Source organism: Chiroxiphia lanceolata, chromosome 3 (assembly GCF_009829145.1).
Source record: "Chiroxiphia lanceolata isolate bChiLan1 chromosome 3, bChiLan1.pri, whole genome shotgun sequence".
NCBI lineage: Eukaryota > Metazoa > Chordata > Aves > Passeriformes > Pipridae > Chiroxiphia > Chiroxiphia lanceolata.
Genome location: NC_045639.1, coordinates 75,382,965 through 75,527,143, shown reverse-complemented (window position 1 = coordinate 75,527,143; position 144,179 = coordinate 75,382,965). Strand labels below are relative to the sequence as shown.

At 41.4% G+C, this 144,179-nt stretch overlaps 2 protein-coding genes across 2 annotated transcripts; one reads left to right on the top strand and one right to left on the bottom strand.

Annotated features, from left to right (window-relative positions):
• The first annotated feature begins 40,737 nt into the window (after window positions 1-40,737).
• Window positions 40,738-42,235, top strand: POU3F2 (POU class 3 homeobox 2). The gene is given in 2 exon segments (XM_032683982.1): window positions 40,738-41,191; window positions 41,194-42,235. Coding segments are annotated over 2 exon segments (1,305 nt in total). The 5' UTR covers window positions 40,738-40,824; the 3' UTR covers window positions 42,132-42,235.
• Window positions 42,236-57,805: 15,570 nt separating this feature from the next.
• FBXL4 (F-box and leucine rich repeat protein 4) lies at window positions 57,806-118,321 on the bottom strand. The gene is made up of 9 exons (XM_032682393.1): window positions 118,254-118,321; window positions 111,186-111,366; window positions 110,041-110,630; window positions 100,324-100,669; window positions 92,520-92,764; window positions 84,026-84,239; window positions 74,614-74,685; window positions 72,975-73,287; window positions 57,806-64,753 (listed from the first exon to the last, which is right to left on the bottom strand). The coding sequence occupies exons 3-9, from the start codon at window positions 110,547-110,549 to the stop codon at window positions 64,590-64,592; spliced, it is 1,863 nt and encodes a 620-aa protein (XP_032538284.1). The 5' UTR covers window positions 110,550-110,630; window positions 111,186-111,366; window positions 118,254-118,321; the 3' UTR covers window positions 57,806-64,589.
• Window positions 118,322-144,179: the final 25,858 nt, after the last annotated feature.

The following is a 144,179-nucleotide window of genomic DNA, read 5'->3' as shown; positions in this document are numbered from 1 at the left end:
CAGCTTTGGCTTGGGGTTTGGTATGAAGGCATGGTTGTTTTCCAGGGAGTCTCGGGTCCCTACAACATGGCCATTCAGGTAAGACGGTGTGTGAAACAAAAGGCAAAGTGCTGTCCTCAAACACAGAAGTGCGCCTGGGGAATCTCCTGTCAACTGTCCAAAGGCAATTAGGTTTGGACATCCAAACACTTCAGGAAGGCTCTTACAGCACACAATTATATGTAGTTATTTTGCTGTGCTCTCTTTTGTTCTAGTCAGGTCAAATTGGCACATTTCCCAGTTCCCTACTATGACTGCACCATCACTAGATTTGGGACACTGCCCAGGAGCCCAGGTGTACAGGGGTGACTAGAGTCTGTCACCCAGCCTTAAGACTCATGTCAAGGGGACATGTTACGTAGCTCCACGTGGCTGTGACCATTGAGCATTAGTGAAACAAGGTCACACTCCAGAGAAGTTTCCTTCACAGGTAGATAAGAGGTGGGATGGGGGATATTTCTTTCACCTGATAAGCATTAGCAAATTTTTGGTTTTGGTGAAAACACTGATTTATTTGTTCAGTGAACCATTCCCTCACACTAGTTGCGTATAATTTCATGCACCTCAAAGACTAACAACTAACTGTTTTTCTGATTGTCAAGCATCTCTCTATATACAATACTTTGATTATGCCAATGATCATGTAAAAATTGAAGCTGTTTGTCTTAATTTTGGCTACTATTCCCACTAGATTTTATTTTTTAAAAGATCTCAAATGCTGCAAAATGAGAATTGTACTTTTTTGGTGAATGCTGAGAGGATGATCCGTGCTGACAGGAATTCACTTGCTATCTGCCACAGGTAGCCCAGCATTAAGGTATAAAGCTTCGGGGCACTGAAAGGATTTGATCTAATCTTATATTATAAGAAGCATCCAACATTGTACATTCTCTTTTCCAACACAGACACTTATGTACAGCCTAAGGGCCCAATCCTGCTCCTTTTTATATCAGTTGGAGTTTTTGCCTTTTCTTCAGCAGCAGAGGGAGAGAGAGCAACTTTTGTAACAGCAGTAATGATGGTTAGTCCTTCAGTCTTTCCATCTAAATTACTCCTTAATGGGAGAAGGCAGAAACAACAATGCTGGAAAATGCTACCTGTGTAATTAGAGCTACCTGCCTCCCTGCTTTTTTCTGTCAGGTAACTTCTCTTCCATTGGTCTTCCTTGCTAAAAATCTGAAGTTTGGTGCATTGACTGGAAATCTGGATTAAGAAAGGGACAGGTTCTTTCAGCAGAGGCCGAGGAACATCAAAAGATTCAGAGTTCTTCTATGAGTCATAAAAACAAACACATTACACAAGAAGGACAGAATCACAGCATACAAATACTCTCAATGCTAAACACTTGTAAGTAGAGGATAAATTGCACTTATTGAAACAAAACTTGAATACAGAAACAAATGATTGAGACTTAAGGATGCTTTTCATTTTCTTTCCCATCTCGTTAGCCAGTAAAATGCTTTTATTGTATCCTATCATCACCATTCGTTGTAGCCCATCAGACTTTAAACTAAGAAGATATTTTACAGATACTGTGCATAGCTGCGGAAACTGGGAAACATGAGGACTTAGCTGAATGCAGGTTTTCTCTGCCTGATCTTTTCTAATACAAACATTGGAGCACTCATATGACAAACTCTGGGACTGATTCCACAGTGTTCGTGTTGGCAATCCTTTTTCTTACAAATAACACAAGTCCTTAGAAACTGGCTTCTGGCTACTTGCAAGAAGCACTCATCTCTTTTTCCATCACCTGGAACAACAGGACTGTGGTAAAAAATATAGAATTAAAAGAAAATGTTGACCAAAACTAAGGACTGCATCAAGTGCTTTTCATAGCTTCAAACACAGAGACAGAAATTACATGTATAGGCTTGGAGAAAAAAATCCAAAAAGGTCTGTTTTCATATTATGTTACCCATTCCTGACTGGCTATAAGCAGCAGAGCCTGATCCTGCTAGGTCTTATTCATGTGGGTAATCCCTTTGACCCTAGTCATAAATACATTATTCTAGCTCAAGATAATCTCCAAGTATCAACCTGAACTGATGTCTGTGCACTTGAACACAAATGTACATTTTCTATTTCTTCAATCTCAGAGCTGCAATGCTAAGCAGGTTGTCTTAACATAATATTTTGCTTAAAAAAATAAATAAAAATCCAAGCATATCCCACGAGGTCTGACTTCTAAAAAGAAAAAATCCAGGTGGCTCAGTTTGGAAAAAAAGTTGGAATTTGTTGTAGTTCTCTTTCTGTGTGCTTTTTTTCCCAAAGGCAGACATTCATACACATATAATTCCCTCTTCTTGTCACTGGGCTTCTGGGTCAGTGAACATTCCTTTGCTGTAGTGTTTTTCAGATGAAACTCCAAGAGAAACACTGTCCTCAATGATGGGTCGGATACAGAAGAGGAGGATGGGCAAATATTCTAAGATTGGCCTGGATTCTTGCCAGGAGCAGAAGAAAAGGGCCTTTGTGTTTGGACATCTGAAGGCCAGGCATAAACATGTTAGCCGATACTTAACACCCAAAGCCAGAGCCAAAACCGTTAGACACCCTGAATAATCCTCACTAGGCCTCCTTTGGGTTTCAACTGCCCATTACAATGGGGCAGCCTCCTCCAATTACCAAATGTGTTTCTTCTAAAAACATCCTTACAGGAACTCCCAAAATAGCAGCGATTAAAAGCAAACAGCCTGTAATTCATTGACATATGCAAACCTTTTAATGTTTTGCAGGAGACAAGTTGCAACTTTTTGTACCTACAAGACTATTTATGCATTTTTAATAATTACCCTTGTATATTATGTGATACAATTCCTTTAGGCATTTAGTTAAGAGAAGCAACAGAATTCACATTCAAAAGAAACTGTTAGTTTTGCTGCAAGAAGCGCAGCTAATTTATGTAGTGAATTTTTTATACATTTTTCCCCTGATTTCTCTTCCCTGCTGTCCTCTTCCCCCTTTCTTCTCCACTACATTAAGAAATTCCGATGTGCCTGCAGCAACATCCACTGGTGGGGAGTGTCTGCAGTGATGCCAGCCCTGACTTCCCAGCAGTGGAAGCCAGGAATGTGTGCTGCTTCAGCAGTACTCTCTGTCTTATAAGCCCCATTGGGAATCGCCTTACCCTGGGGTCCTCTCTAATCACATACCTTCTGTGAGATGGCGGGTTCCCTTGTCGCCTGACAGACAGCAATCCCGATCCCATCGGTTCTGCACAGAAAACAGCACGAGGAAATCTTTCCTGCAGATCAAGAATAAAGATGCTTTCACAACCAATGTGGTCCTGCAAGCTCTGACTTGTATTCAAGCTCAGATTCCCGGATTGCTTGCATTTTGGCTAACACCTCAGCTCTGGTTTAGGATGAGCTGATCAAAGTGCCAAGCAGGGAAACTCAGGCACAGGGCTGGGCATAGTATGCCTGACGTTTTCACCACCAGCACGGGCACACAGAGTTTTGGGAACATAGTGCCTGAACTAGCAGCACAACCTGTCAAAGTAATGTAGGTTGTAGCAACAGGCAGCGCTTGACCTGCCTCGGGGATAAAATGTAAAGAGCTAGTTTCTTCCTCATCAAACAGCAGAGGACCAGATCCACATCTGTATAGTCACATTGATCTCATACATTTATACCTGCCAAAAACATGCTCATCCCTCTCTTCTTACAACAACCACCAAAGAAATCTAGGTCAAATACGTTGGTGTTACTGCTGTTTGACTATGTATTTGAGGAAGGATTTTCAAGTTAGCCATTGTAGACACTATAGATACTTAGGGAAAATGCAAATAAAACCCATTGCTTAGCACATGTGGGTCACAGTTCTTGCACAACAGCATTTTCCCTCAGCTTCAGAAGATAGTTTGTGAAATCACAGACTTCATCTTCCCATTTTAAATTAGCAGTAGATAATTAGGAACTGCCCACAATTAAATATTGATGTTAAAAAATAAATAAATCCCAGCACTTCCCTGTTTAGACAGTAAGAAGACAGCTTTGCATCGAAAAACACAGGACTCATGAGAATTTGAATAGCAAAAAGCTCATAACAAAGAATGATAAACTCTTCTTTGTGTGCTTACAGCATTCATTTCTTTCTCTGTAACTGAGAACCTATACAAACAAATGGGATAAAAAACCAACATATACCTTGATATCAGCTGTAATCTGCCAATTCTTCAGCCAAATCTACTGGAATACAAAGTAAAGGGGCAAGGTTTACACAAGGTGCACACCAAGTCAGCCCTTGTCTCAACAAAACTGTTCCTCAGCTCCGACAGCTGTAGTAGGACAAATCTAGCACTAATAAAACCACTTGCCCAGGAATATCAGTATTTCAGTCCAGCTCCTTGCTCGCTCCCAGACTTCACTTGAGACTGTGGCTTCCTATGAGTGAATCATTTTATGGCTACACTAGCAGCAATATCAAGCCCTACATCGTCAAAATTTCTGGGCATCCTGCTGTGTGGGAAGATGATCTTTGATCTTTGGCTGCAGAGCACATGGTATGCACAAGCTAGTTTCAGTATCTGGAAAAAAAAAATAACTGGGCAAGAAGCATCTAAGCCTGTCCCTAGCACACATGGTGGGACTTGGACTCTGTAGGGCCATCATTCAGCCTGGAGTTGGACTCCCCGAGCCTGTGCCACAGAGGATTCTTGTGTACACATGTATGTGCTCACAGCCTGCTTGCAGCCATAGCAGAGATAGGGCTGCCAGGTGCCTAAAAATCCTAGGCAAATGTAGAAATTCTTTAAATTTTTCCTTAAGTTTTCTGGTTAGGGCAAGAGAATCAACCATGGAGAACTATCTTTATATGGTCTTATGTTCTTTGTGGGAGTCCTCTCCTGGATTTAGGTACCTCCTCTCATATTTCCTACTTCCAATAAGTACCAAAGAATTCCTCAGCCGGCTGAGTGGATGCTCTAGTTCAGTCTCAGAGGAGGGCACTGGGAGACCCTGGTTCCACTGAACTTGAGCACATAGAGCTATTAGATTGAAAAAAGGGCTATTTCTCCCTGACCTCATCTCGATCCCCTAGCAAAGCTCCTTTCCTGTGTCTTTACGTGCCTGAATGGGGTAATGGAAATGCTATGTTGATTCAGTGCATCACAGTGACTCTCTGTAGCAAAGTTATTTTGAGGAGAAAAAAGACTTCGAGGTAAATAAGCTTTACCAAAATAATTGCAGCAATTCATATAATAGTAACAATTCAGAGCAAAAGTGCAAGATCATACCTGTTTCTGACTCTGACACTTTGGGCAACATTCATCAACAAGAGAAATCATGGAACAGAATCACAGAACTAACATTTCTTTCACTCATTTTGTGAGCCAAAATTATTGTCTCAAACCCTTCTGAACACACAGGTGCTCAGGGTACTTTGAAGCACTGTCATCCCAATCTGGGTGGATTTTCCACCACCAGGGAGAAGCCAGCCAGCCCTGTCTCAGTCACTGATGCTGGCCTCATCCTGGTGAGCTTGATGAGCTGACTTTGGTTAATGGACCAGACTTGCTTATGGCACCATGCCACCCACCAAAGTGTCACATTCCTCCAGAAGCCCGTAGAAATTGGACACGCAGCACCTTAATGGAACAGTGGACATTCATTTAGGATGGCAGCTTTCCTGCCCGATTCAAGAGCTATAAGGAGGTAATTATTCATGGATTTCTCTGTGTGACAAAACTATTTAGAAGGGATTGCAATGCGATGAACACTACTGAGGGAGGAGTGCCTTCTTTTATTTCCCCAGATAAATAGAGTCACCACCCAGCACCATTGTAGCCTCCTTATTTCTCATTAACTGTAGCATTTCCTTTCTTGCCCCCCAGAAAGCACAATGATGTAGACTGGCAGTATCTCTCCTGCCCTAATACTTCACTACAGTATATACCTTTTCTTTTGACCCTCTCTCTTGAACCAGATTTAAGCCTCTGGTAGGCTTCCTGCAGACACCTCTGCAAAAAAAAGAAGGGCCATTTAGGAGACAGGCAGGAGAGTTATCAAATAAACTTTCATTTTATTTACAGTTCAGGAGCCTTGCAGAATGACACACTTATGGTTTGGGATCACTAGCAATTATTGTAAAGGTGAAAGCAGATACTGCAAATTTAACAAGCCTTTTGTATGAACTAATTGCATTAGAATACATTAGTAAGGGCGCACATTGTAGGTTTTATGTTTCATTGGAAAGGTCATCCTAGATTCTGGTTGAATAGTGAAAGAGAGGAAACCATATTAGCAGTGTATCCAGCAAGTGTCTTTAGGATGAATTTCCTTCGGGTCATTTGCATTATTTGATTGTAACTGAATAGTTCTCCCTCTGCTAAGCAGGTAGGGGAAGACCTACGGTGACAATAGGGGAAATTCAAAGTCTTTGAGCCTTATTAGAAGGCTCATTTTCTGCACTCATTTTCATACACTCGTTTCCCAGAACTAGGCTAGCAGCTGTATAATCAGGACAGCAACTATATCTACCTCCTATAAAATATGAACCTCTCAGGGAAAGCTGCTGTTAGTTTTCAGGAGGCAAGAGGGTTCCTGCTTCTTCAAAGGTGTGACACCCTGTTATACCACAATGCAAAGTCCCCCTTGCTGGTCCCTCTGCAAATGATTTATGCTGGTTGCCTGAGGGAGGGCACACCAGGGGGATGTATGTTAGCAGAGAGATCCTGAGCAGATCCAGGGCACTACCCAGGCCCTGCTTCAGCCACCTTGGGTGTCTCTATGTTGGGGACAGTCACTACTTCAGCTCTGCCAGCCCACAGGGCTCTGATGGCTTTGCAAGCCTGGGGGTGGTGGCAGCCCTGAAGAGACTGCAGAGGGCAGAGAGGTTGTAGCAACAGAGCCAATGTTTAGGGAAGGGAGTGGGAGCAGGGCAGCCTGGAGGATCCCAAAGGAGATGAAGGGGTGGGAAAGCTTGGCCCAGTAAGGCACAAAGTTTTGGTTCAAAGGGAAAACTCCTCTTCCCAGTTAGGCAGAACTTCCAGGCAACCATCTGCCGGTGCTGCCTCTTCCCATGGCTGCAGGATAAGGAGTAAGTGTCAGCCAGAGAAGGGCAGAGATGTGTCCATCCAGATATTCTTGATCTGACAGTATAAAATCTTCTGGTTACTCCATGAATAGCCCTCAGGATTTCCAGAAGAGTGGCTGGTGTCCACTAGTTTTACTGAGCTGTGGACTTAAACCAACCCCCCAGAAAACCTCACTATGTAAAAAGTAGGAGTTGGCATGTCACTACACTAAGCAGTGCCAGCAAGGCTAGAAGAGAAGCTAAATGGATGTTCCAGATTCCTCTCTTCTTCCCCAAACCCCTTGCTATTGTGAAAGTGGCACAGAAAACACATCAGCCTCTGGGAGGGTGTAGTGGCATTTCCCCTGTCACCAGCCACCTTTACTCTGAAAGGAGACAGCTTCTACCCATCTGCCACCCCCAGAAGATGTAAAAGAGAGGAGCATATGGTTTTGAGAAAAGGAAAGGTCCCGGTATCACAGCTTGGTAAAGCTATTGACTTACTGTCTGACCTCCAGCAAGACATGTGCCCTCCATCTGCCCAGCTCAGGCTGGCTGCAAGACAAGCAGAAGTGACTCGAGTGCAGAGATGCTGAGTTTGAGTTTAGCTTGTCAGAGCCACAGCAGCTGGTCACCCCTCTGATACCGACAAGCTACATTAAAGCCCATTTCAGCCAGCTCACAGTAGCTGGGTCTTCTCATTCCACAAATTCAAACTGACTGTAAGGCTCCTAACAGCTTCCCAAGCCCAGGAGCACAAGGAGTGCAAAACCATAGTGCAACTGCTGCAAGGGCAAGCTGGGATCCCCTGGGCCCCATTGCACCTCTTTCCCCGAGCTTCAGCTGCTGCAGCCCCACAGGCTCACTGCAGCTGCTGGGACTGCACGCTTGCTCCTTGCCTATAGCTCCTTTATATTCATGCAACCACATCCAAGGGAGCAAATCAATCCACTTCATATTGTATGTCAGCCTGGCAAGGTTAAAACTTCAGTTCAGCAAAGCCCCTGTGCATTTGGCCATGGGGGACTCATCTTGTGCTGCAGCACTGTGCTGGGGAGCACACCATGTAGGGGAGTTCTCAGCATGCAAGGGTGACTAAGCCCTGCTAGAAACCAGAGGCACCTCAGCCTTCCAGTACCCAGACAGCAAAATCTTAACATGGGAAAATTAAATATCGTCCATCCTTCATTAAAGCTGTATAGCAGCCCAAACAATAATTTTTACATACTCTACATTAAAATCGTAATACTTCAAATCTTAGTGTCCCATAATTTGCATATTGAATTCCAGGGAGGATATTTGATGGAGTGTATGCCACAGCTCCTGTATGTATGTGCTATATCTAAAGGACATGAAAATCTAGCATAACATCAGGTAAGTCCTAATAATAACCATATTTTAAAGCCCATTTTAAATATTTAAAAATATAATCTGAAATAAAAATGAAGCGTGAAATATCCATATTAATAATATTATCATCAACCATTATTAAAGTCAAAGGCTTGAGTTTTCATCACTGTTACAGTCCCATTAATAGCTTTATACTGACAAATGCACCAAATTCCTCTATTTTCTTCAGTTAACATTTTGGTCCACTTCATCATTTCTTTTCTAGGGAACTAAAAGCTGGAAGTTCTAGAGGAGGCATGAAAGCCTCAATATCCCATCAGGTCTTATTAGTACAAATGCCCTGAAGCTGCCCCTTAACCCTTCTTGGTGCCATTGAAACAGACCCTGACAAACTCCATTTCTCAGCCACCCAAAAATTTCTTCTCCCACATCCTACACAAATACACACATCTTTCCATTATCCTCCAGACCCAAGTTTCCTAATAAATTAACAGCCATGAAACTTACCTCTGGAACTTGAAAAATATTTTCTCCTCCAACATGACTGGTATCTACCACCTCTGTCACTCCTTTGTTTATTTACTGCACTGCTCTTAAATCATGGTGTTTCTCTCCAATTCAGTAGGAATGGGAGGGTACAGTGCTTCTGACTGATATGAATATGATGTGCATGAGGAAGAAGGGATTCATACAGGAGATATGAGGGTTAAATATTCATATGTCAATATCTTTACACAGAAACTAAGTAAATATAGAATTTTTAACAATGGCTTTGAAAGGTCATGAAAATACAGTGAAGCACATCAAATCAATAACAAGAACTCCAAACTACTCTCAGAAAACACTAAATAGGCTACACATAAGAATGATAACTACTGGGAAGAACTTCATATAAAATCATTTCTCACTTCAGTGTCCTCTCATGATCTGATGGAAAGATTTTTCTGCTCTGGAAGCAAATGATTTGTTTGAAATATCAGTCTAATACTATTAGTTATATCGATTCGTGTTAGACTATAGACTGCCGAAATTTTCAAAGATTTAGCATTGCACAGCTTGTGAAAATCTCTCACAGGAGCTTTAGCCCAGGCAAGGTGCAGAGCAGGGTCCCCCAGGTGGTGTATATTTTGCTGGATTATGTTTAATCATGTCATGTAATAATTACTATAGATTAACAGGGACTGTTTATATTGCTTTAAATGGTCTTAATTGGTTGAAATAATTTTACTAATACATCAAAATCTTGAGCATGTTTTCTTAAACTATTCTACAATTCCATTTCTCCTACTATTCTCATATTCTTAAGAATTCAAATTTCAATACAGTTGGGCCACAGTCAAAATCAGAACCTGCTTTTAGCTGGTACCTTTCCAAAAAAGACTCTTGATTGAATCTTCCCAATGATAACAAAAGGTTTGGAACAGACCATAGAAGCATAGAATTGTTTGGGTTGGAAGGCACCTTTAAAGGTTATCTAGACCATATGGTTCCCATCTTGATCTTAAAACTCATCTATTGCTCAGTCTGGTTTGGTTCACATGAACACTTGGAACATGCTTGCACAGGACACTTCCAAAGACATAATCATTGTCTCCCTTGCATAAAGGAATAATGCTGTGTGGGGTTTCTGTTTGCAAAACCTCCTTGACTGTTCCAGAACTTCCCACCATACCACTAGAGCAAATTTGTTTCTTGGGAAGATCCCGTAGCCCTCATGCCCCAGTGCAGGCATGAACCCCATGCTTTGCAGGGGCTCTGCAAAGGTGAATCACTTTAACCTCAAAATTCATAAACAAAAAAGGCAATCTCATGTGTACCTGTTTCATTGAAATATTTACAGTCTTGGTTTGCCTCAAAAAAAATTATATTCCTTAAAATAAAAAAAATCCTCAAAATCTAGCACATTAACAAAATAGAAGCACTCTTTAAGGTGATGGATCATGTAAAGTAATCACTAAAGTCTCTCAGACTGTAAAATAGGATTACACACCATTTCTTCTTCTTTTTTTTTCTTCTCTCTATTGGACACTGCAGTATCAACTGCTGTAGTCCTAAATTTAGCCAAACACTGCAATTATCAGATGTATTCAGTTGCAAAAGCTTTTGTCACTTTTGTGGCTGTCTGATGGTATATGGTTCAATCATAAAAGGGCAAATGACAGGCGGGTGTAGGAAATGAATTTTCTTCTTCTTCCTGACGTACCAGGGGAAGGCCCCCTGCTGTAATATGGAAAATCTTTTATGCAGAAGAGCACAGCAACTTACAGCACACAATCACTAGGCAGACTTTTACTGGAATATTTTTTTCCAATTCAGTAAAGGAAAGGGAAAAAAAGGTGGCCTTAAAATCAAGTTAAAAAGTTCAAAATTGATTTTAGCATTAGGGTATATTTATAGGTTTAAGGATCTAGTGATTAAAATGCAATAAAGCTCCTTCTAAGTATGAACGTTCTCTCTTTAAAGGAGCTTGATTTTCTGGTGATCCCAAGGCCATTACAGTGGATAGTTTTTCACACACAGCTGAAGCAAGGTGAGAGACAAGAGGGATGCTGAGTCCAGTGGGAAGCAGGCAGGGCCATCCCATGTTGTGTCTACTAGGAAAACAAAGAGAAGGCTGTATATTTAGTATTTATACTGGTATTTCTGAGCACAATTCAAACAAAAGGCTGGGAAAACATAGAAAAATAACCTTCCTGCAGGATTTCATTAAAACTCCCTTTGGAATAGATAAACTCTCCATTCCTTTCCACAAAAGTGGCTTTAACCCCTTCTGGCAATAAACAAAATTCTGAAAGAGAGGGTAAATTTAGCACTTGCCATTTTAAGGTCCAAGTGTAAAGTGGTATTTCTGCAAATAAGCACCACTTGGATTATCAACTGTGCTTTCAAATAAAAACAGGTATGGCATAAAGGCCATAATTCACTAAAAGTTATACTTTGGCTCATATGTACTACTCAGTTATATGAACCATAGGTGGCAACTTTGGAGGGAGAAGAAGGCCTGCTCCTAACACGAAGGCTGGTGGTGGGCACCACGGCAATTCTTCTGGGATTTCTCGAGTCAGTGACTTTCAGTTGAAAGGATAATGGCCAAAACCTTCGATGTAAACACACGAGTACAAAGCTTCACAGGTATGGCAGTGCCTCACACACGTCCATGTTCCCTGAGGGCTGGCCTCGCAGACTGTTCTGTCAAGGAGCTTCACAGGCTCCTCTCCTGGTCATAATGCAGATGCAAAGAGGGGGGAATACATCACAAAAAAAGAAAGAGAGGCTTTACAACCCCAAACTACACTTCCCATCAGGCACTGGCACAACATTTCCAGATCAAATGTGGAGTCACTTTCACTTGATTTTTTCAATTAAAAAAAAACCAACTTTTTTTTTTTTTATAATCCTCTCTTTACTTCACAATTTTTTTCCAGGAAAAGTGCATGTTTTGCTTCCAAGAATCTATTTAGTTAAGAACCCACATTTCTACTGAAAAACAGTCTCAATGAACAGTCTCTTTGAATTACTCACAGAAAACTGAATAAATCCAAACAACAAGGCATATTATGAAGAAATATTTAGTTCCATAGAAAAAAAAAAAACCAGCCTTAGTTCCTCAAGAAAAAAAGTAGCCTTTAACCAATAGCTAAAATTCAGCAGAACTGGTCACAATGAGTGCAAATCAGCTCCTGATTTCAATGAACCTGTGTTAATTTACCCCAGCTGAATTTCTGGCCCACTGAGTTCAGAGAAACAAAATGTCACCTTTATTTTCTAAACACTCTTTCCCAAATCATATTCTCCTCGTAATAATGTGCAGCAAGTGTTTAGCTCAACATGCCTCTTACACTTTCTGTTTGGGAGATGATTTTTCTTTTTAATTTCTCTGTCAGGCACACTTATTGAAGCGCACACGCTTTAGACAGATGCAATCTGCAAAAAAAGTTTGAAAGACATTGATTTATTTATGAAATTCCTGGTTGAGAGGGTGAAGTAAGCCACACAAAAATTTTAAGGCTTCTCAGTCCTGTAAGGCATATGTGTAATGTACATAAGACATGGGGAGAGAAAACATTTAGAATGTTTGGACACAAAGCCTTGACAGGACAGAATTGCAGTGGGAGAAAAGGGGCATCAGGTGGAAAAAACCACTGTAAGGACAAGCTCTTCTCTACCTTTAATTTCACTTTACTACCCCATGGCCAGCAGCATTTATTATATGGGTTTTATACATACATTGAGATTTTGTTCTTGAGTGTTTCATAGTGTGTAGTTGGCAGAGCGGTCAAACCTGAAGCTCCATGGTGGGAGAAGAGCATAAACTTTCTAAAGAAAAGTCCCTGCACTAAACTGTTTTACTTCTAACTAAACTCCACTTCACACCAAAATTCTTTGCTCCAGGTGGGAGGTGTTTTAAATTGCAGATGTCTCCCACCAAAATGGACACACTGGAGTCCCAGGACTGCCAGTGTTCACCGGGCACACAATTATTTGGCTATGCAAGTTCGACAGCTGCCCATGCCAGTCTTGGGGTGAATGTGCTCTCCCTCCATAAGATTGTTCGCCCTGGCACTGTGGAAGGTGAGAGGACTGGCAGGTGCACTCCAGCAGTGCCACTCTGCAGCATTTTAAGAGGCATTTTTCCCAGTCCATCTCCCACCATTGAATGACTTTATAACAGAGCTGGCTAAAGAGGACAGGCATCGTAATCTCTGGGGAGCGAGTGACAGGGAGGAGGCAGTGGGAGCGTGCTCCCTTCCCACACCATGCCCTGAATTACCAGAGATTGTCCATGCACACTGAAATAATGTGATTGAAGGACACCGACGTGGAGAGGAAAAGCACCAGTTTCCCTCAGGTTGCAGCTAAAAGGTGCAACAAAGCAGCCTGAAAGATGGAAGAGAGAAGGATTCAGGGAAAAGCAGGAGCTGGGGTTGGAGATGCTCCCCTGGAAGGTACAGAGTCAGCCAGGGATATACCTGAACATCTTTGAAAAGCACATCCAAAGAAACAGCCTTAGTTGTAAGCAGATGGCAATTTTTGCAGGCCTTTCATCTGAAATGGCATTGAAAGGAGATTGTAGGTGAGATGGCAGTGCCTGAACTGGTTGGTTCAGAAACGACAGCCCGTTCACAGAGGCAGGACCATCAGACTGCTCATATTGGCAAAGCAGCAGTTGCTAAAGTAAGGTACAATAGTGATCAGGAAGATATTGAAGCTGCTCTATATCTTACCGAGGAGGAGAGGAAAGCTGTATTCAATAAGGTCGAGAGTGGGGCTTTGGCAGAAAGCTTCAAGGTGTGAGCCAAAAGTGAGCAATACAATGTGAAAGATGATCTTAACAGGGATAACTTGGGTACCTAGACAAAAGCAGAGGTCACCCTTGCCACACAAGGGGGAAAAGCTGTGTTCATTATAAAATTGTGTTCTGGTCCACCATCTTGTCCATCTTCCTGGCACTCAGTATGGAAAACAACATTGAACCCCGTGGGTGCAACATTGAACGCACTCACACAGAGCACCATTTCCAGGATAACGCAGAGCTGGAAGTGGGAAAATTGATAAAAAATTATCCAAGAAATTGTCTAACAGTGGAAGAGACAAGTCCGTGAGTCACCCAACCCCATTCCAGTGGTGATGAGCAAGGTCCCTTCTGCCCTCCAAAGGAAAAAGCAGTGACTTAGGAGGCTGCCAGTAGCTCCCCACGAGTGAAAGGGATTAGAAAACGAATCCTCGCTTGCAGTGTAGGAGCTGTTGCTGGCAAGTTTACAGCTGAGGAAATGAAAGTTTCAGACTAGACAAATCATATTTGTGGTGTCTTATCTTTCTCCCTGAGGTATGGGAAAGCAAGATGGAGGGCAAGGCAAGGAGATGCCAAGCGTTGCGAGTTGCCACGTGGATGTACACAGGAAAAGATGACATTAGTCAAGATGGGAGATGAGAAGAACTGGCAGTGCCCACAGAATAAAACTGAGAAGGAAGATATGGCAAGCATTGGAGACGGCCCTAGGGGAATGGGGCCATGGGTAGAAAGGGGATGAGGAAAGAGGCATAGAGAGATACCAGATCTAAAAGATAACAACCCAGTAGAATTTTACTAAGAATAAAGGCTTCTGAGCCATCACTTTGAATTCACATGTCCACCCTCCACTAGTAAAACCATTAGACAGACAAGAATTAAGAGGAGAGAAATCACTCGCCTGCAAACAGCTTGCTGAAGACATGACATTCCTGAAGAAAAATGTACACAAGCATAAGCAGCTTACAAGAGCGAGCTATCTCACCCAGCTCACCCCCCACGAACACTATTAAATCCATGAGAATCAGAACAAGGAAATTGTCAGGGAGAGGCTGCGATTAGCCAGAGTCTCCGCTAGAAAAATAGTCTATGAATTGTCATAAAAATTTAAAGCGCAACCTCACATTAGCTGATGCAGTGCCTCTGCTCCCACCTACAGTACAGTTCGTCTCCCTCTATCTTCATCACTGACTGTGCCAGTACAAGGGAGAAATCTTCTGAGTGTTTCCCCAAAATTAAGTGCTGAAACAGCATATCATTATTTTTGATATTCAAATCTATTATTAATAAGCTATACACTACAAAAGATTCTGAACATGAGTGATACATCTCATAATTCTGACCTATTAACAGAAGTACATGAGTCTCCCTGGACCAAAAAAATAGTTGTTAAAAAAGATGAATCGCTTACTCAAATCAAAATAACATGACAGTTCCATGAAATATTTCAAAATAAAAGTTAATAAGCTAATGGATTCATTTTACTGCTTCTAAGATGCAAACAGATAATGCAGAACAGTCAGTCATCTTCTTATTAAATAATATGAATCAACAACTCCATCATATTTGTATTAAGCAACAGGCAATAATATGCTCTCTGATAGTGTGTTAGGTGAGGGTGTCAGTAAGAGGACAAAGCCAAAGAACATTCTGAATTTTCTTTGGAGTCAATGAGCATGTACTTAATATTTTAGTGTGTACCTAAATATTATCCTGAATGCAGGGAAGCATTACCCCAGCTGAGAGCCACCATTTAAGCCACCCAAACCTTTCCACTTTGCAATTGGTCCTAATCCTCATGGTTCAGGTGAGACTCCCCTTAGCAACTACCCTGTTATCTGCCATGCAGCAGAGTGCTGAAAGCACCTTGCATCCCTTCTCTTAAACACCTCTCCAAGGGGAGAGAGCACTTCCCTCCAAGAATACCTAATAGCGGCTGATGGAGCCCAGGCAAGTGGCTTGAACCAGGCTGCTGGCTTTTCAGTGGTGAAAATGAGGGGAGAGGAATACCATGATCAACCTGCACTGGAGGAAACCATTTCTGAAAACTTTGATTAAAAAAAAAATAAGTTTTTTCCAGTATGAGGAGAACAAAAATAAAATGACATTTCCCTGATATAAAAATAATTCTTCTGGCTTCTTTCAAGTGCTGTAGCTAAGAAGTATTCCTAAAGAGAGAGAAGAGACTTGGGAAGAACATTGCCTTTAGGGAGTGACGGAGGGACTTTCTCCAGCCCCATGGAAGTACTGGTCATGTTTGGCTGCATTATGCGGGTGTGATAACCAAACTCTTTATATGCACAGGAGTTTAATAAGAACAAGGGGTAACAAAAAATCTTCCACCTGAAAGTGTATTGCACTGTACAGGCATAAGGGATTTCATTGCCTGCTCAGAATAGATAGATGTGGGAGTTTTAATGTAAGAAATCAGACGGTGAAAGGACAGGAAATGAGTGACTTGTGGCTTCTGCCGTTTAAGCATGAAAGGGGCACGTGAAGAGGCATTGATTTCAGCCGTGCTAGGCTGGAGGGTAAGGACTATTCACACTCATAAGGCTTTGGAGGACTGGTCTTGTAAACTGCAGCTGCTTAAACAAAAGTTTGAGGCACCTTTTTCAAGAGTACCTAAGTCTGGTTTACAAAAGGACATTCCCCTCTTAAGTCCCGTAGCATATATCTACCCCTTCCAGCAGAGCCTTGGTTAATAGAGGGACTTTGGCTGGGCTAACGGGGGAGGAGGGTTGAGGGAGACTGGCTGTGAATGGGGCTGTCACCTCAGCAGGACTTCCTTGGGCTGCTGGTGCGGAGCTGTACCAGTGTGGGTGGTGTACTGGGGCCTGCATGCTATCCCACATTTTTCATTCCCTCAGGTACTTCCAAAACTGCCATCTTAAGCCTGCAGCAGGCTTTCAGCAGAGGTCTCTTAGGCTTTAAGCAGCTTCTAACTGTATTTATATGCTTCATCCCTTGAGTAAGATAAACAGGTTAGCAATTAACTCTAGTTTTCTGACCTCTAGCTGGATAACCAGATCTCTAATTATATTTTCAGTGGCAGTGAATCTCCAGAGTTGTGTGACACTATCTGAAAGTTTCCACTCCCATGTGCAGCTCTATGTGGAAATTGGCAGCTGAGAAATTATTGGCAAAACAGAAAGCCAATTTTTCCCCTCCTTGGTACTTCTGCCTCCTCAGCGCTTCCAATCCTTCCACTCTGATGTTTAGCCTGATAGATGATTCCTAGTATGCCAGACAGCTCATACTGAGGGGAAAAAAAAGATTCTGAGAAGATTCTGGAATTTTATTCAAAATTCCATTTTTTTAGTAGTATCCTTGTGGTAGAGAACATTCACAGGAGTCAAGAAACTGGAGGCAATGATAAGCCCCATGTCCTTTATAGGTCATTTTCCATGGCTTCTCAATAGAGCACTGTGTTATGAGAGAGGGTGTTTTTATTTTTATACAGTTATAGAAATATTATTTATTAAAAAAAAAAAAAAGAAAAAATTTTATGTAGCACTTACTGTGGGAGCACAACTGACCTTTGGAAAGGTGATACAGTTGGAGGGACAACTCTGGAACTGGCAGCACACATCTCAGAAACAAGAGTATCTAGATGGCCTAAAGCCAGAAGTTAACAGTGACAAAGCAGAGCAATTTGGAAAATCAGCTCGCTGTCATCCTGTATGCATGTAACTTTTGAAATAAAACAGTGATCTAACATAAAGGAAGTATATGGATTTACTCTGACAGCTGTGCCAAGCATTCATTCTAAGCAAGTGCCACACATATTCTCATTTTAAAAGGGGTAAAATAGAAAGCAAATTAGCTATGCTCACATCTTCAGAATGAGTGGTCTTTGCACAAATTTTCCCATGTGGTTTCCCACTACCTGTACAGAAAATGTGTGTCTGCGTCTGACCCTAACTCTTACTTCATTGCCAATATGAATTATCTTTTCTGAAGACAGATGTGAAAGAGCTGTTCAAGGTCTGCATCAAACCTGGAGAAAAATAAACTATTTATTTACATTATAGGACATGATAATTTATTGTAAAAAAAAGCTGGTTTGGACTCACAGTACAATAACTTCCACAGTACAATAACTTCCACAGTACAATAACTTCTGTGCTGCAAAGAGATTATTTTGGAGAGCTATGCCTAATGTCCTTCCATCAGGATGAAAGGCCATCCAAACACTGGTAGATTCCTTCTCAAGAACACAGAAACTAAAGTGAGATGTGCACACCATGAGATAATGACCTACAAAATTAAAGTCCAAGAGAAGAAAATGTGGTTTACACATCAACTAAAAAGCTAGTTATACAGGTCTGGAGGACCACGGCAAAGATTTTAGAAGTCTCATTTTGATTCTCTCAATGGAAGAGAAACAGTCGCAGAGGTGAGCCAATTAGTTCCTGCTTAGATCTTTCCATTCTCAGTGGCTTCCTGGTTTCTCACAACTTACCTCCAATTGGGTTCAGCAGGGGCCAGTGGATTACATACTTGGCACCAGCCAAGTCCTTACTTTGCCTGCTCTACCACCACCACTCCTCCAAAGCAGTATGAAAAAAAAATATCGTTGTGTTAGTTGTGAAGTACACAGAGGCAAAGGCCCAGCACATTTCAGATGGCCCATTACCATCCCCAGGCAAGGTGTACCTTTGTATCTCTGGCCATTTCACTTTCTGGATTATCTCTCCACAGAATAAAGCAGAATGCAAAGGAGACTACAAAACACAGCAGCTTTTAAGGGAAGAGCAAAAGCAAATGTGCACCTGAGGCTGTAAAGAAGGAGAGCCCAGACAAGAAGTAGCAATGCTATCCCACATGTGCATTATGGTATATTTTGCTCCTCACAAATTCCTTGCCTGGCCTGTCTCATCCATATCATGTTACAGCTTCTTTGAATATGAAGGACTATTGTGTACGGTGCTCATGTTTTCCATGTGGGATGATGCAGACAAGGCTTTAATCACCATGGGTAGATTTTCCAAAGCACCCAAGCTGCTGTGGTTAACCCAAGCTGGCAATCAAGCCCCATATACGCACTTGCTCGCTCACCCCCGGTGGGATGGGAGAGAGAATTGGAAGGGTATGGAATGTCCCTTTATTCAGCACTGGGCAGCTGCCCTGGCTGTGTCCTGTCCCAACTCCTTGTCCACCCCCGCTGGTGCGGTGGGGTGAGAAGCAGAAAAGGCTTTGACTCTGTGCAAGCACTGCTCATCTGTAATGAAAACAACCCTGTGTTACCCACACTGTTTCCATCACAAATCTAAAGCATAGCCCATACAATCTACTATGAAGCGAATTAACTCTATCCCAGCCAAAACCAGCACACATGCATAACAAAACCGTTGGGCCACAGAGATTCCTATCAAAAGTAGCATAAAGAAGAGTGTCATCCAGGTCTTAACTTTATGAGAAGGAAGGGAAAGTAGTGGAGGGAACAAGCGGCTAAACTAGTTTATTGGAAAAGACAAAAGTCAAATTGAAGAGGTCTAAGACAGAACTAAGACTGAAAGAAAGAAACTCATAACAAAGCTTACTCATACAGTGACCATGGAGAAGAGATGCCTAGTGAGTATCTCTTTTGTGCAGAAAGAAACCAGGGGGATTGTGGTGTGAAAAATAGGTGAGATGCATTCAAAGGGATGAACACCTGAAGCAGAATGGAGGAAAAGAGGAAGAGAGAGGAGATCAATGGAAATTTTACTTAGTCTTGTCCTTTTAAAGCAGTGGACTAACGGAAAATTTTGAGACACGACTTTGAGGAAGGGCCTTAAGCATCTAAATAAACTGTGTGGAGGATACAACTAGAAGTCAGCATACCTAGGACAGCTTACCAAAGTATAAGCTGTGCTGGCTGAGACCAAACTGAGCAGGAGGACAAAAGCACCTATAAACTCTATGTCTATTCCTGTGATGAGCAGCCAACCTACACAGTGCCAGCTCAGCTCACATGGCACAGCTGGAGCAATATAGTTGCTCTGCTGTCTCCCAGGTAGACAGAGACAGCCACATGAGGTACAACATGGGAATGAAAATGTTGCAGAGCACAGATTCAGGGCAGAAACCATTCTGAGTGATCTAAATAAAGGTCTAAAAAAAATACTATACTGTATAATTTATACCTCAGAGAACAAAAAGATGGGGAAGATTCTGTTCTTCAGACTCCTGAAAGACTCCAAATCAATCAAGAACAAATAAGTAGGCAGGCTATTTCAAGCTGATCTTGAAGGGTTATGTGCAAAAAGAGCTGTTTCATGACAGAGTCTACCCCACAAGTGTGTTCTCATTCTCTATAACCTGCTTCTAGGCTAAAAAGAAGACTGGATATCCTTCCTGTTTCTGAAAGTTCTGCCCTGTTTTTGTGCTTGGCAGAGGTTAGAAAGGTCTGACCCACTGTAAATACTTTTTCTGTTGTAAAGCAAAGACAGGGGATCCAGTGGTTGCTGTTGAATAGCCAGCAGTAACAGTGCATGCTCTCCAAATACATTCTTTCCCAAGAAGCTTTGTTGTCTCCATGCTCCTAGAATGGAAAATAATTGCTTCATGAGAGTGTTGGCTTTTTAATAGCAAGTGATATACATATGCCAATATTCAAATAGACTAAAAATTAATACTAAACTCTTGTGAAGTTTTAGAGATTTGCTTTTCCCCTTTCCAGTCAGTGTGTTAGTTTTCACAATCCCATTTAACAAATCTCCTAGAAAATGAGAAGTGACCTATTTCCAGATTAAAGCTAGCTATGAAAAGTGGCACTTATCCATTGGCATGGTCCAAAGATGTCATCACACATAATCACACTTTTAATGTATAATAAAACAATACTTCACACATTTATGGAGTGGAATAAAACCAATCTATTACTGGTGCCTTTTAGTTTGGTTTAGTTTGCTCAAGAAATAATGACTTAATAACAGTCCTCCTCACAGAAAGCGTGCAAGTCTGAATTAGAAGTGTGAAAGTGAATTTATATAATAACCTTGGCAGTAAATAATAGCACAACTCAAACCAGGATTCATCACACACCTGTGTGGTAAGGAATGGAAGTTGGCTTCATCACACTTAGAGTATCAATCACTCCCAGGATGCAAATTCTATGAGATACAGAAAGATTACTTTACATAACCTGCAGAAAGTAGTTGAATCAATGTAATAAAAGCTTCAGCAAAACATTGTACAGCCTACAAGTGTCATTAAGAGCACACTTTTTTGATCATTTTACATATGAGCACAAGTATGGTATGTAGACAGATGTACTAGCTCATGGCTGCAGACATACTAGGCTTTATTCGAAGATTTATTCAAAGCTTTCAGTAATGAGTGTTGACTCTTCATGAGAAGAAGCCTCCCCTTCCTTCAAATTAGAAGGAAAAATTGTATGACCTTTGCCAAGGGTGGGTCTTCCACCCTAAATGTATTTTCAGTACTCTGCTTCTTTCTGATAACATCTGGCATTTCTGAGTGGTGTCCAAAGGAGGCTCAGCCAGCAGGACACACAGCCCCATTCATGTGTGTCTACCATTCTAGTTGGCACTGCTGTTTTGGAAGTGTTTCCCAGGGATGGAGATGACTTAATGGACTGCAGCTCTCCGTAGGCCTGCCCCTGTCTACTCCAGCGTAGGCACCCAAAGGAAACATCTACATTTCCATGAAGCCAAGAACGCAGTAGCTAAGCTCTTCTGAAAATCCAGTCCCTGATTAACGTATGTACATTAAAGTCAAATTCTTTTAAATTTGACTTTTGCCAAGAAGTCCAGAGAGGTTGGCCAAACCCTACTAAACCTCTGTTCTTAGTGGCCATGCTGGGTGCTGGGGAAGGGGAAGCCAGCACAGCACAATCAGTCCGGACACTCACTGCTCCCTGTGGGCTGTGTGGCAGGCAGAAACTTAGCCAGGCATTTTGCTGGGGAAGGTAAACACCACAGCCAGAAGGAGATAGACTGTCTTATTTTTAACTTGTACTACATAATATAGTACTTAGGCTCCATTTATTGTATATGCAGTTTTCCAAATACTCTGTTATCTGGTAAAACTGTGCATCATGCTAAATCCCTGGATCATGTATATTGCAAGTGATTTCTGACACCAGGATACCTTAGAAAAAAAGATGTTTACAAAATGCATAGTAGAAAAAAATGAAGATGTCTTTTTCATTCTCGTGTTTTTTACTGTCATCAAATAAGTATAAACACATACATAAAAACATAAATCTTATAGCTCATTTTATATGCCTTTTATATATTAAACAGGACTGTTTACTTTCAGTTTCTTATTTTATTCCTTTTGAAAGGAGATTAATACAAAAAAAAGTTTAAAAATGAGGCATTGCACTACCACTTCTTTTCTGTTCCACTATTTATTACTCCTTTGAGACTGCAGAAAAGAAAAGGGATGCAAAGGACACTTTATTCCGTAAGTCTTTGGGTCAAACTCAGCTGCCTACCATGCTGATCAGATTTCCTTTTTTAAATTTTGGCAAGGGCTAGATATAACCCATCTTCATATTAGATTTTGCAATATAATCCTTGTTATCTAAGCCCACCTACACCTGTCAGCATACAGCTTTCAATTTTTCTTGTAATTTCTTTCTTTTCTTTTCTTTTCTTTTCTTTTCTTTTCTTTTCTTTTCTTTTCTTTTCTTTTCTTTTCTTTTCTTTTCTTTTCTTTTCTTTTCTTTTCTTTTCTTTTCTTTTCTTTTCTTTTTTTTTTTTTTCAGATTCACACATACAATTCTCACTCTAACTGATATATAAAACATCAGGGTAAAACATAATAAACTTGTTTGCAGTGGCTCTGCAAAGCCTGAGAGGGAGCACAGGACCAGAGAGCTGGGCAGGTCCAGGTCCTGCAGTCGCATCCAAAGTTAATTGAAGCCACTGACAGCCTCAGTGTAACATAACCCGAAGTCCCTATTCAGAAAGAAAAAAAAAAACCCACCTTAAAGAAGTGCCTAATTCAGGGCACGTTAAATCACCAGCATCATCCACCTTCTGGAAATCAGGCACAGGTCTAAACCTTAGGAGGAGTATAACACTCCTTGCTATTACACTTCCATTCGGGCAGTGGCTGGGGATGGATGTGAAGGTTGCACTGCAGAGCACAACGGCAACATTCATAGCAGCCTTCATTCATTCCTCTGCAATAATCCTTCTTCCTATATTATACAGAATAGTCATTTAATATTTGTTTCTAGGTAATTAATTTTGGAAATGGTCTTCATTAGAATTGAACAGATCACCATGTGTTCTGCATACACTGCAGAAACCTGGCTAACCTGGGGCTTATGCTGTGCAAAGATGGAGGCAGAGGAGCTATAGGTAGGATGGAGAGAATGAAGATTTTTTAAGATTGTTTTTAAAATGTGAGTGAACTGACAAACCTAATTTTCCTCAGTGCAGCAATGGCTCATCTGTACTTAAAAATTAGTAGATGTAGAATGGTGTTGAATATTCAGTGTGCAAGCAAGACTTCTGCCTCTGCTGTGCCCTCACTGGAAATGACAAAGCGTATAAGGCCAGAAAAATAATAAAACTCTGTTCCCAAGAGTTACACTCACTCTAACTACCTCAAATTGTCATTTTGGATCTTGATTGAAGAGCAAGTGAGGAAGAGGAGGAAAATAGAAGTCAAAACAGGGTCCCAGCTATGAGGCTCCTGCAGCTCCATGCTCATTCTCATGGACAAATTGGCCCATCAGAAGCTTCTCTAGTGTTTTCCAGCAACCTTATGTCTTAGAGGACCAGGAAGGTCAGGGTAAGCACCAGCCATTATGACAGGGAACAATATTGCATTAACTTATGTCCATGGATCATCTCTACTTAAGATGTTTTGGGATACCCGGTGAAGAGAACTCAACATTACATTGCACAGTGTTCTCTATTCATCCCAACAAATTAAAAAGGTGGTGTTTTCTTTCACTTCTAACCAAAAGACTGAGTATAATGAGCTTGTATTCCAGCAAATAACAGGAAAGATTTCCTACCGCAGTGAGGGCTAGTTTTCGATGATAAATGAAGGGTTCTACACGTATCATAAGGGATGAAAATAATACACACACAATGTATAGTTGTTATCTATCATTGCCATATGCAATTAAAAAGCATTTGGTCTTTTGATCAATTCTTCACAAAGAATCACTCAACTTTGGAAGTCCAATCTTAGTCAACCGGGACCAGACATGTGATCACACAAGTACATATTAATTTATATACACAAGAAAAGAAACTTTATTCTGACATTCTGTAACTTTTGAAGGCTCAGTTATTCAACTTTCATGCCCCTCAAACAGATGGAATTCAGGAGGAGGAAAACTTTATTACTTGTTTTAAAATAAATGTATCACTGGGTAGGAGAATTAAGTCCTCCACTCATAATTAACTCTGTGACATCATTCCTTGCTTGAAATAATGGCAGTAACAGGCTGTTATCTTTAAGTGCTGCTCACCAGAGGTGTATTAGAGCAGGGGTGTATTGGAGAATGTTCAAGGCTAGTGCATCCACTGCTACTTGCAAGTCAGAACATGAATGCAGAGAGGTGGCACTCTTGGATACTACTTCAAGTCCCTTAGGGAGCTACAAGCCCTTTGGCCTCTTTTCCTCTATGGCCTCTTTCCCTCTACCCCTTTCAGCATTGTATTCTGTCCTACTTTTGGCCCTGATGTTTCCCTCATCCTCTTAATCTCATCCTGTTTCTGCTGTGCTTCCATCTTTCTCCTCTTTTCCCTTGTCTGAACCCCCTTTCTCCCTCCATCTTTCACCACTTCTGGTATTTCCTCCCTCTCAGTACCCCACGCTCATCCCATAAGATGAAACATATAAGATCATAAGAGAGTGACCCTTACTGGCAATTCCCCTGCCCAGAAACAGAGAACTATAAAGTTATCACAAAAAGGGTTTGCAGGGAAGAACCCCTCTGGCCCACTCGCTTGGGTTCTCTTTCTCCATCCACTACCTGGTCGTACCAGGGAGAGGCTGAAGCATGTTACAGGTACATGGAGCCTGAAAGGACTGTGTCTGGTTTAGGATAAACAAGCAGTTGTAAACTCACATTTTCAGGAATATCAGAGTTCGGTTAAAGGCACTTCTCTGCAAAATTCTGCATTTCTGTGCCGAAGATTGTTGTGCTAGACTTTCGCAATGAAACAATTGTGATAATTTTTTTAGGATGTCTAAATATATAATTTTCCCTTAATTTCATTCACTGAAACAATGGAACCATGAAACTTACTGCTTCCAGGATAGTTTGCCTTGAACCACAGACTAGCCAAAAAAAGCTCTTTCATTTTTATATGTTTGACAAAGCTATAAACAATACTGCCAGTTCTGAGCATTAGGAAAGTGCAAATCAGGCCATGCACAAAAAGCCTCATAGATTAGCTGTAAAACTGTGATTTTTTTTTCAAATAGAAGAAAAAGAAGACACAGTTGAGGTGCTTTAGCTTTCTCATTGCATTTGCAAGGCTACCCTTGCAAACTTTGCAACTTTGCAAACTCAAGAAGCTTTTCTTTTAGATGAAAGATAGGCTGCTTATATTTTCACTTGTCTCCTGGATCTTGATCTGGATGAAAACATCAAGCACTGAAACACTCAAATCAAGACAGATGGCACAACTATATAAGAAAGAAGAAGCAGAATTTCATGATGAAAAGCACCAAGGAACATATCTATAGGTGATAGCACCAGTGTGTCTATCACACTTCTCATATCTCTTACGATCAAATTCCAGCCAATGAATCTCAATTCTGTGGTTAGTTATGTGCTCCTTTCCAGAACTTTGGATAAGATTTCAATGCATGACAAAGTGATTTAGGGATAGCAGTACTCAGTACAGTAAGAACAGAGTGCAGCTTCTTACCCTGATCTTCTCCCTACCTTGCATCATGTCTATTTTCTTACCTAAAACTACAATAAAAAAAGTTGTAACATTTCTAAACCAGCAGCAACCCCAATAAGTCTCAGTAAAGTCTATGAGGGACCAAGACAGAGCCAGCAGCTTACATGAGCAATGCTTGAGGGGGTCAGACCTTTTTGGGACCAGGATCCCCAGAGATGCATGCAGCAACAAGCACATCTGTGCAGCCCCTAGCACACCAGGAGCTCTCTGGCACTCCAGGCTGCAGGGGGGACAAGAAGCACACTCCTGTCTACTATGCTTGCAAGCAAGGACACTGAGGAGCTCGCTGGAGATGCTGCACTTGGCTGCCCCGGGAACTGGAATGAAATTCCATGGAAGAAGAACCGCAAAGGGTTGTCTCATGGTTATACTTCTCTACAATCCCACTCTCCATCACAATGGAGTGAACATGGGCATTTTTGCCTCTGTTGACACTTTTCTCAGAAAGTGAACCTTTGCACAGCACTGTATATGTGCTGACTTGATATCCAGGGGACTTGTGTAAGAAAAAAAGCAGATATGAAAAAGACAATTAGATGGATGCTTATTCCTGTACTCCTATATGCCTGCAGGTTCCAGAAGATTTTCCTGAATATGTACCTGATCCCTTCCCAGTGCACTTTCTAAATGGCATATTGACTTTGGCAACTGCAATGCAAGGATGTTTCTAACACATCCAAAACTTCCTGGGACATATTTGTGTGGAACTGATAGCACTGCCAGCAAGATATGGGACAGTGGTCCAATAATAAACCAGGCTACCTGGGCATAGAGATGGAAAGAGAGATGCAAAAAGGAGAGGGCAAGAATCCCAAACCTTCTTTTTTTTAAAAAAGGGGGACATTTCAAAGTGAATATCAGGCACCTGTTATGTGCTAAAGGGGAAATCTTTCCACCAGATCCACAGGGCAGCTCTGAGATAAGCAGCTGGAGAATGATAAGTTATCTCTGTTGCGACTCAGGAAATATAGATGCTTCAGATGCTAATGGTGTGTCAGCAGGGAAACAGACACACTGCACACTGGGGTTAAGTAAGCCTGGGAAGGTGTTTATTCATGTATAACATTTGCAGAGAAGGTGACTCCCCACCTCGCTCCTAGCTGCCCAGAGGAACTGCTTATAATCGAAAATATGCTCAGAGAAGTCACTCAGAAAGGTCTGGAAGGGCAGGAGGTGAATCCCAGTCATGACAGTCCCCCCATGAGCACTGGCACTCTCCACCACCACACACATTCTGGGAAGGACAGCAGTCTCTCCACCCATGCCTGCTGACCGCTGCACCTCAGCATAACCCAGCCAGGCTCCTATGTCAGTGCATGTAGAGGGGGCCACTGCCAGTGCCCAGGGACCATAATGTGCTGCAGCTCAGAAGAATTAGAGGTCACTTGTGCATCCTTTTGCACCGGGCTGGATTGACTGTAGCTGAACCATTCCCAGCAGACATTTGTCCAATCTATTTTCAAAATCCTCCCACTGCCACTCTAGGCAATCTATTCTTGTGCCTTCCAACAGAAAGTTAGAAAGCTGTTCTTAATGTCTAATCTAAATCATAAGTCAACTTTAAAAATGACAAGTATGGTTAAAAGTTTCAAGATTTTTCCTAATAGTAAATGTGGTTTTCATTTTATTTCTCTGTTGGTTTCTGCACATTCAGGGTACTTTCAAATCACTTTTTAAAGCATCCCTCTAGAATCATGATGTGTAGAAAACATATTTTTTATTTTTCACAAGAGCTGAGATTGTCATTTAATTACATAAATTCAGGAGTAGGAGATTTAAGAAGGAAAAAAAATTCAATAAAGTCCTGTGAGAGATGCCAACACTTAATTTAGCTGTAAAAGATGCTTTTTTTTTTTAATCTGTATGCCTCACAGACCCATTGCCCAAAAATGTTCTGAAGTGAAGCAATGTCAAGCAGAAAAGACATCTCACCCATAACTAATAGAGAAAAATATCTCAGGTGTGGGAGACATATTCGTAGTATGTGAATACATACATTCATTTACCATTCATCAAAATCCACTCTAACTATCCCAATCCTGTGAACACTGCCTTTCAGTAGATATTTTGCAAGATCCCATTCAAACAGGTTATTAGAAAGAGGTAGTTTTCTCCTGCCTCACCAAAGATGAACCCACAGAAAACTGCCACTTTGCTCTGGTGCTTGAATTCAAAATATTATTTAAAAAAAAATAGACTCACTTTCTGAGTCAAGGTTTTTGAAAGAGCAGCCTAAGGTTGCTACCAGCCTCAATACAAATGCAAAAGCACAATAAAAGCACAAATAGGAGCTCTGATCTTTTACATCAACAGCACCAGATATGAAGGAAAACTACACTGCCTCAACTTTCTAGACACACACGGCTGGTCACTGATTTGTCCCTGGAGATGAACATGTTCAAAATTTACATCCTCAAAGCTTGTTATTTATCACTGGAAATGCCTAGCTTTTTAACTGGGGTGTCACATTAATTTTGCTTAACTTTAGCATCCACGGCACAGTCAGTTATATCTGAGTTACCCTAGGCATTGCATTTCCTCACAGAGCAGACACGGAAACACAGCAGATGAGCTGTGCCTCCCCTTGGCTGCCAATGGCCCCTGCATTGCAGACATCTGAAGTTAGGCAACACGATCGTCACCCTCACTGCCTGCATCCTTCTCTCCAAAACTACCCAGGGAAGAGAAGAGAAGAGAACAACTCTTGGTATGAGAGGAACAGCTGTGGTTGCTTATCATTTTCTATCAGCAGGCTGAGGCCAGCTGACACATCCCTTACAAGGTGTCCACTTATAAGGATCGCAATTGCAATAACCTGGAGTGCAGTTCCAGCCTCAGGATTCCCTTGGAATGCCAGGTATCTAAAAATGAGGCATTACAACACTGAGCTTCAGCCCCCTTCTAGGTGTCTAGGCTGAAGTGCGTTTCTAGTCTCTTTTCTGTACCTTCAGCAACCACAAGGGAGGGAAGAGGGCTTGCAGCTATCCTAAGCTGTTTACCTATTGTTTTTACCACATCACACCTAACACCTGACATGCAGCTACTATCATTGCACGTCTCTGAATAAATAAATGTATATATACTTACATATGTATCATGTGCCTTTCTCTTTATGGATATAATACATTATATACAAATTACATTCAAATCAAAAAGCACTATCGATGGTCCTGTCTTTTACAGGCTAACATAAGACAATAAATACAGTCCAATGAGAGGTCCAGGCTCATTCTGTCATCCATGCACTTACAGTGTGAAGGCATGCCATTTCCAAATGGCCCCAATTTCCATCTTCAGCATGCCTACAGGATGTATAGCATCACTCTGAAAGACTTCAGATGTGTCTGGGAGAGCTAGTTCTTGTATGGTATGTACTGCATCTGAAACCAGTCCCTCTTAAACTGTTCCCCACTCCTTGGACTTTTCTCTTTGCTCCATTGTTAATTTTTCTTCTCATTCCCAAAGCTCTGGGTGACAACAGAAAATTTGGGCCTTGTTGATGCAATCAAGTAACATAATAACCAAGATTTTTTAACTCAAAGTATCAGAACAATGACAACATTACAACTCTCCCATTTCCACCTGCAAAGACCAGGATGGATTCAGATAGAAGGCAAAGAAAAGAGTGAGATCTTCATCTCCTACCATTAAAACCAAAGCATGCAGATTTTCAAATGCATTTATTTTTTTCAGCAGCCGGAATGTGGACCCCTTTCAAAATGATGTATGAACACTGCGTGTTGACCAGGTTTTTCTGGATGGTTTCTGGATACATATCTTGGTATGTTTAAAAGATGACTATAAGAAAAATTAAGAAAGGAAATAAAGCAGGAGGTGTACAAGAAGCCCTGCAAGATACGTGTGAAAACTGGTGGAAGCCGCTAAACCACTGAATTGCCCTTGAGTAGTCCAGTCTAACCATGATGCATCATCCTAAGGGGTTAGAACTTGCAATGCTAGAACTCTGGAGAAAAAGGACTAAATCAGAGACCCTTTTGGCTCCATAAAGACCTGTTATTTTGAGCAGAGAGCAAGTTGTTGTGAAACCATGGCAGGGAAAACACACTGAAATGGGGGTCCCCAGTATTACTAGTGCCAAATGCAAAAGCTACTGTCGGCTCACAAAATGCTTTGCTGACACACCAAAGACAAAAACTGTGTATTGCCAACCACCCTCACCACACGTCCCAAAACATGCCAAAAGTACTAAGCGGATTTTGCCATTCCTTGGGTTCTGGTGTGAATTGACAATGAGTCTAACATATAAATTACATCATCTTTTAACTTTTTGTGATATATAACATCGGACAGCTTTGTCTGGCACAATCCATCATGAACCAGTCTTGTTGACATTCTGGATTCTCTCTTCTGACCTTGTCCTTTCAGCACAGGCATAATTGTGCTTATGATAATTTTATTCCCAGTTAGGCAGTGATTTTGCACACCTTTGAGTTACAGAATAACTAAGAAGCCGGTTCTCTGTATGACTGCTGAAACAAGGCACCTTGAACCAATTTATGCTGAAGCGCAGTCCAGTAGTGGAGCGGTAAATAAAAGTGGGTAAACTCAACTCTCTCAGAGCACATAAGTAAGTTAACTCTCTTTAGTCCTGTTTACTGTTGACTATACCATAGGTGCACTCTCAGCTGGGAGCTCCCCACTGAGGAAACACCAACCACATGTTTGCACAGCAGACAACACAAGGAGGGAGATGTACAACCTAGTGTTCACGGTACGAAGGGTCTAGCAGGCAAAGGGAAGGGATCCAGGCTCGTTTCTGCCACCCAGCTCTCATGCAGAGAGAGCTCCCATTTCAGCCATGGAGCTCTAGGCTGTTATTATTACTAATTTTTCCGTGCTTATATATCATCATGGGGGTTTAGGGATTTTTTTAGATATGTAACACTTTAGCAATCATCTAGGGTGATGGGCAAATCTTTTTTGTTGAAGAATTGACTGTTCGGTGTCACTTTAGTGGGAATATACAATTATTATGGCACATGAATTATTTGAGCTGTTCCCTATGAAGACTGATTGCCTTTCATGGGCTGTGTGTGGGAGCAGTAGAGAAATCCCTGCTGTTCCAACGGGTGTTGGCACCCCCAGACATTCAAGTATAGCTGCAGAAGTGCAACTGTCACGTCACCTGCAGCAGTGCTTGAGTCAAGGTCCCTGCCCACCCTGCATTCAAAACAAGGGAGTGATTTAGCTTCTTTCAAACCACTGGATTTACACAAATGTGAAAAAATATGCTGGACTGCAAATATTTAAAATTAAACTTCAAGATATAACTCACCACAGCAAAGAGAAAGGGGCATCCCACCACATCCATGCCTGCATTTTCAGGGGAGAAATAGTTATGTGAGCTGTAGAGCCCTTCCAATATGAAACTTCTAGACCAATTATTAGATTATTGCAACAAATAGGCTATTGTACTCCCAGCGTAACTTGGTAACTAGAGGACAGCAGGTGTGTTTTAGTTGAAGACCACTACTTCACAACACCAACCAGTCACTTTTGCCCTCTTCAGCACATTTTTCAGCCCCTTCAGTTCTGCCATTAAAGCTGATGGGAGGATATGGAGTGATAGACATCAACTGGAACAGAAGAAAAAAAACAAGTTCCTACAAAATCAGTTACTGTAAAGCTGCAAGGAGTGGTAAACAGCAGAACCTCTGAAGGCTGCTACTTTTTTTGCTGCTTGCCGCAATATTCTTTTGTGTGGTTTCTGGATCTGCTTCCTTTACATATGTTTTTCAACTGTTTCTGGCTTGAGGTACTTGTTACTGGAATGTGGATATGTTACCGAAGATGCTTTTCAAGCTCGTAGACTGCTTGTATGCTATTAACTTCTACTGCCCTTGATGCTCTTGTGCTCTGTCAATCAGACTGTATTTGCCATCAAATTTAAAATATAAGGTATCTGTTATTTATTAGAAAGAATAACTCCCTGGGGAATAATTACTTGTTCTTAGTTGGTCTGACTGTGTGGTCTAGGTTTCAGACCTGAAGAAGAAGTGCTTCTGAAGCTCAGGGCCAGAGACCAGGACAATTTCCTCTTATATCCTCCACAGCCTCCTCACCTTCTCCATTTCTGGAAGCTGTCACTTAACATAGCATTAAATGTAAATGGTTATCAATGCAGCCTAGAAAGTGAACAAAAGACAGTAATAGACAAGACATGGATGTTTCAGACAAATGTTGAAGCTCACAGAGGAGCAGTAACATTGCAATAACAGAAACTGAGTTTCAATTGAGTTGAAAAAGCAATTACCTGGTACTACATAATAAAGTAAGGACAAGGAAACACTTTATGATGTTATGATTCCTCTTCCTCACAGCTTTTTCGAGGTGGGGAGGGGGTTGCTATGACTTTTGCATTTAACCATGAGGCTACCAATGGCCACCTCAGCTCTGCTGCACTCCTCCCCTCCCAAAACAGCCTCTGGACAGTAACGTTTGTCTTAAGTCTGGCTTCCTTGGACATTTATTCGGCAGCTTTCCTGGAGGCTCAGCAAAAAGGCAGACGCTAGGAAGAGCCATCGAGGCACAGCCAGCATCTCACCACCAGGCCAGGGATGCCGCTGGGATGACGGAGCCGACAGGGTCGCCTGCTCCCGCATCCTCCACCCCGCCGGTGAGCATACATGTATCCCCCCTCCTACACGCTCCTGCCTCTCCTTTTTCTTTTCCTTTCTTTTTTTTTTTTTTTTTTTAATTTATTTTTCCCCTGCAGAAGTCGAGGTTAAAACCCTGAAATCCGAAGCCTGAAACCGAGCTGCTGGCCCCGCCGTTGGCACGGCCCCGCCACACACGCCCGTGTCCGCTCGGTGGCCGGGCGCCATCGGGATGGGAAGGGAGGCGAGGGGGGTGGGGAGGGCGTGGGGGTGCGACCAGAACGCAAACAGCGAGCAGCTGCCTGGAGTGACCGTGACCCGTGGGTTTTGCGTGGATGACCGCGGAGCTGGATGGGAGGGGTGAAGGAGCAGGGGAGAAGGGGTTTCTCACGAGCAGGAAAAGGTAGAAATCCGTGTACCTGCGTGAGGGAGAAAGGGGGAACCGCTGAGGTTTTATTCTTGAGAGAAGCAATTAAACACAAATTACTTGCATTCATGCGACGGGAAGATAGTCCCATCTCTCTGTCCCTTCTCCTTGGGGTGGCCGACGGGGCAGCCCGTGGGCCTGGGTCTGTGCCCGGGCCCCTCCTCAGAGCATCACCGGGCGGCGGGTGAGGCCCTCCCGCATCCCCCTCCGCACCCGCGCACCCTCGGCGCTCCCCCGCCCCACCCGGCCTCGCCTCGCCCCCACGTCCGGGGCAGTGAGTGAGAGAAACTCAAGTTAAAGAAGGGGTTGACCAGGAGCTACTCCCCGGCCCGGCTCCGAGTCCGCGGTGAGCCCCCGGGGTTCGGGAAGAGCGGGACGGGGCCAGGAGCGCTCCGTGCGGCCGGTGGGTGCCGGCGACCGAACAAGTCCAGTCTTCCCAGGCTGCATTTTAATCCTGAAATCTGGAAATGGAAATTGTTTGATGTATGAGGAGACGTTATCTAATTAGGGCGTAAGAAATTTAATCTTTCCAGCAGGCAGGTCATATAATTAATGTTAATTTAACGCTCAAATTCTCAGTCATTAATTTTTATTCTCTTAAATGTAGTTTGGCAGGGCCCCCTGATCCATGGCAATGGATTTTACTGAATGTAAGAGCACACTTGGTCTTTGGAGTGAATTACTGCAGCCCTTCCTATCCCAATAACAAGATCACATCATGTATGCATTATTAAGCCATGTAATTGAATGGTCCATAGTTTGCATATCAGACTATTAAAGTAATGTGTTTTGCTTTTCTTCCAACACGTAATGTTAAAGCCTTTGCGAATATTTGGTGATTCTGATAATTATCACCAAATTACTACAAATGTTCTCTTCATTAACGTGATTTCTCTCAAGCATTTTTTAAAAAACGTGAATAATGCATTAAGTGGTGATTTGTAAAGTGTTTTTTAGAAGAAAAAAAAAGGAAAAAAGAAAAAAAAAAAAAAGAAAAAAAAAAAAAAAAAAAAAAAAAAAAAAAAAAAAAAGAAAAAAAGAAAGAAAAAAAAAAGAAAAAAAAAAAAGAAAAAAAAAGAAAAGAAAAAAGAAAAAAGAAAAAAAAAAAGAAAGAAAAAAAAAAAAAAAGAAAAAGAAAAAGGAAAAGAAAAAGAAAAAGAAAAAGAAAAAGGAGAATGACTAGATGTATGGATAGAAAACAATTCTCCTATAAGATTGAAAAAGACGACTTCCCTTTTTTCCTATTTCAGATAAGTGACTGTACACCTTAAAAGTTTCACTTTTAAGTGCATACAATCTAAAGAACTGTCGATTGCAGATGATACAGGACAGATGGAGGAACAAAGTTGGAGCTTTTCCCTTTACAGGGAATAGATGGGGACATAGGCAGGCAGACAGAGAGATTGATTTGAAAAGATACTGACCTCTCTCCTTCAGCTGCAATTTAACTTGTCCTGGAAAAAAAAAAATAACAAGGAAAAAAAAACCCCTCACAAGTGAGATCTGCCTCCTCCTCCGCCGGCCTCCCGCCTCCCCCAGCCCCAAGTTCGCACTGTCATCTGAACAACTGCTACGCCGATCTCAGAAGGTGAATAATTCTCAATTAACTAAGTAACTAACTTCTTTGTGCCATCTTGAGTCACTCACTTAACTAAATCTTAAGCCTTCGAGACCCCTCATTATTGCCTTCCCCCCTCCACACTATTTTCAAAGTTCAATAGCAAGGCAACAAAAAACACTGCTGCAAAATAAGAGTCTCTTTTAAAATTAAAGAGCTGGTCATTTGCATCGGAAGAAGTTATCCCGCCCCCACCCCCCCCCCACCCACCCCCCACCCCCGTCTTGGAATTATTGAGGCACCAAAAAAAAAAAAAAAAAAAAGAAAAGAAGAAAGAACACCCCACAAAACCCCCCGCAGTCCGTGTCAGGATCAGTGCCACGGATGATCTGCGGGATGCGAAGCTACTGTGACCAAGTGACTAGGCGCTGGATCAGGTGCGCTGTTGGGCTGTGCGACTCGGGGCATCCTGCTGCGCCAGGAGGTTGCTGCTCCGCAGCCCGCAGCGCTCGGCCCCGCCGCTCCCCGCGCACGGGCGGCCGAGGGGGCGCGGGGGGGGCGCGGCGGCGGGCGCGGGGCGGGGCGGGGCGAGGCGGCCGCCCCGCGGTGGCCGAGGCCGGGACCGGGACCGCCGAGGCTCCTCGCCCCCGCCAGCAGCCCGGGTCGGCCCGTGGCCCGCTCTTATTTTGATTGGGAGCGGGGAGCGCTGCCGGCTGGAGCCGGGAGAGCGAAGGGAGGCGAACTGTGCTCCTCTGTTTGGTTTAGGGTCGGGGTTTTTTTTCTTCCCTTTTCCTCCTCTCTCTCTCCCCTCTTCGCTCCTCACTATAGCAACCAACGCCAGCCTGACAAAATGCACCCTCTGTGGACAATGGCCCAGCCTTCCTGCTCGCCTCAGTCCTCTTCTTCGTCGCCTAGCGAAAGAAAGTTTCCAGCCCCCCCCGCCCGTTCTCGCCTCTCCTCCCAGAGCAGGCTCCTGCTCAAATCCCGGCATGGAGCGGCCGGGCCACGCTCAGCCCCGCGGGGACTGGACCGACCCCCACGTGGGAGGCTGGGAAGGGGGGAGACGCACAAGTCGCCCCCCAGCCAGGGCCTCAATTCCCTAAGCCGCCCTGACAGCGGGTTGGCAGAGCGCTCCTGGGCCACCGCCAGCCCCGTGCCCGTGTGCGGGGCCGCCCAGCGCGGCCGGGGCCGGAGCGGTGCCGCCCTCTGTCCCGGCGGTGCTCAGCTCCCGGCACACGGGCTCGCCTTTTTTTCTGGCAAAAAACAGCATCCCCAGCCTAGGGCGCTCCGCGCCCGGGGGACGGAGCTGGGCAGCGGCGACCGAGAGCCCTCTGAGAAGGCGGTTCTCAGGGAGAGGAGAGGCAGTCATGCCCAAAAGTGCCCCGAAAACTGTAAGGAAGGAGGGAGGATCACGTCGCCCGGTGAAGCAGGGACACCATTTATCTGAGCTCTTCCCGGGTGTGTCTGCTTGTGTCCATCAGGCGTGAGCACTGACAAAACGAACAAAAACGCAACTGTTAGACCTGTCAGAGAAAGGCTGGCACTTTTCTCTCTCTTCCTTTCCCCCCCCCCCCCCCCCCCAAAATCTGTTGCTGTGTTTCGTCCTCCAAAACTCTCCGGACAGCGCAGGCTTTGGAAAGTCCTTTCTGAGGCCGCTTTCCCGAGCCCTAGAGGCTGGATCGCCTCCTCTCTCCTTCCAATTCACCTGCTTTTCACGCCAACAGAAACGCCCTTCCAGCTACAGCGTTGGGCGGTCATTTCCCAGCCAGGCTTTCGAACACTAAATTGCAAACTCCACTGCACCAATCGCATCTGGGTCTGTCTCTGAGAATTCAATAAACAAGCTGTATTAACTCTAACCAGAATTTATCTCATAGAGTGATGGAATTCGTCTTTTTTTTTTTTTTTTTGCTTCTGCTTCTTTTTCCCCCAAGGCCTCGTATTCACCACTCAAAATTTAGCAGCCTGCCTTTGATAAATTACTCAAAGTAATCCCTGCAACAGCTAAGTCTGACTGGTTGACGTTGTGTTAGAAGTCTTCATAGCGGTATCTGTCTATAAAATATTCACTTGCGGACTACAAAGGGTGGATCATTTTTAATGACAAGATTCAGAACCGGAGGATGAAGGGAAAAGATTAATATCCGTGAATTCAAATAATTTAATTTCAAATACCGAACTTAGAACATTATATCCCACTAGTTCAAACAGTGATGCTGATAAAATAGTAGAGTCTCAGAAGAATGAAGAGGCCACAAGAATAGAGTTGTGGGGAATGTTGGAAATGAACATTAATACAAACTTTATGGGAACTTTTTTTTTCTAATTCTACACCTTTCTACTTTCTATCATCTGGGATAATCAGTATTCTATCAGGCAAAAATGTATATGATATTACCTGTGTATATCTACATATGCAGGGAGGGGAATTTTCTTTTCTCTAGAGATAGGTGGAGAAATCTATTTAGATGACAGATTTTAATTTCAATGGGTAATTTGAGCTTGTGCAATCAAAGTTATCAATTTCTGTCCTTTTTGTTTAGATTTCTCAGTTAAATGTGTTTGTTATATCTACCCCGAGGAGAAGCAACTTGAAAGTGTAGCTTTTGAGTCATCTTATAAATACATCCCTGAGGCTGCGGTTCTTGCCGCTTTAAGCAGTTTTCATTAAAGCAGCCAGCTGCCTCTTTGTGTAGATTGGATTTTTTTTAAGCGATCACTTGTGAAGCCCCGGCCTCAGTTTTGTCTCTCCGCAGGCCCTTAAAGTTGAAGTTTCATTCATGTCTTGGGTCTCTCCGCCGAATCAGACTCCTTGGAGCAACACTGGAAAGAGCCACACGAAAGCGCAGGCTTGAATACCTCATAGAGAAAGGTTAAAAAGGAAGCAGAGATCAAAACAATCCCATCTCACAAAAGGTGCATTAAATGCGCCCCAGCAATAAGCACAAATCTTCCAAGTTGGCCTTTAAAGTGAGCACCAGGAGCCTCACGTTTATTGCACCCAGCAATTCTCTGAGCGACTCGCCGCGTCTTTGCACTCCTGGCACATTTCCTCCTAAAACAACATCTAATGGGAAGATAATAGAGACGCGAAAAGGAGGCGCGGGGATTTCTCCCCCCTCCTCCTTTCCTTTTAGCTGCGTGAGTCTATCTCAAGGTTTTGGAGACCGGAGTTCAAAAAAAAGCTTTTCACCTCTAAACACAACAGGCATATGCAAACACATATTTCCCACCCTACAATCGCACTCATCCAAACGCAGGCAGGACCGTGCGTTTTGGGAGTGCTCCCCCGGCCCCCAGAGCCGGGAAGGCTGACGACCGGCGGCTGGAAGCCGAGGCTCGCTGGGAACGAGCCGTGCTCTTGTTTTGCTGCTGGAAATGCAGCTTTCTCTCCGGAACGCACGGAGTTGAAACACCAGGGAGCCCAACATCTCGTCAGCCGGAGCCCGCCGCGGCAGCTGGGGGCGGGTGGTGGGCAGGGGACCCCCAAGTGGGGAGATGGGGAGGCTGGCAGGGGGCTGCCAGAGGGTTCCCGCAACCCGCCCGCGTCCTTCTGCATGCACCTGATGTGTATGCAGCACCTCGCTTCCCAGCCAGGAGTCAGCTCCAGTTAAGTGGCGCTCTATGTATTTTATAGCGAATATTCTCGAGTAGCTGCACTGCAATGAAGGAGATATCAAGGAGGCCTGTCAGTTCAAAGCTTTTGGGGTTGTTTGAAAATCTTCGTCACGTCAAAGTAAGCAGCCCTAGTATTTGAACAGCTGCTTTGAACAGTGAAAAGGGCTGAGCTGAATCAAAACACTGCAGTGTCTGCCCAAGACACCGCATCACCTTCAACCTGCTTTTATACGAGCAGAGAAAAGGAAAGAAAGGCTGGTGAGACCTTTAATCCCGCGGGGTCAGCTCCGCTAGAAAGGGGCCACATGACTGTCTCTTTTACATCCCGAGCGGCCCGGACCTGAGCGGCGGCCGGAGCCGAAGCCCGCGGCGGGCAGCGGCGCGGCGGCAAGAGCGGCGGTCGGGTGCTCGCTTCCCGCTCCCCGGCGCTCCGCTCCACGGGGGGAGACGGGAGCGGAGGATGCTTAAGGAGCGGTATTAATGACAGAGCTAACAATGATGGGGAGGACGAGGAGGTGGAGTCTGCGGCGGCTCTGAATGCACCGGCCGCGCTCCTCGCTGCTCCCAGCTGCGTCTCCATAGGCGTGCGCTCCGCCAGGGAGGGGACAGGAGGGACGCCGGGGGGCTCTGTCGGCGGGCCGGGGTTTTGTCCGCCTCCTAAGGCCGTAGTGCTACTTCGGTAACTGCGATTACCGTTAGCCCGTGAGATCCTCCGCTGGGGTGGTGGGGGTGAGAGGCACGGAGGTCTGTGACCACAGGCATCACCTGCCAGGAGGCCAGGCGGGACAGAGGGACGGAGGGGGGAAGGGGGGGGGGGCAGGAAATGCACGACCGGGGCAGGGCTGGAGGGGTTTTCCCCTCAGAAAAAAAAGTATTGGTTGGATCTCTCTGACACCCGTGTCCCGTCTCCTCGTCCCGGCGAGCCGCGGGGAGAGCGGTGATGCCGGCACTCCATGGGGACCGGCGGTGCGTGGGGGGCGCACACGCCGTGGGGCCGGGGCACAAGGGAGGTCTGTCGGACGACCACCGGGGTAGGTCCTTGCTGTGGGAGCACCGCACGCTGAAGGGACCCACGTGAAAACCTCGCTCTGAAAATGACGTGTGGCGTGGCCCCTCGTGTCTCGTCCACGCACGAACTTTTGGCAGCAGACTTGGAGGCGGGCTTGCAGGAAAGCTGCCCCTGGCAGAGCCCCGGTGGCCCCGGCATCGAGGTGGAGGGCTGACCCGGACGCGGAGAGCGGGGCGGCTCTTCCAGGACGGTCCCCGCGATGCCTTGGCAGAAGCCTGCTGCGGACTTGCCCTGTTGTTTTGTTTCAACTCACTGGTCTACACCTAATTGGGAGGAGAGAGACGAGAAAATGAGCATCAAATTATAAAATTCCTGGGTGCCCAGTTGTTTACACACGGGAAACAAAAGGCAGAGCTTCACTTCAGAGGCACTGACTTCCTTCGCCGCGACACTTGCAGAGCAGGCAGTATTGTTCCTCCTTTCGCCTGCACCTCGAAAAAGCGGGGTGATGGTGGTGGAGGGGAAACCCTTAGGAAGAATCTCCACTCTTTCATGAACAAAGTTTGTGCCCTTCTCCTCCTCTCCTCCCTCCTTCCTTCCCCTCCCCACCCCCTGGCAGAAGGAGCTCTTGATATGCCGCTAAACTAACGAAACGAGGTAACTCCTGCTGCGCCCCTTGTCTCAGGGCACTGGATATCCTGTTTATGCTGCTGCTGTGTATATGTTTATGTGCAGGAGCCCATCCCCCCGCTCCTCCACACCCCCACGCAGAGGAATATTTCCAGGCAAGGAGCCTTTCCAGCGCTCACGTTAAATACGATGATTTATAAACAACTCGCAGAAGAAAGCTGTTTCTTGTTAGTAGTAATAAATTCCCCGGTTCGCCCTATTGTGTTATTTCGATGAAGATAGCGGGAGCCTGCGACGCGCACCTACCCCCGTGAGCAGTTTATTTTCGAGACAAAGCTATGGCTTTCAGCTCAAAAATGGGCAGCGAACTCTTTTCGCGGCGGCCAGCTGGGCGCTGCTCATTCCTAGGAAATCCGGATCCAGTTCCAGGGTCTCCTTGCTTCCTGTCCGGGCCGCAACTTCTTTTTTTTTTTTTTCTTTTTCCCTATCCCCTTCTTTTTTTCCTATTTTTTTTCCTTTCTCCACCACCCCCTCATCCCCAATCTTCCGCACCAACGCAGAGCCGCCAGCGCCGTCGAGGCGGTCCCGCAGGCATCCCATCCCCAAGGGACGGGACAAGCAGAACAATACCCCCCACCCCGCAGTCCTCGAGGTGCGAAGCCCCGACATCCCCGGAGAAGCGGGGCGCTCCGGAGAGCACTGGGTGGCGGGAGGGCAGGGCCAGCGGGCAGGGAGGAGGCCGCCCTGTCCCGGCTCCCCGCCCCCGGTGGCGCGGCGCTCCCCGGCCCCTCCGGCGGGGCTGGCTGCGAGGCGGCGCTGAGAAAGTTGGGGGCGGGCAGGCGGGTATCCCCCGGATCCGCATCGCCCGCTCCGGGGCGGCACGGCCGCGATCCGCGCAGAGACCCGCGGTGGGGTGAGAGCAACAGGAGCCGGCGGGCGGACCGGCGGCGGTGGCAGCATCCTCCCGCCGGCGGGGCGGGGCGGGGCGGGGCGGGGCCGGGGCGGCGCGCCCCCTGTCCTGCCCTCCGTGCGCTCCCCCCGCCCCGCGGCCCCGCTCCCCCGCGCCCCGTTCCCCCTCGGAGTTGGGCTCCGGGGGGCGTGGCGGGGGCGGGGCCGGGGGCGGGACCGCGCCGGAGGGACGCGCCAATGGCAGGCGGTGGCGGCGGCGGTCGCCGGGAGCGCCGCGTCCGTCAGGGCGCGGGGAGCCAATGGCGCGCGGCGGCGGGGCGGGGCGGCCGCGCGTGCCTTCGCAGTGGGCCCCGCCGCGCGGGCCGGGGGGGCGCGGGCGCCGCGCGGCGCCCGAGGCGAAAAAGTAGCTGTCAAATGCGCGGCGCCTTTAACCGGCGCGATCAGTGCGGCTCGGCGAGTCATGGCGACCGCAGCCTCCAACCACTACAGCCTGCTCGCCTCCGGCTCCCCCATGGTGCACGCCGAGCCGCCCGGCGGCATGCAGCCCGGCGGCGGCTACCGCGACGCCGGCGCCCTGGTGCAGGCGGACTACGCGCTGCAGAGCAACGGGCACCCGCTGAGCCACGCTCACCAGTGGATCGCGGCGCTGTCCCACGGCGGCCCCGGCGGTGGCGGCGGCGGCGGCGGCGGCGGGGGCGGCGGCGGCGGCGGCGGCGGCGAGGCGCCCTGGTCGGCGGGCGCGCTGGGCCAGCCCGACATCAAGCCGGCGGTGGTGCAGGCGGGCGGGCGCGGCGACGAGCTGCCGCCGCCGCCGCAGCACCGCCGCCGGGGCGGGCGCCGCACCTGGTGCACCACGGCGGCGGCGGCGGAGGGCACCACGCGGCGGCGGCGGCGGCGGCGGCGGCGGCGGCGTGGCGGGCGGGCGGCGCGGCGCACCTGCCGCCCGGCATGGCCGCGGCCAACGGCGCGCAGGCGGGGCTGCTCTACTCGCAGCCGCCCGGCTTTACCGTCAACGGGATGCTCGGCGCCGGGCAGCCGGGGCTGCACCACCACGGCCTGCGCGACGCCCACGAGGAGCCGCCGCCGGGGCCGCCGCACCACGGCCCCGAGCACCCGCCGCCGCCCCACGGCCCGCACCCCGGGGCGGCCGGGCCGGCGCCGTCCGCCGCCGCCGCCGCGCCCCCCGGGCCACCGCCGCACCACGACCCGCACTCGGACGAGGACACGCCGACCTCGGACGACCTGGAGCAGTTCGCCAAGCAGTTCAAGCAGCGGCGCATCAAACTGGGATTTACCCAAGCGGACGTGGGGCTGGCGCTGGGCACCCTCTACGGCAACGTCTTCTCGCAGACCACCATCTGCCGCTTCGAGGCCCTGCAGCTCAGCTTCAAGAACATGTGCAAGCTGAAGCCTTTGTTGAACAAGTGGTTGGAGGAAGCGGACTCCTCCTCGGGCAGCCCCACCAGCATAGACAAGATCGCGGCTCAGGGCCGCAAGCGGAAAAAGCGCACCTCCATCGAGGTGAGCGTCAAGGGCGCGCTGGAGAGCCACTTCCTCAAGTGCCCCAAGCCCTCCGCCCAGGAGATCACCTCGCTCGCGGACAGCCTACAGCTGGAGAAGGAGGTGGTGAGAGTGTGGTTTTGTAACAGGAGACAGAAAGAGAAGCGCATGACTCCCCCGGGAGGGACGCTGCCGGGCGCCGAGGACGTGTACGGGGCCAGCAGGGACACGCCGCCGCACCACGGGGTGCAGACCCCCGTGCAGTGAACTCACGGCGGGGGCGCCCGGCTCCTCCTCCTCCTCTCCTCCTCCTCCTCCTCCTCCTCCTCCTCCTCTCCTTCCCCCAACTTTTGATTGTCCTTCTTTTTTCTTTTTTTGTTTTTCTTTTTTTTTTAATTATTTTATTTTCTCCTATCTTTAAAAAAGACAAAAAATCAAAAAAAAACCCAAACAAAAAACGCGAAAAAAAGAAAACAAAACAAAAAGCGAGCGAGGGAGAGGGCGAGCGCCAATCACAGCGGACAGACAGACAGACAAAGCAACTGCACCACACTGTCCCCTTAGACGGTAGCAGGTGCGATGCCGTATTTTGACCTTTCCAGACGAGTGCCCGTGCACCGGAGTGGAGTGAGTACCGCGCACGGGCAGGCAGGCGGGCACCGGCAGGGCAGCGGCAGGTACAGGCAGGGCAGGGGCAGGCACCGGCAGGGCAGGCGCAGGGCGAAGCGGTTCGCACAAAACTCTCGCTTGCTGGCAAAAACATGCGGCGCTGCCCTGCCGGGGAGGGGCGGAGAGGAAGGGGGGACACAGCCACCTCGGGTCCCCTCTGCAGCCCCCTTCCGCCACACAAAGGCAGACTGCATTGTGGAATGTCGCTCGGTGTTGGCACATGCTGCTGTGTTTATTTTCTGTGGATCCCCTATATGAATATATGAAAAAAAAAAAAAAAAGGAAGAGAACTGAAAAGCTATCCCTTTTGATGTAGACAGTATTTAACCTTACCAATTTGCACTGCAAGAAAATCGAAGTTTACATAAACAAACTCTTTATTTTTTCTTTTTTTCCCCCTTCCTTTCCGACCTTAATTTTGCAAATGACTTGCATTTTCCACGGTAAGCGTTAGTCAACCAGTGACCGATCTACGATATGTTAATGTGTTTTAGCCTTTGCTTTATGTGTATTTGTGAACTTTTGTTATAAACAAGTCTTCTTAAATACGTGTAACGCTTATTTTCTCCTTTTACTGAAGCAAAAAGAATTAGTATATGTGTATGTATGTATGCATATGCATGCATGCATAGACTTACATATATACACATATATATAACCTCTATATATACACAAATATGTGCACCTCCAGCTTCTGTTCTCCAGAGGCGTGACTCTCGTAATTGCTTAATATATGCCTTCAATGGCAAGAGTCGAGTTTGGAGAAGGGAGAATAAATGCAAATCAACAAAGTAAACTTCATTTTCAGGCAGTGTGTCCAGGGGCCGAGGCCCAGCCAGAAGGGGAGTAAAAAAATATGTGCAATCCTTCCAGATTGTGTCAGTGTGGGTGATCAAGGCCCGGTGTGGGGAAGGCGGAGAGGGAACAACATGTTTCCAGAGTTTTCACGGAGAAAGTGGCACTTCCTTGAGAGGGAAAGGGGATTATTTAGTTTCCCCACCACCGCCCCCTCAGCGCCTTTTCCTTCCCCTCCTCCCCCCGCGGCTGCCGTGCGTGCGTGCCTTTGGCATCCCCAGTCTCACAGCTCGGGCAGCCCGGCCGGTATCACCCTTCAAACTTTCTTTCATTGAGCAGTTTCGCATTAAGGCAGAGCCGAGGAGAGCCTGAGGAGCTGCTGGGCCCGAGGTGGGGGTCGGGTGCTTACAACTGCCTGTAAACACACGCTGCCCCCTCCTCTCCGCAGAGACCGTGTGCGTTTCTTTCCCACTTTTAATTTTCGTATTTTATTTTCTATTCGTATCCAGCCCCTCTCCCTCCCCATCCTCCCCTTGTCCTTTGGTCAGATTGTGGTATAATTTATTGAACGAAAGGACCAGTTTTAACTTGGGCAGCCTTGTGTCTTTCACTGGGGAATGAAATGAAGTGGGGAAAAAAAATGCCATTTTTCAATCCGTGTTTTTTTCCACCCCTTTGTTAATAGTTTTAAAGTGCATTTCGTGACATTATCTTGATGGGAAATGGTTAACTTCCAAAAAAAAAAAAAAAAGAGAAAAACCCACGGGGAGAAAAGGAAAAAAAAAGGGGAAAAAAAAAGGAAAACAAAAAGCTCTGAAGGGAAGCAGAGGAGCGGGACCTTGGAGCAGCGCATGTATGTGCGTGTGTCTGCGTGCGTGTTTGTGTACTTATGCACACACGCAGCTATGCATATACATTAGAGGAACTTTAAACTATGATAGTTATAAATTCATAAAGGGATCGTTTAGTCAGCACAAATGGGTGCTATAGAGACAAAGCATTTTTATAATCTAAAAGTTTACTTAGTTGAGTGTTGGACAATTATGGAGAAAAAACAGTGAAGCATTCTCTCGCAGAACTCTCCTATAAATATTGCATTCAGTAGCTAAGGCTTTAGAATATGTTTCTCATTGTCTTTTAAAACGCCTGTGACACTGAGTTTTCTTTCCTTGTTCTTTCTCCCTTTCTTTCTTGCTTTCTCTCTTTCTTCTTGGTAAGACAGATGATGATTTCTAAGAGGCACATGCATTAACCTTTTTCCTGGTTTTCCAACAATTGTTACAAAGATACGGGCACCAAGCTTTTCTCTTTTCTTTCTTTTTTTTTTTTTTTTTTGTTTTTCTTTTTTGGTTTTTTTTGTTGTTGTTGTTGTTGTTGAGCTGCTTGTTATTTAAAGTGTTGAGGACTAGCGCCTAGTGAAGTGAATCAGATCAGGGCAGATCCAGTGGTAAAGGCAGGAAATGAACTTTCAGACACTTATTAATACGTGTGTAAGGTCAGAAAACGGAGTCAAGAGGATGTTTGAAAAAGCCTCAAACTCCAAATAGGTTTACTAAAAGAAAAAGTTACCATGCAAACCTTACCACTATGTATATATGTTTAATATTTGTCCTTTGAAATGCAGAAATAGTTTCAATGTTTTCTTTGTCTATTTTTCTTTTTTTTTAAATGCTACCCAGGGAAATATTTTCATATCATTTTTAAGTGGCCTGCCTCAATGTATATTTATTTCTTTTAAAGCAAACAGGTTCTGGAAACTGTTTTTCTGTAGCTTTAAATGAGTAGGTGAACAAAATCTATATGGGATGTAATTTTTTTTGGTTCAGTCTCTTTAAAAATACTTTGTTTTGGTACATTTGGATGTGCTTGTGGGGAAAAATAAAAACGCAGAGATCCTTATATATTTATGTTAAAGTAATATTTTATTATCTACATAAAACAGAAATGCACAATACCTTCATAGTTTCTTCTAATTATTGAAATATCGTTATTTTATTTTTAAAGATAGCACAGATTTGCATAGTTCTTAAGATTTGGAAGGAGAAGACCCCAGTACTTATACTGAGTTGAGTTCTGTGTAAAAGCACCGCCATTCCTTTATATTTCATGGAATTTTTGGAATAAATTTGATGCCTATACTGAGAGGTTCCATGCTCATAACTTTCAGGGTCTTGGAGGAGAGCCTCGGAAGCTGTGTTCATTATGTCTCTCTCCACAGATGAACCGCAGCCGTGTGTTTTGGAGCATTGATTTCTGTGTGAGTAGGGGTGTCCTGCCTTTGATGCTGGTGGGGAGATCTGCTAGATCTGCTCCTCAAGTTGGTTGCATATTCTGGCGGAAGGCATGGTGGAGAAGAGACTCGATTCTTCTCGGTCTTCTTGATAATTTAAGGTCTGATTCTTAAAAAAAAAAAAAAAAAAAAAAAAAGGAGAGAGAGGAAAAGAAAAAAGAAAAACAAAAAGGCGGGGCTTAATGATGGTAGTACCATTTGCAGGAGGAAGAATGCGGCTGCCCGGCGGGGCTGCGCACCCCCGGGCCGAGCCGGGCCCCGGCCCCCGCGGCGACGGCCCCGAGCCGACGGGGCCGGGGCTCTCACGTTATAGGCGTCTGCGTCTCCGTGTCTGTAACGACCTGGTCGGTTTTTCCCGGAGGAGTCCCAACTGGGCACCTGCGGGACTGGCGCGCTGGCGAGTGACATCCAGCTGGGCAGTGTTCGCATACGCAGTGGAGTGTTTAGGTCCTTTTTGACTGGCTCAGTTTCCTAAGTAAGATATCTTGCTCTTCTCCTCCCCCCCTCTTCCTCCCCCCCCCCCCCCCCGTTCACGATAGTTTCTAGGCTTATTAGATTTAATCATCTTTTTTAACTTCTAGTCAATATTACACTCATCCCGAACAGATTCAGCTAAATGATCTTATCAATAGTTTCGAAGAGAAGTGACAGAAAGAAGTGTTTTGTGACCGCAGACGTGCTGACGGGTAAAATGTTGAAGCTGGGTATGGATTTAAAAGTCCTTGGTCAATAGCCCGCGGAACGGGCTGCGGAAAGCGAGCAGCCTCTGCCCTCTGCAGGACACTCGGGTGGGCGCCCAGGGAATATTTCGCCTTTGACGACAGGGACCCGCTATTGGGGAGCGCTCCCGTGTCGGGTGGACAGGAGGTGACTTGGATGGATGGTGATGGCCGCCGAGAGCCGGCGGCGGGACAGCGCGACCGGCCGCTGCTCGGCGGAAGGCCCCGGGCTGCTCCTCCGGGGCTCTTTGCCCAGCAAGGGGCTGACCTTATGGGAGCGACTTCGCTCGCCCTTCTGGACTGGTTGTGGGGAGGTCGGCCTGTTCGGGGGTCATTCTTCCTGTTTCCTTCAGTCTCTCTTTTAAGAGAAAGGAGAGGTGGAAATGGAGCAGCCATAGGATGCTCCTTCTGCAGGTGGATGTCAGGGTACGCGGTTGCTTTCCGGGCTCCCCCGCTCTCATTCCCAGCAGGGACACTCTGTCATAGGTCAGATGTCAACAAGAAAAGCCCTACTTCCTCGGCTCGCGCTCTCTTGTGGAGGCCGAAACTGGAGGGCGGAAGGAGACTGTGTATTCCCAAACATTTGAATCCTGATTACCTCCCCCCTCATCCCCGGCTCCGCAGGGACGAGAGGCGGTGGTCGGTGCTGCCCTCCCTGTGGCGCTCCCGCTGCCTCCTAGCCCCGCCGTCTTTCCCGAGGGTGAGCAATGGGGGGCCGGGGTTTGGAAAGAGAGAACCAGGAGAAGGGAAATAATGCGGCAAATTCCCCGGGCTGCGGGGCAGGCCGAGGTGATGTCTGGCGAGGCGATGTTCTCGGGCTGGACAGCTTGTGAGAGACCCGGCGGGGGCAGAGGCCCCAGTTGGCCTCGGCTCCTCCCCGTCGTCTCTCTCTCTCTCTCTTTCTCCCTCGGGCTTTGTTGACGGCAGTTCGGGGTCCCCCCCCGAGACACCTTCTCCAGTGCCCGGTCCTCCGAGCGAGCTTCTGGAGCCGGGCCGCGGGGGTGCGGCGGAGCGGGCCCGGCTGCCTGCTCCTTTCCGGCCTCCTGCCCCCACCTTGGACCCGACCCCAGCCTGGGACTGCCTCAGCCCTCCGGCTGATTCAGTGGGGGAAAAACCCCTCCCGCGGCTGCCTATCCTTGCCCGCAGGGCGGCCCCAGGCTCCAGGGTTGTCCCAAGCCGCGTTGTTGGAGGTTTGGTGGCTCTTTGTTGTGGTGCCGTCGATGGGGGGGGAAGAGGACGGGTGACCCTCTCTGGGAAGGGAGGCGATGGTCTCCGGTGGGAGATGAGGCGGGAGGCGGGGGGGAGAGCAGTCACCAGCGGGCGGGCGCGCTGGGTTTAGTCCGACTAAACCTCTGGGCTAAGATACAGCAGTGGAACAGGGTGGCGGGCACAGGGGGTCCCCCCAGCTGGAGCCCGGGCAGCGCCTTGTGGGGCAGGGGTTGGGGGCAAGGAAGGAAACTGCCCACGGCTTCTTGGCTGTGGACGGGGCAGCGGCGGCCTTCTGCTGTCTCTAGAAGGGAGGCTGGGCGTTGGGGTCTGTCTTGGGAATCGTGACTCTTCTGCCTCCCCTGCTCCTGCTGGGGGATGTCTATTTATTGTGCATTTCGGAAGGGTCAGGGCCTGGGCCGCCTCTCCGTCTTTTATCTCGAGACGGAAAAGATAAAAAACAAATTTTCAGAGTTGCAGACGCTAAGTTGGCAGTCTGTGCTCGGAGCATGGCCGGGTTGCCGTCGGGGATGTAGAAAGATGCTCCGCAGAAGTGAGTTTCCCCCTGGCTCGGACAGGCAGTGCTGGGAAAATTAGGCTCTGGGGAAAATTAGTTAGAGCAAACCCAAAGCATGCTGTAGCAGAAATGGTAAAACAAAAAGCAAGAACTCCTCCTCAGACGCGAGTTCTCATCAAATCATAAACCATACAAATGTGCTTTTCGGCAGGCGAGTCCCAGCTACAGCGAGTGGACTCTCACGCCACAGCCGGCCTCAGTCCGTGGCCTGACCTGCGCTGTGGGTCTCTTCCCTCGAACCGCATATCCCTCCCTGCAAACTCCCTGTAAATACCTCCGAAACTCGGCCAAGGGTCCCGAGTATGCCGAGATTTCTTCACACAGGGCCCACAGGGCCGGGGAGGCCGCCTATGCCGGCGCGGAGCCCCATTCGCTCGCAACCCCGGCCCCGCAGCGGCCCACCGCCCGCACCAGACCCGAGCCTGTCCGCGGGACGCAGGCGTCGGATCCTGCCCTCCCGTCGGCGGGCAGGGAGAGGGCTGGAGCGAGGGCAGCAGCGAAGCAGCGGCCGAAACTCCGCCGGCGCTGCCAGGAGGGGCGGTGGGTGGGCGCTGCGCCCCTGCCCGGGGTCCAGGTGGCTGGAGAGGGGGAGCCGGGTTCCCTCGCCCCGGGGAGGCGGTGGGTTCGGCCGGTATCTGCCTGGCCCCGTCCGGGGCAGGAGGTCTGCCTCCCTCAGTGAATGGGGGTGCAGGGCGTGCGGAGCCGGCCGCGGGACACCATCGCTCCCATGGCGGGGCCGGGGCGACGCGGGCCGTCCCAGGGCGGGGCTCCAGCTCCCCGGCTGCAGCTCTCCCGGCGGCCTCGCAACGTCTCGCTCGGCCGGGCTGAGCTGTACCGAGCCCTGTGTCCCCGGGCCTGTCCGCACAGATGTCATTTTTAAGGATTAAAAGGAGAGCAGGCCGGTAGGAAATTGGCGGCCAGTCTTTCTGCCCTTGCTCCTCGCACGGCGGTAAATCCTGGCAGGACTCGGGCTCGTAAAAGTGATGATGGGACCGCTCTCCCCCTCCTCTTCCCTGTCCCGTCTTCTCCTGTCCCGGGAGTTGTGAGAGGCACTCGTCTAAAAGTTAGGACTTGTTTTTAGGCAGCCTGACTCATTCATTAATTCTCTTTCCCTCCTTGATTCATTCATATCTACAGTCATTCATTGCCAAGTCCATGGAGGCATCAGCTCCTTGGTCAGTAGGGGAGACGTACAAACAAGGATGGTGCTATTTATTTCCCTCTGCCTGTGGATTTCTAAGACGTTCAAGCAGGCACAATCATTAAACTAATTTGTATTTGATTGTTTGGGCGGACGGGGGTGAATTTTATTGCACTAAGCATTCAAGCACGCACGCATCGCTGATTACCAGTATACATTAAATAAAGTTGTTTGTACACATTGTCTTACCACATATAGGCAGTCTTATTATTCTAATTACTCTAATTAGTGCATTGAAATGTTTTCTACTTGATTTGAGGAGACAGTGATTAGTTCTATTACTTCTTTAACTCTTATTTCATGGAAAACTGTTGATGCATGTTCCAATTACCTTGTTTTTCTCTTTAATATAGTGCGGGCCAAAATTATTATGAAACGATACCGTTGGTGGGTAGAAACATACATCTATTTTCCCTTTTTAAAAGAGCTTCAGGGTTTTTTTTATAAATCTCACCACCAGAGAGAAAACCCCTCCACCCCCAAAGCGTTCACAAATAATTATTTCTAGCCAAAGCAGAAATTGTTTCTTTACAATTTCTTCTGCTGGTGTGTTAATACTTTATGGATGTAACATCACCCTTTCTTAATTTTTTTTTCTTAAAAAAAAAAGGGGGAGTCTAAGGCATACTTCACGCGAAGCTGTTTCGTAAGTTTTAAATTAAGGTTACTATTAATTGATAGGATCAGTTCATCAAACATGTTACTTCTATAGGGAATTGTAATTAAAACCTTAATCCCGTTTGAGACTTAGTTTTATCTTAAACACTTTCTTGAGGGATTTTTCCCCCTTTTTCCCTGGCAGTTGCTGCTTGAAGCATGACGGGGGTGCGGACGAGAACCCAGACCCCACCAGAGCAGGGAGGTTATTTTGTTATCAAAATAGCCATCTTCACTATTGAACCAATAGAGATTTTATGTCGAGTTTTGGGATGTGTGTGTGTGTTGGCCTTTTGTGTTGATGTGGCGGCCACTTAAACCCAGTCGGTGACGAAGCCGGCGGCGGGGATGGAATCTCGCCTTCCTTTCACGTTACAGACAGAGATACTGGCTATTTCTCGGTCATAAAAACACTGCTTTATTGTTGGTGTCTCCTCCCTCCTCTTCCCGTTAGTTTGTTGAATAAATACGAAGGGATGGGGGGGAACAAGAAACGTAAACTATCTCTTAAATTCTTAGAAGTCCAGGTCTGGAGGGAAATCTATGCAGTTACATAGGTAAATACTGGGCCTAGGCTGCTTATACTTTTAATATTTAAACGGGGATTACAGGGGATCTAAAGACGCCTTCCTAACCTTTGCCAATTGCCTGTGCGAGGAGAAATCCCGCAAGAGGCACAAAGGGGCGAGACGGCTTCCCACCGCCTCTGACAAACGACTCCGCCGCTTGTGCGGCTGGGGACCGACTTTCTCCCCGGGGCGGGGTTGGCGGGGGAGGGACAGCAGTGAGGTTTCCGAGGGGTGTTTGAAAGCGTGGGCCCTGTTTCTCCTTCCCGCAGAGCACCGTCTGGCCCCGCTGCGCGGTCCGGTCCCGGCGCTGGCGGCGCTCCGGTCCTGGGAATTCGCCGCCGGCCGGGCCGGGACCGGAGCCGGGGCCGCGCGTGGAGTGCGGGCGCCCCCCAGCGGCCGCTACCGCCGCAGCCGCGGGGACTCCCCCGGGAAGGGCAGGGGAGCATCCAGCAGCCCCCTCTCCGCTCCGAAACCCCTCGCTCTCCTTGGACGCACGGGGCCAGGCTCCGGGATACCTGTCGGAGAGGTCGCTAGAGCCCGAGGTGCCTCTGGGCGAGGGAAGAGAAACTCGTGAGTACGCCTGTTGTCTTCCCCTTGTTTTCTACTTTTTCTTTTTTTTTTTTTTTTTTTTAATATGTACAACGAAGTCCCGTGTTAAACATACTGCTTCTCCCGCCGTCTGGATGGGATTAAAAAAAAAAAAAAAAAGAGCAAAAAAGCCAACCACCCAGCAAACCCACGGTTTATTCTTAAGCCCCAGAAAACCGGGAGAGAAGATGCTATTTGAGTCCCCTCCTCCTCCAGCTGAGGAGGTGTCCTGTCCCTCAGACTGGCAATCCCTCTTCCAGCTCCGGCGTGTTGGATAACAGGACAAAGCCATGCCACTTCTCCTCCGCGGCGTGGAAGCGGCCCCGCGTGGTGCCACCCGTGGAGGGGGACAACTGTGGGGCTCGGCTTTTCTGACCGCGCTGAGTGGGCGCGGTGTCGCTCCTGCTCCTGTCGCACCGCGGGGTGTGAGCCCAGCGCCTCTGGGAGCTGTTCCCTGTCCGCCGCGCATCTCCCGGTAAGCGAGGGCATAGCCAGGACAGCGGGAGTGGGGCAGGTCTTGGAGGGCTCTGAGCGTTGCCCATCTCTGCAAGGGCCTTCCCCACCTGTCTCTCTTCTGGGAAGGCAGGGGTGCCCAAATCCCACCGTTTCACCAAATGGCTTCTCTTCTTGCTGAAGTCAAACCACCCTACATGCCAGACTGGCATCCCCATAGGCCTCCAAAAAAAAACCCCAACCACCCCAAGAACCCTTCTCCATTGGATGAATTCCCCATTTTGCAGGAAGAGAGAACTAGAGACAGCCCCGGTCTCCTGCAGGGCCTCTTGATGCTTGCTGGGTGCTCTCTCTTTTCACCCAACACCATGACACCCACCCCAAGCCACCTGGCAGCTGTCAGGGGTTCAGCTGTGTGGGACCCAGGCCCCCGCAGCAGCATGGGCTGGTAAGACCATACAGGTTTACATCTTGTGTTTATTTCAGTGCTGCTGGTTTTGTAATTACCATTTGCCACGCTGTGTATGTAGGTGATGAAAATGTTAAAATATTGTGAATATCAAGAACCCAAGCCATTCAGACATTCTGCTACAGCAGACTTCATTGCACTGAAAACTGATAAGTGACATATCACGATCTCAAAGTCTCTTGTTAACTCAATAAGCAAATTGAGCTGAAACAAAACAAAACAAAACACCCAAGACAGATTAAGTTTTAGGAAGAAATAAGCATTCTGCACAGAGCTAATCACACTACAGACAGGCAATACTGTAGCACTGAGCAGACATGAGAGAAAATAACCTGTTTTCCAGCTGAACATCAGTGCTGGACCTGTTCAGATAACAGAAATGAGATGCTATACTATGGCTGGAACCAGAAGGGTAAACAGTGGCTACACCTTTAGTTACAGACGAAGCCCGTGTCCATCCGACCCACGGAGATAGTTTTGTTTTCAGTAGGCAGAAAGCCATGACAAAGGTTCCACCTCTAAACGGAAAAGCTGGCTTTGTTCCAGGCACCTTTCCTAAACCAGCAGATAAGTTAGGATTGATTTATTTGCTAACAGGTCTAAGGAACTGCAGGACATTGCCCTCTTGCATACTCATTTTGCATACACCCTCAGTCTATAATTCATATCCCAAAGCAGAAGTTTTTAATTTTAGGAAGAATCAAGGCCTTTAACTTAAAAGCAGTCCTTCATTAAAATCATGCATGTCTGGCTCTTTGAACTGTGCAAGAAAGAGGATGGACAACCTAGCCTGTCCACATGTCTTGTATAGCCAATCAAGGGAGGTAGGTGTTTCAGAGGACCTGCAGAGGGGCTTCTGGTCCCTTTGGCTTTGGTGCTGACCCCTTTCCAGCTGACCATTCAGAAATACAGGCCCACCCACAGCAGCAGCAAGGGCACTTTAGGTTTTATATCTATAGCGGTAGGTCAGATTTCACCCCCTTTCACTTCCACACACTCTACTCACAAGGCTGAAATCAATCTTCCCCTTCCCTGCCTGGCCCAGCACCTTGACTCCTGCATTCCTGCCACTACATCTCCAGTGAAAGGGCAGAAGAGGGCTCACCCTGAGAATCAACACATAACCTGGCAGCTAAGCCTCAGCTACACCTTCAGTTAATTCCCTTTGGCCTGAATCCACGGCTTCCCACATCCTAGCACTGCTCTACTGCCAGACTTGGACCTAACACTTACCAGGTCAAATAAGATTAGATGCAGGAGGCTCCTACTAGTCCTAAACACACAGCCTGAACAGCTCACGAATTTGTACTGAAAAACATCCAGGGTGGCTTATTTCAAAATGAACAGAGATAAAAATACGGAAGCCCCATTACTAATAGGTGCCAAACATCTAGTTAAGGTCAAAGTCAACAGTGACCAGAGAGTCTGGGATAAGGACACAGTGTTCATCCCAAATGCAGTAGTTTCCTTCTCGACCCTTCTATGAGAGACCTCCTGTGCTAAACTAACAGCTGCCCAAACAGTTAACATTTATTATTGGATACTGGTACTAGAAAAGATAACATGTGGATTGACAATCACATCTTTCTGTCACATTCAGTGCAGTTTTTAAATATTAATGTCTATTTTCTTTTTTTTTTTTTAATATTTCACCTGTGGTGGACTTTGTTTGAGCCCTGAGCTTGCAGTCAGTTAACAAGGCTAAATCTAAGCATGATTTATCCTTTTCACAAAGAAACTATGCAGACTGTATCACTGGGTTCCACCTGCACCTAGAAGCCTATTGACCTGAAGTTTGAACTTAAATTGTTTGTGCATTTGCATCCAGAGGGATGGACACGACCTTGTTACAAAAATGCTGCTGCACTTATTCTAACTCCTCTAGTTATCTGGCAGTTCAAAACTGCCTGGTCACTGCGTTAGGGCATTTTTATTTCTAGCTCTACAAAACTGTGAGGGAAAGCATGTTAAAATCTGTTTGAAATAATAAATGCCTACATTGTATATGATGACATTTGATTTTACCAGTGAATAAACAATTGCAGCATGCATGGTATCAGATCTACAGCATTCTGTTTTAAATTTCAATCAAGATTGCCAATGGCACCGTAAAGTAACGGAGGCGAGTTTGCATTTTTGAATGTTTTCACAACACTAAGCTTTACCCCATCCATCTGGACATATAACAAGTAAAAGTATACGAGTATGGAGAACACATAACTGCTTTCACTTGCCCAAATAATGCATGCCTGCCAAATAGTAATGTAATAAAATGCATTACAGGCTCTCAGGCATTAAAGTCTGGAAATACAGAAATAATTTGAAATCTGGCTTTATCTGTGTTTCTGAACTGTTTGCATTATCAGAAGTGCCACACAGAGGAAGACAGACACCTGACATGCTTCAGATTTTTGTGTGAATTTTCCACACTGTGAAACAGGCATTGGTCAGACACAGGGCTGTCCAAAAACTGTACTTAGCATATGTCAAAAGTCATCTGCATTTTGTCCAAGATGCACAGAAGCCAGGTCCACTCCCATCCTTACACTTCTGGATAATCAGAAGCATCAGCAGCTGTAAATTGGTGCTAGAAGACAGTTTTAGCACATTTGGAATGATACTGGCCTGAGGCAAAGCTGTGTTACAAAAGCTGAACACTTCAGGAGGTGTCAGAGATTAAAAGTCTTACTAAAAGTTTCTTTAGAGATGTAAGAAAACAACTCAAAGGTCTATATTTGTTTTAGTTAATTGTCTTGAACAATTAACAGTATCGGCCAAATCTAACATGTATAAAATTTGTCTAGAAGAAAATAGGCACTGATTAAACCAGCATCAATTTTGGAACCAATAAAACCACTTCAGATAATTCAGCAAAAAAAGGAGGACAAAGTCTAGCAAAGCAGTTGCTCATTTTCAATTCAATACCTGGGTTGTTCTTGACAAGTGGAGTCCAACTGATCACCTCTCCTCTTCTGGTTCCCATTTTCAAAGCTGCAGAATTCTTAACATCTTTGCTAAATTCCAAGTTTAACATATTAAGTTCCACAACATTTAAAAGCAACTGTACCACTACCCATATAATTAAAGGGTTTAAGAAATACCTTATGGTAACAAAATTTGTGCTAGAGTAGGAAAATATTCTTGAAAGAAATTCAACCATTATATTTTTCTTGGAGGTCTCTCCTGGTACATTGTAATCTCCATATTCTGCTTTATATCCCATCTGTCTATATACATCTGTTGTCTCTTGCTCTGTACCTAGACCACAAACAGTTTCAGCCAGCAAAACATCTATTTTGTGTAATGTGCCTTCATAGGGCTATAGTAAGCTATATATTAAACAATAATAAACTTTTCTAATATTAAAAATTATAAAAAGCTAGCTCACGAATTTGTATTGAAAAACATCCAGGGTGGCTTATTTCAAAATGAACAGAGATAAAAATACGACCGAACTGCTCCTCTGAATGCATCATATTGTATTTTATTTTGTCGGATTTTTTAAAATGAATGCACAAAAGGTCAATGAATTTAGACAAATAATTTATTTTTGTTTTATTTATTCATTATTTTATGTACATTTGGCATTTTGCAATACTGTAAAAGGGAAACAAATTAAGTGCAAAGCAAAATAACTATTATAGGTTGAATATATTTTAACACTTTTCTGTCATCTCTGAATTAGCAGACACTGAGAACTCAGTGAGGACATTAATTTCAACTTCTTTATACAGGCAGTAACAGAATAAAACTGCACAATACAGTATTACGACACTAAATAATCCAACATATCAGAAGAAAAACAGGCAATTTATTAAATTGAAATCAATGGTTAACTTTTTTAAGATAAAAAGAAAGTATCTTTGAGTTAGCAATATAAGGCATTAGATAATTTCTCCATAATAATTTAAATCCTTCATAAATATAGGGTTAACACCTCTGGTTTTTGTATGTATGTGTTCAAGTAAACCCCTACCTTATACCACAGAAACATGAGTTAAAGGCATTAAAATGAGGAGGAGCCTGGTATCCATGCCTGGGCTATGTCTGCATATGCACAGACACCTTTGGGTTTACAAACCTCCTGCTTGGTTTTGCTAACCACTGCCTTCACCATACTTTAAATATGCTCTTATTAGCTTTTCTAATCTAAACCTCTCAACACTTGTTTCTCAAAGGACTTTTGTTGGGGAATTTATTCAAGCCAGTTAGGACCTGCATGTTCTTATATATTCACAGTAGCATTTTATACTTTAGGGCTTGAACCACTATCATAAGGTGCAAATGAACAACCTCCCTTTGGACATTTTTGTGGCACGGTACTGAGAGGAACTATGTAAAAGTTAAGAAGCTTTGAATCATGACGAAGAGTGGCTATCCTCGTTTCTGCTAATTTTAATTAAAATATTTGCATAACCAACATACTCCCACCTGCTGCTTGTTATTCTTTTAATTGAAGATAAATGCCCCTTTCCTTCGGCTGGCTTAATTACCCAAATTGGGGGGAGGGGAGGGGAAACAACTACTAGAAAAAAAAGGCTTTCTAGTTTTAGCCAAGATATTTTGTAGGGAGCAATCAGATACAGTTCAACGACCAGAGCAAAGAAAGTTGTGGCCTTTGGTGGAAGCAAGTGAAACTAGGGGACTAATTGGGAGCACTGAAAGGTAAGCAACCTCTTACTCTGAATCCACTCATACTAGCTTCCAAAAGAAATTTTATATAGTCTATATAGACCTCTGTTTCTCCAGAGGTCAATTCAAGACCTCAGTTTAAGATTAGTCTCCTAGGGTCTTGTCACTGGGTAGATAGGTTCTTCTACAGGGTAATTCAGATCAGGATATCAGTTTCCTAACTTTAGTACCTACTCTGGATATTTAAAAAAATATCCTCCAGCTACAGAAAATGTGCTTAGAGGCAATTATCCCTTTTGTCCTTCTCAATTTACTACAAAAAGGCATAATTTGCTTCTGGTGCTTACTGGCATAGCATGCACAGCACAGCTATTTACAAACAGTGTCCAAAACTATTCCCTCTATTGCTGCTCTTTCACCTTTTATAGAAATTAGTCTTTAAAAGGTAACCCAGTAGGAGTTTCTTGTTACATTACTCAAACTCCTATTGTTGCAACAGAAAATGGAGCATACTATTAAATCAAAAATACAATGCAAGTATTTTGTTGCTGGCTAATTGATGGGGAGCAGGGAGAGACCTACTATTTTAAAATTAATACAGGTGCTGGGTTTAGGTATTTAAATTTGAAGGTCTGGAGATGCCATTCCTTCTCATTCACACATAGAAATAAACATGAGCAGGAAATTTCCCCAGGCAATTCATGCACCTCACTTACAAACATCAGGCCAATCTCCACAACCCCCAACTCCATTATCTGCCTGATAAGGACATGAATGCAAAACACCACAAGATGCTAAAGAGCTGCAGTGGCTTTATGCTCACTACGTAGATCCAGAATGATCACCATCATACAGATTTCTCTAAGATGGCTCAGGGGCAACTGTAATTGTCTGTATGCAAAAGTTAAATCACAAGCTGTAAGGTCCCCCTGTGAATACATCAATTCCTGGTTGTTTTAATTCACTTTTAGTAACTATTCCAAAATAACTTCAAGCATAGACTAGCTATTAGTTTCCAAATCACAACTAAACCAGGTATTTTTAATTAATCTCTATTACTTTCAGAACAGTGTATATGTGGAGAAATCTGTGGCACTGCCGTGAAGAAAATAAATCTAGAGCAACCAAGGTCTGACAAAAGGAAACCCATCTCCGGATGGTGAGTAAAGGGCTGTACTACCCAGCCACTCTTGCCAATGGTAAAATAATAAATAAATACAAAAAAGATGGGAATTCACCACAATTATATCCATTATTTCTCTAAAATGCTCAGACAGCTCAGTATTTCATAAACTTGGTCCTCTTTTTCACCTGAATTCAAACGTTCATGTTTAACACCATGAACAGTTAACTACTGTACTCAGTTCACAATAGAGTAAGCAGGAATAACTGGCATCTAAACAATGTGTAAGATTTATGTAAACAAATACTAAAGATATTAAAACTAAACTGTTCCTAATGTATTACATAAACTCAGTTTCTAAACAGAAATTATTGTCAGTACCCAAGAATAGGGTTATTTATCTTAGTCCTTGGTGTAGCTTTCAGATTTTGGAGTGATCACACTCCTGTAAACTAATTGTGTGTTTTGTACGTTACAGAACTGTATGTTGAAAACGATACCAAAATTTTACTTCAATAAGTCACATTTAGCTTTTCCTTAAACCGTGAAAAATGTTACTTGTTTTAAAATGACAAAAAAGGAAATTAAGAAGATTCTTGTGGCTGTTCTCAACATCACAAGTTCCTACCTATTCTTCCTTTTCTCCCCTCCCTACCTTCTTCAGCAATCAGTACACTGAAGCAAACAAAACAACCACAGGGCATGTCTCGAATCACAGAATGATAGAATATATGAGATTGGAAAGGGACCTCTGGAGATCAACTAGTCCAGCCTCCAACTGCTCAAGCAGGGCCACCTACAGTCAGTTGTCCCCGATGATGAGTATCTCCAAGCATAGAGATTCCACAACCTCTGTGGGCAAGGCCTGGTCACCCTTACCATACAATGTGTCATCTTGTGTTAAGTTACAGCCTCCTGTATTTCAGTTTGTGCCCATTGCCCCTTGTCCTTCCCACAGGCATCACTGAGAAGAATCTGGCTGTCGCTTCTTCATTCCCCACCCTCCATCAGGTATTCCCACACATTGATCAGATTTCCCCTGGGCCTTCTCTTCTTTAGAGCCTTCACTTTAACATTTTTTCCTCCAAACTGCAGTTTATTTGTCCTCAGAAAAGGACCAATTGCAAAGAACCTAAGCAATTAAAGCACCTGAGTGTACATGCACAAAACAATTTCAGATTTTAACAAAAAATGTGGCTGGGCAGTCGCAGGCAAAGAAAAATATTTTTATGTAGTTCATAAAAATGAAATGAAGAGACATCATTAATTACTGCATAAATACGTACATGAAAGCCTCTAAATGCTAGATCTTGACTTAAAAGTATGAGCATGTGATATTATGTGGGAAGCTATGTTTCTGGGAAAGATAACAGCTGATCTGGAGCAAGGCACTTACTTTCCTGACATCTGTAAATAGCTCTGGCCACCCTTCCACTAGTTTCCAGATAAATCTGGATGAGTCCCCTTTCTTTTCTCAACTTTCTTGACATTTGCATCACCTCAGTAACCGATGAAAATGAGTTTTCTAATAGCTGAGGGTATTTTTATTTATTTTTAGAAAAGGTGAACAAAACATGCAAGAGAAAAACCTCATTCCTCACAATGGATCCCCTTCAATTTAGGACATCTGTCCTAACCGTGCCATTTATCATTCTTAAATGAAAACAAGACAAGGAGAAACTATAGCTATATAACTCCATCAAAAGTAATACTGCTTAGTCCATCTAGCTAAAAAGGAAAATCTCACCCCTGCCTGCTAGTACAGAGGCTGAAACTTCTTAAAAAGAGCCACCTCCTGCTGAGCCCTTCTTTGAAGCTCATGAGAATCTGTAACACACAAGACTCATTTCTCATCCCTTCCTAATGTCAGTTACCACAATTTGTCCCATGCCCGGTAATATTTAATAAAGAGCACCTTCTGGCATTTCATTTTCAAGTCAGAAATCTAAAAATCACAGAAATCATCATCTCAGTGAAGGACAAATGCCTTCATTTGGGAAAAAATGTTGACTGTGTCTAACACAGCAAATTCAGATGCACTAAACCAGGATTTTCTAAGTAATTTCAGAGCTACAACTTATGGAGTCATTGTGAACGATTAATAACGAACACATAAATCAATATATATAAAGTCACTCCCATAGTCCTCATAATAAAATGCTACATTTTATCTAGTTTTTTAAAATGTAACAGTCCTGCAGATGTAAATGGGAAATATATCCCATAAAATGCAATAAGTACACACAGTAAGAAGCAGGACTCTACACACAAGTTTTGCAAATGCACAGTGGGTAACATTTCTGATGACAGTAGAGCAATTAAACTACTCAGTCTTAATTATAGCAATATGAAAGAATATCAAAATAGTGGCAATATATCAATTACATTTGCCTGTTACTTTCATGCATTTACAGAACTATACATATAGACAGTTAGGTACATGAGATTTCAGAAGTGGGAAAGGGGATGCATTTCTAAAAAAAAAAAAAAAAAAACCCCAAAACCCGACAAAAAACCCCCGAAAGACATACCACAGGCATTGGCAAGGGGCAGAAGAAGATTCTAGCTTTTAGAAACTTCTCAAGTTGTCAGAATTTCTTTAATTTGCTTCTTTCTGGATGGAATTTGAAAGATTTTAAGGTTTGGGGATGGATGTTGTTTCAGGCTTGTTTTTCAAGACAGCTAGTACAGCACTGGATAGAATTAATCTCAGTTTAGTATCTGACCTGAGCTAAATTACAGATTCCACAGTCTCCAGAGAGGCTCTCCAGAACATGATTCATTCTACTTTCCTTAAACATCTATCTTAGGGGGTGATTAATATCTCTCTAGAGGTGCCCAGATTCCTCCTGTAAAGGAGATGCCTAACTTTAAGAGAGCTAACATTCAGGGAGATGAATTCTACTCACCATGTACCATGATTACTGGACATCTTGTATCTAGAAAAGTTAGCATAGGAGCTCTAAGGAAAGAATCAGACAGAAAATACTAGTTTTTTAGTGGTTTCTGTTAGTTGGTTGGTTTTGGTTTTTTTTTGGTCTGCAATTTGGACCTCCAAGTACATGGAGATTATAAGGTCCAAACTCCTATGCAAAACTGTTCTATATAAGTCATGCTCACTAATGTACTTAATCAGGTGTATAATTTAAAGAACAGAATTCCCATCCATTTCAATAGAGCTATCTAGCCAGACAGCTCAGAATTATGAATACAAGTAAGTTCACTATTGAATTGAAGCCTTGAAGACAAGAGGCTTTAAACGATAAAGGTATCATACTAGTTTTTAAAATTACCAAAGGAATTACGTATTTACCTACATGCCATCCCACATCAATTTCATAGATGGTATGGAAGCCCCCTTCTAGTGTGAGAGCAGGAGCAGTTCAGAGCAAACCTCTTTTTTTGGACACGTGAGCCATGGTTTTTTAACATTGGTTGCCAAAGCACATCTTTTACAAAGCTTCAGAAAGACAGACGAGATCAAAGGACAAGATTAAACAAAAAGAATATCCTTAAAAGCAAAATTTAGATAATGTGACTGAGGGATGGTCTAGTGATGCAGATGACAATACAATTCAAGAATAATTAAATTCCTCCAATGGAGGAATTGCCATCATTCATTTTGGATTAAATGAAACTAGAATATAAATTTCCTGCTATATGACTGCTTCACAATGAGACAGTCCACAGTAGTTACCGGACTTTGCATTCACACTCTTCATACCCTGTAACACCTTTCATGTGTAGACAAACCAAAAGGCACTTTGGCAAAGCAACATAGGAAATCCAGCACATCTCTTGTCCAGGCTTTTTCTGCTGCATGGGTGGAGAGGAACTCAGTCTCCAGGTACAGTAAAACAACAGTTGAAAGTAGAATTGCTATGAAACATTTTTTGCTATTACACTTCACAAAAGTAATTCCTAAATGACAAACTTTGAGATTTATACATATATGTTTAAGTATGCACACACATCCAAAAAATTCATATATACACATGAACATACGTGTGTACACATATAATTTATGTATACATGTGTATAAATAGGTAGACCCACTTAAGTACAAAATAGCAGAACTAAAAAGACAGTGATCTGTTCTTGCTTCTTTGTGACATATAAGGAAGGTCTAAAAGCATGTTGTTTTCCTTATTCCTACAAGTACTACAAATGTCAAGTCTGGTCTATTTTCTCTTTGCTGGAAGACTTCTTGGGACTTATAAGGCCATAGCTAAAAGAGCTTCTTACTCTCTGATTGAAGGCTGAAGTCTAGAACTACAGATGGAAGTCACTCCCAATCACTTCTCTGCTGTTTGAATTAATTATATGTTGGCAAAAGCTAAGTTTTAAACAGTCCAAATAAAAAGTTGACTTCAATTTATCTTTCAAGTGACAATAGAGAATTCCTGAAAAAAAACCCATGACATAAACAATAGAAAATACTTCAGTATGAACAAAATATCAATTTAAACCTCCTTCGTGCTATTTAAGAAGCAACAGAGAATGAAATTCTTTACACATACGTGATTACAAAACCACTTATTTGATTCACTGATGCCATAGAATTTAAGCTGTATTATCCACCAAGTTGACCAGTTTGAAGGCACAATGGCTATCATTTCACCCACACCCCATTCTATTTACAGTGAAAAACAAACAAAAAGGATCTCTTCAGAAAAAAAGGAGATAAACATAGATGCACCCCTGAGAAGTGAAATTTTACAACAAAAAACATTTGTTTGGAAACACTGTTCTTTGTAAACTCCCATTATCTGAACTTGTGTTCTCCTATAACTAGAATAATAACATTTAATATTCAATTACAATCAAATATATTACTTATAGATAAAAAAAAGTTTAAAAGTTCCAAGAACAATAAATGAACCCAAACATAATTGAAAGAAATGAGATCTCACACAGAATCATACCAAAGTTGACATCTTTCAGTGTGGAAGAAAAGTAAATCAATCTAAAGTTCTCTGACAACTCCTAGATTTCTAAAGGAAAAAAAATGGAATGGTATAATCCAGTTGGAAATCCCATAGTACCATCTGTGGGGAGGAAAAAAATCAAAAAGCCAACTGTGCATGTCCTTCTTTGGATCTGGAATTCCCGAAAGAGTCAGCAAAATTTAAAAATTTGAAGAAACAGGTCTTTCAATAAAATCAGATAAATGTTCTGTAGCTGTTTCATGACATGGTTTATAAAGTATTGGCACCAGCACAAAGAGATCAAAGCAGTCATTCAGGAGTCATAGAGATTGTCAGATTTTTAATGATTCATAGCAGTCCTCTAGTAGCAGTTTGGTTATTTACTGCATGAATGAAGTGTTCTTTGCAACTGATCTTCAGTACAATAATGTACTTCTGCCAGACAAAGTATTTTTCTTCTTAGTCCAGTAGGCAATAAATGCCATCAATACAAGGATAATAGAGCCAATATCAAATGACAGGCTATATTTCATGGTCCATATTCATCAACAATGGCCAAAAAGGCAAAATTCTAAACTCAAGCTGTACATAGTGACATATTCTAGTGGTGCTATTCAAAGAAAAAAAAAAGTGAAAAGCTTCATCCAAGAAAGTGCAAAAGGAAGAAACCTTCAGAAATTGTCCACCAGCACAGTTTTCCTTCTCCAGAGGCTAAGCAGTGCTAGAGTGCAATAGTACTTTGAGCTACCATCTCTTCAAAAAACAAAACAAAACAAAAAAAACCCCAAACAAAACAAATCCAACACTGAGGTTTGGTGATTAAAAAATCACCAGATCAACATTGCCCGTTTCAAACTCATTATATTTTCATTGCTGTTTTACTGAACAACGATGCTTGTTTTCACTCTTGATAGTAAATTTGATGCCAGTGTAAGGGACAGTTGCTAACGCATTACCCTAAATTCTACTTTTCATGGTGCTCTGCACAATAATCAGATGTATCACAAATCAAGTCTTGACCACGTCAGAAATTTGAAAAAGAAAACTACGCTCGAGTTTTCTACACATTACCAGCTACAACATTAAGTACCTGGCTCAAACTTTTTATCTCAATACCAAGAAGCAGACGGCAATTTTCTCTTTTGCTTCTGCTCTAAGTTCAGGTGGTTCAGGTTCTTGCATTTATCTGTTGTGTCACTTAGGCTGGACTGTAAAACATCACTACATCTACTTCAGGTGGAGGAAGGGAGAAAAATGTATCAGATACAGATCACTGCCAAACAACTGAAGAGGACAAAGTGCCTTTTTGATCTGTTCCTATACAAGCTTAAACAGCTTTAAAAACAAATAACTAATTATAGGCCAGATCACAGCATCTTATGCTGCAGGCCAAACTAGAATGCTACAATATCTGTGTATGTATATACAAATACATCTTTATACATTTATATATACACACACAAACACATAAGAAGGAAGCACCCATATTTTCCTTACTGCTCAATATTGAACGATTGCTTTCACCTGGATATTAAAATAGTTTACTGTGTGTAACACCCTTTGAAGGGACATTTAAGAAGACATTCATTTGCTTTTCATTAAAGCCAAACATATGGCTGGTATTTAAAAACATGCAGTGTTACCAATTAACACAAAATAAAATAATTCTTAGGTACAATATCAACTCTTTAAGAAACATAATACATTTTAATGTATTTTACCCATTTGTATAGATAATTTATAGTTTCTACTATTTCACAGCAGATTTATATTCTTCTTTAAAAAAGTCAGCACAAATTTACAGGAAACAACTCTGTCAAATGAGTTCCACAGCAGCACATGTAGGGAGTCACTGGGTGAAACTCTTTTTTATGAACACATTAGGAAAGCTGGCGTTCAGTTCTAGCACAACTCTATTATCGATCTGCGAACAGAAGGACACATCGAGTAAAGAAAGATCTTTACAAGACTCCAGCAATTTTCTTAAAGATGCGGGGCTCACCATCCTCGTCCCTGTTCAAAAACAAAACAGAATTGTAAAGTTACTAAGAACAGTGTTTTAAAGCTGTTAGTACTGTGACATGAAAAAAATGCTACTATATCACAATTTTTATCTAGATTATTTCAATTAGTTATCAAATTAAGAGCTTCTCAGAGACTGTGCAGAACTTTTACCTTTAAAAAGCCAATGGTATTTTCTTAACTCCTTAAGGAACCATCATTTTCTATTGGGGGCAACTTTACAATTTCAAGGGGAATCTTTAACTACAGAAGCCAGGTATCCAAAGTCACAAAACCTCCCAGTGACCAGATGCTGGGCTTTAGCAGCAAGCAACACGGAACGCTACACTCATGACTCTCCTGTTGACTGCACTGACCAGCACAGCAGATAAGCTACTGGGGGCTACTCCAACTCCAAACACATCAGCAAGGCTCCCAGGGCTCTGGAGTGAGTGTGGGTGTTACACACATGCAGAGGCAATTGTTCAAGAGATTACTGATCATACCTATATGTACACTAAATAAAAACACTATTTAATCATGCTAAAGACAAGACCATAGTGAATGAACTTGTGTCACACAGGGTCAGATCAAGCATGGGATTCAGTCAGAAACCAAATAAATGGACATTTATAAGCACATATCCACACACTCATTATAGCTGATGGAAATCCAGTCAGTAGTCCATAGTGCTTAGCACAGGATGTAGCTGACTGGGCATCAGGGTATCAGTCAGTATCCAGCGCTCCTTGGGGTTCCTTACACCATACAGGACCCCATACAGAGCTGGCAGACAGTACACTGGACCCAGAAGAGGAGATTCATGCCTTACAGGAATGGCTGGAAGCCAGGCACATTATTCTAGGCAAGTGAAGTGAGTCTGGATGTCTATAGTGGGCTAAATCACCCATCAAGCTCTCCTGCTAAAAAGAGTTTATATATTCAACACTACTGCTGAAACCTGCTGGTAGACACTTCAACTTACACAGCTCCATCTTGAGCTAACTGCACCTCAAAAAGCCATCTAGTCCAGGATCTTGTCTAGGGCCAGGGCCAATAATGTTCCCTACCTGCCCCCATCCCAAAAAAAAATGGAAAAAAGAAAAGCAAAAGCAGATTTTTAAAGTAGCTTTTCATTGGTTAATCTTCTCAATTGCCAAAAATTATCATTTTAGGGTTTTCTAAAGCTATCTTTCATGAATTCTACTACTTTTCTGAATTTCTTCATCCTTACAGCCCCTTCACAACTTTCACAGTTTAACTAGTGTTAAACAAACAAGCAAAAACCCCAGTCTATTAATTGCAATAATTAAGGGGCAATGAAAGAAGCAGTGAGAGATCATTCTCAGTTCGCTATTTCTATATGACTCATAATCCCATGGACATCTGTTCCCTCAAGGCTGTCTGTTTTCCAGACTCTCTTGCATCTCAAAATGACTCCTGTTGTGTTGTTTCTGCCCTAATTTAGTGCTTTCAAAACTGGCTGACCAGAACTATACAGTGCACTGAGTGCAAAGTTAGCAAATTTACAATAAGGTCTTAGTGTGTTTTCTCTGTTTCTTGCCTAAGAAACCCTAATCTTTCCTATGCCCATTAGAATCATGTTGGGCAATGAGCTGATGTTATCCATAGGATGTGTTTCCGACAAAACAGTAGCTAATATAAGCCCAGTCCCCCATATACTTAGTTTAATACTATTTTGCCTCACACAACCACTTTGCACTTGATTGAATGTTTTTTCTCCTGTTTTATCACCTGTTTAATAAGAATCACAAGATCATTCTGCCATTTTTCAGCATTAAGTTCTTCAGTTTAAGTTTTTTCTACCCTGAATACCTGTGTGTTGCCCTCTGGCATTATTCACCCCTTTGCCTGGTTTACTTATAAGCAGATCAGTGCAGACCCTTGGTGACCACAGTAGTGATATAACTCACTGTGAAAAGAGACGATACCTTCTTGTCCTCTGCTGTCTCTGAAACACTCATAATCCAGAAGACGACAGCTAAGTTACAAAAGCAGCACAGCCTTGGCTAAAGCTTTTGAAAATTCAGTCCTCTATGGATTGGAGCAGTGCTCAGGTTCACCAAGAACTCCAAGGAATTCTGAGAGACTGGAGAGGCAGAACTATACTATCCTTGCAGGGATGCAGCTCTGCTTCAAAATATGGTAATGGCCTTCTCATGTCCACTGACTGACCTTCTTATGGTTGCAACTGCTTTACACAGAGCAAAAGACAATACCACTGTTTTGTAGCTCCTAAACTGCACCCTTTACAGAAAGTTGGGCCATATTTGTAACCCTGCATTACTCTAGTGCTGAGGCTGATTTAAGTGACAGATCACACACCAGAAATAAGATTTCCACAGCCCTGTATTTGAGCTCATTTAGAACTCCTGCATAAATACCATTTAGTCCTAACAATTTATTATTGTTCAATGTATTGATTTGTTCAAAAGCTTTCTATATTGGCATTCCAATTTAAGGCAGATTTCCAGGCTAATCTCTTGGAAAGAATGGCACTGATGTAGTGGCTTTCTTGATCCCCCCCTGCCATGAACACTAATGGACAGACAACAGTACTCCTGCAGTAGCCTTGTATCTGAGCAATCCTTCACATCCAGACTATCTACCAACCTCAGTAATTCACCTGTAAACTTCTACCATAGCTGAAATACAGTTTTAACATTCACCTTTAGCCAATGGTTCCATAATATTTTATACTGCCTTAACTCAGATTTTGTTTCGCTTTCTAGAGTTCATCTTCTGAATATTTCCTCTGAACAGGATTCTTTTCCAGAAAGACATCAAATGGTTTCAGTAGTCTCCAGTACTCTTCTGCATAAGCAAGGAAGTATCTAAATGTGCTCTTCAGTTATTCTGTGTCAGGCTCAGATTGGTTGCTTTGAGACATTACTGAACATCACCCAAAGACAGTCTTTGCTATCGTGCCCCAAATTTTACCTCATCTACACAGACAAAGGTTGTCATTATCCTTGTGATTTTTAACTCCCTTATCATATGATCCCTGTCATCACAACTGTCTGGTGGTTGATGAAACAGCCCCTATGGCTTTAGGGGCTGTTTCTGTAATATGTTTTATTTATTCACTTCACTTGATCATAAACTTTACCACAGTATCACTGTTCTACCATAAGGACCTGCTCTGCCATTCCAAATGTGACTCTAGGAACAACACATTATGCTAACTTATCTTTTTTCTACCAAGCCTTAAAATTGCTACTACATCAGCACCTTCATCTAAAACCAGTCTCATTTATGCATCACAGCTTTTATGCTTCAAGATCCAAACGTGTGTTTCTACAAAATGCTAGATCTAGATGCCTAGCCATAGATTTTTTTGTGTAGGATGTTCTTCATTCCTTCCTACCTGAACTTCGACAGTTCTCCTACCACTTCATCTAAGACTAAGATTTCTGATAGATTTGCAACTAAGTAGGTCATCCTAAATTGCATGTTTTATTGTACCTGTTCGGGGGTTTTTTTCCTTCTCAAAATTTTATGTTAGGAAATACCTTTATCTAAAAGCAATCCATGGGGCTTGGTTATTCACACCTCAGGATAAGCAATTATCTGTAATCTTACTTTTATTTACACAATGTACAGTTAGTCATGCATATATCTTAAAAGCCCATTCAAAACCATTTCAGAATTTTAATATAGCACATTTTCCCTTGCTTTTGAAAGACTAACAATGTATCCTGCTAGTTGCCTATGTAGTGCATGTCTTCTAGAGTTTGCAGGCTTTTGGACCTTTGTTATTTACTACAACTTCTCCTGTATGGACTAATCAGCCATTTCTCAGAATACAAACATAACCAATATATTAAAATCTGCTATTTACTTCTGCTGTTCAGTTAATTCTCAGAAAAAAATTTTCTGGCATCACCTTTGTAAAAGGCACTTCTAAATGATTTAATTTATATGTATCATATATCCAAGTCTTCAAATTCTAGAGCTGTTCAGGAGAGCTGTGCACTATAAAAACTGCCAGAGCCCCAGTTTCTAGGGCAAGGGATACTACTACACACCAAATAATATTTAAGAGTAGAGACCTTGAAAATAACTAGCACTCTTCCCTCAAACGTTCTTACTTTTCTTCCTTCCTCCCCCAGACCAACCAGACTAGCGTTTTAGTCTTTACATTTTTTCCAATCTATTCCACACAACTCAAATTCAAAATTTTACCATGCTACGCATTTTCATGTTTGAATTGACTAACTACGTGTTGATGTTCTCAAGATAAAGCTGAAAACTTTGACAGCTGGCAAGGGGGCAGTTGGGTTTTCTGTTGCTCAGGAAGGTGTGGGAGGTGTCGGCATGTAGATAGGAATACATGAATTTTTGAGGTAACAAGGGTGTCTATTTTTCATTACCTTTTTGGTGCAGGACAGAAGCAGTTGGAACTTTTGGGGAGCGAGATTAATATGACTTACTCTTCACCCTTGACAGCAGCTGGGAACTCCACAGAAACAGAAATAAGCAGCTGATACTACGTGCAAGAAAAGCTTTCAGCACTGTCAGTTCAGGTTGATTTGTCACATTCTCAACACTATATCACAGTTTGAAGACTAGTTTTTAACTACAGGTCTGGATGTGTCCACTTAACTTTTGACAGCACCGGCTGATGTACTGCATCACTACAAGACTGCCAGATGATCACAGCTGGATCATCCTACCACAAGGTGGAAATATGCCATGTCAGTCAGCGGAAAAGATGTGGGCCAACAGGGAAATGATACTTGTAAGCAGGCAGCTCAGTATGTAACAGGTGAAAGAAAGCTCAGAACTAAAACTTCAAGAGAAGCACATCCTCATGTACTCAGTGACACACTTACATCACGCTTCCTCTTCCAAACTTGTAACACAGCAGATACGGACCCAATCCAGGACATCGTTTTTTAAACAGTTTACTTTATGCAGTATGTTTTACACAGCACAAGCACAGCCAGACATCCATGTTGTGAAATGAGTGTTTTAAGCTGTCTCAAATCATAATGCAGCCTTGGGGGAGGGCAGGGGATGCACCACCACAATCCAACAATGCTTTACAAGAGCCATAAGTTTATGGAGCTCTTGAAAAACAGCAGTTTTCGTCTTCTACAGAGTCCTCTGACTCTGTAACAAGGAAATTGCTAAACAATTATGGTAAAGGACAGATGGGTAGCAAGCTGCAGGATCTATCACCTTAAAACAGCATCTAGGCTATAATAATATGCATTTTGCATCACTTACAGCTCAACAAGATTTCTTTCAGAGGCTTAGACTCCTCCAGCTCTTAAGCTATTGTGATGATAAATAATCTATAACTGAAACAAGAAGTTTTCCCTAGCCAGTTTATAAGTTCTAGCAACTGCAGAGAGACACCAGTATAGTATATTCAACGCTGGTGAGTACAGCGCAGAGTAAGACATTCTGACCTCTACTTAGGTAAGTGCCTATATACAGCAAAAAAAAATCTTGCTTTTATGCAGCTTTGTTGAAGCAAAAGAAGTTGCCTTACAGCACACAGTGCTAACCTAGACACAATACTTCTACACCCTCCACAATGCATGTACAAGCCAGACATTTCTGTACTTGGAAGATGACAAAGGATATAATGAGAACATCTTTCATTCGTTCACATCACAGGGAAGACCCACTGTTCAAGGTTACTCTTGCAAAGCTGAGTGTTGACCTCCGGCCTCTAACAGCTTCAGACCTGTTGTCACACTTCTTCTAAAGGACAAAAACATATCACACATTTATGCAGCTTAAAGTAACGGTATGGCCCTACATCAGATGCCAAAAGTTAGAGCACATACAGAGATTTATGACTTTCTTCGTACTCCTGCACAGTAAGAGACTAGCTCTTTAGTTCAGACAACAGAGACTTCTGCACTTACATGAGTTACCTGGCAACTCTACCTCCAGATGACCCAACATTGTTCCACTTGACAGCTCTTTCTTTTAACCACAGACTGTAGTGCTTACTATATTCAGACAAAGAAATTAACACGGTTTTCTTGCTGTTGCCAAAAAAGCGGGGTAAGTCCTTCACATATATCGTATCACCCTGTACTGACCTGTTTACAGCAGAAGACAACCTTCTTTTCACTCTACTAAATATTTCTCTGTAGGAAGAAAGTGAGGTCTGGTAGGTGAATACTACAGTTTTTGGTAACATCTTGCAGATAATTCAATTGCATATCCCCTACAGAGCATTTATCTGAACCCAACATGCAACCTCACCGAGAAAGTTTGCTTACAAATCCACTTGATTCAGGAACATTGGTAAGCACCTGGGGAACAGAACAAGCTCCTTTTCCCCGTTCACATACTATTTTTCAACACCCCCCTCAAACATCAATAAGATGTTAAACAATTAAAACGTGAATTCAAATGCTAAAGAAGTGTGGCAACAAGCCTTCGCTGCTGGCAGAGAGACAACAGAACTGGCAGACTATCCACAGGCTTAACACAGCCAAACTCTTCATTGGGGAGCCCCAGATGCAGTGAAGAGGTCTGACCACTTCATGGGCAGACACAGTGCCATTGCAACAGAAATACATGGAAGCTGGTGGTCAGGAGCACATACATGTTTATGAAAGACTTAATTCACTATGCCATTTGGAAATTTTTCATGTCTGAATAGGGAAACGTGCCCTTGATAATCTAGCTACAAAACAGATTCTCTTAAAGATACACAAAACACAGCACGTCCTGTGGACATATACATCAAGTCTCCACAATTCGTACTACGTGAAGTTAAGTTTTTAATCTGTTCATCCTCCTTTCCCATACTGGTCAGAAGACCACTTTCTCAGTCAAAGATGAATAACCTCTATTTCACAATAGAAGAGTGTACTACCTGTACTGGAGTGACAATGTTAAATATTCTGTAATGATAAATGCTGATAGCCTTCAACTTGCTTGGAACATTATTCGAGTTGAGGGCTCTCAGCTTTTTGCAGTGTCTCTCTCAACCTAAATGTAATATTTTCATTAAAATTCTTAAATATTAAAAATATACAATGCAGCTAGGTTTTTTTCCCTTTCATTTAAGTCTTCTTTTTACAACTAACCCAGTGAAAATAGGCTGTCAAAGCTTAAAGAAATTACTCTCACACTGATGCCACAAACTACCCTGCTGTCCTACATTATTACAAAGACAAAATCTTATATTCCACCATATAAAGAATAAATTCAGTATCCCGCAAAACTACACTTCTCAAAGTCCTTACTCAAGAATCCAACGTATATTTACTTTAGATTTCTAAATATATTTTTAACTATGGAAGCTGCAGAGGATTAAAAATTTCAGATTTGCTATGCTTTTTGCCCCTCACCACTTCCTTCCCACCTTTCTAGAAAGTCCATGTAATGTTTTGCTGGTAAGTACCTCTTCATCTTTAATAACTCAAATTCCCTTCCTGATAAAAGCGACAAAGAAAGTCAGTATTGCATAGTGTATCTGTACTGCACAAAAGCAAAATCTGTTTACTGATCACAGACTCGTACTATAAATATACTTTGTCACAGAAAGAAAATTATAAATAAAAGCAGAAAAAGGATAAGAAATTGGTTCTTCTTACAGTCAAAGAGAACGATTTTAGTTAAACAAAGCTGTGGTCATCAAACTAAAAGTTATTGGAAAAAATCTTGCACTTAAATCTCAGTTTAAGCAATTCATACTAAGCAGTCAAAGTTTCATGTTTCACAGCCAGTCTTCGCGAACGAAGATTTGGGAAAGGTCTTTACCCTTCAGCCTGCGCAGTGGATTTTTTAGGTGAGACACAGTGTGCGCTGAGCTGAGCCCACCCTTTAATCCTAAGGTTCATCTGCCAGGGCCGAGCGAGCTTGGACGGTGGCAGTGAGGTCCTCAGGACGTAGGTTTGTTTAGAGTGACCTTCTCTTAGATGGATGGCCTTACAGGGCTGACGAGCTCCATCTGCCTGGAGGAGTTCCCTGACCGAGAATCGAACCCAGGCCGTGGCGGTGAGAGTGCCGCATCCTAACCACTACATAGTTGGTATAAACCCACTGGATTCTGAGTCAGAAACCTACTGCAGTGAGGAAAACTTCCTCTTTTTTTTTCATATGCCAAACCATAATTTTAAGAAACAATTATTTTAAAAATATGTCTAGAAGACAGTTTTGTCTTAAGGTCTCCTTTTTAACCACAAGGTTTTTGAGACACAGACAAAGAAATACCAATATTCCCGTATTTTCTTACCCAATATATCCAGCTGCCGTAAATGTGTACAGTTAGCAGCAAGCTCCTCGATGTCTGTGTCGCACACAGACCTGTTGGCCGTAAGGAAGAGCTTTTGCAAGTTTGGGAGTTTACGTGCAAGGTTCGTGAAGCAGCCTGTGCTGCTCTGTAACGTAGGGCACCAACCAAGATCAAGTTCTTCCAAAAGCTGGCAGCCCGAAGCCAATTCTGCGATTCCACTTTCAGTTATGTTTTTACATCTCCACAAATCCAGACTGCGAAGCTTTTTGCATTTTGCTCCCATCATGCTTGCTATAAGGTCATAATCTTCAATCTGCAAGGAAAGCAAACACTTTGTCATGTGTACCATCTTTCCAGACATATATGCATGTTTCAAGATTTGCTTCCTAACACCTACAGATTTGTCTTAAGCATGTAATTTCTAAAGAGCTCTGAAAATTGTTCATTGGAGAGTACAATGAGGTCTACTTTTACAAAAGACAAAAATAAAATTAATTTCCTATAAATTGCAGACATAAGTGTTTTTAAATTCACTTAAAACTAAGGATCAAAATGCAGCAAAAAGTTTATTTTCTTTGAAAAGCACTTTTTTCACAGTTGTTTTTCCTGTAAAAGATTATTACAGCTATTTTTATGACCACAGGTACTGCAACCATAAGCACTTGCAGACTGAAGAACATGCTTATTTTCCAATTTAGGTTGATCAGTTGCTGCATCTCTGTTTTATTAATTACTTTGGGCAAGCCAAAGGGACTTTTACAAGGGCATGCACTCAGGACAAGGGGTAATGGTTTTAAACTGAAAGAGGGTAGATTCAAGTAACAAAGAAATCCTTTACTGTGAGAGTGGTGAGGCACTGGAACAGTTGCCCAGAGAAGTAGTGGATACTCCATCCTTGGAAGTGTCCAAGGCCAGGGTAGATAGGACTTTGAGCAACCAAGTCTAGTGGAAGGTGTCCCTGCCTATGGTAGGGGGGTTGGAAACAGCTGAACTTTAAGATCCCTTCCAACCCAAACTATTCTGTGATTCTTGAACTATGAGGAAGCTCCAGTAAGGTGCCCCGATCAGCAATTTGCTACCACCAGGGATAGCAGCAAGCCAGAATCCCTCTACACACAGCTCAGGCGTGCACATGCAATACAGCTCAAATGAGTGCCCCACAAGAATTGCTGCTGTCCTTGTATTCACTTTCTTCAAACCAATGAATGTGCCCAGCAAGTCTACAACTCAAATGGCTTTTGCCAAAAGATATTGCTCTTGTGGTTGTTACTGTAGGGTCAGACACAAGAATTAAGCTGCTAGGAATGAAGATCTGAGCTGAATAAAAGTAAGTAATTATTATTAACTTTGGATTATTAGCCTTGGAAAGAAAAAGCAATTATGCATATAAAGAATGTCCAAAAACTGTCAAAAAACACCTGAAGAACTATGAAAAAGCCTACAAGTTATGCTTTAAGCCCACTAAACTGGTATGTAACCCCTATGTATATGACCAAGCTGCATTTATGTTGCACTTTCCAAGCGAGTAGAGTCTAATATCAGCCTAGCATTTAACGCACTGTTGTGAAACAACCCCAGACTGAGTTCCAAAGCGAGCGAGTGCACGCACACATACACCCCAAGCGGCTCCAGTACTCACCATGACACAGCTGCCCAGGCTGAGGTGTTGCAGCTCCGAGCAGAAGTTCAAAATACTGAGCAGGGCTGTTTGCTGCCATGGGGGAACACATCCGAAGGAAATATGGAAAGTGAAACAAAGAGGTCAATTAGACATTAAAGGCTGCCACCACATTTCCTGAAATACAGCTCAAAATTCTGTTACGGAGGGAACAAATGCCACTTAATGAGTCCCTGGGTACTTTACCCGTTGGTTGGCTTAAAGCAAAGGTAATCATTACAAACCTTTATGCAAATCACTTTGGATGGGGGTTTGCATTGCCCTGAAGATCACGTACCACTGACCTATCCGCTCATTTCCCATAGGAAAGCTGCAGAAGAAGTGTAGCAAGATCAAATAACAGGCAAGACCAGCCTGAAAACACAAGAGAGCTGGTGACACACCAGAAGAAGAGCGGAGGCTCTGACATTCACTGATCAGCTGCAGCCTGATGGAACTGCCAATAGAGCTGCACAGCATCAGTTGGTGACTTTAATGTCAAAGAGTCTCCGTGCTGACAAGGATGCTGACAACCATGGAGCACCTGTCACTATTAGCATGCAGATTGAAACATGTAACATGTATTTTACAGCCCTGTTCCTTCCATTTAATGTGGTCATTCTTTTCAGAAAGCACTGCATGCTGCTCAGCCTGAAACTGGACTGAAACATCAGAGGCATCTTATAAAATGTACTGTACGTGGCCTGTCTCCTCCACAGCAAGTGAAACTTCATGGACTTTTATTTCTGTTTCTAAGATACAGAAAAGACCCTCCTGCATTGTCTGTAGTCATATTTTGTTTTCTTGTTGGAAACATGCACAGTGCAAAAAAAGAACATAGTCTGGGATTCACATCACAAATAGTTGTGCATCATACTTAAAACATCACTTTGTCAGGACTTTGTAATCTATATGAGCCGAAAACAGGATTAAGCTTCACAACACAGTAACAATAAAAGTACGTGGATTTCTACAGGATATACAACAGTTTCTAGCAGATAAAAAGCCCAAGCAATACACAAGTGACAAATAATCTACTGCTATTAAGTGTAATTCCAAAAAGAACACTCATCAACAATATTCATACGCATGGGTAGTATAATTTATAGGTTTTTAAAATATAAATATACTTATTTGCAGAAAGTTTACAGTTAAATGCTTTATGTAGTTTCCTCAGTTTGTTGCTTTCTAATGAAACTTGGCACAAACTCATCCTTTGTCCTATCACTGAGAAGTAACATGTGATTCCTTGCACAGAAAGACTGGCAGACACAGAACAGGGACACAGCACAGGGTATTCACAGATACCATTTCAGACATCTAATTTAGGTGTCTCCGAGGAGCAATTATAAACACCCAACACTTGACAGGTATGGAATCTCGATTCCAACTTGGCATTCCAAGATTTGATTTCCCAAAGGCAGCCTAAAAGTAGATGTTAAGAGTAAGCCTTCCTCACATATATCTTCGTAGAAGTCTTACAAAGTCACTATTCACTTGCTTGCTTGCTTAACTTTCATTCATGTTTTTAAAGGAAAAGGTAGCTAGGGAATGGAACACAAGAGCATTGAAAAGTCACTACTAAAGACATTATTAAGAACATCTTAAAGCTCGTAAATGTGTAAATATCCAATTCATTTTAAATTACACACTAACTAAGCAAATGCTTCATTTGGATCACTAAACATGAATAAACGACTAACTCAAAGAGAATGAGACACAGTCTTTACTATTTAACTCAGTGAAAGCTATGAGCTTTAGAACCTACTCAGGTGCACAAATTAAAAGCAAAATCCCCAAATCCCTCTCTCCAAACCCTAAATATTGGAGATAAAAAAAGCAGTCTCTGACTGCACACACAGTTCTAAACAGGGTTTCTGCAGGTATTCAGATGACTCCACAGGAAAGCTGAGTACCTTGCTGCATTCCACCCAGCTTTTTAGTAATGGTTTCCAAATTGGAATTTACACACTGGCCTGAAAGGACAGGAACCAGCGATCTCTTTCTTTAATTGACACAAACAGTACAAAAGTGAACAGTCACTCCAAACAGCTTGTAGGGTGTGAGATCAATTCCATACTTCTTCAGAAAGGGGTAAAATAGATAGGAAGACTAGTATTCATAGTTATCTTGATAGATAACTGAGCTCCTTATGTTAACTTCAACAGGAATGTGATTCATCTCTCAGAGTACCTTTTTCGTCCCTCTCTATTTAAGACAGTCCTTCCTGTACTGACATGCACTGAGTCCACATTTTCAAAGGTCTTTTCACAACCTGTAACACCTAAAGTATTATTTTAAACCATTATTTAAAAAACCCAAAAAACTTTAAAAAACGCACTAGAAATCTGGCTAACAGAAAGGAGCTTGGTAGAATACCATGTCATACCATCACAAATCATGCCAAGTCAAGCCCAAGAGTAAACAACTACATACTCAACATTAATTATACTGGCTATATTAATTCCTCTTCTGGGGTGCATACATGCCCACACACAGCAAACCAGATTTCTTTCAGATGCAGTGTCTGTTCTTCTGTAACTGAGGTGGGCTTTGCATATGTCATGTGAGAAGAAAAAAACCTTTGTGCATGCCTAGCTGTGCCTCAGTCAACTGAGAATCCAGGTGGCAAAAGACAAGAAAATAGCAGGAGAGAATGGCAGCTCACAGAATCCATATGCACTACATATAGAAGGACTATCATTGTAATAACCTGTCTGTTTCAAGCCATCTGTCTGTACAGTTCATCTCTCTGACTTGCAATACAACATGAGCCATAACACTCCTATTCAAGCAAAGGAAAAGAGCAAGGCAATCATCCCATCCTGAAGCTGTAGCACAGGCCAAACTTCAAATGTTAGAGTGCTTCACAAGAGGAGCTGAGGCCACCTAAATTCTAACCTGGAGTCTAATTTCACCTTCTCAGCCAAGCAGAGACAGTCAAATCAAAGACTATCCACCTAACAACATTCTTGAGCCTATCAGCCAAGACATGTATAGTTTGGAGATTTTTGTGAGTTTTCTCTGAACCAAAAGTAAAGTTTAGCTTCGTACCTGCTCCCTTTTATAGAGATTGAGAAAAGAGTAGACGAATAACAATACACCAAAACAAAACAAAAACCCGCTCCGTAAACAAACTTAAGATTTACTTTTTCTTTGTGGAGTCATGGCTTCAGTGGTCTACATTTCTTTTGCCATCCAAGCCAAAACAAAACCTACTAAAATACTTAATTTTTGTAAGATGGCACAGACAACAGGAAGAGTTCAAAGGGGGCAAATAAAATCGTCTGTCCTATCCTCCATTCCCAGGAAACATGTTTTTAGATGAGGAAAACATACAGTGCAGAAGTTGTTTTCAGAGAGAAGACTGATGTTGAATTGATCAGAAGGATATGAATAGTGTTGCTAAACCAAACATTACAGAGCAGATTTCAGAAATATTTTAGGGCATTGTAGTTAGTCCTAAACCTCAGAAAAAGGGAAGACTGACTGCAGGTTCTCTGCAATCTTTATGAACAGGTCAGAAAAATGTCTGTAACAAAGGACAGAGCTGATCCTGTCTTGGACAAGAGATGAGATTGCTGTTTGAAATCCTAATTTACTCCACACAAGACAGGTGACAGGACTGCCCAAACATCAAAACCCTCTACTCTGTAATACATGCCAGCCTGGAAGACAGTTACGTGTTGTGTATAGTTCAACTAAATAGCTGATACTGGACTAAACTGTATCTTACCTGTCTTTGTAAAGGCCTTGGCCATCACACGTATGTTTTGACTTAGATGATGTAAAAGCATTGTTGGTTTGAACAGACAACCCATCAGCAGAGAAACCAAATACTGGTGCTAGAGAAATACATTTGGCGAGACGGAAGCTTACTTGGCTTTTTTCAGGATTTTTTACATTCATGATACAGCAAGAAGTGTAAATCATTTCTAATGTTAGTATGAAAGGAAAGCATCCAACAGATAGCCTGAGCTCAGTATCTGTTGAAACAGAAAACCCTTCTGTCTGGCAGATGTGACTCACCTGTGAAAGATGCACTTTGAATATTCGACTATTTACTCATTGCAGTTTCATTGTCGAGTACTCAGAGATTAAAAAAAAAAAAAAAGGGTTTGAAAAATACAAATGATGCACTATAATATGGCTGTCACATAATGGCTGCACTATCATACAAGGCATGAAAACAAGTGCACCACAGTGTGACTCTGAAAGATTAAAGGAAAAGCTTAAGAAAAACAACGAAGTTTTACTTTGGGGTTGGGTTAGGGAAGAAATAGGCTGCACCTTTTAATAAACTTTCTTTCTATAGACAAATCTGAAAAGCTACTTTTAAATTTCTTACTTTTTTTCTGGAGATAAACAACAGGCTGTTTTTTCCCTTTCTCAGAAGAACTGTGTATGACATAAGTTGGGAATTCTTCCAGCCCTTCAGTGAAACAAGAGCCTAAATCTTTTACAAGACTCTTATTCTTCTGTAATTTTTTCTTCAAATTTTTCATTGAAGTGAATGCTTAGATAAAAGAATCTTAGGGTCTCATTAAAGACTGCTTCCTCCCTTCTTTAAGTAGGGTTTCCTTACACACATCCCAGTGTAGAGTATCCTATACAGTACCATACATGTCAGAAAATCTCAGCCTTCTGTGTATCTATCCTCATACCACAGCTACAAAAATCACCAGTTTACTACACAAATTTTATAGATGGAAAAAGTGTGGCAGTTGTCCTGGTCACACACCAGGAAAACAAAGCTCATGAGTTAAGGCCACAATTAGTGCCATCAGCACGAAGTCACAGAATCACAGAAGAGCCGAGTGTGGAAAGGAACTTCTGGAGACTGTTTATCCCAGATCACCTGGCTCCAGGTCAGCTGGTGTCTCCAACCTGACTGAAAAAAGTTGACAGATGTAGGGGCCAATCCCTTTCATGACTTCTCAGCTGATGTTTGCAGAAGGGGATAATGCTCTAGCCTGCCCTTTATTACCACAATCAAAGCATATTTGAGTGATGCCCTCTGACACTAATGCAGACCATTTTAATTTATAGATTCAAAATAAATATGGCAGCAAAACCATTTTCCTATACAGTAAAAGCTGGCATTAGAACAGGAAGTCTATTCTCCCTCAAGCATCCATCAGCTATCACCCCAGAAGGTATTATAAGAAAAGGGAGAGAATTGGAATGTATTTGCTAAAAATCAGCTCCCCATCTCCCCCTAATGCACTTGGATTATTGAACTATTTTTGAGATGAAGAACTGAACAGTGATAAAACTTTTGCCTCCAAAACTTCATGACACAGGTTTAAAAACAGACGCAATATGAACACTACATGAGCATCAGGTAAGAGAAGAATGAGAGTATATGGAAATGAAGGTCAAATGCACTTTATTACTGAGTGCAGGTGTAGTCTTTCAAAAGTCAGAACACTTGCTTCCTCACAAATAGGTGCAGTGTAATTTGCAAGCTGGGATTCAGGATGTACAGGGGCACCTTTTTGTTCTCTACAGCTACTTGGCAGCACCAGGGATACAGTAGGGACTGGGACACAGAAACATGACAATTACTGAATTAATTAAATGAAAGTAATAGTCTCTGTAGGTAATTCAATTACTGTATTTTGGTTTTGCTTCATTCGGTCAAATTATGTCCTCCCTTATGTCTGTAAATTTGTTTTACACCTTTGTTCTTTCCCTTCACTCTTCACATTACAAGCTCAAATGACAGAATTCCATCCTATGAGCCCAACATGAAATCAGAAAGCACCATCAAGGCCCTTTATTGCGTGATTATTTGTCACCAGCTCAACCTATGTCCAAAAATCCACATTCCAGCTAGAGGCTTTCACCTTTTTTTCCCACTATTTGCTCGCAACTCTTAATCCTAAAGATTTATACCCAAGCCAAAGGAATTTTGTCCAAACTGAAAATCCTCAGACAACAGCTCTCAAAAGTATAACATGACCCATAACAGGTTATTTCTGAAAACTCTGTAGAACAATTTTATGGCAGCATTAACTCTGTTACTGCTCATGGCATAAGAAAATAAGAGCTATTACATTTACTGCTAAGATTCTTATGCTTCTTTTTGGTATCTAAGATTTCCAGTGTCTTTTCTCACAGCTGCCCAAGTTCCAAATTTGTTTTTGGTCAAAGGTATCAGAGATAAAATTTATAAACACATCATCTGCTTAAAAATATGTGAAAAAAAACCGAAGTCCTTTGCTCACTGCAATTAGATTTAAATTTAATTTGTTTTGTATTTTAAATATAATTACAATACAAACTGTAAAAACTTTTTCTTTATATATTTCATGTTGTATGATATTCTGATTCTTTATAATATGTAATCTTATGTTACAATTTACACCCAGCAATAAGGAGACTGACAAGTTCTCCTACTGTAATTGTGGCTTCCATTTCTTTAAAATACAATTTTGGCTGAATTATTTATATGGATTGAATACTTCATGATAAGCATTAAATCATGATAATATTCATGCTTAAAGCAAAAAGATGTGCATTGCCAGTTACTGTATATACAATAATACTTCCATTGTTCATTGTATTCTTCAAATGTATCAATGCCAATAAGCCCTTAAATTATGCTGTGAATACACTCTCAGTGAATAAACACTATGTATCAGTAGATACCAAAACCACCAGGACAAAAACCCCACAAGTATAATAGGGGTCTTGAGTGCACAGAAATTACATTTATAAAATGTTGAGATTAGTTTCTCAGAGGAAGTTACAAATTATTTCAAACATACACATTATCAAACGATCTTTAAGAATTAAACCTTTTAAAAATGAACTTACAGTACTGGAAAAGTGAGCTGCATTTTGTGGGGAGGAATATAGCAATACAGGCCATTTTTTTTTTAGTTACTGAAGGTCACTGGGCTTTCCCTCTTCTAACAGAGAGGTTGGAATAATTCAAAGGCATTAGAATTTTCAACTCAGGGGTTTGAAAACAATTTTACACACACAAACGCGCTCTCAATAAGTCAAGGAAATAACATTATACGTGGCCTTAAGAATCAGCAGGGTTAGGACCAAAGAACATAACCTTCTCCAGATCACACAGCCATCTTCCAAAGTGGCAGTGCAGTACGTAGCAGAACACCCGCATTGCCCATTACATTAAAAACAGACACTTAAAAATTGAAGTTTTGATTACAGAGACAATGGCAACACTTTTAAAAACAAAACCTATTCAAAGGAAACAGCTAAAATAACAAGAAACTGTAATAACAATTGCTCAGATGACAAACGTTATCAATTTTATTACATTTCCACTGCCCTCAAAATCTATGTACCTAACACAAAATTCATTACAGTAGTCAATTTTCTGAGAGTGTTTTCTTAGAATTTATCTATTAGTGTCACAGTAATCATATAAATGGAAAAAGTACAACAAATACTTTAAATTTAGATGTTGAAAGAACTTTTTTCCTCTTCTTTTTTAGCACTGAAGGCCAAGGAAAAAAAAAAAAGGAAAGACTACCACATGACTTAGATTGGGCAAGGAAATCCTGTACCTGGGCAGGTACTTGGGAGTGTATATGGAAGAAATACGATTTCTTTTATTAAAATGTTCATTCTGTACTTTTTATAAAGCATAATGCAAAACCAGGAACAGTTTTATCACATACTGACAAAAAAGATGAAGAATCTTCATCTCATCCTATGTTATTTAAACACATGTCCAAATTCACAACCAAAAGAAAAAGTTGTACTATTTACCCAGATGTGCTCTAAGACACGAAAATTTGGTGGTTATTATTTGGTTTAAGAAAAAAAGCAAGCCACTGAATTATTTAGGAAAACAGGCTAAATGAAATGAACAGATTTTTCTTTTGGTTTCTTCCTCCTGAATTTTGAGATAGAACTTTAACAGAGGACTGTATCAGCTCTGTTCTTCTCACCTTCTTACTTACTTTCTCTCAATAAACACACACTTGTTATCAGCTAAGAGTTTTCCTTTGTGGATTCACAGCTTTAGATTCTTTTCACGGATCAGATTCAGCTGGCAAAAATACAATTGAGCCGAGCTCTTGACTAATTATTAGCATTGTTCCTTTGTTTGCTCTTTAGAAGCTCCAGCAATGAAGATAGTAGTAGAAATTTCACAAAAATCAGGAACACAACTATATTACAGCGCTTTGACAAGTTTTATAGAAGTCTTACTCACTTCACAGCATGCTTGATCAGTCTATCCTGTTTTGTATAGAGCCACCACTTACTACCAAGCATCTCTGTACCAGCTGAAGAGTACAGAAGGAATGGCAGCCTATTTTGTGTAGTAGAAATCCAAAGACTTGCATTGAGAGAAGCTAATGCTGAGAAAGGTGATGTTATTTCTACAAACCTGTGGTTTTTGTAACTCTAATGCTCTAATTCAAATCCTATTCCACATCTTCATTCTCTCCATTTTACTATTCTATCTGGGATGCACAATGTATATTGTTAAGTGGCTTTACATTAGCAAGTAACACAAAAGCATGCTCTCCAATTTACCTATTTAAATTTCTAGACATTTCTCTTCCACGGTTTGTTAGGAACAGTGCCTTTTGTTTACACTTATGTATAAAATGGAAGCACAATCTTAAGAAAACTTGATTATGAATGAATCTTCTTGGCAGCTACAAGCAGATGCATGTCCATATACATGAAAGGCAGAAATGAATCTTCACAATTTAAGGGCTTCAAAGTCAGGAAATCTTTACCACCTACATTCAATCTAATTTCAAGCTCTGTTCAGCAAAGCGTTAGAGGAGAAATGAGTTACCAATCACTTCAGAGTATATCGCAGCTACTGTGCTATTACAAGCATGAAGTCTCAAACTTTAGAAGTTATCTGAGTAGAATCAAGAAGATTCTGATCAATCAACAGTAGAAAATAATAAAATTATACAATCATTACCTTTGATACAATGATCTTCCCTGGATTTGAGAAAGCCTTGTAAATTAGAGCCAATGGTCAAAATGAAATAAAGGAGATTTATCCAAGATTTACAGAAAGATTAATGATGTAGAAACAGAACAGATACACCCAAGGCACTAATTCAGCTCTATACAAAATGCACTTAAAAGCATGGCTCACCAATTTGTTTTTTAGTTTGAAGAAAATAAGAACTGCTTCAGAGCAACTACCACAAAGTAAGAAGTTACTGAGGGGCACTGGCTTCATGTTGACTGTGGCATAGCCACAGCAAATGCCAATCATTCAAGACAGCCTATCCTTTAACCTAACTACCTTGTGTTACCAAATCACCACCAGATACCCTGCTAGACCTAATTGAATTCTTCATTATTGAAAAAAACACACAACTCTACCTTACCAGGATTGAAAATATTTATTGCAAAGGTTAAAAATACTTGTTCCTACCTCCACTTTCGTTCTGTAGAGAATGAGACGCTTTAGGCTGCCCACTTTGGCTATATGGTTGAAAGCCTGAGGTGGTATTTTATCACATGATGAGAGATTTAATTCCTGAAGATTTGGACACATTTCAGTGATGACCTCCAAGCACGCTTCATTGAGGAAATGGCCACAAGACAATTCAAGACGTACTAGTTCAGAGCCACAAACTTTCAAGAACCTGTAAAATAACACATTTTAAGTGAAAAATAAACATACTTTCAAGTGAGAGTCTGAATACTGTCAAAATCTGAAACATGTAAATCAGGAAATAATTCCTTTCAACAAAGAAAAGCCATTAGTCTTAACAATTCTGTTTTGTTTAGAAAGTTGGAACATGCTTTGTTCTTAGCATTTCTCTGAGACAATGGACCAAAGTACAACACAGATAATGTCTGAAATGCTTCTAGACAGTCCAAGGCCGATTTTGACAATAACTTCATATTTACCTGAGACAAATCTTCAAGTGTAAAAATGTGGTTAAACCAAGCGGTTTAAAGACTTTCAGGAAAAAAAACCTCATTCCTTTCATTAACGAGAAAGTCAAAATGAACATTTGGTAGCTGTTCTAGAACACAGAAATTCCTGAGGACTATTTCACTTTACTTTCATTGGAATTATAAAAAAATCAGGATATCAGACGACTAAAGATCCAAAATTTAGAAACTTTGATGGTCTCTACATGAATTACACTTCCTGTCAGAGATCTTGTGTCAGAAACTCAAGGTCTATTATGTCTAATCCCAGCTTTAACTAAAAATACACAAGCTTATGTCACAAGCTTAAGTACCTTTTTTTTGCAAAGATAACCTTCAAACTGTAAATCAATCACTGGGCTTGTAAGTTTGATATTTAATAGGATAAAACCCCCTAAACATTCGCCATGCCTTTGCTGTATTTTTATGGTTTCTCCAGTAGAAAAAAACCTAAGTTCTTAAAATACAGGTTGCAACGAGTTTCGCATGTGACTTCATAGAATAATGGATCTACTTGTGAAAGAGCATGAATTAGTTTCTCATAGTAAATATTCTGACCTGTTCTATTACCAGTTCTATCCTACAAAAACCTTCATGCAGACAAAGCAGATTCAGGTCCTGATACTTCCACCACAAAGTTACTTCTTGGGTTTAACTGATACAGCAGAAACAAGGCTTCTGTTTGGACAAAAACTCCTACTGCTACAACTAAACAGTTATTAGCCTTCCCAAGCATCTGCTCCTGCTGAAACTGCTGGTCTTAGAAGCAGACACATTCAGGGAGGCATTCCTCAACGACACTAACAGTAGCGTAGGACTTGAAATCCATCTTTCAAGATCCAAGTTTTCAAACCTTCTCCTTGTTTTTTCATTACTCACTCAAGTCATACTTCTCATTCATCATCATCCTTCTTTATTCCTTTCATCTTGCATATTACATGGTCTTAGTTTGACTATGCAGATCCTATGCAACACAGAGGGAGAGATTCCAGGGTGGCAACTCCAGCCCTGGATGTCTCCAAGAGTCACCTGAAACCCTGACTGACCTGATCTAGCATTGGGGACACTGGTACCTCAAGTGGGGGCCTGAACTAGACAACCCTCAGAGGTCCCTAACATCCAACATTTCTATGAGCCTATGTGAAGAGAAACAAGGAGAGGACCTGAGACATGAAAGGGGAGACATAAGCTCCAGAGTCACAGGAGTTCTGCCATGTATCCAAATTTACTCCTCCGCTATTTTTGCCTAACTTTGAAGCCCCTCTGCAGAATCTATTTTAGCCTGTAAAATCAGTTTAATCAAACACCAAGCACTTATTTGCTGTTTCCATACTGGATATAGTGAATTGGCCTAGACTGATAAGCCTTCCTATGGGAATATCAGAGCTGAAGTGACATGACAATTCACAACAATTAACATTGGGTATTTAAACATTAAGCTGCTATTTTCTGACTAGCGATAGAGTTCAACATTGTCATGGAGAAATGCAGGATGGAAATCAGAGTAGAGGTATACGGATACATTGCTGATTACCAATTAGCCAATTCCTCTATTTAATGAGTGCTTTAACAATACATTCACACAGCTTCTTTCATCAACAAATTATCACGTTTATTTGAATGGCAATATTTTCCATAAAACTTTGTCAGTTGCCACTTATTATACATCTAGCTTTTAATCTGGTAATGAATAAATATTTTATGAATTACACCATTACAATAATGGATGTTAGTTTAACTGCCACATAATTTAACAGGGCTTGGCTGCTATAAATATTAGCACAGATCAATGCTTTTCTCTTTCTAGGACTATTAAAAGTTAATATTACCAAGTCAGGGAAATGCTCAGTTAACCCCCTAGACTTGGAAAAGAACTCCAGGCTCACCAGCTTGAGGAGTTATTATCCTCATAATGTTTTATTTAAACTCATTACACTCGAAACACACAGGCAGATAGCAAACAGCGACAGCAACAAGCATTGCCCTTCATGGCTTTGCTGACCTTTTGGAGAAGGTTATTTAGGAGACATTAAAGAGAAACACAAGGGGGGATAAGGGACATACAGCAGGGTATGAGAATGAGCAGAGAGGCATGTAGAAAAGAGATGAACAGAAACGGAGGAGGAATCTGAGGAAGTCACCAGACAGCACAGGCCAGAGAACACTAGGCAGAACTGCAGAGTTTTCTAAACAATGGAGACACCCTCATTTTTGTTTGCACTTAACAGACTGCTCAGAACTGAGGTTTTTGCTTATGTCTTTCTACATGGATCTCCATGTAGAGCCATATGGCAAGGTAGAATACAAGTTCCCATGCTTTCAAAACAAATGTGGCATGGTCTTCGTACTTCTTAGACTTAACAGACTCTGGATGATTGGCTCCGACTTAGCTAATTTGAAAACAAACAACATCCAAAAAAGTACCTTCTACCCAAATCAAAATTTCTTCACATACCTCTCCTTTAATCACTGAAGACTGACCAGTGCCTGATTTCCGTCTCTCCTCTGTTCTGCAGTCGTCCATCCCTTTAAGTTTTGCTTTCATTATCAATACTTAATACACACAATTTCTCAAGTGATTTCTCTTCATGCCTTCGTATTTGTTCTAAAATATAACTAAACAATCTAAAATAATGTGAACATGTACATTTCTTTTACTGGATTAGGTCTTTCCCTCAAAGTTTATCCTCATTCTAGACTGCAGTGTTTCAAGTTTTTTGGTTTTTCAGTTTTGGGAGTTTTGGGGTTTTTTCCAAGATATTTTTGGGTTTGGGTTTTGGTTTGGTTTTTTGTTTTTGCAGGTTTTTTTTGGGGGAGGGAGTGGTTCTTTTTGTTCAGAGTTTTTTGTGCTATTTCTAATAAAAAAAAAAAAAAAAAGCAATCTCACTTTCCATCACCTTCTTCCTGGTCTCAACAACTGCTTCTCATTTTCAACTCCTTCAGCTTTTGGGAAGAGAGTTAGTCTTAGTGAAGTTCTGCTGAAACATCAAATATATCTATTAGCAGTTAGGACGATATTTGCTCATGGTGATGCTAAACCCATCAGGATCACTTAGTCAGCTAAAAACTTCTAATCCTGTAATTCATGTCTGTATCATAAACATCTCTCATGATCCAAAATTAAAATCTAAGGTATGTTCATGTCAGAACATAAGACTTCTCAAACAAAATTCTCAAAATACCTTTAGACATATGCTTACAAGGGTACTGAAGACACCATGTTTGCTCCAATGGTTTCTGATGGAACTGCACTGGATCCAAAACCTACAGTTGAGCGTTAGCTTAATGATCCCCACTTACTCTATATCCTCTAGTTCAAAATTACTGAAAACTCTACAGCAAGCAGGGATCACAGTCCAGTTCTCTTTCACCTACTCATCCTTCTTAAACACAATTATCACCAACAGTTGTCAATCATGCTGATTTTACCAAATCTATTTTCAATTAAAATTTTCAGTACTAATTTTATACTCATTGACATACATTTGAATCTGTTATCCGAGGGGGAGGGTGGAGAGGGGAAGCAACTTCCATTTGTGAACAACATAGGGTTGGATAGATTGGTTTTTTTCTTTAGCACTTTCCTTTGTAGTGTTACCTTATACTAGCATCCACATCAGGGATGTTACTTCCATTACTTAACAGATATAACATTGCCCCATTCGCCCGGCCTTCCTTGGTATCGGCCTGCTAGAATCAGTATTTCCTGAAAAGATCTGGTTTGCTTCAAGCCAATTGCATGCTCCCTCCAGCCACTCAGGTCTCCTATTTCCAGAGCCTGCCACCAGACAAGAAAAATGTCAAGAACCCACTTGGATTTTATTCTTTCTCATTTCACTTCTAAGATCCTGAGGTCTTCTCCTTTTTATGGTAATTCTATCTATATGATTACTTGCACAAAACTCAGCAGAGGACTTCCTGTCTTGCAGTTACAGTCTTGCATTTAATACAATGGTTTGTAGAATTACATTTTAATATGCTTCTTAAAAACATGTTCAGATATTTTTATATTCACAGTGATGCTTTTCCTTTCAAGGTTGCTGTGTTACATGACAGCAGCAGCATTTAGTACAGATAATTGTAACAAAAGTGTTAAGATTGGTATGAGCAGAGAACAGCTGGGTACATAGAGGTGCAGAAGCATGAGAAAGAACAAATGGCATTACAAGGGCTGGTACAGTGGTGTGTGTTGGTGGAAGTCAGATTAGCAGGTCATGAAGATCCTGGAATGTATGTATGAGCAGTTTCTCAGGACACACAAGTTAGGAGATGAAGGACAGAAGCAGCATAGGATGGTGAGACCACATGCTACACAAATTGATTTGGACACGTCTCGGTTGTCTTGGTGCATGCAAGTATGCATGCTTGAAAGTGAGACTTAGATGATTAAAATTAAGTTACCTTCCCTTTCTCTAAGCTATTCTAATTGTTACAATGATATTTTCCATTCTAGCACATATTACACATTCTTTTTGGTAACCAAATTCTAAAACACTGCATGCAAGCAGGAAGAATATTGAGTACCTGATCTTGTGCTTTTTTCAACACAGATTAAACTATTTCAAGAAAAAAATGCAAAACAAACATTATTACTTAATGTCAGTTACAGCAACCCTAGTTTTACTAAAAACCTGTGGAAACTAAAGCAAGAGATAAGACATGATTTTTAAATTGAGAATCCCTGTTAAGTCACATTACTCCTATTTTCTGTGACTATTTGCTGCATATTTCAGTAATTTCTCTGACCTTCCTGCTTGTCTGATTTGTAGCAAAGTCTCACCAAGCTAAACATTGTCAAACTACACTTCTACTAAAAGCAACTAAAGCCTTCAAATGTGAACAACAACAAAATTGTTAAAGAAATATTCCTGGATGTGCCTGACATGCAAACACTGCACCACTAACCTGAAAATAAAACACTATTAATTCACTTTCACAGTATAAAATGTCAGATGTAAATAAAAATCTTAATACCTCAGATATTTAAAGCAGAAGAATTTAAACAAGTTAATGGCATTATCAGTGATCCAAAGAAATCTGCATACAGAACTCTTGTTTTTAAACTGTCACTGTCCTTCAGCTGTTTAAACCTCAGAGTATTTATTCAACATCTCGATATTTAGTACACCTCCAGTTTGACTTGTCTCACTCTTCTTACATAGGTCTTACCCTCCCACGCTGATATTCCCACCTGGCACAAAGAGATCCACCACACCTTTAAAGCCAAGAGAAGTGCAGAGCTGCTTATGTAATGATTGCTGTGAAATCTTTCCTTAATCCCAGTCATTTTGCATTCCAGACTCTTGAGACTGCTCAGATACTCATTTCATTTGTCTTTCACTTTTTGGTACACTTTCATTTCAATCTAATATAAAGTTTAGTTAATTTATATTATATGCCAAAGTGAAAAATTTATGATAGTAATTTTTAGCCCTAAGGAGTAGATGTTATCAATAAGTTAAAATACCTTCAGCTTTGCCTCAGGATGTTCATATGCCTGAAGCATTCTGTCTTCTCATGATAATACAGTATTTGCTTCAGTTACCTTTTTTAAAATTATTCTTTAAAAAACTTTCCACTTCAATACATTTTATAAGAAAATATATATTTTCAATAATTTCATGCATATATGAACATTTTAAAGCAACACACAAATTTATACAAGCTACTACTTTTAAGACTGTCATAAGAAATTACAGATAAAAACATTTTTGAAAGATATTTTCCAAAATAAGATTTGAGCAAGAGTAGCATTTAAATGTGTCCTGACTTGCAGAAATCATAACAAACTGTAAAGTTTTGAATTCAACAGTGCCAACTGTAACACCAAATGCTGATAAAAACACAGAAATATAGATGCCCTGATTTTGGACAAAAGGAAAAATTGTGGGAATTCATGGTTATGTGTCCTGGATGCTGTAATATCCCCAAGGTGGTTGTATCTTAATGACAGCCAGGGCAATAGAACCATCATTTATTGACAGATTTATCTGCCAAGGAACAGTATCTCTTACCAGGAAGCTACTTTTTTGACAAAAGTTACCTTAACACTTTTGAAAAGCAAGTCTTATTCTAGTAAGACTCCTCTATTACTAGATATTTTCATAGCAAATGAGTAGCAAATTTTCCTCTCCTGAAGGCCAGAAAATTTGACAAATATGCTGACGAAGAATGTCAAAAGAAAAACTTGCGTTGGGAAATTTTACTAGAAAAGACACTTTTACAGAACAAAGAGTTGTAAAATTATTTCTGCAATAGAAAAAAGAAAACATATAAAACCAGACCTAGTTACAGTAGATAAGTTTTGTTTCAGAAGGGGAAATTATAAGCAGAATTTAGACATGAAAATTATGTAGCTTATAGCTTCTCTTCAGAAATTTACGATTGAACTGCATCTCCCATTCCCAGACTGCATGCACCTCTTCCAAGAAATACTTTTTCCTAAAACTGCAGATAACTTCAGAATTGCATCAATGTCCAAAAACAGTTCCCCCCTTGTTACAAATAAATAGAATCCCTTATAACAAATATAAACTGAACATGTTTATTCACAGATTATTAAGAGTCAAATAATGAATATGTATTATTTTAGAAATGCTGAATACACATAAGTGCTACTATTAGTTAAGCATTGAAGCAAAAAAAAAAGTAATTAGCAATAAAGCTATTTTCAACTAACTGGAAGTCAGAAATACCAGAGCTACATAGTTTATAATTCTCTAAATTTGGCAATAATTTCTTTAGAGACTACAAAAATTTTTAGCAGTACTCTGTTAAAAAAACCAAATTCATGAAAATGAAAAAAGGCTGCCACGAAGATGCACATACGTTTTCAGAAGACAGACTTAAGAGCTAAGCATCAGAAAGCAAGCACTTCATGATTTCAGAGTTGAATCCTCAATTAAAGCTTGCATATTTATCCTCTGCATAATGTATCTAATATGAAATCCAAATTTAGAAGAAATGTTTGTACCCCATTCAACAACTAGCTGATATTTATTTGCGTTTTCTACCAACAAGCACAAAAGAGCATATATTGGATTATACTGAAAGGTCAGGAAAAACAGAAGCAACATTCTCATCTTGACAAAGTATTTCTTAAAAATATTTTACTTCCTCAGGTAAGGCACTCAGGCACAAAAGGAAAGAAAATGTCTACATACTTGATTTAATCTTTTTATTCAGACAAGTTAAGACAACTTTTTCAGATATATTAAACATCTCTGTTTCTTATCAGTCCATTTCTGCTTTCACCTGACATTGCTGATTACCCCTTAGTTGAAGGGGCCATTTTTGCTTAAATGAGATGCATTGATAGAAGCTGTTTAACTAATGCTAATGAGCAAAGAAGCAAGAAATGATATCTTAAAGAAAGCAGAGAACACGGCTGTTATACAGAGAAGAATCCCTGCAAATTTGCTATTTTAATGACCTACAGCAGTCATATTTTCAACTCAATAGAATATGCACATGCAACACCCCTGTTTTCCAAGAGGACTAATGTTTTAAATCATTTTTATGAAAATATTTGCATTTACATTGGACTCTAGTGATTACTTGGCTCATACCATGCAAGCACGCAATCAGTTTACTACTACAGCTGTTCTAATACAGTCCTACTGATGACTCATCTGTACAAAGAACGATCACAAATGTTTTCCTCTTGAGATGGATTTTTGACAGCTCGGTTTCAGTAGAGTGTTTTAGAAGCCCAGAAAAAAGCAAAACACTGCACCCCCTGGAAGAAGCCTTTCAGTCACAACCAGCTTGGAACACGCAAGACTCTACATACTGAAACGGACTTCTGCTGCTGCATTCAGTATCTATTACTGTTTTAACTGATGTCTTTTTCTACATCATAACAATCCCCCCCTTTACAGTAAATAATTTGTCTTCTAATAAGGTTTCAAACACTCAGTGAAACTACTGTACAGTAGCTCTGCAAACAGAGTTTGTCAAAACACTTCTGTACATTTAACACTGACCTGCTAAATCCAGAAACAGAGATGGCTCCCCTGTTTCCAGTCCAAGATAAATTCAGCCATTGGATGAGAGTGCAGCGAGACTGTAGGTATTCCAGAGATGTGTCATTAATCCTTGCCCAGTAAGGTTGTAAACTGAGATGAATGTACTGTAGAGGATCACAGCAATGTTGATAGAGTAGCTTACAAGTTTGTGCTAGTCTACACAGGTCTGGTACTGTAAGGTGACTCAAAATCAACTGGATGAGCTATATTAAAAACAGAAAAAAAAGTCACAGGTGGTCATATAGCACTTGAGGTGTTAAGGGAAAACTGTAAAGGAATAAGAAAAGACGTTCTAACTTCAAGGAAAAGTAAAACCTTTTAGTTAAAAGTAACTTTTCAAAAAAATCATTGATTAACTATTAAATAGGACTGCACTGCCTTTTCAATTTGACAACATACTAAACAAGAAAGGAAAAAGCAAATCAGCATATGAAAGTGACAGGAAGCTTTCAAATTAAAAATTTTTTTACCCATGCTAATTTAAACAGTGATATATATGTAAACACTATGTTTACATATTTCCTTTCGCAATATCTGCCCTGCCCTTGATCAGAACACAGAACTGGCATCCTCTTTCTTCTATGAATTTGGTTTTTCAGATGGAAACATATTTGCAAAGTACATGGAAAAACCATACCATGTCCCAGTTTCCCCACACCTTGAACTGATTTCAGATTTATTCCTCTTCTCCTTGATTTAAAAAATCAGTGTTTTGTCTTCTATTTTATATCCTCTCCTCTGAATTACGCAACCAGGTAAAAAATTTAACATATTCCTGTCTTCTTTTACAACATAATCTCTTCCTTGCTGTAATACTCTGAAAGCATTTTTGTTCTATGCTAGAGTCAAATCTGAAAGGCAAAACCCCCTTTTTACCTGTATCAGTTGGATCATCTGAGTTTCAGAATAATCACCAGCCCTTCTGACTAGCATCACTATAAATGGTTTTGTAATGACTTATCTCGCACTCAGAAATTAAGAAATATCCCTCCTCTCTTATCACGCTCTGTTTTCCTTTCTAAAGAAAAATCAACACACAGAGAGACATAAATATTCACTTTAGGAAATAACAACACCCCCCCCCCCAAAAAAATCTCCTTTAAATTAGGAACTGAGAGAAAATGGACTTGAAAAATGAAATCTAAAAATTAATTCTACTTTATCAGGGCTGTCTCTAACAGATATAAGTACCTGCCCTCAAGTTATATAAGTAAAATTGACTGTTTTCAAGCAGAGTGGGAAACAATAACTTGTTGAAATGAATCAGTGTAAATTAAAAAAACAAAACCACCCGCAAATCAACTTAAACTGAAGAAAATCCTTTAGTCCTTTCAAAATACCAACATGTTTCATTTTAATGTTTTAGAAGGATTCATAAAACAAATCCGCCAAAAATCAGAATAAAATGTTTGACATAAAACAAAAATGGAGCTTTTCGTGAGATCCAAACAGATTGTACTTCCAGTGTACTAGTTTATGATGCAGTTACCTTCCACCTCCCCTCCTCCCCGCTTCATTTTTGGAAGAGAAGAAATAAGAAAACAATTCAACTTCCTGCAAAATGGAAAATGTTACTTCCTACTCAGCTCCAGATTTAGCATTTGGATTTCAAACATGATCTACGACTCTTAAAAAATTTAACTTCAACTCCAATGCCAAAATAAAGTGTTCGATATACTTCAGCTTCTCTCATGCTTGATTTCCAGCCTCCCCTCTTCCCTTCTCATTGCTCTTCCTTTCCCCTAAAAACAGCCCAGGTTTTTTGTTTCTGCAGGTGTCTGGAACTAAGACTCAAATTGATGCAGAGGACCTGCAGAGCCATTTCAATGTAACAGTAATATATATATGCACTGCAGTTAATATATGATAATCAACAAAGTTTGCACCCAACTGACATTTAGGTTGTTGATATTTTGGAATCTGAGAAAGACCAAAATAACTAGGAGCTAACATAGATATAATCCCAAGTTAGTATCTTGACTTTTCCTTGGCTCAGTCCCATACTTAAGCTTTAAAGTTGCTTAACACAGTTTTGTTCATCATTCTAAACAGTAGATACTTAAACGTATACCTATTTTTTCTAAGATCATCAATTCACTTCAAGTAATTTTCAATATTCTGAAAGACAGTTTCAAACTATTTTGCAACCTTTCAGCCATTCCACACTCTGCAAGCCACCCAAATACCTATTTTATTACTGCCTTTTCCCTCAGACTTTTCTCCTGTGTTACATACTAAGATTTCTAGAGCTGAAAGCTCAGCAAAGGCTGCACAGTTAGCTGAATTTATGTCTACAATTAATGTGACATAATAATGTCTGATAAAAGCAAAGTAACACAAATTTTTTTCAGTGAGAAAAAAGTCATTTTGTAACTTCCAAGTAGTACAGATAATGGTGAATGAAACTATAAATGCCTCAACAATGTCCCTTTACACTAACTGACGACTTCAATGAGTATTTCATAACATACAGGATTGTTGCAATCTTTCCACATGTGAGATGAGAACTCTCACCACACAAAAAGGTCTCAATCAGAAAAAAAAATAAATCTGTCTTTATTTTTTACTGAAATTATGCTACTTCATAACATCTAGAATGAAAACATACAATGAAATGTCACTACTATGACACTACGTTATAAAGAGCTCTTTTTCTGGCTCTTGATTAAAAAAGGGTAACAAGTTCCAAATGTGCAGGCTAATAACCATTAATCACCATTAGCCTGGAGTCTGGTGTCTGTCAGAAATCTGATTTTTATGTATGTGTATCCTAGCATAACATACAATTTGATACCATGAGTATGTGACACGATAGGCTGCACTGTGCTAGACTGTGTTTATGGCAATTCCAAGAATGCTACAGAACTGACTATCTGCTTTGAAAAGTCATTTCATAATGCAGTTTCGTACAAACAGTTTTTACTCTGCCTTTATGAAAAAATATGACAATCATTATCATTTCACAATTTCTTATAAAATCGATCAATAAAAACAAAGTTTATTGGAAAAACAACAAAAGGAAGTATAAAAAGGAACATAAAACATAATTTATACAACACTGTTTGCCTTTTCAGGCTATGATGGACTTAAAGTACAAAAGTACTTTCTCTCCCATTTCCAGGGCAAACATGGCACACGCCAGCTTTAAACATGTGGTGAGATCAATGGCCACTACAGTGAGAACCTCCAAAAACTGGAGGTTTCCAAATCATAATTATCCACAACAATTCAACAAACAGCAAACAAAATCATTGCATGCTAAGCACAGAAAGGAACCTGATTCATACCCAACCCATGTGTGTTTTATCATCACCATAGTCCCTGATTGCAGCATCTCACATATATGCACATTTTTTGAATGATCAGTTAAAAATATAACATGAGGGAAAAAAATGACATCTTACCCATTGCAAAGCTGCTTAAAAGCTCAGAGAGGATCTCCACTCTTCAGTACACAGAGTAAAATTTTACTGATGGTGTAGTTCCTAATAACACTCACTGAACCAAAAGCTTCTCTAGCATTTTAAAGCTTTCTTGCTGAATAACAGCAAGCAACAACCATTTGTACCTAATAAAATACTTTCCGTGGCTAGAGCACAATAATGCAGAACTTGACTTGGTCAGAAAAGAATGCCTGGATGATGGTCAAATCTACAATATCTGCACTTTCTACAAATTTCCTTTTCCAGTTCTCCAACATGAAGATGAAATGATTTTACAATACAAAAATAGACAGACTTATGTACACCACTCATTCAGAAGCACGCAAATGAATGACTTGCAATTTTTTCATTCTGCAGCCAGAGCTGCTACAACAGCTTGGACACTAATTAGAATTGATACTAAAACATGCTCAGATAAAGGACAAAGGATATGTGCACAAAGAGGAAAAGGCAGGAAGGAGAAGATGGTATTCTAGACCTTTTGACCTTTCTCAACATAGTTTAAGAAAACACAGAACCCTGGTTCCACAATCGTATGGCTTGCACCAGAAAATGCATGCACATTCAATACTGCACGTGAACACCTGAAAAGTGGATCTTGCAACTGCTTCACAAAACACAACCACTTAAGTCTCTTTTTTCTTTATTCTACTCACATAATGTGCTTTGGTGGAGTCGATTTTACATCACCAGGCCACAGGCTCTGATCCTTTCAGCAGTGGAAGGCTGTAAAAGTTTTAAGACCCTTCTTGATCCAAAGAACAGAAATGGATTTTACTGGCAGATTGCACAATCAAACAACTGAGACTCCAGGAAGACTAAAGTTGGAGGGATCTTCTCCACGTGCCACTACTCAGTCTAATCTGCTACAGCAACTGGCAGTATATTGGCTATCAGCTGAAAGGAATCTTGTGACATATGGTCATCAGCTGTTAGGACAACTTTTAAGAACCTCATGAATTTCCCTTTGCAAAGAAAGGCATAAAATCTTGGAAATCTACAACAGTTTGTTCTGAAAAGATGCAAGAAGTTTATTGTTGAGTGAAAAAAGTGTATTGCACTTAAAAATGCTCTTGCTTATGGCTGAGTCTTCTATCTAAGTACCATTTACGGGATGCAGATCTTACTTTTGGGACTCATTTCGGAGAACAGAGGTGCCAAATCCTCATTTAACAGCGAAATTCACTTCCCCAGCAGACACAAACAGCTCATAATTCTTATAGGCAGCTGTTGGAAAAATTAGCTTCAAAGAATGACTAAGATGTCATTTGTATCTTTTTATATCAACATTTATATAAAAAAATATTTTGGACTTCAGCATGCAGGATTTCTCCTGACTCTCTTCCGGAGAACAAAAGTTGGGTTTTTGGTACTTGGCACATCTTGGTGAGTCCCAAACTGCACAAGATGTATGCTGTGGCAGGTATTCTTCACCTTTCCCAAAGGCTTTGAATTTGTTCAGGCCTTCAGGTCTCAAGCATTTCTGCAAAGCCAAATAAGACTAAGCCGTACGCCCACTTTACTGCTGCACAAGTTAGTCAAACAACTGAGAAGAAAGACAAGTGTCTTTTATGAAGTGTCTCCTATAAAATTCTTTCTCAATTTTAACGTAGTTCTGGAGAGGAGATGATAGGTAGTACAAGTACTTCACAGCTATTTAAGGCTTGTTAACACCATCCATGACCAGGGAAGAAAAATTCTCTCACCTAGGTCATCCAAGAATTCACACTTTTTTCTACAGAAGTCAGTGCCTGTGAGTCAAGCATTTTTCTCAGCTTTTTGGCAGGAACAGTCCATAATGTTTCTCTAGAATTCTTACAATGATTTTTGAGCTCACAGTGCATCAAGCCATTCGTAATGCCATTTTGAGGAACACCACAGTCTATGAAAGGATAGTCTATGGAAGTTTCAGAAAGACAACAAAGGCAAAACAAAGACTGGAGGAACTGCTGCCTACTTAGCACAACCCACTCAGCCTGTGTATTTTGTGAATTACAAAGAGTAGTATGAAAAAGCCTCAAAACAACTCAAATAAAGAATAGGCATATGTATGAAGACTTAGGACAGCTACACATTGACAATCAATATGCCCTTACAAAGAGATACAATTTTTCATATACTGTATAAATGAAAACTGGAAGGAGTCAGCAGTTGCCTTACTTCATTCTTACACAGTTCAAACAGTTCCCAGAAAACTCTGACACTTGTCAGTCTTGAAGACAGCATGCAGAGCATTGTTCCCATATCCAATATGATAAAAAACTGTCACACTACAAAGTACAACATTTTTGGTTTTCTGATGCCCAAACCTTCCAGCTGGACTAGAAAGAAGTAGACAGGGATTACTGCTGTCACAAAACCAGTCGAGAAACAGTCTTTTCTAGTTTTCTGACAAATATTCTATCCATATTTTCAGTTTCTTTAAATCAAGGCAGAAGAAAAAAGAATGTTCTTGATATTGATAGACCATATAAACGTATTCATGAACCAAACATGTTAAAAAACGGATAAAAAAAGGAAGCTGGTAGACAAACAGGAAAGCAGAAAAATACAAAAAAGTACATGAAGACAGAAGTTCATAAGAGTAACAAGACTACACAAACATTTCCTAAATTAAAATTTTAATATGTATAATCAACCATTTATGGTTGGATTTGATGATCTTAGAAGTCTTTTTCAACCTTAATGATTCTGTGATCACATGAAACAGTAAAGAGATTAATCAATCTCTCTCATATTCTACTATGCTACAAATCAATTTATCCAGTCTTTTCAAACAAGAAAAATTCCTATATTTAAATGAAGTTTTATCTACAATTAATTTCTTTGAATTACTAAAACCAACATATTTGCAAACAGTTACGCAAAGTACTGATATTCAAGCACCAACAGTAAAATATGTTAAACAATACACTGGCTCTAGGGAAAAAAAATCAAAAACAAACCACCACTAGAGCTAACTCAGGATGAAGTTAGTATCCTCATTTATTATTCCACTGCAGTAACAACAAAAAAGACCCAAACCAAACTCAGGAAGTTTCATTTCAAGAGAAGAAAGATAAGAGTTGTTACATTCTCTTCCCTTCTCTTTCCTCTTTACAAGCACAGCAAACTTCTGTAGGTTACTAGGACACGTGGTCACTCAACCATGGCCTTCATGCCTCAAATTGGGGTACTTAAAGACAAAAGATGTCATAAAACCAAAACAGTATTTGATTTGAACATATATTTCTGCAAGTGCCCTTCAATCATCGGCAGCATCTCACCACACTCCCTTCACTTTCAAAAGCAAGTCTAGTTCAAGTGAGCAGCACGCTGAGCATTGGATGAGCTACCACAGTAAATAAACACTTGCTGCTTTTGGCACACTGCAGCACACTGAAGAGCAGGAACAAACTCGTCTCTGCCCAAGCCCAGAGGTCTGACCGGCAAGTAGAGGCTCCTTTCCACCATGTGCAAACAGTTTATTTCAGGAGAGGTGAAGATAATTGTTTTGTCTCTCAATTCTTACACTAACCAGGGTACCAGCCTCCATAAACAGCTACATCCCACTGAGAATGGCCTGGCCTGCACACAGTATTCAGTAATCATACTCCAGAATCTCATCATACTGGAAATCACAGGAAAGAAAATATTTTATCTACTGACTCTGAGCACAATCACAACTGCCATGCTTCCAGGGGATCTGAAAGGAGTTTATTCATAACTGTTTTCTGTGCTAATGACAGAACAAAAAGTAGCAAGCATTGAAACAAGACAGTGTACAGAAGTCCATCTATAAGACATTTTACCTGCACCACGATTCAAAACTTAGGTGGCTGGAAGAAGCTTATTTCATAATAATACAAAAACATAATGGCAACCCCTAGAACAAAGTTCTGTAAGTTTTGTACGAGAAAGAACAGAAAAACAAACTTTTAGCCTCTTAAAAACTATTTCCACTTTCAGATGTTGATTCAACCTTTTCGTATCTCTTTTGTATATTTTGTTTGTCAAGCACGAGGACTAAAAATTATTGGAAAACTGCTAGAAGCTTCCAAGTTCAAGAGCTGGAAATTCAAGGCAAGAATAACTGGTGTAAAAACTGTGTGTGAATGCACAGATGCTTGAGCAATAAGAGTGCAGTAACTATGCAAATACCTAACATCCATCCACGGAAGTAGATAGACTTACATAATTCAGGCATAACTGCAGGAAATTCACAAGGAATTAACAGGGATTCGCAAGGAACTGTAACCAATCTCGACCAATACCCTGTAAAGCACCTTTGCACCCTTAATGATCAAGACAATGATTGAATATAAACATTCTTTTCTTACCTCATAAGGCAGTTTATCAAAATATCCGTTAGTGGGCCATTCCCTGAGGGTAACGATGCTGAACTGTTTATTAAGGGTGTCCATTCCACAGCCATACTTTTCTTCATCCTCATCTTCATCTATATCATTCATATCAATCATTGAAGTCTTTAGTGAAAGCACAGGTCTCTCTTTCACACCATGTAGCACTACTGCATCCAATTCAGTGTAATAGTCCAGAAGAGAGCTGTTCACTTCCAGTCGGATTAAGTTTGTAGGAAAGTTTATCTGTTTGATACAAGGTGTGAACTGCCGAGCCTGAGGACCATTCACCTTTGTAGGTGCCTCAGACCAAAGTATTTCCCATCTGTGAAAAGAAATTACACATACACATACAATATAGGGATTAAAATCAAAGTTACTAAAGCAATTCCTGAACACAGTAAGAGGGCAGCTTCTTCTGTCAGAAGTATTTAACAAGTGAGAAACACGGTTAAAAAGACAACAAAATTTATGTTTTCCCTAGATTTTATAAATATCCTAAGGATGAATTTAACAGAGCACACTAACTCATGACCTTAGCATGTTTTTTCTGCATTGTTAAATAACAAAACAAGCTGTAGACTCATAGTCACACACTTGTTACTGTTACTGGTGCACAAGTTTTTCTAACATCTCACATATGATGTTTTTCTAACATCATAACAAATGGATTACAGATGTCTTCACAATGATGACATGTTAGTCTAAGTATACAAGGAACAGTCTTGCCATGTAACCCCAACATACAGTCATCTGATCTCTCCTATTTTCCACAAAACAAAACAAAAAAACCCCAAACCCCACAGCTCATTCTTTAACATCAAGCCTGTCTAAATTACAGTATTGCAAGTTACTAAAAAAAAAAATCTAAACTTTACTTTGTTTACCTGTCTAGACAAGCAAAATATTCCTTTTAAAAGTAGTTCACTATCAAATTAGCAAAGAAAGTAGAATCTTCAAGTCCTTTTTTAAAGGGTCCTTTACAAAAAACGCTAGAATTTCCAAACTGCAAAATTGAGAAGTTTTTCTCCTATTTGGTCCAGTGACAGGAGGTTCAGGGCATGCATAAAATTATTGTACATATATCTTTACTTGCACACACAGACCTCAAATTTCCTCCAGTGACAGGGAAACCTGTCTCCAACTCAGTAATCTGGAAGAATCAAGTCTTACATTCCTTAGGTCTTCAGCTCTTCCAAACTTGCCAAAAGGTCTGAAAACAGAAACGTGCTCTTTATATCCGCATGAGTCCTCATCCAGTGAATGGAAATCCTTCAGTCACTGATACCCATGTTTTTCCTCCCTCGAGTCTAGTTAATTCCTAAAGAAGGAAGCCTCTAGCAGTCACTGTTGCTACTCTCTGACAGTATGCTTACCTCAATACCAATCTACACACTTCCACATCTTACTCCATATTCCATCTCTTTTTGATCACCCTAGTCCCAGCTTCAAAAATTTCTCTCAGACTACTTGTCCTGGCACATGCATCTCAGAAGCACTCTATCTGCTTCCCCAGTATCTCAGCACCTTGGTTTTTCCTACCAGATTCCATGCAGGGGCGAGGTGGGGGAGTGGAGAGGAATACCAGTTGAAAAATAAAATAAAATCAAACATGCTTTATTTGCAGAACAAATTGCTTAAACTTTTTCCATCACGACAGAAAGCAAAGTGGACTTTCATTAAAACATTGCACATGGTATAAGGTGCAGAAGTTTGATATTTGTTACTAGGAAAATTAGGAAAATTAATTAGGAAAAAAATAGGGAAATTAATCGATATTGGCTGAAACTTCCATTCCACAACTGACATTTTCAGGTATGCACAGATAAATTTTCCTAACCTACATCAAGCTGCTCTCTAAGTACCTTACAGTAGAATGAGAGGCTTCCAGAAGTCTTATGTAAAAAAATAGTCATGAACTAAAAACAAACATGCAAGACATGAACACACGGCACATCAAAAAGTACTTATGCAGGAGAGTGGACAATTCTACCCTAAAATTAACAGTTTTCATAAGACAGACTTAGTCATGAGAAAAGCTTTCATTAATTTATGAAATTAATGCCAACTCATGGCAAAATAACAGACGTAGTCCCACTGTCACATCCTCTCACATAGGTCAATTCTCTAAGCAAATACTTAATGTCGGCAATGCACATGTGATGTTTCTTGAACACATCCAGATCACCATCCGAAATTTTGCTCAGACACTTCCAGGTACCCACTCAAGCCATCCTTAGGGAAACTCAAGGCTATTTTTTCACTAATTTAGCACATGCTGGACCATCAGCTTCTAACAGAATGGGTCTCAGTTACTGACTTTCTCTTTGGTACCCTGAAGAGAGGACTATCTAGCAGTAGTAGAGCTCTGGAAAAGAAATAATGCATCTGGAGATCTAGGTTCACCAAACTGGAGTTCAATAACCAACTTCAGCAAGCAGTACCTGTTTTCCAGTCTTTGTAATAAACTAGAGAAAACGAAAGACACATAGGATGACTTTACAGTCTTGTGAAATTCCACATTACATACCAAATGCTGATGAACAACAAAACCAGTGACAATTTTCCACTGTCCTTGTCATATTCTTCTTTTCATCAACAGCCCACCAATCTAACTTTAAAGGAGTTAGCTCTTGGTTTATCTGGAAAACCTCAAGTCAATCAGGTTGATTTGATGTTCTTCTCTGCCTTGGTGGCACTGCACACAAGAACAAGCAACAGCAATCACTCTGAGTCAGGGCTGGTAGATTCTTCCCAAGTGTAGGTATACTCAACACACCCATTACTGCAACTGGAAGTGATCTCTTCATCTAGAATCACCAGCGTGATACTAAATGGGCTGCACATAATCTGAATGGGATTGAAGAACTCACAGTGGGATCAAAAAAGTCTAAATTTCCAGGAGGCTTCAGTAAGAATTGCATGTCTTCTGTTCTGGAGCATTCTTTTTTTATGGTTACCCATTTAAAAATCTTTCATAAGAGAGGTATTTTTACAGTCAATCCCGGTTTGAGGGCACATACCAAAATCAGCTTCCCTAATAAGGTTGCCTGCATTTCTTCCAAACTTAAGGTGCTCAATGAACTATTTAACTCAAAACAAAGAGAAACTGAACCTCAATAAATAACGTTAAAGAAGACAAAGGAATCTAGCCCTTTCCCTGTACCAAATTAATTAGGTAGCTCTCAAAAAATCAAGCAGCATCAAATGATTGCAGGTAGCACATCGTCTGTCATCACCTCTTGCAGATATACAGTAACAACTGATCAAAGATGTTGCAATGAGTGTGCTTTGATAAGAAGGTTTCACCAGCACTGTGCTAGAAAGCCTCAGTCTTTGCAGTGCCATGCAAAGCCTGAGTAAAAGCCAGCAACACCTGTATTATTTTCTCTAGTGATTAAAGAAAAGGAGGACTTTACGTGGGTTTCTCCATTCAGCTTTAATGGACTCGGTTTTCCTATTAAATTTGTCTCTGTCTCATGAAGATAGACAGGAACTCATTCTGCTCTGATACTAAAGACTCCATACACTTATGAGGTAAAAAAAGAAAAAAAAAAAAAAAAAAAGGATTCCCATTCCCCTTCCCTTATCAGGAAAGAAAATACAGTCTAGTGATTTCTAGGCTGAGAATCATATTTTCAAGGTTTGTGTCAAATGACAATACATTTTTAATTCTTGCTTAACTTTTGTTGTCCTAATGCTGTTGGAAAGGTTTTTAATGGCTAGGATGATGCCCGAGCAGACCTTGTTACTTCTGAAGAAATGTATGTAATAAGAGAGAGTCTTTGGAAAAGACTCTAGGAAAAGTAATCAGATTTCTCCCTAGCAAGACAAGGTTAAACTTTGTTTGCATGCAATCTAGTGAAATTTCTTGCATTGTCAAATTCATATTGGCGTAGAAAGAAATTTTTTCTTTCCTGTTTCTTTTTCCTCTTTATTTACCCAGAAGGCTTACTCTTGGTGATTCCCTAATGGTTTCTTCAATGTAAGCCCTTTTAAAACATTTTGATATTCCTAATAGGTAGCTGTTGTTAGACATTGTTTAAATGGGAGCTATCAAGTAAAAATTTTTTCAGAAGTTTTTCAACTTTTTACTTTTATAAAAATAACTTTACCGTTGAAATTTGGAATATAAAAGAAAAAGTTCATCCTTGTTTTTCTGTTGCGGTCTTTTTTTAACTTAATTTGACAGTTTCTTTTATATCATATATTTTACAGTGACACTGTATACTCATGTTCTTCTATAAAAGCTCAAAACCAGAGATTCCTAACTAGTCTGCAATGTGTGGCCGTGCTTTGGGGTGATGTTTCATAGCGTATATCCTTATTGCTATGTACATCTTCAGTAGGTTAGAGACTGTCTTGTGACTAATTTTTTCTCGTTTTCTACAGATAAAATGTAACACTGATCAGGTTGTTTCTCACAAGTGAGATACCATGGTCATTTGTCTGGAAGCAGTCTCATTCCGCCGTGTGTGTTCCTGCCATTTATTTCTATTTAATTTATTTTATTTCATGTCGTTTAGAATTTTGCTAGAAAATTGAGCGTGGCTCAGTGTTTCCTAGCTTAGTTGTGTTTGCTGTATGCAAAGTTTCTCTTTCTGAAGGTCTTGAAGCCTGTAGAGGCAGAAACTGCTGCAAAACAGAGGAGCAGGCTAATGAAGATGGACAAAGTAAAAGGTTCCCTCTCCTTCAATTAGGAAGTTCATTGTATTTAAGCAGTACAATGTTAATTCAGATGGGAATGTTGCAGATTTGTTTGCTGGCAGCCAGGACAGGGATCAAAATGTCTGACCAAAAAAAAACTATTCCCCTTTCTAAAAAAAGGGTGTGAAACCAGAAAGGTAGTGCACTGAATGTAAAATATGATCAGCTTTTACTCATAGACAGTGGCATTCAGATTGTTCGTTCACTCTACCTTTTATTCCCTGTGAATCTCAGATCAAAACAAAACACTGCTGATACCATCAACACATTAGAGTGTGATAAGGAACCTTCAAGGCTGTATCTCACCTATGTGTAACATACAACTTAACTTCTAGGCATCTGCATCCTTACTTAAAACTTGTTTTGACATCTTCAGGGAAACAGCTTTTTCTTGTCAGATGCCTGTCATAGAAGAATGAATTCTGGGTTCATGGAACAGTCATTCTTGAGGAATCTCTGAAAAGCTCATGTGAACAGGGCAGTTATTTGAAATATCTGGAAAGAAAAAATTTTTCTCATCACTGAAGCTAGCTTTATCTTACCTATCAATCTAATACACCATGAGAAATAAAGTCAAGTCTCTCAGTTGGGGCCAGCTCACGCCACTATCAGGTGCTGTTGTTATCACCACACCTTTGTAGAGCTCTGCCTCTTCCACTGGTTGAAGTCTGGTGACAACTCATCGTTGTCACCAAACCCTAAGCATACAGAATGTGCACCACAGTATAAAATCAAGGCCACATTAGTGGTAATCATAACACAACACAATCAAAAATAGGAATCGATTTCTTCCCCACATAAAAACTGAGATTTTTATATTACAATATTCCCTCAATCTCACGCTACTATTTTTTTCTTGGGCTTTCTGCACTCTGATAATTCATGTAACAAATTTGTACATGGAATGTTAGTATAGTTTAAGGAATTACCAAACACTTCTCACCAATCAAGGTGTGAGTGGTACAAAAGAAAAGCGCAAAAGGTCTCCATGTGTTAAAACAGCAGTTTCTCTGACATTTATGAATTTTAAAAATTGTTTTATGTGAAGGAGAGTGATGTAGTGCCTTCTGTCTTTAAAGCAGCCAAAAATATGAGAGGACAGAAAATTCTCAGCTGGATGTTGGTTAAACCATAATGAAAAAACTTCAAATTACCTGTCATGTTTTAAGCATTAGGATCATTTAGAAACAATTACATGCCCTTTGAAAAATGCATGCTTATTCCTATCCATGAAGGTCTGACTCCATCTCTACAAACACTCTGAATAAAGTTCACCTGAGCCAGCATCATACAGAGCTGTGATAGCAGTATTCAGCGCACCAGCAACAAAGAAACACGACCAAAAGACCTCTCTCTGAACACCTGCATGAGTCATTCTTCCGTGCAACTGAAGCATAAAGTGAACACATGGGCCAATCATGTGGGTGTTAGCCATTTTTCAACAAGAATATATAAAATCCTCTTGAGCAAGTATTCTGGTACACCAGCTCCTTACAGAGCCTCTTGCAGGCTGCAAGCTTTTGCACATAGAAAAGTCTTGGATGAGCTGATGTTTTAAATATTAAACAAAGAGAAAAAAGATTACTTAGCTGGACTAATATAATCCACTAAACATTTAAGCAAATCTCAAATGTTTTCCTCTCAACATAGAGTCCACCATTAATTTGGCCTTCTTTTTATATCAAAGCAGGAACTGGTGAAAAAGAACCTTCCTAGTGACCTGCTGTAGTGGGTTTCTGTGGCTGGGTTTTGGTAGCAAGGGTGTTACAGGAGTGGCTTCTGCTAGAAGCTGCTAGAAGCTTCCCCTGTCCCGTGGAGCCAATGCCAGCTGGCACCAGGATGGGCTTCCTGCCGCGCCAGTCAGGAGTAACAGTAACGCCTCTGTGATAACATATTTAAGAACTGAAGGTTGTTGTGCAGAGGAGAATTCCAGCCAGGGAAGAGCAGAGTGAGAATATGGGAACAACAATGCAGACACCAAGGTCAGTGCAGAAGGAGGGGGAGGAGGTGCACCAGATGCCAGAGCTGAGGCTGCTGCAGGCTGTGGTGCAGACCACGGTGGACTGTAACCCCCATTCCCCATCCTCCGGCACCACTGGGGGGGAGGAGGGAAGACATGGAAGGAAGGAGGGGTGGGGGGAAGGTGTTTTTCAGATTATTTTACTTCTCACTCTTTTGCTCTGATCCTGTTAGTAATAAATTTAAGTAATATCCCCACTTTTAATCTGTTTTGCCCATGAAGATTATCAGTGACCTCTCCCAGCTCTTAACTCATGAATCCTTAGCTGGCTTTTTTTCTCTCCACTGTCCAGTTGCAGAGGGGAGTGACAGAGTGGTTTTAGTGGGTACCTGGCATCTGGCCAGCATCAACCCACTACACCTGCCCTTTCTACACCGGTGTTCAGAAACACACCCGTAGTCAGCTGATAAAACAAAGCAGTACTGGAAGGTTTTTTGGTAATAAGGTGATTTAAAAACAAGTATCAAAAGAGTCAGAAGAGGAAAACAAGGTTCTACGTGCCTTTTGAGTAAGTAGGACATGGCCTTTTTTAACAGAAGAAAATAGTATGCCAGTTCTTCAAGACCAAAACATCAGTTAAACAAAGAATCATCTGAGATTACAGCAGCATTCCATCTTCAAAAAAAATAATTCTTAGCTGACATCTCAGAGAACTTTTGGAAGTGAGAACAAGGGACCAAGAACTGAAGCAGAAAACAGACCGCGCCCTTGCAACTTTTCAGATTCCCCTCATAAAGGTAAGCAAATGAACAAGAAAAAAAAATATTGCATACCTCATGTGAAGAAAAGGTCCCTTCATCTTCCCTTCAAGACACTATGTATAACACATGTTTGTCTCCTTTAGAAGAAAAGAGACAAACCACATGTGCAGCCCTGAACAGACAAGTCCTGCTGAGGGAAGGTAAGCAAAAAGAAAAACAAGAAGTCCCTCTAACACTTCTCTAGCATCAAGACTAACAAGTACTGAAGAGGCAGCACAGAGAACTGGTTCCAAGGATCCCTGAGACAACCTTTTTCTAACCAGAAATGTTGTTAAACTATGCAGGCAGGACAGAAGGTATTCTTGCCTACAAATTAAAAAGCAGGGTCCTACAGAAGCTTCATCTTTTATCATGAAGAAGGGAGTCTGAGTTCTCACTGATCACACCTCAAGAGGAGTCATAAAGCGCATACCCAAAAGTTTTATATTAGTATTTTCACTTCCATCTCCTTTTACCTCTCTGAACAATTTTCTCTTCTTTTTTTTTTTTTTTTTTTTTTTTTAGTGCACCTTACTAAGTAGCTCCTTCAGTTAACATTTCTTGAGCTTTCCTCCAACACCTCTCAGTCTTTATTGAGGTGTACTATTTTAAGAACCTAAACCTAAACAGACATAAAATAGCATTAGCTTATCAATCAGAACTATATCCTTGTGATGCCCTGAAGCACCCTATGTTACAATTACCCTAATGCAATATTATCAAGTTACAGAAATAATCTCTACATAAGTTCTGTGCTACATCATAAAGAAGTAAAAATCTACATCATAAAATAAAAAAGTAAAAAGAAAGTTCACAGAGTAATTGCCCAAAAGTTATTTCACACTAGGTTCTAAACTTGAAAGTCTTAAAAACTGCCTTCACCCCATATCATTCTATAAATAAGTTCTGTGTTACAGTGCCAAACATAGTCATTCTTCTGAAGTTAGGTGGCCTATTATTACTAGTTTGACTCATCACTCTTCTTTGAATTCATGTTTTTGAGCTATACAGAATATTCTCACTAGAAACTTGTAAAACAAACAACTGTTCTTAAGAACAGTATATGACAGAATCATACAAAAGATACTAATTGGGAATTTTGAATACATAACATTCAATTTTCCAAGAATTTTCAAATGAACATCAATGGCCTAGTATTAGGAAGCAAGGGATACTAAGGTAGACCTGTAAGTATGCTTTTTAGCTGCATCTGTAAAAGGTAAGGCAGGAAAAAACACCCAACATCCAAGCTAATACTGGTTATACCACCAAAGTGTGCATTTCAAAGTAATAGAGTATTTGCTGGCATACTATTTTCTACAGGATACATTTTCTTCTATCAGCTCTCCCTTTCTTTATAGCTTTGGTATCATTTAATCTCTTCTGATATGGAGTACTTTGATTGCATATACTGATAGCTTTTCCCAATGCTTTTGCCCACTATGTACTTTGACCTGTTCTCTTTCTCCTTCCATTTCTATTTCCTCACCTCCTCACTAAGAGCTTCACACCTCATACAAAGCATTTTATTTTACTATATTACCACTCCCCAGGTCACCATCTTCCTGACCCCCCAACTGAAATTTCATCAGGACTCTACTATGAGGAAAACCAACAGGATCAAATCAGCTTCTTTTAGCCTATGCAGTGAGTGTAAAAACAAAGTGCAGCTCACACCCTTTGATCAGAACAAAAATAAAGATCTGACAAATGGCATCACCTTTTGTCTGACTGTTCTGTGCTTCTGGTTTTAGTCTCATTTCCATATGAATAGTTACAGTGCCTGATTATACTATACATGCAACCTAAAGCATGCAGAGAAGAAAGTTTATGGCTACTTGAAGCAGGGTGATACAGCAACCGTGAATCCTCAGCTTCTTTCACACAATTTGCTTTTCTTACTGGAGGAAGAACTCAGACCTGCCATTTCAAAAGTGGTTTCTGTACAGACATAATAACTATTGCTCATAAAAATTCCAACACAAAAACTATCATTACACAAATTAAATTTGATATTAGGAGCTGCAATAATTCCTACAAAACATCCACATCTCTGAAACTGTTATCAAAACATGTCACCACAGTTTTAAAAACATGCAGAAATAAAGTAAATGTTAGTGGGTCGGATGCAAAACAGATAAATACTAGGAAGTAAACTTCATTAAACAGCACTACGTGTAGCATTTAACATCTTACAGGAAAGCATAAGGAAGAAAAGAAAAAAATTACCTTACTTCAGCTGGTGGATTTTGAGAGTAAGGATTTGCAGAGCATGCTAAAATCCTGACTACGGCTCCAGGATGATAGGTTTCCAGAATGTGCACTGCAGTGGGATAAACTGGTTCTTCAAAAGCAAGTTCCACATAGTCTTGGCTACAGAAGGTGGATGGTGTCCTCTTGAACGGCAGCCGAGCGCTGGGGCAACGATCCCACCAGGTCCCGTAAGTTCGAAAGACAGCAGTCTGAGTAAAGTCACCAGAACTAGGGTACACGTTTGGAATACCTGCTAAATTCCACATGGTATATGACATGCTGTTTTCACTGCCATAGTGAGAGCTGAAATCCAACACTTCTTTGGCATACTGAACTATTTCAACATTGATAGGTAAGGCTCGGGTGTTTGATTCAATCGCCCTCCGACTGTTCATTTCTCCTCTCGTCGCTGTCCTAGCTCGGCGCCGAAGGCACATATAGTAAAACATGCTCAGAACTGTTAACATGGGAAACACTGGTGACATCTAGATTTGACTTAGGAAGAATCAAAAAGTCAGGAGTCCTTTATAAGGTGCATTAACTGCTTGTGGTGTTTTGGAAAAGAGCTGATAAAACAGAATGAATAAACATAGTGAGCAGATACAACATTCTTAGAAAGCAAATTATGCTCTTTCTAATATCCTCTTAAACAAAGTACTGTACTAAAATACTAACAAACTATTAGATTTTATTTTAAGATAATCGTTTAGTTGGAGGTTACTAAGTGTGGCTTCCCATTTACTGTGTTTAAAAGAAGAGATTACTGTGAAGAAACATTAGCCAAGCAAGAAAAAAACTAATGGTTAAATTAAGCATTATTTCCAGGGATTTATAAGAGGAAAAAAAACTTGCACTGACTTAGGGAAATGAAATCAAGTATGAAATTAAATGTGGCTCTTGCCATAAACAACTGTAAAAGAGTATCTCAAGACAGAACTTCACATTGTGAAGATACAGCTTCTTAAAATGATTGTGAAAAGCATTTTCTTAAAAGCATTGTGAATGGTTTTAAGAGTCAAAAAAACAAGCTTTGGGCTGTTAATCTAAACCAAAAACTTAACGCGCTGCTTCCTCTGTCAAAGTACTAATCTGAGAAAGACTCACAAAAATATCATCTTTACCATTTAAAGTTGTCCATGACAGCATACATCAATGATAGAAGGGTCACCAGTCTCCTGAAGGAATTCCTCAGAATGATTCCTCAGAATTCATTAACAACATCATCTGCCTTTAAGCCATGCAACAAAGTAAGTCTTCAAAAGAGTCTTGGCATCAGAAGTTTTCATAGAAAGCATTTTACTTCTGAAGAGAGAAAATTTTTTTCACTTAAGTAATAATTCCATTAAACACAAAATGTACTAGATCTGCATACTGTTAAGCTAGTTAAAAAAATCAACACAAAACATACTATTAATTAAGGATACTAGTGTGTTTTACACAGCCTACACCAACACAAGTAAAACTATCAAATAAATACATTTAACAATTAAAAAAAGCTAAATTCAAGGTAAGTCACTAAAGTTTTCTATTTACAACAGTGAAGAAACATTTATAGCTGAATGTTGGCTACAGGACACAGAAGGGCTGTATCATATTCCCTACTAATAAAGGTCCTCTTACATATGCTGGTCTCATATTTAGCAGCTGCTCCATACCTGCATGATGTAAACTGTGAGGTTTACCAACACACAACAAAATGTGGAGCGTATTCTCTGGTTTCCACTGACAGTACACAACACACTTGGGCTATGAATTCACATCCTCCAGTAACACAAACCATTTCTCACAAACTGGCCTTCTGATTATGATTAACTTGTTCATCAGCTTTAATAGGAGAGAATAAGGAGTAATGCCTGCAACCTGTTAAGAGGCCAAAACAGGGATGACTAAGCATGTCTCAAAATAGAATAAATGTTTCCTCAACAGCCTGTACTGGAGTTGCCAGTTAGTTTAACACAGGATTACATGCTGTGGTAATCTCTGAACCAACAGATGTGACTCTTCTATTGCAGAAGACGGTTCAAACAACAACTAACACGATGCCTCACACTGCCAGGCAGACAAACCACATATTCAGCGTTTGCCATGGGTACAGGCAAGACCACACTTCAGAGTTTTTGGAAGCATAAGCTTAAAGTAGGGTAAATAATTAAACAAATGGAGACTTTTGTATGCCTCTATATAAATCCACCATATGTGTTTCTCAGGTCAGTTCTTGTTTCCCATACTTAAACACACACGTACAAACAGCTCTCTTTGAACGTTTCCAACAAGGTGGCGCTTGTCGTAACAGATAAGGACAGGCTGCACTATTTGCCCCTCTTACCCATCACAGAAAGAAAATTTACTAAAGAAGTGTTCACTTCTCACTTTCTTGACTCTTCTATTACTTGCCTTTTGTTTAGTTCCTGTCCTTCCCTTTCACATGTTGACATAGCTGCCAACAACATGAATTACTCCTGAAATTCAGTGAAGAAGGCAATGCATATGACAATATGCTGGATCTACTTCAAGCTCCCCTGGAATGCCAACAACCAATAATGTCTATTTCCCCTGGACAACCTGAACCACCTTTTAGAAAAGGCACTGGGGAAAAAAGCAGCACAATCCCGAATCTATCCTCCTTAAAAACAAAACAAAACAAAACAAAAAAACCCCAAAGTAAACAGCTTGAAACTGAAAACTGCTATTTTATTTTCTCAAAGCAGAGATGCTTTGATGTAAGCAAAGATTACACATACATTCTCCTTCTAGATTTTTCCTTCTTAAAAAATCTATTTACAAAATATGCCAAAAGACATTAAACTTCAACAAATGTACTGCTACCAAGCCCTGGAATCATGGGTAAATCAGCATATACACCACATTCTAACTCAAAATTTCACTGATTAACATGATCTGAAGGCTGCTCCATGGAATTTATGGCTTTCCAGATCTCAATTTCAAGAATCATTCAGCTGGGGTACTTCAAGATCAGGTGGGAATCACTTTATCTCACATACACAACCTACACAACTTTGTGCCTGCACTGCAAACTCAGGTTGCCTCTAGTCACAGCCCGGAGCTCCCACAGTGCTGCTGTAAAACCCAGCTGTGCTCCTTATCAGCTCATCCAAGAGCAGCATAATCGTGGAGTGGTTCAGAGCTGTACATCAACTAGCTGGCCACTTTAAGCCACATCTAACAGAGCAGGTAACTTGAAATCATGCTGCAGATTTTCCATTAGCAGAAGCAGAGTGGGTCATTCCCACTCTGGCAACTTGATCATTTCATAAAACCTGCAAAAATTTCATATCCTTGATGCTGACAGAACTTTATCAATTTTGGCTGGCACTAGTCAACAGGCTCAAAAGTAAGTAAGTAAGTAAGTAGGAACAGAGAGCTTTCATAAAAATATATTAGTTTAAATAACAGAAGTGGAAGTAAATTAGTTCTAAAGAGTTAAGAACAATATAGGATTTAGTTGTTTATAACAAGTAAGAGGAAAGAGAAAACTATTCTAAAAGAAGGATTAAGTAAGCATTAGGATTACAATACAAATAGGAAATCTTCTGGCATTTTAAAACAAGCATTAATGATTGTGTGGAGTTAAAAGACCAATGAAAAATTGCTCCAGAGGTTAAAGGATAATAAGCTAGTGAAAGAATTACATTAAGTACAGATCAGTAGGGTCAGATGATACAAAGAGATCTTTTCAGGAACTAACACAGGTCAAGCCGATTTCTAATTAAAAGGATTTAACTTTGCAAAAAAAGATAAAAATGCAGACTCAGATCTATGCAAAGCATCAAGACAAACAGCTCTGGAGCAGAGCAGTTCATGTACATGCAAATTTTATGTGGAAAACTCCTCCCTCCCACAAACTGCTTGATTATTTTAAAGAGATCTGTTTAGCCCATGTAACTATGCCTTCCAATCTCTGTCAGCGTCCTTGGCCTGTTGCATATTATTGATTTTCTTTTTACAGGCATAATTATGTCAAAGTGAAGATTAATAAAGGTTTCTTTTAAATGCATCTTTTTATCCTCCTCCCAAGCAGCAGCCTTCTACTTCTTTTATTTGGTTTCTTTCATATCATAATTTTTTCCTGTCAATTCCATTAAATTGACTGAAATGTTGCTATTAAACACCAGAACCTTCAGCAGCCACCAGAGACTAGCACAGAAGACAGTAACAGTTTTATTAGAAACAAAAAGCAATATGTTATGAACATACAATAACACTGTGAGGTGCTTTCCTATGTCTACGTGTCCATTTTGCACTTCCAGGTTGGATCCAATTCCCAGCCTCTCTCCAGGGCTGCATGAGCTCTGCCCTCCCATCTCATGCTGCACACAGACCTATCCCTCTCTGCTTCACAGTCACCTGTGAAGTCACCTCACTGCTGGGGAGTCAGATGAGTCCTGGGGCTTGCCCAGGCAGACACTAAACACTCCTGCAAGCAAGTCTGTTCTTCTCCCTGAACCAAAACATGAAGTCAGTGCTGGCTCGAGGGGGCAATAAGACTGCAAGGGCCCCAAGTCAGACCAGCTCAAAGGGCCACTGAAATGTTACTTCTAGTTTTACAAGACAGACAGGACTCCAGAAAGCCACACTGGACTAGACCTGGAATAAAACTTTAAGAGAGAGAGAAGCTACCTTCTTTCAAAATACATTACAGTGCATTGCATTATTTACAATATCTCCTACCCGGAATATTACTTAATTGACAACTATTTCAATTATATGGGCAAATTCCCTTTTTCTATCATGAATACCCTTTCTTCCCTTCATGCTCTGCACACAGAAAGTTTTCTAAGAATGTAATGCAGGATTTGTGTAAAAATGTAACAAGTAACAGATACTAGATTTATATTAAAAAAAAAGAATGATGGTATATTTCATCCCTGAGCCATCCCTGGAAAAGCACGTGATAGACAAGAGTTCATACTATTTCAAGAGAAGCAAATATTATATATACAACATGTATACACACCAGGTTTGATTCTTAAAGCCAGAGAGGCAATAATTCCTGTTTACACCAGTGTGGGAAGATGGTTGGGGGTAAAAATTAGAGGAAAATGAGAAGTTATAATCAAATCTTAACAGAAATTCTAATGGTACAGAAATTACAGGGTAAAATGCAGCTGCTGCTCCCTGGATGGAAAGCAGTTGGCAGCTCCACAATGACTCCCCACACAACAGTAAGCACCTGCTATGGGGGATGAAACGGAGGGTGGAGTGAAGACACCACAACCAGGCTCTGTGGAAATCCTTCCAGAGAGGGGAACTACATGGTACTTTGCACCTGACAAACAGCACAGCACCTGTCAACCAAGGGAGGTGGGAGATGTCCTGCTGCTGAGCCAACAACTGTGGCAAAATCTCTCTCCTCAGATGAACTTGGTTCATTAAAGCCTAATTGTAATATTAGTGCACACCTCCATCCCAAAGTTACCTGCCTCCAAGTATGACCACCGCCCACTGGACATGCACTCTATATTTTTTTTTGACTGTATCTTTAAAAATGAGGTAAGACAATTTTATACCGATCAGTAATAAAAGTATTTATGACAACAGTCACTCGAGCTCCACCTAAAAAAAAAGAAATAGTATAAAAGTAAGTTGAGAATGGGGGAAAAGTTACGGAAGACTCCACTGTAACTGCTGGAATCAGTCAACAGGTTGAACCTGTCTTCTTCCCTCGTAGGGAACCCTGTTGCGTAAGAACCACTGTGCATGTTGAATACTTTTACTGGGACTAGAACTTGTCTGTGTATTGGTTTGAATATGTTTTTTGCAGTCAGATACTATCACTGGCAATCTCTGAACCTGTCACGATTTTCTATTTTTAAGACCGTTTTCCCATAAACTGTTACTGTGAGTCCTTCATGGGTGTTGGCAGCTGCTGGCAGCGGTTTACACACTCTAATAAAGTGTGAAGACCACTGAGGGGTCTCCCTTACCCTGCTGGCTTAGCCCACTGAAAAGGGCAGTCAAATTACCCTCCAATTCAGACAGACTGTTCAGTGAACGGTCCCCATAACAGGATACTGACACACTGGTTGGGCATGAGGGTCTCAGCTTTTCTGGGCATTGACAGACTAATAAATCACTGATGAACTCTCCCCACACTAAGAGTAGAGGAAATTTCCCCTTTTCACATGACACACGAGTTTTGTTAACCTCACACTTGGGAGTACTGAACAGAGTTTTCTTTCATTTGACTATAAAAGAAACAGCAATATTGACAAATTACAAAGAACATACAAATGACAAAAGCAATAGATTGTACTATCTGTAAAAAGATTAATGCACTTCAATATATGCATCTTACATAAAAGATGGTAAATGGGAAATCTCTTAATTATCTTTGTACACTAATGCACAGAGGGAATACTGGATCCTTACATTACAGTCTAAAACAGAGTACTTTTACCACAGGTTGGCATCTCTTGCTGTTAATTACCTAGATTATACCAACATCTACACTCAATTTGTTGAGACTAGAAGCAATTATTAATTAAAAATTAATAAGCTCTTACAGTATACTTTAGACTCAGGCCCTACTTGCTATGTTTCTTCACATAATGTATTCTGGCACTAAAATCGGCCATTTTACACATTTTTAACTCATAAATTTACAGTTTGAAGAAACTTGGAATATATGGCAAATTCCACCTATCTAGAATCTTCCTTGTGTTGCCATCACGAGCACCAAAACACGCAAAATCAAAGAATTTCACACTACTTCACTGACTGCCTTCCTGCCAGGACCAGACTCATTGCGCGGTTTAGAATTGCAATATAATGGAGACAAAAGTTCCTTCAGCACCTATGACATGCTCAAGGTGGGCCACCCTGCCTTCTGAAGGCTGTCTTCATGGATAAAAGAAATTGTTTCTCAGTAGGTAGCCATTTCTATCCAAAGCCTAATGTCACCAGCATTATACCACTTCATTTCGACCAACTACTCTTCCAGCTATGGTGAAACTCTCCTCTTCATGCCACAAAACTAAAAGAAAAAAGTCCCCATTGAATACTACTTATAAAAAGGAATTTGAGTGCATTTGTCTTATATGTCTTCTCAATCTTCTCTTGACATTTCCTCTAAACCCTGTATAGTATTGCTGGTCAGCTGCTTCCTCACCGCATTGATGACAGCTATTAGGCCACACAGTTGTTATCTCCCACTGTCACAGAATCAATTAGGCTGGAAAAGCCCTCTGATTGAGTCCAACCTTTGACCTAAAACCACCATGCCAACTAGACCATGGCACTAAGTGCCACGTCCACTCTTTCCTTAAACACCTCCAGAGACAGTGACTCCAGCACCATCTCCGGTAGCCTACTCCAGTATCTCATCACCCTTTCTTTGAAGAAATTCTTCCTAATGTCCAACCTAAACCTCCCCCGGTGCAGTTTAAAACCGTGTCACCTTGTCCTAACCATATTCATTCAAGTCCAAATGATACCCATTCATCAGCCTGCAGTGGTAACAAATAGCAATCCACAAGAAGTGAAGCACCCCAAAGCAGGTAGGTGGGGAAAAAAAAAAAAAAAGAAGAAGGAACAAAATATCTCTAATTCAGCTCCTACCCTGCCTTCTGTGGTGTTGTGATCGGGCAACTGGGTAGAGGTGTTAAGTGTGTAACACGCAGGCGGGACATCCACAGGGGAGAGGAGCACAACCCGTGCCCAGCCGTGCCCGCTTTGTCTGCTCCCAGCACTGTTCCTCCTTCCCTGCTCCAGCCCATCCCCACCACTTCCCACCCCTTAGGCGCTCGCGCTCTCTGACGACAGGGCTAGTTCCCTTTCCCTGGGGGAGCTCCCGCCGAGGCCCAGGGACAGCGGCGGGGCAGCTGCAGGCGGGACCGCCCGGTGCCGCCGCTGCCTCCGCGCCCCTTCCCCGCCGCGCGGGCACCAGCGCGGCCGGGCCCCGCCAGACCCCGCCGGGCGGGCGCGAACACGCACGCACATACATACACACATATATACATACATACATACATATATACATACATACATACACACATATATACATACACACATATATACATACACACATATATACATACACACATACATACATACACCCGCAGCCGCCCGCCCCCGCCGCGCAGGGCCGGCCCCACGCGGGAGCTCCGCCAGGCCCGGCGCCGCGGCCCCCCCGCACCCGCCCGGCGGCGCCACCGCCGCCGCCACCCTACCCCGTCCGGAGGGCGGAGCCGCCCAGGCCGCCGGTGCCGCCGCCGCGCCGGGCGCCGCCGGAAGCCCCGCACGGAAGGCGGCGGGGGCGGGAACCGAGGGAAGCGGCGCGGCGGGGGCGGAGCCGCCGGCTGCGCCTGCCCGAGCCCCGGCGCGGGGCGGGCCCGCACCGTCCCGGCGGGCAGCGGGCGGCGGAGGGTTGTTACAGGATGGCAGGATCATGAAATTTTAAGAGTGGGAAGGGAGCTTAAAGATCATCTAATCCCAACTCTTCTGCCATGGGCAGGGCCACCCCCCCATTACACTGGGTTGCTCAAAGCTCCGTCCAGTCTGGCTTTGAACACCTCCAGGAATGGGGCATCCACAACCTCTCTGGGCAACCTGTTAAGAGTGTCTCACCACCCTCACAGTAAAGAATTTCCGGTGTTTATCTAACCTAAATTTCCCCTGTTTCAGTTTGTACTATTACTCCTTGTCCTACTACCCTTACAGTTCCTGAGGAAGAGTTCTTCTCCAGCTTTCCTGTAGGCCAGCCTCAGATGCTTGGAAGGCTGCTATGAGGTTTCCATACAACCTGCTCTTCTCCAGGCTGAACAGTCCCAACTTTCTCAGGCTGTCTCCGTAGGGGAGGTGCTCCAGTTCTCTTATCAACTTCATGCCCTCCTCTGGACTTGCTCCAACAGGTCCACATCCTTATGCTGGGGACACCAGAAGTGTGTGCAGTACTCCAGATGGGGTCTTAGACGAGCAGAGTAGAGGGGAGAACCACCTCCTTCAACCTCTGGCCACACTCCTTTGGATGCAGCCCAGGACATGGTTGGCTTTCTGAGCTGCGAGTGCACACTGCCAGCTCATGGTGAGTTTTTCATCAACAATCACCCCCAAGTCTTTCTCTGGAAGACTGCTATCAATCACTTCTCTGCCCAACCTGTAGGTGTGTCTGGGATTGCCGTGACCCAGGTGTAGGACCTTGTGCTTTGCTTTGTTGAACCTCATGAGATTTACATAGGCCCACCTCTCAAGACTGTTAAGGTCCCTCTGGATGGCGTCCATTCCCTCCAGCATGTCAAATTATTGCCATGTTGTGCTTTGTGACTCAGGCCTGCTCTGGCTTGTGTCATCTTACCTCTGCAGACATGAAGACTGCAGTGATGTGGGCACCTGCCCGTGATGACCCCCAGACTGGTTTCTCCCAGAAGTTTTTACACCAGGCAGCATATAAGCCTTGCCTTAGCCCCATCCCAATCCGGTTATGCTTTTAACGTGGTGTTGGAGTCCCCGGCATATCATAAGGCAAGCCCTGATTTTAATAAAACTTAATGAGTACTTGCTCCAGCAAACTGCAGTGACTCTTGGGTTCCTACGTGGCATATTGCAAAGGAAGTATCATGGTTTGCATCCATATCCTTTAATTTGGTACATGCATCCAAGCATTTGTACTTTCTTTCCCAACCGCCACTTCCAATTAGAGCTTCTGCACTGACTGTCAAAATTGCTGTCACTCAGTCTAGTCTCCTCAGGTCTCCAGTGATGCTAGTGGACTGTACCTGGGACTGTTCAGTTACAGTAGAAAATGGAGTTGCTAGTAGTCAAATATAATTCTGAAAATCCAGAAAATATTCAAAATACTTGCTATCTAAGGTACTTTTTGTATAATGCTTTAATATAAACTCTATTTATAATAAGTTGCAAATATAGAAATTTTTAAGTTTAGTATAGAGTACTTGCCGATTGCTAACTGCAGCGGCAGACAGGCCACCACACAACCCTGCTTTCCACAAGCAGACATGCCAGGATGACCAGTTTATAGGCAATTCATACCCCTGCATGCACCTATGTGCACACATACAGACATACACGTACATACGCACGTGTTTTATATGTCTAAGATGCTGCCATACTATTTTAAACTAACAGTTTAAGCCCCAACTTTTCTTTTAAGGCACTGCTTCTATGGAAGAGGAAGGTAGGCCCTTCAGGTTTCAGTGCCATCAGTGTAGTATGCTTCTTGGCCTCATTTAGACTCACCTCAATCCTACAATCAGGTGGTAGCTACAGAGTTTTTATAAAGGTGCTTTCAATAACCACCTTCTCAGGAAGTGGACAACTTAAAGTTTGAATTTGTAATACAAAATAAAATTGGAAACAATAAGTTTGATGAGTCAGAAAATAGGTTAGGCATGAAGCTGAATTTTTGTAGTTTATTTTGTTTATGTTATTGTTTTCATTTTATGTTTTGTACATCTCATGCTATCCTCCCTTTGTAAATTAAATGAACAAAAAGGGAACACTTGCAAGGCACAATTTATCTAACTAGTTTAAGACTTCTACTTTAGCATTAATATATCACCTAAGAACAGGAACCCAAAACTTTTTATTTCTGTCTATTGGCAGCTATGAAGAGAGAGCAAGCAACTAGTTCAGACATTTGTACAAAGGTATATGTTTGGCCAAATCGTTCCTATCCTATGTTTATTTTCATACTGTATTGAAATTGATTTCTGTGTCAGTTCAGAAGATGAATATGAGAAGTTTTTCTATAAATCCACTCATCTGCCAGCTCACAGAGGCTGAAACAGACTCCTCCTACTTAAATTTAGCATTGTCAGAGTTCTGTGCTTGGATAGTCTGCTAGGCTTATTCTATAAATCATGAGGAGACAGGCATACCTCCAGGTGATCTGGCCTATCCCATTTACTCCTATGACAGGTGCCTAAGAGGCACAGAAAGTATCACTGCTTGGAGGTACACCTCTCTCCACTTAGCATAGACCATCCCCAAGCTTTCAGACAGCAAATAGGATGTGCTATGTCTGAACACATCCTTAACAAGCCAAAGAAATTACAAAACCAACTTCATCATTATTCACAGAGGTTGCCCAATAGCAGGTAGCATTTTAAAACTGCAGAGAGACTAGTATTTATTGAAGGGGGTAGAGGACGTTGGGTGACAGTGTCCTTTTTGTCTAGGCTGCTGTCTCAAAGTCATGCTATGTGCATTCAAGATGTGCTCCAAATTACTGTCAAATTGTCATTCTATGGCCTTTGCAAAAATCAATTGATGATCTCTTTTTATTCAACAGTTATCCACATCTGGAGCTGACAGATAATTTCCAGTGAGCTATGGCACATAAACACTTTATACATATTTCTATATCCACATCATCAGTAAAACCAGGCATAGAATATGTTCCAGAAATGGACCTCTGTGTTGAAAGGAAATACACTGGCAGAGCAGTACAGGAAGCCACCTGCTTGTAAAATAAGAGTGAGACTTCTGTGTGTAAATCAAACTTTGTAATCACCAAATTCATGTCTTAACAGCATTCTGCTTCTCCTTCAACTTTTCTTCATTATTATAAGCAGTGGAATGTCTTGCTTGTGAGGGGAAATCTTTCTGAAGTCAGTAGGAATATTGTTACTTAAAAATTAGATGTAAAGAATGGAAAGGCCGCGTAACCAGCATGGATAAATGACACTAAATTTTGTTTGTGTCTGTACCAAAGATACATAAGGGAGTGATATGGCTAGTGACATTTCAATTACTTTTGACTCCCAAGACAGGTGACTAGGTCACCTGGATCCACAGTCCATTACTTTAACTCACTTGTCACCCTAAGGCGCCATTGTGATTATTGATAAAAATATCCAGAGGGAATCTTGCCATACAAGGAGGTAAAGATCCCACACATCAACTATTGGTCAGTGCAGGTCCAAGGCTTATTTTTATTCTGCACTCACCGAAGATGTCCAGGTCTCCTTTTCCAGGCAAGGTGGTTGTTGAAAGGCAAATGTACCAAAGGGATTTTTAGTGAGAACAAAGAATCTCCTCATTAAACAGTGAAGCTTACCTGAGCCTTGGGTAATGAGTTAGGAGACAGCTCCTACTAAAAACAGAGTAACGCTTTAGTTAAGGCTGCAAAAGAAAGAGGCCTGTGTTGCTATTTCTAACATATTGGTTGAGAAAACATTTTGTAAATAAACAATTCATGTGGAAAAACTACCTGGCTTTTAAGTCTCCAAATCCTGATTACAGCAGGAAACTGATCCAGATTTTGCTATCACTTTGCAAAGCTTTGTATTTTAAAGTGCTAAATTGAACCCTAGAAATAATGAAATCATTTTAATCAGTGAGTTATTTTTAATACAACAAATTTATCCAAGTGCTAACTGCAAAGCAGCACAGACTACGTGTGCATAACACCATTGCCACTGGTGTGAGTTGTTCTTCCTGGCTTCCTCTGCATCCCAGGATATTAACCCAGCATGGGAAACATCTCACTGCCTCTTGGACCAGCATTACTGTTTTTTGATATGTGAAATTACATATAATCTTTGAAATGGAAGAGAAAGTGTACTAAGTCAATGAGATCAAGTAAATTTGAACATGTTTCTAGGTGTTTCCATGAGCCAGGTCTAACAAGTCTTTGGCTTTTATGTCAGCTTGAACTCTTTTTCTCAAGAGGAAATTTTTTACTCCCTGTGTTTATTTTCTTCCACATAAAAATATTTTGTGTAGTGTCTTCTCTCTCTACTGTGCTGTATGAAAATGCTGTATTGTGTAGCTGATCGTATTTACTGCATTTTATCTTTATTTTCTTGTATTTTTATTAAAAAATAAAGAATGTGCCACAGTACAAGTATGTGCTTAAATTTTATATACTATTAAACAACTGCAGTATTTCACAGAATCACAGAATATGCTGAGTTGGAAGGGATACACAAGGACCATCAAGTCCAATCCTTAGCCCTGCACAGGACCATCCCCAAGAGTCACACTGTGTGCCCGAGAGTATCATCCAAACGCTTCTTCAACTCTGTCGGGCTTGGTGCTGTGACCAATTCCCTTGGGAGCCTGCTCTGGTGCCCAACCACCTTCTGGGTGAAGAACCTTTTTCTAAAACACAACCTGACACAACTTCAGGCCACTCCCTCAGGTCCTGTCACTGGCCACCACAGAGAAGACATCAATGCCTGCCGCTCCTCTTCCCCTCACCAGGAAGTTGTAACTGCAATGAGTTCTCCCCTCAGTCTCCTCTTCTCCAGGCTGAATAGACCAAGTGACTTCAGCTGCTCCTCATACAGCTTCCCCTTAAGGCCCTTCACCATCTTCATTGCCCTCCTTTGGACGCTCTGTAACAGCCATTAGGCTGTTATATTGTGGTGCCCAAAACTGCACACAATATTCAAGCTGAGGCTGCACCAGTGCAGAGTAGAGTGGGACAATCCCCTCTCTTGACCAGCTCGTGATGCTTTGCCTGATGCCCCCCAGGACACGTTTGGCCCTCCTGGCTGCCAGGGCACTACTGACTCATCCTCAACTTGACAATGACCAGGACCCCCAGGTCCGTTTCCATGGCACTGCTTTCCAGCCTCTCATTCCCCAGTCTGTACGAACATCTGGGGTTGCCCCATCCCAAGTGCACAATCCAGCACTTTTCTTTGTTGAACTTCATATGGTTGGTGATTGCCCAGTCCTCTAACTTGTTGAGGTCTCTCTGCAGGGCCTCTCTGCCTTCAAGAGCTCCTCACAGTTTTGCGTTATCTGCAAACTTGCTTCGTATCCCTTCCAGTCCTACAAGTTGTTTATGAAGATATTGAAGAGCCCAAGATGGAGCACTGTGGAACCCCACTAGTGACAAGTCACCGGTCCGATGTCACCTCATTCGCTGTTGCCTCTGTGCTTGACCCGTGAGCCAATTGCTCACCCACTGCATTCTGTGTTTACTTTGGATATTTTGTCCAAAAAGATATCTCTGCTGCTTGGCACTGGTTCTTGGTAGATCACAAAGAATTTAGACTGTAGACTCATTGGGGCAAGGGCAATGTCTTGCTATGTCTCCTGTGAAGTCCCTAGTATACATTATGAGATATATATATATATATATTAATGTATATATAAAATTATATAACAGTAAAAAATTCAGCATTTGAATGGCTAAGCACTGCCCTTAGTGTGGAAACACTCTGCATGATATTTAATTAAGCTTTAAGAATAAAGCATAAAGAATGAGAAAATCCTAATTTATCGAAATACAGTATTACCTGGACATATTATGGTTGAACATCTTTCCTCTTTTTGTCTTTGTGCAGAAATATGAGCAATAATTCTAAAGCCTGGAAAGGATGTGCTGACTGAAGTCTTTATGAGGTTTTTAATGAGGATTAGGGAATCTGAGATAGCAAAATCTACTGTATACAAGGAGGTTGTTGTGCAAGACTCTTCAGACAGATCTTTAGATCAGAATTCTTTGTCAGCAGCAGCAATAGGATCCAGTAAGGATAATATGCTAATTTTAACCAGCAATAGGCTTCATATAGGGATCTAAAGACACAGAGGTAGATACAATCTCATTAAGCTTTTGTGTTGACACAAAATGCTTGTTATAGCATTCAATTGAAATTTAAGAGTAGGAATGTAAAACCTGTATAACATTTTAGCAAGATATACAGTAACATTGAAACCTGAATAACAATTGAAAGAATAAGTAGGATATTCCCTTAGCCCTTGGGCTACCACCATTTTTCTGTTCCAGCAGACAAGTAAATGCTCTAGGTGTCTATGCCATAAAATTTTTCCCAGAGGCAATTCTGGCAAAGCACCTACTTTCTTCAAACCAGACTCCCCGCTTTAACCTTCTGAATGTCAGATTTCTAAAACTAAGTGCTCCTGGTGTACTGCTGGCTGCTTCTATTCTCTAGGCTTCCCTTGCAGCCTGCTAGGAGTGCAGAGAAGTATCACAGTCAGGTGTTTTCAAGGAACAGGGACAATTCATTCCTTCTTCATAACAACTAGAGAGCTGCAAGGTACATTTAAACAAGGTCTCATTGTAATTTCATGATGAAAGGAATGTTCTAACAATTAGCAGGACAATTAGTGTTTTATCAGGCTTATTATATTGATTGGTAGTAATTGTTAATTAGCTGAAGTCTCCTTTATCATGCCAGTAATTTTTCTTTAGAAATTTATCAGCCAATTCATATTTTATAGCATAATGGCTGTATGAACTGTCTGGCAGCAATGAGCAAAAGACTGGTAGTTTTGAGATAGATGTGTGTAATGTCCACACTGCATTTTTTTTAGCACAAAATCCAAGGGAATAGGTACAGCTGCAGTGCAGTACTTCAGTGTTTGCACATCTGAGCCATATTGATTTCAATAGAGATATGTTATATAGCCTCACAAAAAGGCATTATCAGTCTCTCATCAAGCATCACATAACTATTTTAAACTCTCTACAATACATTCATATGACCACAGATATTTTTATAGGTCAGTTGTGTTCCATGGCTACAAAACTGACTGTGGCTCATCCACTGCTGCCACATTGCACAATGGTACCATCAGTCAAATCAGAGCTCAGCAGAGCTGAAGAGTTACAGATGCTAAACAGTAAGGTAATTCCATCCAGGGCTTAGAAAACGTTGAAAGCTTGGAAAGTACTGTGAAGTTCATATCACTGTTCCAATCAGATCAATGTGAGCATTGTTATCAGTGGCAATGAAGAAGCTGGTGGTGGTGCTTTGCAACTGTCTGATGGATCAGATATGCAAAAGTTTTCTTTCAGAAATAGCATGTCCATCCTCTGCATGCAGAAAAGTGACTTTCACACATGTACGTATGCCAGCAGTAAAGCCATATGCTTATTTAGTACCTTTCGCAACTGCTAGAGATATCATGCAAGTGTGAAAAGTAAAATTGATATATTAAAAGACAATATAAGAAAATCTACCTATAAAAAGTTAAGGAGGCTTTAGTGCTTGCTGTGGTTTATTAAAAAAAAAAAAAAAGGAAAGGAGAGGAAATATACAAAGAGCATTGCAAAGCTTATTTTGTGATGGAATAGTTCCGAGTATATATTAGAATTCAGCGCCTTATTTAGTTTCCTTCTTCTAAAACAAAATTATTCCTGAATTTTAGTGAAGGAAAGTCTAGAAGCTCTAAATGTATGCAAGCTTTAAAAAGTCATGGGAAATCTACCACAACTTGGGCAGTTAATGACCTAATGACCTCTTGGTTAACCTAATGAGTCTTCTTCAGCAAGCAAGGGCATGAAAAAGGAACCTATCTTCTCAATGAGATGAGGTCTATTCGTCAGCAGAAATTCAGTCCCCTCGGAATTGAGGATAAAGGGTTTCCGGTTGTCCATCTGAGCTTGTCATTCAAGCATTTTTCAAGAATGTAGAGCAAACGAGGAAAATGGATTGAGAAAGAAGGCTCATGTTGCTAGGGCAGGTGTGTAAAACTGGCAAGAAGCCTCTAGTTTTGTTCTTTGTCCTTTTTGTTTTGAGCAGATAATGTGTAAGTAAAGAAACTGACACTTCCCTAAATATGTAAGCTTTTAGCAGCCAATTTCAGGAGAAACTTAATGAGCTTCAGCTTCTAACTAGAAGTTTGTATCCATCTTCTTTTCCCTGCTATACCAACAGCTAAAAAATACACTGTGTATGTGTGCTTGTAAACTGCATACGTGTACACACACACACACACACACACACACACACACACACCCCCCTAGGAAACACTTTTGATCTCCTTAATTTGTGAAAGTCCCTTGAGTATGGAAACAGTACAAATTTAAAACAGCACAGCCAGATGTCTGACCCAAGCATTCTCTGGTTAGTAAGGAGTTTGCTACAGCAATAAAAACAACTGGACTAAGTCAGTTCTGAAGTATGCATGGGTACCGTGTTGGCATTCAAGTGATCGGAATATAAAAGCCGCGGTTCTGGGGTGTTTTTCATTCTTGTCTAATAATTATACTGGAATTTTCTATCTTAATGAGCTGGATGCTCTATTTCTGTCTTACAGCTAGTCAGAAACAAGCAAACTACAAGTTACAAGTACTTCTCCAACCCCTGGGTCTTGGTTTATTTAGCTATCTCCTTCTGTTTTGCACATTTTAGCTTTGGAAATTGTCAAATTTTCTTACAAGAATTTTTCTAGTTTCCCTAGTTGATGAAATAGGTTCCTGATCTAGGTAATATTTATTAAGAGAGGGTTAATAGGAAGCAATATCAAGCAACATAGTGTCATACTAGTACACAGAGGAATCGTAATGGGCAGAACATCTACATATAAGTTCTCCATTCAGCATTGACAGGGAGAAATGCAGGGAAGTGAGAGTAAATGCTAGCTGATCCCAAACAAGAAAAACTAGGCATCATTTTAAAATAATTCCTTTTCTACATCCATGCATCATTATCACTTTGGAGAGGTCTCATAACATAATATGAGGTTTTGGTTCCTAGCTATAAAATTACCAGCACTGTGAAACTTTAAAGACACAGATATGTCCAGGCCGAGTTAAATATGGTGGAGTCACATGCTGTTAAACCTACATGGTCTGGGGTTTTATGAGCTGTGAGTTGATTCCCAGTATGTTAATGAAGACCTATATACAGTGCTCTTGATTAACATAAGGCTTATAACTTGTTACTTTAGCACCAAACAAGATTTCGATTTTTGAGCTGTTGCATCTGATACCTCAATTATTCATCCTGGGAATTAATGTACAATTAGCATGAATTCCTGCTCTCATGAAAATAGATGGTTATGCTAATTTGAATGCAGTTGTTGAAAGAATTCTGAATAATGAAAAGATTGATATTAATAACTTTTTATCAGATACAGCTCGGACTGTGTCAGGAACAATTTTTTTTTAATGTAGAAATGTTTTCACGGTTTGTTTTATTTGTTTCATTGTCCCTTCAGTTTCAGGCTATTTGGCACATGGGACAATGACTTCACATAATTATGACTGTTAAATAGTTTTCTACTACAAATGTATATAAAATATTATTCCTGCTTCTGTACTGATTTATACACTTTAAAGTGACTGGAATTAACCCATTATAAAGTATAAGGAAGCATGGTAGGTAGGTCTGTTCTTCCTGGAGATTTTTCCTCCAGAGTAGCATGCATGAGATTTGTCAGTGAGTTACTGGTACTGCAACTAATTAGTTTATCCAAAAACAAAGTAACAGTGTCCAGTTGCTAAGAACACATTAATATGTTTTTCAGGGCAGAGCAATTTTATTCTTAGTTTTTAAATACAGCAGCTTCACCAGAAGACTGGTGTTTGGTTTGAATCTATTGGGATTTTTTTAATCTATTGATTTCTCTGTTCTTGGCACCGAAAGCTTTCCTTACTGTTTAGAGGACATAGCTAGGGATCATTGGTCCAAGCCTGAAGCTGCAGTGACATCTGCAGCTTCTGCACGGATTTGGGATGCACAGAAAACTGCTTATGTGCATGCAGCCCACTCATCTTCATGCAGGGGACACCAAGTTATTTGGAATAACCAGCAAAATTAAACAGGGCTTTTTTTGCTGCCTGCTTTTACCTTCCAGAATTCATTAATGAAAGATATTCAGCATTGTTAGTGAAATTTTTCCCTCTTCTATTGTTATAACCCTTCAGATTGAATGTTACCCTGTCCCCGGCTTCCTGGTGATCACTTATTCTGGGCACATAGTTGGTCCTGAAGGTGGCATTGTTATTGACTGAACCTACTAACTGCTTGAGAAAATGTTGATTACTTCACATTCCTAGAAATTAATCCTGAAACCTTCCTGAACTATATTAATCAACTCCTTTAACTTTTTCTCCAGTGGAGAAGGTGGAGGCCAGCAATGTCATTGAAGAACAGGTGCTCCTCCCTACCTCATTAGCACCTTGCCTTCTTCAGTTGCAAAATCCTGGAAACCAAGAATGCTATTTATAGCTTTTACAGAGCTCCATTGTCCTGTCCTGTCTCTGCAGCTAACCATTTGTCTGCCTCTTCCACCATGTTAAATCAGCCCCTTGTGGCAGCACCCTCAAGACCTGCAGAAGCGATGACTCTGGAATGACGTGACAGGTCTGAAGGAGGTTGATGGCTGCTAGAATGGAAGACCAATGGGAGCATTTAAACACACCAGCCTCTGAGAGACTGAGGAAGAAATCAGTAGCATGAGGAGGCTCAAAGGGGAACATGAGGGCATAGGAGGGATGAGGAGCAGGGATTCCCATGAATAAGAGCTGCCTTGATCCCAAGACAGGAGGGTAATCTCAAAATGCCTATAAAGATGCTGGTAACAAATTACTTCTCATTTTTTAATATGTGTATCCAGAATACATTATGATCAGAATGAAAGGGGGCACTTAGATCTAATAATAGAAGCCATGTTAGAAAAAAATGGGAATGTTTTCTTCTCTGTATTTGCAATAATTATCTTCTGATAGTCATCCTTGCATGATGCCTCAAAATCAAATACTACTGTTGGATTGCGATCAGCAAGAATATTTGTAGTCCTTTGTCTGCAAGGTATATCTCAGCAGATGTCCTTGTGGTTTCTATAGATGGTTTTTCCTTCCATATGCAAGGCAGCACAGCTTGACTGGCCAAGGATACTACTCTCAAGCACTGGGCCCTCCTAACTCCTGAATACTGGATACTAGGAATAACAATCAGTATTTCATGTTGGAATGAAAAACCCTGTGTTTCTAAGGACAGTAGTGATAGCCATGATGACAAGTACTTTTCTTATGATGTTGAAAAGTAGGAACCTTTAAATGTTGATAGCAGAGGTGTGCAGTACAAGTTAATGCTGTGGTGACCCATTTTCAGCACGTAGGCAACATCTCTGTACATACTCCTAGCATACAGCAGTAGCTATGCACACAAGTAGAGATCAGATGCTAGAGGTAGTAACACTCAGGTCTGCTGCAGCCAGCTGAGTGACTTTAAATATCTATAACCTATCTATGCATGCAGATGCTCTCCCGTCACAGAGGAGGATTAATGATGTTACTTCACAGAACTAATGAGAAAATGAATCAGTTAATGTTTGATTCACAAGAGCCATAAAGCATTATATAGACATTGTTTGTTTTTAATTTTTCACTCTATCATGCTGGCTAATAAATAGTATTTTTCATAATAATACCATTATTAAAATCACATTATATTTCCCAGATAATCCAAATAATCTTTCTGATATGCTTTTTCTTGCTTCTTTTCTACTTAGTATTTCTCTTCCAGGCTGTGTGGATTGCAGAATCTCAGTTCAACAGTATGCATAAGTTAGAGGATACAGGCAGGTAGGATCATGTGGCGGGGGGTGTATGTGTCCCCCCCCTTTAAAGTCACAATCAGAAGGCTTTATTCTCCTCTTAGAATACCTAATAATCTCTAATTTTTCCTCAGTTTCAGGATCTCATTCTTGAGACCCAGTTTGGATGGAAAATATTTAAAGGATGTGTCTCAGAGTTTGTCCTCCCACCTCTATAAAGTTGAAAGAGGTCATTCTTGAACAGCCAAGTGTACATTCACATTTGGATAGAACATACATGCTTTTCCATCTGCTCCTTGCACCAGCTAACAAAAGTGAAAAGATATCATCAGCAAATAATATGAAATATCATTGAATCATGTGTCATTTCTTTCTTGTTTAATACCAGAGGACTTATGATTTGGAAAAATTTCTACAGGGTCTTAGAGCCACCTATATAATAATTGGTTCATATTCAATAATGACAGATCACCTGTGCAAGCCTGTGCTTGTTAAAATAAAAGGTAGCAATGATTACACACTCATAATACAAATAAGAATTCTGATCTGTGTTCTTGTTTGCTTCTTTTTGGTTTGTTTTCATTTTTTTCAGTAATATTTTTGGTTGTCAAATGCATACATTCCTCAAACAAATCAGGCTATATCCTGTCCTAATACAAGCATAAGTGTCCTAGGAACATAGTTTGAGGATGAGGCAGGTCCTGTTTAGATTTCCCAAAGGACTCTTGTATTTCCTTTAGGAAAAAAATAATAAATCATTCTTTTATTTCCTTCTGCTACATGCTGTTAGACTTGCCAATATGAGATGCTTTCTGAAAGCGAGACAGCAGTTCATTTGAAGCATGCATTAAAAACATATTTCTACACTACTGTGCGAGTCTTTCCAGTCCACCCAGTCAGAGAGTTTCTTTTTAATTCTAGCTTTTCATGTGGATTCAGGCATTCTGAGAAATCAGTTCTCACTCTTCCAAGGGTTAAATTTCTGCTAACAAATATGGACTATTTGATATGAAAACCATTATTGTTTGATATGTCAAATAAAACATTTGTCAATCAAAAGTCTTTAAGCACTGGGCTATGTGACATTTACTCTTTTATAAACCGACAAAGTCCCTGGTGGCATGCCTTTCTTCCTCTCATTTAAATAGTGGTAGGAGAACAAATCACACTTCAGGGCAAGTTGATAACTGCCAGTCACGATTTCTGCCTTGTTTACTATAATGAGGAGGGTAATAAATGCATCTGACCATTTCAGCTGGCATTTGCATAGATGAATGATTTGTCCAGTCAGTCGCTCTCCAGTGATTTGGGCCTCTTTGTCAGCACAAAGAGCATTCAGTCTCCCTGGAATTTACAGCAGCCAAGCTCTCATTAGCAAACATCCTTTACCATGAATGATTCAAATAATTACCACTGAAATAATAAACTGTTTCACAAAAACATTTTATTTGATGGCTCCAAACATCAACTTTTCTGAATTGTTGACATTCGAATAAGCCAGAGAGCTTTATTGTTGAGCAACAATGATCCCCTTGTAAAAGGATGGGCATTGTTTTACCTCCAGCAGACCTTTAAACTTGGCCAGATATCAAATGTGTCCCTCAAACAGCTAGCCAACGTGCTGGATAATTGGAGGGCACGTACCAGATGGAGCTATAGTAAAACTGTATGTTCAGCTCCCAACTAATTTTCACTAGATTTACTTAGGATATTGTGAGTGTAAAATTCCAGACTAATTAGCAGCAAGTTATCTCTTTGCTTCTACAGGAGTTGTGTAATTATTAAAAGCTTCTGCTTGCACTGAGCTCTCAGTTCTGCGTTCTCTTCTGTAATGGTATTCTATGTGCATAATTAAGTGTTATTTGATATAGTTTTGGAGTTCAATCAAATGAGCAAGCAACAATTATATCCCATTATGATCTCCTCTAGTGCCTGGCAATAGGAATGATGTCACTGAATTTTCAAACCCGTAGCATGAGGCAAAAGGAATTTCCTGCTATCATTCTCCTTTACCCTTTTACCGTGCGTAATTAGAAAGTTTTATTAGTTAATTTAGAGTAAGGCTATTTACTACAGGTTTTCATAGGCTGCAGGAATGTATTCAGTTTTCATCACAGCATTGTTTGTATGGGTATGTGCATGAAATTATTATCTTAATATCAAACAAATGGGATTCAATAGCACATTTTATGCTTCTCTTAACTGCAAGGAAACAAAATAGAACAACAGAAGGGGGAAATATTTCACTCATCCTAGCACATTCTTCATTGTATGATTTCACTTCCACATTAAGGTCGGGTAGGTAACAATAATCTCAAACAACCTAATACCTGAGACCTTGATGTTCAGAAATAGAATAACTGAGCCCTGATTTTCATTTATAGACCCTTTATATCCCTCTGGCAAGATAAATTTCTTACGCTGCCAAGGAGAGGTAGAGAGCTCTTAAAATATGTGAAAGTCAGGCCAGTAAAATTAAATACATTAAAACATGTGACTGTTATTTGCAAGCTATAAAGTGTACTCCCTAAAATATAATGTCTAATAATTGTCCTGAGTCAGGAAGGCAAATATTTAGAACCCAACTTTTCATATCTAGGAATTTACAATAGGATGAACAAAATCTGCCTCATTTTTTTTCACCTAAGGGTAATTGCCCGTTACAACATCCAAATTTGTGACTATATATCCTATTCAAGCATCAAGCTTTGCAAGCTGAATCCAAGTGAACAAAGTTACTTGGATAAATTGAACACCATCTTTGAGTTTTCCATGTTTGTCCACAGGCATTTCTTCTTCATCCAGCCAAGACCATTCAAGTCCAGCCTAGTTCAGTGTTATTTTTCATTTCTTCCTGCTGTTTCTCTAATCTATAATCAGAACTTTGATGAAACAGACTATTTTTCATTTTCCTTTTTGGTTTTTTAGGTGCAACATCAGGAAAAAAATCAGAAATCTCTTAGTAATTCACTTTTGACAGGTATCTAGATTTTTAAAAATTTCTAGTCCATCTTGGTGTTGATAGAGGTAAGGAACAAACTGAATTGGCTGGAGCCATGTGCAGATGACCATGTGTGAAGAACATTTTCTGCAGCTTCTGGTAGTATCATGCTCCTTTAGACTGAGAGGAGCTTGCTGCCTTGCAATGAACAACAGTAAAAGCTCAGTTAAAAGCAATGCTGCTTTCCAGAGCAGTCCATTTTACATGGCAGCAGGAAGAGAACCTGCACACTTATATTTAACTCATAGTTTTCTCTCCGTAGTCTTCTGTAGTGATTAACTTGCATTGTTACCATCTTGCCAGTGTGCCACAGGTGAATGTGCTATTTCTGCCACCACCAATCTAGATTTTAAAGTTGATTTACTAAATTAATGAGCTATTCAATCTCAAACTGCAGACATCTTAGACATCAACACAGTTTCAACAGCAATAAAAAAATATTCAGTTTCAATGAGAACAAAACCCCCCAGAATTTAAACCAGAATTTAGAGTGGGATTCATCTCCAGATATAGATGCATATAGTTAGATGTCTATGTGGGAGGCAGGTATCTAAGTTCTCATCTCAGTAAATTGAAACCCTGTCAATGCTGTCAGAAGACCATGGAGAACAAACTCAGGTCTCTGTTGACTGTAAATAGTAGAAATCCACATGTTACAAAGGAAGATTAAATATCTTGTTCACCTGTAGAAATCTCCATGTGGACACCTAAGTCTCAATTTAGTTACCTGAAAGTAGTCAGTTGGTGTTATGTGAGATATTCTGTGGTATCTAAGGCATCTGCACAGGGCTCTGAGCAATTTCCACCCCTCTGGAACAGCACCTGGAGGCTTAGTGCAAGCAAAATACCACTAAAACTCATGTCGGTAACTATAAAAAAAGTATCATAATATTGATCTGAATCCTTCCTCAGGTCTCCAAATCCATAAATGCTGAAAATTCTAGCTCTGACAAAACTGTATAGAGTTGGTTTTAGACCCAGGCAGAGTAGGTGCCTGCCTAATGCTGCACACTGCTGCTGACAGGGAAATAGCTTGCAAAGGACCATTTATGTATATGTCAGCTTCTTGGGAATCTGGCACCTTTCTCACATCTCCCCAGTCAACCTCCACTGCTGCTCCCATTTCTACCTTGACTATGAGGTCTGATCCCAATACAAGAACTGTTTACGGAAAGCAGTTGTATTTTATTTTTCCAGCTCACCTTGTGCTTAGACAAACTACATGATTTAGCTCATCAAGACATCGCAATTCCTTGTAATTGTAAAATGCAGCTGCAGTTCATTAGTAAAACATTTTTTTTTTAATTTCTTACTTACGCCTTTCCATATAATTAGGAGATTTCCTACATTATTCATGGCTGTTGTTCATTTTTAACAATAAACATAGAAATATTAAGTAATCCTCATGAAATTAGTAAATGAGGCCAGTAGAAGTAGAGAAAGGGCCATCTGTAAGAACAGTAAGGTGGATTATAAAAAGTTTCTTCAGATTACCTTCTGTGTTACCCTTCATTGTGACAAGGAAACTTCAATTAACTTCCATAGAATAGAAAAATGCACCTTTTTTACTTTTTTTTTTAATCCGCTGCTGTGGCAAGGCTTTAACCAGTAGATTTAAATTTCTAAACACAAAAAGCTTTCTGTAAATGCTTTTGTTTGCAGTTATATTATCTACAGCAAAATTGGTTAACTAAAAATGATCTTGCAAAGTATCCAAAAGCTGTCAATCTGGAACTGTTGTTTTTAGAGTTTAATTCAGACTATTTCAAGTCATAATGTAGTGAAGCAGCAATGATATGCACCCTGTAATTTTATCACAAGCAGATATCAAACAATTTTCTCTCCCATTTAAAAGAGGTTGTTCTGAAGATGGAAATGTTATATAACAAAATACTTAACAAATTTGTTATATGACTTCTCAAAGGGAAATAAATACCAATTTATTTTAAGCTGTTTCCTTTTAATTAGCTGTGGAGGTTCTTCATGAAAATCATATAATATAATCACTTCCAGATATTATGGCAAAAGTAAAATTTTCATTAGAATTATCACATATTATAATATCCCCAATTTCATGTGGGCAAACATGCCCATTAATTTTCAGTGATATCCAGAGTAAGTTGTGTGTTTATTCAAACATATATAGTTCATGCTGCAGTAAATGCTTGAAGGACTTGAGGTATAAATTATTACACAGAATGTGAAGGATGTCAAAGTAATGCAACTTTAGAGTTATGCGCCAAATAATCCATTGTATTATTTGTACTGGATGTTCACATTTTTATCAGTGTGGTCTTTTCCCGAACACTCTGGTCCTTCTCTAGCAGTATATTTAGAAACTGTCAGAGTTACGATACACTAAGTACATTAGGTGACTCTCAGTTTTGTGAAACTGCTGTCTACTTGAACTCTTTGGCAGAGCTTCAATGAGAAACAAAGGAAAAAGGAGACAGTTCTCATAAGAAACAAACTCCTCTCTTTCAGGATGGATGCTTTCACAAATGATATGTTTATAACCAGAGGCAAATGCTCAGCTTGCCATCTTCACATAAACAAGCATTAGGGTCTTATGATCTGGGCAACAATAAGATGCTAAAAAACTGCTTTCTCTTTGTTTTTGGGTAAGTCACAAGAAGTGACCATTTATGAAATCTGTCCTCAAACCTCATGACTCTGAAGTCTATGTTCTTTGTGTATGCAGATTTAATGTTTAAGAGCTAAAAAAAGCTCAACAGGCCCTGAAGAATAAATAAATCCCAGCTACTGAATTTCCTTGTAAGTCATGTCCTCTGAAAAACTGTCTGACTCCTCCAGAGGTGAGTCATTTGGCCTGAAGTCTTTTTGTCAGTGAGCCAGGTGCTAGTTCCTACCTTCTTTCATATCACTCCTGTAATGATCCCTGGCAATTCCCCAGGTGCAGAAAGAGCAAATCAGCCCCATAACTGTGCCTTTACCACAGGGCAAGTGCTCTCAGAGGCACTGCTGGAAGAGCATCATAGCTTCCTTGTTTCTATGCAGTCCAGGCTTTGGTGGTATGCTAAGCCAGTTTAGAGCTGGGAAGCACTCTCTAGTGCTGCAGTCTCAACATTTCCTGGATTTTTACTGCTCTTATGTCTGTGCCGTACAGACTCAGATGAACAAACATAGTCAAGAGAGGGATATGGTGGCTCATGAGTGGGAGAAAATGTATTTAATGTGCAAAATGTGCATGGTGGCACAGCCCATGGCCAGTTCACAAGGCTGTCAAAACAGAACAGCTGCAGATGGCAGGAAGTGGAGGAGCTCATGTGGTCCCCAGATCGACCAGAATTAAGAAGGTAACAAAATCACAGTATTGCTTATTTTCGTTTCAGTCCAGCACTCGATATTTTCTCATTAGCTTCTGCAGCTTTTAACCTGACTCTGGAGTCAGAAAAGTACTGGAAAATAGAAGAGGACCTGTGTAAAAAGCTTAGCATGGAGATATTATGCCTTATCCTTAAGATCTATAACTGAAAATGCAGTCTATTAAGCCTGCAGACGCCTTCAGCCTCAGAAAGCTGAGTGCTTCCAGGGAGTCCTCCCTATCCTGCAGTTGTGAGAGTGGTGCTCTGCCTTTCTGGGACACAGCACTGTGAGCACAAGTAGAGCTCTTCTCCTTTCCTCCCATCTGCCCTCTATCCAGGAGAGTAGCAGCTGCTGGGCTTTCCCTTGAAAGCTTCCCCCCACACTGAGCACCTACACTGCAAGTTCCCTAAGTTTGACTTAATTTTGCCATGGACAGCAAGGAGTTGAACTCCCATTGTACTAAATTAAACTGTACAAAAAGGATGTGACTCCCACATATCCCAAACTTTCAGATACCAAGCATATTTTCTTGAATGAAAGCCCTTTTGATATTTCTCAGTGGAGGAGAAAAATGCATTTCAGAAGAATCAAAATCAACAAAGAGATTACAGATAGCAAATATAACACTGCACATATTATAAGGGATAAGTACAGTAAACATGGATGACTAATTAAGGAAATTCTTGAGAATGTCTTGAAACAGGATTGCTATGTACATTTCTGATGAACCATCCTTTAAAGACATCACACTCAGGAAGTGTAATGGAAATCTTGTTCTTTCCTATCAGAACTGCTTTATCAGAAAGCTAACTTAATTTTTATTATTTACTAAGCTTACAGTAGTGCCTAGAGTTCCCAGATGTTAATCTAGCTACTTAACAAATCTTGATAAAGACACCTACCGACTCAGGTTTTTCAGAGAGGAAAGCAGAGGTCCAAGTAGTGCCTCTGCAGATCTTAGATTTTAATCATTACTTGCTCCATCTATTTCTTCATTTTGAACTGCTGGAATAATATGAAACTTGTGCTGCAACTCACTAGAGCAGTGTTTCTACAAAACTGAATGCAATCTCCTCTGTATTGCCTTTCAGGAACAGACGTGGGGGTGAATCCAGCAGGGAAGGTACCTCTGCCTTGTCTGTGAATGGCTTCTCCGCAGTGATCCCAAGCAGTCAGCAGTGGGAAAGCAATTAGCAGCATGCATATCTGGAGGCCAGAGTGAAAAATTCTTTCATTGAGTAGTATGGACAGACTCCTATGGAAATGAGAGAAGTTGCTGGGATAGGGTAGAAACTGAAGCTGCATGTCTTGAATCTCAGCCCTGTTATGCATTTACTGGAGAATCTCTTCCTCACTTCATCTACTGTGAAAAAGCACGAGATATTCATGGCTAGACTTCGCGAACGAAGATTTGGGAAGGCACTATCCACATTTGCTGCAGGCACGCTGGTGGCTTATGAGGCCAATACGTGACAGACATATCCGATTGCAAAAGGCGCAGCAGAAAGACTCCTTAGATGGTGTATTTTGCAAGAAACGGTTCTTTCTGCGTTGCCTTTTTTCCTCGAGAGTGATCCTGCGTGAGTTCTCAAAGGAGACAGCTGCGTTATAGATGGTGTGTCTCCAGGCCTCCCGATTGGAGGCCAGAGTAGACCAGTTATGGTGATCAATATGGCCAAGGCTGAGATGTTGTTTCCGGGAGTCCTTGAATCTTTTCTTCGGGGCTCCTCTCATGCGGCAGCCAGTGGCAAGTTCACCAAAAGCACGATATATATATATAGATATATAGATATATATATATATGTCACCTGCACAGTAAAGAATTTCTTCCTCATGTACAGGTGGAACTTCTGGACATCAGTTTCTGCCCGCTGCCTCTTGTCCTATTGCTTGGCATCACCAAGAAGAGCCTGGATCCATCCTCTTGACACCCTCCCTTCAGATAATTATATACATTGACGAGTTCCCCTCTCAGTTGTCTCTTCTCAAGGCTGAACAGGCCCAACTCCTTCACTCTTTCCTCATAAAAGAGATGCTCCAGGCCCTTAATCATCTTTGTAGCCCTCATTGGCCTTGCTTCAAGAGCTCCACGTCTCTCTCGCACTGAGGAGCCCAGAACTGGACACAGCACTCCAGACGCAGCCTCTCCAGGGCTGACTAGAGAGGGGCAGGATCTCCCCTGACCTGCTGGCAATGCTCTTCCTAATGCACCCCAGGATAGCTTTGGCCTTCTCATCCACAAGGACACACTGCTGGCTCAGTCCACCAGGACTCCCAGGTCCTTCTCTGCAGAGTTGCTTTCCAGCAGGTCAGCCCCCAGCCTGTACTGGTGCATGGGGTTATTCTTCCCCAGATGCCTTTGTGAATTTCAGACTGTTCTTCTCTGCCCATTCTCCAACCTACTGAGGTCCTTCTGAAGGGCTGCACAGCACTCTGAGGTATTGGCCACTCCTTCCAACTTTGTGTCATCAGCAAGCTCACCGAAGAGGCATCTGCCCCTTCATCCAAGTAATTGATGAATAAGTTAAACAATACTGGGCTCAGTATTAAACCTTGGGGAACACCACTACTGACAGGCCTACAACTAGACCCTGTGCCACTGATTATGACCCTCTGGGATCTGCTGTTCAGCCAGTTCTCGATCCCCCTTACTGTCCACTTGTCCAGCCTGTACTTCCTGAGTTTGCCTATGAGGATGTTGTGAAAGAGTGTCAAAAGCCTTGCCGAGGTTCATGTAGACAACTTCCATTGCTCTCCCTTCATCCATTCAGGTTGGCTCATCATAGAAGGCAATCAGGTTGGTCAAGTATAATTTTTATCTTTAGTGAATCCATTCTGCGCATGGATTTTCTGCTGTAACTCTGAAAGACAGAAATGGGGAACTGAAAATGGTGACAGCAGCAAGGGGGAGAGAGTTTTATTCCTTTGAGAGCACTAAATACCAAATAAGAAACTAGAACTGTCTTTTTTAAATTATATATATATATGCATTGGAACAGATTGACCAGAGAGGTTGTGGAGTCTCTCTCACTGGAGATATTCAAAAACCATCTGGGCACAATCCTATGCAATGTACCCTACAAAGCCTCAGCTTGAGCTGGGAGATTGGACCAGATGACCCCAATGGTGGTCCCTTCCAATCTTACCTATTCTATGATTCTGTGAATAGAATGGAACCCCATTTCTCACATTTGTCACAGATTTGATTCTGTGACAAAAAAACAAAGTGCTAGTTCTTCACAGCAATAAGAGGCAAGGACAAGGGCTATTCTGAGTAGGAGATCTTGAACAGGCTTTGTCTGTTTACTCATCATAAATTCTGAGAAAGGAACACAAACATATACTTCAAAGGAAAAGACCCAGGGTCATTAGAAAAGAGAGAAATGTCATTATCAGAATCTAATGAACTTTCAGTATCAGCAAACATTCCTACTTACAGGACAACTTTGAGAATTTAAACTGGTGGGGGGTTATATTTGCTTCTCACCTATTTGACTCTAATGAATATAAGGTCCATCTAGCCCAAGACGCTGTTTTCAGCAGTGTTAGAGGGCAGATGGCTATAGGAAAGTATGAGAATATAGAAAACACATAGTGATATTTCCCAAAAATACTCTTCTAGCAACCACAAATTTATATCTCAGGGGCTTTCTGAACCACAGAGAGTTTGGTTTTTAACAACCCTTGGTGGATTTCTCTTCCGTGAATGGCTCTGAAACAGAAACAAGAAACAAGTCAGAGACACTACTATATTTACCTGTCTGAATGCAGGAGTCAATTGAGGGAAAATGTCAAGAAAAAATTTCAGGTCTTTTTTCCTGGTGTAAAATAGAGCATTTTTCTTGCTGACAATACCACAGTACATACTCAGCTGAAAATTTAATCAGCTGAAAATGGTTTTGTTAATCTCCATTCATGCTCTAGTAGTATAAATCATGAGAGCCTTCATGAGGTCGGGGAGTTTCTCCACGTAAACCACCATAGCTTCCCCTGCTTGAGATTCTCTTGATAATCAAGGCTGTAAAGAAATATTGCATGTATTCTTGAGTTGCAGATAAAAATTATGGAGGTTTTTTGAAGAGAACTTGCTCAAAAAATGTCAAAGAAAAAGAACTGCATGCTCTGTGTTGTATTTAAAGGGGTTAAAGAACAACTTGGATAGCTTTGTATGCTATTAGATAGTACCATTTCATTCTGTTTAGGAAAGTTTGCTATCCAACTTTATCAGGCTCCATAAAATTTCGGTATGATATTTTAAAATCTATCTAAAACAGCAAGAACACAGATATGTGCAACACCATGAATATAAATGCAAGCTATTTAAAATATATCTAAGCAAGCAATCCAGTAACAGTCTGATCATGCAGGAGAAAAACAGATAATCTGAATTTGTCTATATCCATGTCTCTCTCTGTAAATATCTATCTATGCATGCTCATAAATATTTCATCTGGATCCAGTTTGAATTTGGATTCAGCTCCTAACCTACACAGGCAGAGTTCACAAATTGCCTGTTCAGTGATCTTGCTTTGTTTTATAAGTGTGTAAGGTTGTGATTCTCACAATCGATATAGAAGTAAAAAAATCTCACAGAAGAAAACCACCCAATGGACAATGCCTTCAGTTCTGAATAATGAAACATCCCAGATTCTTGCTGCAAGGTGCCTCATGAAGGGTAGTCAATTTGCTGCTCAATTTTATATTAGAGGGACTGAAGTGAGGGCCTGGTTTCTAAATAGTTATTTCTATTGACCATCGCAGAAGACTATCTAGGGCACTCAGTTGTAACGCTGTTGAGCACCTCCCATGACATGTTTGCCCTGTGCTTGGGAAGACTTCTCAAATCAGGAGCAGTATGCATAAGATATTTTTATCCCTAGAGAAGGTTTTGGGTTTTTTAATACCTAAAAATTAAGCACACAAGTGGCATTTTTTTATCTGCTTATATAAAGTTAGTTTTCATCAATATGAAATAAAAAAAGAAAGAACCATATATCTTTAGCTCATCTCTTCTGTAAGATTTTTCTTTGACAAAATATTCCCAGGTGCAACATGTATGTTCACAAATCTTGATCCAGGAAATACAATGGTTTTGCCTATGAAAAGAATTTTTGGTGTGAAAATCACTGGTTTTTTATATTCTATTCATTCTAAACTGGTTTAAGCTGAGATGCTTGAAGTCCTTTCTAAAAGGTAACTTTTTGGATAAGTGTAAGATCTTCAAAGCAAGAACTTAGCAACAACTGCTCGTATGTGGTTATAGCATGCTACACCAATTTCAGCACTATGTGACCAGCCTGACTTGGACTGGCAGCGTCTGCAGTGCTGCCCTCCAACGCATTGCCTTGGCTGAGCTTGCACCTCCAAGCTGTCACACTGTTACCCAGGCCGATGGCCTCAACAGGAGAAGGAGGGACCAAATGGGGTTAAAAATGTGGCTTTCCATTGCTTCAGTGGAAATAGGGACTTCCAAGGCTTGAACACGGACTACAATGTTGCTTTAGGCAATTGCATCTCTTTGCCTCCCTGTTTCTCGACTGTGAAGTGGGAATAAGAGTATCTAAACGTTGACATAAAGTAAGTAATTATCATGCTTTCATACGTTTCTGTTTTCTCATTGCTATGATCCACCTGAAAAGTAGGAAGTGCTCAGTTTTTGGATTTTGTTTGGTTTGTAGGGAAAGGGAATATGATGCGCAAATGTCATCTGGAAAAAGGAACATAAATTCCTCCTGTTAATCTTGATCCTCATTAAACAATTTTTTCTGAAGTATTCCATCAGTTCTATTTTTTATGCATCATCTAGATGTGTAACAATAAACAAAAGTATCAATATCTGGAAAAAAACCTTAACTTTGTCCTCATATTGCTTCACAGAGTAAAGCACTTGAAAAAATTGCCCCGTTGTCTTTTTACAGACCAATTTTTAATGAACTTTTTTCTCTTCTTACACTTTAAATCAGTTGAAAACAGATTGTGTGAAATGCACCTCCTCTTACATAGTAGTACCAAGCTCTCGAGTAGCTGGAACAACAGAATGCATGGGTAGCTGCAGCACAGAGAACTCCAGGCAAACGTGCCCACAACACAAATTTCACAGATTTAGGTCCCGATTCAGCAAAGTCCCTAAAACATGAACATAATATTAAGAATACAAATAGTCCCAGTGAAGCTAGTGGAATTATGTTCCTTCTAGTTCAGCACCGTATTCTGAGGCACATGTGCACGAACAAAGCCATATAAACCCCCATCTATCTTTCAAATAGCTGCTGTTGACAGCTGCTGAATGCGGAAAAGTATGCCCAGTGCCATTCTGGCTTCTGCTGGCATTATTGCTCGTGTCACCCCGGCGTTAGGCCAAGGGAGCACTGCAGCTGCTCTCGAGGGCCAAAAGAGACTGTAATGAACAGGAGGGAAGCAGGCAGAAGGGCCACGTGGAGCTGTAAGGACCAAGGGAGAGAGATGTGTTGGCTGCAATAAATCCCCTCGCTGGAGCCATAAAACTTGGATTTTTCTGTTAATAGGGCTCTGAGTTCCTCTGTAATGTCATCAGAAAAAAATTACAGCATTAGAGATGGAGGAAAGGAAGCTTCTTGATGATCTAGGCTGATTCAAACTAATTTGACCAGACTGTTTCTTCATTAAGACAATATATTCTTATATCCATGAGACAATATTTATTCCAGTATTCTGTTCCTTTAAAAGCATACAGTCTCTTCCTAAGCTCATCTATGTACACTAAGAGAGGAGGACTGGAACGAAGACCTATCCTGGTAATCTGTGACGAGGTACTTGATGCAGGGTTGTAATTCACCACGGCATGGAGCAGTTACCCATGTGCCTCTAGCATCCCTGTCCCCTTAGGGAAGAATTAGATAAGGCTGTCAGGGCCTCTACACTCAGACTCAATCTAATCTGAAGACTGTAGATATATGTCTTGAAAGTATAGTGTGAAAAAACTCTACCCTTGCTGTATTATCCTTGTTTTCAAAGGAAATGAGGTCTATGTTGTCACACTCTGTATTTGCATATGCATCCACACCCTCTCTCCACAGCCTAGCACTATCTGAACTTAAACTTTTGGGTACTTTTGACCAAGTTTGACAGAGAGGCAATAGGCCCAAATACACGAACTTCTGCAGTTCTGTGAAAGCAGGCAGCTGACCAAGGAAAAGAGATCCACCTGAAAGAAAGGCAGGAGTGTGCATTCAGCCCTTCTTCAACACTGGAAAGTGGCAGAGGGAGGCTCAGAGTGCTCAGCTGTGGCAGAGGCTCACTCACTGCAAGTCCCTTAGTAGACACTTGAGAATCCAACCAGAGATACCCATTGGTCCATAGGAAACCAGACTCCTTTAGTCCCACCAGCAAGGGAGCCACCCTGCTTCCAAACAAGAAAGCAAAGCACTGGTTGGAAGATAATGATACTTGTCAACCATTTTAGTTTATTTTTACTGGTAAAATCTTAGCGCTCGTCACAGCTTTAACTTTCTAAGGTATGTCCCGTGGTCCACCTGACAGTGTTGCTCAGTCTGCCCACTGTACA

Coding starts and splice junctions, on each gene's coding strand:
- FBXL4 (XM_032682393.1), bottom strand. CDS start 110,549: ATGTCACCAGTGTTTCCCATGTTAACAGTTCTGAGCATGTTTTACTAT. Junction 92,765..100,323: donor TTGATAAACTGCCTTATGAG/GTAAGAAAAGAA, acceptor TTTTTAATATAG/CTCATCCAGTTGATTTTGAG. Junction 74,686..84,025: donor TCTACAGAACGAAAGTGGAG/GTAGGAACAAGT, acceptor CCCCCATGGCAG/CAAACAGCCCTGCTCAGTAT.